This window comes from Clarias gariepinus, chromosome 6 (genome assembly GCF_024256425.1).
Source record: "Clarias gariepinus isolate MV-2021 ecotype Netherlands chromosome 6, CGAR_prim_01v2, whole genome shotgun sequence".
NCBI classification, from domain to species: Eukaryota; Metazoa; Chordata; class Actinopteri; order Siluriformes; family Clariidae; genus Clarias; species Clarias gariepinus.
The window spans coordinates 30,826,317-30,946,864 of record NC_071105.1 but is presented as its reverse complement, the minus strand read 5'-3'; the positions used below and the strand labels follow the sequence as shown (position 1 = coordinate 30,946,864).

General features: G+C 37.5%; 6 protein-coding genes across 11 annotated transcripts; 4 read left to right on the top strand and 2 right to left on the bottom strand.

Annotated features, from left to right (window-relative positions):
- Positions 1 to 450: 450 nt before the first annotated feature.
- tgfbrap1 (transforming growth factor, beta receptor associated protein 1) lies at positions 451 to 18,869 on the bottom strand. The gene is made up of 12 exons (XM_053498933.1): positions 18,551 to 18,869; positions 16,026 to 16,727; positions 15,354 to 15,548; positions 12,423 to 12,577; positions 12,254 to 12,336; positions 11,227 to 11,568; positions 8,537 to 8,594; positions 7,785 to 7,928; positions 5,496 to 5,642; positions 4,786 to 4,945; positions 3,891 to 4,318; positions 451 to 3,317 (listed from the first exon to the last, which is right to left on the bottom strand). Exons 2-12 carry the CDS (start codon positions 16,711 to 16,713, stop codon positions 3,123 to 3,125), a joined length of 2,595 nt encoding a protein of 864 aa, XP_053354908.1. The 5' UTR covers positions 16,714 to 16,727; positions 18,551 to 18,869; the 3' UTR covers positions 451 to 3,122.
- Positions 18,870 to 25,513: 6,644 nt separating this feature from the next.
- Positions 25,514 to 29,410, top strand: dph3 (diphthamide biosynthesis 3). Its single transcript, XM_053499117.1, has 3 exons — positions 25,514 to 25,681; positions 26,996 to 27,070; positions 27,669 to 29,410. The coding sequence occupies exons 1-3, from the start codon at positions 25,574 to 25,576 to the stop codon at positions 27,741 to 27,743; spliced, it is 258 nt and encodes an 85-aa protein (XP_053355092.1). The 5' UTR covers positions 25,514 to 25,573; the 3' UTR covers positions 27,744 to 29,410.
- Positions 29,411 to 32,428: 3,018 nt separating this feature from the next.
- Positions 32,429 to 87,242, top strand: nck2b (NCK adaptor protein 2b). 3 transcript variants are annotated; one of them, XM_053498405.1, is made up of 4 exons: positions 32,429 to 32,662; positions 70,706 to 70,947; positions 84,990 to 85,669; positions 85,950 to 87,234. In XM_053498405.1, the coding sequence occupies exons 2-4, from the start codon at positions 70,722 to 70,724 to the stop codon at positions 86,142 to 86,144; spliced, it is 1,101 nt and encodes a 366-aa protein (XP_053354380.1). In that variant the 5' UTR covers positions 32,429 to 32,662; positions 70,706 to 70,721; the 3' UTR covers positions 86,145 to 87,234. The 3 variants fall into 3 exon arrangements, with proteins under 3 accessions (XP_053354380.1, XP_053354382.1, XP_053354381.1); XM_053498407.1 differs by lacking the exon at positions 32,429 to 32,662 and adding an exon at positions 60,555 to 60,670 and having other exon boundaries at positions 85,950 to 87,242; XM_053498406.1 differs by lacking the exon at positions 32,429 to 32,662 and adding an exon at positions 70,297 to 70,590 and having other exon boundaries at positions 85,950 to 87,238.
- A 187-nt stretch (positions 87,243 to 87,429) lies between these two features.
- On the top strand, positions 87,430 to 98,405 carry otos2 (otospiralin 2). The gene is made up of 5 exons (XM_053498408.1): positions 87,430 to 88,354; positions 93,133 to 95,312; positions 95,522 to 95,632; positions 96,835 to 96,852; positions 97,568 to 98,405. Exons 3-5 carry the CDS (start codon positions 95,575 to 95,577, stop codon positions 97,750 to 97,752), a joined length of 261 nt encoding a protein of 86 aa, XP_053354383.1. The 5' UTR covers positions 87,430 to 88,354; positions 93,133 to 95,312; positions 95,522 to 95,574; the 3' UTR covers positions 97,753 to 98,405.
- A 584-nt stretch (positions 98,406 to 98,989) lies between these two features.
- On the top strand, positions 98,990 to 103,838 carry ecrg4b (ECRG4 augurin precursor b). Its single transcript, XM_053498582.1, has 4 exons — positions 98,990 to 99,099; positions 100,200 to 100,247; positions 102,773 to 102,930; positions 103,599 to 103,838. Exons 1-4 carry the CDS (start codon positions 99,030 to 99,032, stop codon positions 103,746 to 103,748), a joined length of 426 nt encoding a protein of 141 aa, XP_053354557.1. The 5' UTR covers positions 98,990 to 99,029; the 3' UTR covers positions 103,749 to 103,838.
- A 55-nt stretch (positions 103,839 to 103,893) lies between these two features.
- st6gal2b (ST6 beta-galactosamide alpha-2,6-sialyltranferase 2b) lies at positions 103,894 to 114,037 on the bottom strand. 4 transcript variants are annotated; one of them, XM_053498581.1, is made up of 7 exons: positions 112,635 to 113,889; positions 110,541 to 111,202; positions 109,031 to 109,128; positions 108,806 to 108,907; positions 108,274 to 108,448; positions 106,957 to 107,002; positions 106,098 to 106,277 (listed from the first exon to the last, which is right to left on the bottom strand). In XM_053498581.1, exons 2-7 carry the CDS (start codon positions 111,157 to 111,159, stop codon positions 106,241 to 106,243), a joined length of 1,077 nt encoding a protein of 358 aa, XP_053354556.1. In that variant the 5' UTR covers positions 111,160 to 111,202; positions 112,635 to 113,889; the 3' UTR covers positions 106,098 to 106,240. The 4 variants fall into 4 exon arrangements, with proteins under 4 accessions (XP_053354554.1, XP_053354555.1, XP_053354553.1 ...); XM_053498579.1 differs by lacking the exons at positions 106,957 to 107,002; positions 112,635 to 113,889 and adding an exon at positions 113,908 to 114,037 and having other exon boundaries at positions 103,894 to 106,277; XM_053498580.1 differs by lacking the exon at positions 108,274 to 108,448 and having other exon boundaries at positions 103,894 to 106,277; positions 112,635 to 113,890.
- Positions 114,038 to 120,548: the final 6,511 nt, after the last annotated feature.

The window sequence follows — 120,548 nt, the reverse complement described above, 5'->3', positions numbered from 1 at the left end:
TAAATCCATTTACAACCCATAGTGATACAAACTTTGCCTTCAACTGTAGGATCAGAGATGGTAGTTATTGAGGAAACAGATGCTACACCTCAGGATTTTAACTGGGAGCGATCTCGATACAATAGTCTTTTATGTTCCAGCCCTGACCCAACACACACACTCTTGGGTGGGTATAGATGTATTTAGTATTTTGGCCTGCTAATTAAACTGAGCCTTAAATAACTGACTTCACTCAGCCTTAAAGCTGTGTGGGGGACGGGGGGGCGGACTTGAATATAAAGTATAGAACCAACCATCAAATTAGTACCAGAATGGATAAAAGCATCATAACAGTTGCACTATAAGCACATTTAATGGTTTTCCACCTAAGGCTGCTCATGGACAAGCTTTACACAGGTGTAAATACTTAGATAAAGGTTGTGTCCTGAAAGACGCACAAAAATTCAGCAGTAACATAAGCAGTCATGTTTATTAAAATGGACGTCTTTACATTTGTACATTCCAATGACACGGCCATCGATTTACAAAGCGACAAACAATTATAAATACAGTATGTACACATGAGTAGATATGCATTTATAAAATACTCGAGCGAATAGAAAGATGCAGACGGATTCTGTCTGCAGTATTCAGGGTCAGACGGCTGTAGATATATGCACTCGTGATCAGAGAGAGGAATTTAGAGAGTTTGTTACATCTAAGACATCTTAAGTGTTGCATGACAACATTCAAGGCCGGGTTTATAAAAACAAACAAAAAAAAAAACAGCGTCATCATAAAAGCTGTTAATATCATCAGAAGCATATTTGTAACACTATAGTGCTTTTTCGAAAACCGGGCCCTGGATTATGGACATTGTCAAACATTCGCACAAATTTGACATTAATGGACGTATGGAGATGTTTCCGTTTTCTTTGCTGTACACATTTTGTCTACTTGTCCATGCATAACACCTTTGTTCCCCCCCTTCATTTTTTGTACAGTGAAATCTGCAAACGTTTACATTCAATAAAAGCTGAACTTGAACCGGTGCACAAGCAGGTGTCAGTGTGTCTCTATGAGCAGGTGTTTCTTTGGTTCCCACCCATGCATTGGTTTAGTATTGACATAGTAGGCAGTGGTTATACTGTGCTTAAGATTGTAAACCGAACCTTCGCCAGGGGCGTCGTCATCCCGCTCTCACTCCCCAGTCTCTCATACTTTTTCGAAAGCACCCATGCATTTCCCAATCGACAGGCATGTCACAAGATATAGCCAAAAAAAAACATACAAGTTGTTAGGCTGCAAGTCATCATTTAGTTGCTGCATTCATTGTTATTCAATATCTTAAAAAAAATAAAAAAATAAGTCACAGCTTAGCGTCATGTCTCAAACGAAGGACCTGATGAAAAAATGTCCGTCTGGTGGTATATATATATAGACATTTTGATCTTTGAATCTATTTTCCTCCCACATACTACTGAGGAACAATGGCTTCAGAACAAGACAGGTGAAAGTCATTCTCAATTTGTGCTTGATTTTGTCGCTTAGTGTAGATGTAAATGAACATGAGCACGTTATTAGAAATTAAACATGATCCAAACTAATGCGATAAGAGGCACATTATTTTAAAGGTTGCCAGAAGTCTGGTTGAGACTTGAGCTGAGTATTGCACAAGAATCCAATAGAAGGGAATAAAAAGTCAGGTAAGCGTCAGGACGTCTTTTTTACCTTCATAATGGCAGGAGGCCAAAAAAAGCTCAAACTGATTAAATGTGACACATTTACAGGATTGATTTGTTAGAATCCAAACTGCCTGGTCAGGGTTGGGGTAATTCCCCCCGCTCTAATATCTACGAGGAAGAGTCAAACAGTATCTGCACTCTGGCTGTAGAACTTATTGTAATTAGTTAATCTGTCAACAAGGTTTCGTATATTTTACGCTGAGCTGCGAGCCACGAATGCACCACCGTCATCTTGACTTCATCTGAAGCGAATCTTCATCCTCGTAGGGCTACTTTCAGAAGACCAAACTGGTAAAAGATTAAAATGCATGTAATACAATTTTCCAGCTGATGGTTGACTTTTGAACTTTTTCTTAGTTGGCGATTGAGGATGTTTCTGATTCATACTCTGCTGCTTACTCTCAGACTCGTCGTGATGAATCCATGTCTCGTCACCAGTGATGATTTTCTTTAAGAAACTTTTACCTTCCTTAGAATATTGATATCCAAACACTCGGCACCATCAGAAAAATCAGTGTTCGCTTCTCTTCTTTTGCACAAATCTCAAAATTAGGGTATCCATTTTTGCTCGCACTGTGAACTGATGTTGAGTGACTGGGGAGACAGTAGCCTTGAATGGAAAATGCTAATAAGACTGAAGTTTTAATATAACTTGAGTGCAGATAATTTTTTAACTCGCCTTCGTACATATAAGTAATCTAAGGTTATGCATGTTTATGATTCACTTTCATCCGAATTTTAACTGTGAAATTGAAATTTGTATTTCCTGTCCAGGCAGATGGTAAGAACAACTTTGTCGATGCAAATATAAAGCAAATCTGATGCTTATCCATGACAAATAATTTCTGAGTGCTTGATCTTGTCAAATGCAACAGTTAATAGTACAGTGATCCGCTATTAGAACAAAAAGTTTAAGTTTTTAGACGAACGACAAAACTGACTACCAATAAAACGTTTTGTTAGTGTTATAACAATACAGCACTGCAGACTTGCTGTATCTGCTCTTTTTAAGCCATACCATTGTTAATGGATTCTACTTTTCTTAATTCTTTTCTTAAAAAAAAAAAACAGAGCAACCAAATAAACACAACCTGTTGTATAAATGCAGGAAGTGGAAGGCGAGGAACATGAATAAATAGCATCTCACTATTTCATAAATTTCCCAGATTCTTCTCTTTCTCTCACAAACACACTCAAATGAAAATTCAATTTGTCTCAAGCCATGCCCATCCTTTAATTCATCTCCGTAGACTTCAGTGCTCCGAGCGTTCTCGTTCTAGATGTGCGACGACGTGTGCACGCTCATCTCCCCGTGCCCGTCTCCACCCAGTTGCCCACAGCTGTTCAGGCCCTGGCCCAGCACATTCCCCCTGAAGTGCGTTCCACTTCCTGCAACGTTCATGTGTGATTGCTGGTATAGTCGTGGTCTTTTTGTCGCTTTGTGGGTGAGCCCTTAAGCTTCTGTGTGGCACAGTGTGTGTGGACAGGCGTGCCACCAGGGAGGCACACGCAGTCTGGCTCGGTGAATGTGTTGTGGCACAGGCGGCATCCCTTTTTTTCTGACACAACGATCGGACCTCCTCGATACTTGAGCTGAGCAGAACGAACGATCAGGAATTATTCGCAAGACCAAATCATGATTAATTTCACATTTATAGTATGTACAGTACACAGAGGAGTGCATAATAAATAGGTGCAAACATTGCTAGGCAAGATGTAAAGAAAAAGCTTACAGTTTTTATGATCACCGTCTACGATAACATTAATGGATTTTTGTGTTTAACTGAAATAAACAACCTTTTAAACTTGAGGCTGTAATCTGAATATTTACAGTTGTATCTGAAGCTGAAGCCAGTTTGCTCAAGGTGTACAATAATAACTGATTATAGATGTATATTTACAAATTAATGAGCACAAGTAGGAAACTAACAGTAAATTCAGGAATAACACATCTTGTTTAATGTCTTATGAATAAATTAGTTTTTACGAAGCATAATTTATAACCTGGATCAGCATTATCTGAACTTATAACCTTTATATTAATGATTTATATTAATGATTATATATATATATATATATATATATATATATAGTTCATCCAGGTGCACATGTTTACAATACAAACAGCCTAAACACTCCTGTGTACTGTCTACAGTATAAACTTACCCTGTCGTGGTGCAGCTGCAGGTTCTCAGCTCGTGCGAGCCCCAGTGCGATCTGGGAGGTGTGGCGAGCGTGCATGCTGGCCCTCACAGCCCCACACAGGAATGGGCGGAGCAAGGGTAAAGACCACGCTTCAGGAAGAAGTTCCAAAACTTTTGGGGCATCAAAAACCTCAGCGTTGCGGTTCAGCAAGTCTACGGCCTCAACAGTCCGCGGCCCTCCGGGCACATCTGGGTCCAAGTACACGCGCAACAGTTGATGGAAAATTTTCCCACGGTTTTTGTGATCGGATGCCCATGTGCAATATTCCTGTGCAGCGACAGAGTCCTTCAGCTGGTGCACTAAGATATGTAGTGCTTTATCGTGCTCTTCCAGCTTACCGTGTAGTGTCGCTCTCTCCATTAACAGCAGCTCCGAGTCCTGCAGTTTACCTGCAGAAATACACAGACAGTGTAATTTTGTGTGATTGTTCCCGCAACAGGCTTATCTACATCCTATATCTGCTTTGAGTCCTGGGATTTCTTTGTTAGAGATGGGAGGAAAAAAAATTCAATTTCATTGTTTTAATTATTAATCGCAATTTCATTTGTGTGCCGATTTGTGTATCGCCACACTGACTGCAAAATCTATTTTCTAAATATTTATTACATTTATAATAGAGTTGCACTGCTTGATCAACCAGTGACCGGAATTGGCTGGTTTTCAGTTAGATCAGCAATGACCAATCACATTGGATATAAGCAGTCATGTGTCGAGTGCACAAGCTTCTGCGTGGTGCAACAGAAATGCATTTTTATAACCAAATAAACGCCTTCTGACCCATCAGATGATACAATTTAACAGCATTGTGGTGTAATTATTTATTTATAATGATTTATTTCAAACTTCATATTCTTACCCAGTAGCAGCTGGACTCTGTACAGGTTGGACTCTCTGAGCAATCTCTGCAGTTTCTGTCGGGCTAAAGAGAGCTGCTCTTCTGTGGCCGAGGTTCGGGAGATGAGAGCGAGGACTCGGTCGGCATACAGCACAGCTAGGTGTGTGTGGTACTTCTCTTTCTGCACGCAAGCATACATGCAAGAATAAAGCAGAGCCAAAGAAACAACCAAAGAAATAACCGATTTTTTTTATTGTGCATGTATCTATATGGTCTGTCTATATAGTAGTGTCTAGAAAACAGTGAACCCTTTATATTGAGACATTCAGTGCAAATTTAAGATTCTTCTTTCTATTTCTTATCAAATAAACACACTAAAAGGAGAAGGTTACTTTTGAGTGAACAGAGAATAAAGTACAACTGAATATATTGTACATTTTCTTCTGTTAAAACCTGCTGAATCTAATTTCTCAGGAACATGGATCACTTACTCTTTATAGTAATGGAGTCTAAAAAGTGCATGGACTGTGTAAGATTCTACAAAGATCACTGTCTAATTCCCAGAATATTACACGTACGGCAAGGTTCAAAATACAGTATGAATACAGGATTTATTTACTTTCTATAACATTTATTTACTTTTTATAACATTCTGTATGTACTGTCCATATTTTTTCTCATGTAAGTAACAGCAATTGAATAGGCTATATTAAATAAAAAGAAACTCCAACCTGTAACCTCCTCTCTAGAACCAAATGTTCCAGGTACAGAACCAGAGCCTTGTTGTGCTTCTGTAGGTACGTGATCACTTCGTCAGGATTCGGCTGCCTGGTTTGCTCTTTAGAAACAGCTCTCTTAGTGAAGATCTGTACTCCAAGCTATTACAAATTAACAGAAGTTAAGAAAGAAAAAATTAGATTTTCATGCCAGTTTCACTAAATGATATTGACAAACTTATGCTGATTTTATTATTCAGTCATTCATTTAAGCTGAAAACTATGCCGACCTTTATTCATGTCCTACAGCTGTTTTTGCAGCTGTGTTCATTAAAATGGCTCCTCTTTAACTTTCTGTTAGAGCAGGTTTAGAAATGTTATAAAGCCATTTCTACAACATTTTGGTGAAATATACTGAGTCAGTGCCTCAGACAGCAGTGAGTGGTTAGTACAACAGTAAGTAAACACTAATAAGCGCATTTAGGTTTACTAGTTGAGTAGTAATTACTCACTTTATATAACACAGTGTATCACCTGATACAGCATAGAGATGAAAACGAGAACTTCACCAATAAATAATGATAAATCAATTCCATTTTATTTAGATGAGGTTACAGAGCAGCAACCTTAACTGGGTTCCTCAAAACCAGCTATATACAGTATCCCAGATACTGACCTACATTATGGATGGCAAGCAGCATGTTATGCCTAAATTCAAGAAATATAGTATTATTATATTGCAATATCTTGTTTTGCACTTTATTTGAGATTATTACTTTGTACTGGCTTTAACTGTGCCCAATGTCTTGTGTATTGTCTTGCACTGCGAGCACAAGCTTGAACTCGTGCATGTTGTGGTCCAGAGCTTTTAGTATAATTTCTAGTTTTGTGTAGTCTTGTGCAGTTCTGTGTTGTTTAATGAGTCACCATAGTCAGGGAAGAGTGTTGTTTTGTTTCACTATGTACTATACTTGCTGCATATATTGTAGTTAAAATGACAATGATTTGATTTGCACACTTTTTGATCAACAAATCTCCACAAACATTTCAGTGTTGTTGCACCAATTCATAAAAGATGTTATGTGATAATCACTGCATAAAACCAGTACAATCACGTACCTTTCCTAGAAGAACCAGCTGTTTGCAGTCATCACATTATGTTTATTTCCTCTCTTATTCAGACACAGACTATTAAAAACTTTGCATGGCTAACTTACCATCTGGTCCACTTTTAAGAGCTAGTAATATCAAGTTCTACAGTAATTTTCGATTCGATTGATCTTCATTACGAAAATAAAGAAGGTCACTGTAAACGGATACATGTTGTGATGCATTGATCATCCACCAATTTGTAACGGTCGTTTCATGAAGATTGAAAATAGCTTCCTGGCACAATTATATTGATGGACCCAGAGACTCTGAAGAGCAATTACTTTAAAAAATTCAACAATAAAACGAAAACTTCCCTGCTGGGATAGAGAAGGTCATTGTGAACAGATACATGTGGGTTTTATTTTATCAGAAAGATAATTACATATTAATATGTTGGTCTTAGAGACATTTTCTATGAAAGTAACCATTTGCAACAACAAATTTATTTTGTGATTTGTAACAAGATGATAGCTTTTTTATGTGACTTAATACTTTATATCACTTAAAACTTGCTTGATTTTGCTCATGTTTAAATGATAAAAAACATTATGCCTGAATACTCATCAATACCATGGACTGTTGTGTATAGGTTTTGTTACTTATTTATGCAAGTTTATGCAAAATTTTCTTTTTAGAAACTTAACTTGCTATGCTAGTGGAAAAACTCATGGATGCTCACTTTTGAAGTTAGATGGACAAACAATTATGCGCAAACAATAATGCATTTTCCATGAGTTGTGTATCTGCCTTAGACCTGTTTTTTTTATATGAGTTTTGACAATAAAAGGAGTAACCTACTTAGTATTAACAATCAGGAACATCACAAAATTGTATTTCAGGATTGTTTGTTTCCTGAGGTTAGACAACGTACAGCACACATTAGCATGTTTACTAGAATCATCTCACGAGGTTTTAGTAGGGTACTCGTATTGTAGAAAGAGACTGAGGGAGTTCCTCCTCTTGTTTTCTTTTTTTTCAGTCATTAATCATAAAATATGTTTGTCATTGTGTGTCAGCATGGCAAATTAGACTGGTATTGGATGTTGGTAATGGAATATTTTTTGCGCATGCGATATTAAATGAGCAAAATACCCACATATCCTACTGACGGCCATATCAACTAATTTTACAACAATTTCTCAATTTTCTTACCTTCTGGTCCTTCTGTAAGGCCCAGTCTGCATACTTCCATACAAGGTCCAGGTTCTTACATGAGCTCAGGAAATCCACAACATAATCAAAAAGATCAGCATGTGTGGAGTCTTGGAGATCCCCGTTGACGACTCGAACCCACAACTATAAAAAAACACAAAGTGAAGTTTGTAATCATATGCCATTAAAATGCTAAATTTATTTCACATATAAAATGGTATATTTCTCAAAAAGATTAGCAAACATTTTGTATGAGTTTTTATAATTTGGGACGAGACCAAGTTTATAATGCTTGATTATAAAAGTTAGATACTAGGCAGCTACAGCATTTATATAAACCTTTACATTAGGGTAAACCTTTGGGATTACACAATTACACTAACAAAAGAAAAAAAAGTAAACTCAGTATTAGTGATGTGCCCATTGACTTTAGAATTTTAATATTCAGAAAACATGTTCTCACTTTTATCTTTCAAGCACAGCTCTAACATTCTTATAACAACAGTCCCACTTTCTCCTCGAGATACTGCCAGATGTGCCTTTTCTTACTCATACATTTACATTGACTTCATGTGGATGTAGGAATACATGAATAGTGATTTCCTGTACTGGTGCTTACATGAGTATTTGAAGACCCATATACATTGCAAGTCAGTGCCAATTAGTTTTATGAATATGGAGTCCTGTATTAGCATATGTGTATGTATGTGTATATTGTATATAAATATGTATATGAATATGACTAAGTATACCTGTAGAGCAGCAGCATCCTGGCCGTTGTAGTGATACAGGAGCCCGAGTGCAAAATACCTGAAAAGAAAATACCATTAGCCCAAAACTCCCACACATGCAATTATTCCTTTGCAAGGCCAAGCTACTGTCAAACAGTGACATTTATCGACGGTTCAATCTCAGTGTTGTCATGGCAACGCCAGATTCTTCTACAGCAATCAGTCCAAGGGCAGAAAGGGGCCAACTCCAATGTCTCATAGCAACAGCTCAACATAAACTGAATACTATTAATTCCTAAACTGTGGTCTCTGTTAGTGTTGTGTAGCGTTATGACAAATATTGGCATTCATATTGTAAGGCACACGCTTCCTTCAGTGACAGCAATCAGCAACCGTTATGGGCAGGCGTAAGAAACTGAGAGGCTTTGACAAGGTGTGATGACTAGATGATTATTTTAGAGCAAATGGAAAGTCCTGTGTGATGCTCCTGGTATGCAGTGGCTAGTACCTCCAAAAGTGGTTCAAAGAAGGACAAGTGAAGAATGGGACACATGTGTTTCTCTTACCAGGGAAAGACATGATGATCTGGCCAATGTTCTGGGAAAAAAAAACCTTGGGTCCTGGCATTCATGTGGATGCTACTTTGACCCATACCAAGTACACTGATTCAATTGAATAAAATTGTATTAGTCCCCGACTTATGAACATTCGCATTACGAATTTCTGTGGATACAGCTTTTCTATTAATATTCTTAGATGCGAATAAATTGCAAAAGTAGCTCACATGTACAAAAAATAGACACTGCAGTGCAGCAGATATCAATATTTACAATTATATACAACATTTTCAGCATGTAAGTGAATGTATAAAATGTTCTGTATATTGTACATGTGTGTGTGTGTGTGTGGGGGGGGGGGGGGGGGGTAACAGTGAGTCAGCCTCACCAGTTTCAATGAATCAGTCTGGGAGCACGACGATAAAAAGTGACTGTCCTGTAAAGCTGTCCTAATTGTGAATAATCCTAATTTCAGAAAAACCTCAACAAAGTTTACAGTCCAATAGGGTGGAAAACAGCCTTGAGACAAAATGACGCAAGGGATTCCCCTCACGGTTTAAAGGTGCATAGACAACACAGTTACTATACATTTGACGTGTGAGATTCATTTTCTTAGGCATGGTTACAGTTTTTGGCCACATGATGACAGTGTGGGGAAAGGGGACAGAGATTTTGTCAAGTGGATTGGTAGGTTTTACATTGTATATTCATGTCAAAGGCTTATAAGAGTCACTTTGTAGGACTTAAAAACAAATCCGACTCATGAACATGCTTCAGAAATGGAACTCATTTGTAAGTCGGCGTCTACCTGTACATAGCTTTTAACAACAGACATTGTCATAAAATAGAAGAATAATGCTCCTTGCAACACACAGAACTCAATCCAATGTAACATCTATCCATGGACCCTACCCTGCAACAAACAACACTTAAAGGATCTGTGTTTTAAGCCTTGATGCCAGATGCGACATCACACCTTCGGTCAAACCCATGCCTTGATGGATCAGAGCTGTTTTGGTGACTGGTTCTATGAAGATGGTTTTAATTTTATGGCTATTCAGTGCCATGTCACTTGAACTTATACACAGTTTGAAACGTAGTCCAAATAAACTCCTTTAAAGACCCAAGTTAATAAACATGCATGGGATAAGACTTAAATCCTGACCCTTTCATTATGGATGATGAATTTATTATTGCTGGAGCTTGCATCAGTGACCAACACGGTTGTTTACTGATTTTATATTTGTATACTTCACACAGTCAGGGATTACTGACCTTAAGCATGGCATTTTTGTTTTTATAATTAACCTGATTAATATTAAAGTGTGGTCTTTTGTTGTTTGGCCTTATTAAATACAGTCTGTTTCAGAATTTTTGCCACCATTGGTAAAAATAAATAAATGTATATGAAAAAAAACTGTAATTAATTAAAAAATATTTAAATAGTCTGACAGTAAAATATGAGAGAAATAAACTGAAATTAATTTCCTCTAAAAAAATACGAACCTTTCCTCAAAACAGACCCATGATAAACAAGCATACACCGGCCTATTCACACAATTATCTAGTCAGCCAATCATAGCTCAGTAGATGCAAATGCAGATTAATGGCTTCATTAACATAAAAACTGGTATGTTTTGGTGTCAGTGACTTTGATCATGATGTGGTTGTGGGTGGCAGACAGGGTGGCTTGAGTATTTCAGAAAATGGTGATGATCTTGGATTTTCATGAACAGCAGAATTTATACAGCAAAAAGCATCTGGTTCTGCAGGCCACAGTGCCTTGCTAATGGAAGTGGTAAGGGAAATGTGTCCAGACAAGCTAACAGGAAGGCTGCAACCACACTTGTGGACAAGAGGCTCACTGAAACTAATCAGATAAAGACAGGTTTTTCTGTTTCTGTTTTTTTAACTCTTTGTTGGGGATCCCCAGGCTCTTAGTTGGACACACAGGACATATAAATATATGTGTCATGTATTTATAGGTCAGAAAGTCTTCAAATCTACAATCAGAAACTACTAGTTAGACTATTAGGTTATTAGCATGAGATTTTTACCAAGGGAAAAAATCATTCTGGAACTGACTGTAAGTAAAAAAAAAAAGAAAGAAAAAAAAAAACTTGGAAATGGTTCATTCGTGTTAATACATCTTACCTGTGGTGTTTCTCTAGCCAGGGTGTGCTGTCGGCCAGCAGGCAGGAGTTGTCCGAGGCCAGTAGCTCCAGCAGGCCCTTGTGACCCGCCTCGGCATAAAGCTTCAGCAGCGCAGTGTCTACATCCTGCCTGAAGCCGTTGGCACTCTCGCTGGCACGCACTTCACGCAGGTAGCTGATAAGAAAGCGCTTGCAGCGCTGCACCTTCTCCTGATCACCCTGTGCCAGATGGTTGAGATCAGCAAACTCATGCAGTGGAGGATGGCACCGCGTGAATGATGATGAGGCAGGCAGCAGCAGTGGGCACAGTGAGATCAACTCTCGTACGTCTAGCTGGCCCTTCCTAACAACGAGAGATTTTAGTTAACTTTTTAGTATAGCAGATATACCTTTACACATATAGTACGAATCATGTCCTATGAAAAGATGTGCCACTTGTCATCCTAAAGTTTTTTTTTGTTTTTTTTTAAAAGGAAATAAAGTTTATAAATGTCTGCTGGCTGTAGGCTGAACACCCCTGTACTTTTATCAATACTTAACAATCTAGTAGGTAAAAAAAAATAAAAGAAGTAAAAGAAATTATAAAAATTCTTTTTAAATAACTCATGTCCTGAAACACATTAATGCAGCTCTGATTGAAACGTATTTAAACTGTGCTGGTGCGGAAGAGCTTTATAAATTATTTCAGTCATAACACTTTATCTCTATCTCAGCATTAAGTGGAAAGCATTAAATATTAATGCAATATTAAAAAGCTGCGAGAGAAAAAAAAAAGCGGACTTGCTGCATCTGTGAGTAAAAACGATGGTGAATTTGTGATTGCAGAAACATCACGTGGCCCATTTATTCAGCTGTCAGAGAAGTTTATGTCCCCCTCATTTAGCACACATCCATTAGGGTCAGGTGCATTGAGGGAGAAAAGATTAAGGGAGCAGTTAATGAACTGCATTTCGTCGCTTTCGGAAAACATCTGGGGCCCCGGAGTGGCAGCTAACTGCCTTAATTACAGGACAAAATGATGCATTCACCTAAAATGCTCTTTAGCTTCAGAAAACTGAAGCTGGCCAAACTGGATGAATCCCGCCTGCTGAAGAATTCTTTTGTGTAATATCTAGAAATGAACAAAGTGGAAACAAGCTTCAGTAAAGTATTTTATCAATAAACCAAACATAATAATGTATGTTTAAACAACACTACCTGGAACTTGTCTTTAGGAATGTTTCTCTGTGCACCTTCGATCAGGGTCAGTGCCTCCTCCACTCTGTGTCCTGCCAACAGGTCCTGAACCTGTCTTTCTAGAGGCAAAGGCACCAGCACATACACTGCCTTTGTGGAAGCCAACACCACTTTCCCTAAAAAATGTAAAAGAGAATGGTTTCTGCAGGTTAAACACACACACGTGTGCTCAGCTCTGTCCTCCTCAGGGTCAGAACTCTGTGCGGGACAGCCCCTGTCTGTTTTAATATGACTAAACACCAGTGCGCGAAGCAAGGTCCATAAAGACATGGATGAGCAACTTGACTTAAAGTTCATATTCATTTGAAGGCAGGCAGGCAAGCGAATACTTTTGCCAACATAATGTATATATCGGACTCGAGAAATGGCAGATTGGAATTCCTGTAACGTTTTGCCTATGCATATGCATAGGGTCAGCACCAGGTCATAGCAGTGCTAACAATAGCTGATTTTCTTTCTTTTTTAGCTCAATAATATAGCCGACTAATTGCTTAAAATTCGCCAGAGCAAAGTCCCAAGCATAATTTCACTAAAATCAAATGGACATTATGTGCACAAATGTGCCGTTTCAGAGAACAGACATGTCCACATCAGAGTCTGATGAGAGTCACTTGGAATTATGACTGTGAACCATTATGACATACAAATTCAATCTGACAAAAACATTGTTTTAATGTTTAATTTAACATTTAATGTTGCTGCATTAAAGGACACAAAGCAGTTGGTGAGCTTTAAATGGAGCCACGCTTGTGATTTTAGAATCAGGCTATAATATGCAACAATGCATGTGTTCTAGCTGTTTCAACTAGCTCTGAATCAGGCATTTTTTATAATAACACGGCAAGCATGACTCATCTGTTTACATAAAGCATTGACATTCTGATAATACTGCTGTATTCATGCTGTGTCGAACTAATCCATGTAAACCTCCCGACTGAGTTAAACACTCACTAATTACCTTATTATAGGGTAATGCTCGCAATAAAGGACAAAAGCAGAAAATAATAATAATAATTGTGACTACTAAGATGTAAGGAGGTCCTTAAGCAAAGCAGCTGTGGTCAGGGATAGTAAAAAAAAAGAGGCAATATATACTGTATTCTTTATCTCTAAAAAAAAAATCACTGCTATACCATCAACATAATAAAATATATTAATTCATGAGCACCACAGCAGAATGCTAAAAATAATTAGACTTTGAAATGGTAGGGAAAAAAAACAAACCAAAACAAACAAACTCAAAGTAGGTCAGCATTTGCTTAAAACAGACATGAAATAAACTCAGAGAGTAGCTAGAATGCTGCTGATGACAATGAGATATAAATGTATGAGTGAAATGACTGATTTATTTATATGCAAGTTACTATAAAGCAGAAATGCTGTTTGAATCTGTGAGCATTGTCTGTGTCTCAGTCTGCGGACAAACAAGCTCTGTTCTGCATGAAAACTCACTTCAGCACTTTAGTGAGATCAATACACACCTCCAAAAGCGGGGCTGACATTGTCAGAAGCAAAAGACCCATAAGGGCTTTTAACACTCGCGCTTCATCTGCCCAACACCATGCAAGACTTTTCATAAAAAATCAGAGCACTTAAGGCTGACATATAACATAAAACTGTTGTTACAAGAAATGAGTCTGGCTGAACCATGGCCATTTTCTTATTAGATGTAATATTAGGAACTAACTCAAGTATCTGTACTGTTAAAAGAAAACAACTTACTTGATGTTTATGTCATCACTTTATTCAAGGCATTTATTACTGTTCTCTTGAGACAGTTAATGTCAAAGTTTGCTTGTGAGTTATAAGGATAAGTTAATTTATGTTTTTTCCATGAGAGAAATTATCATTCAAACGTGATAGAAAAGGAAGTACTAATATTAGCACGTTTGCGATCCTAAAAAACGGATACTACAAGAGTGAATGTTAAATTTTAAGGGAATTCTATAAGAACATGCAATAAAAAGAAAGATATATAAGGTGTAAAAAAAAAAGCATGTTTTTTAATTTTCACTATCATTAAAATTAGAAATGGGAATCACCAGGGATCGCCCGATATGATATTACCATGATACGAATTTGTATTGCGATTCTTTAAGCATAACGTTTTTGGAAATATCCTGAAACATAATTAACTTTTTCTGATTTTGTTACACTTCTAAACAAACATAGCAAATCATTTATTCCGACCACACAGGATGCTGTGCTGCGTGGCAAAGTGTGAAAAGTTCAGCAACCTAATCCACCTGTAGTATTACAGGGGGCCTGCAACATTTAAACACGTAAAACGCAAACATATAGAAATTAAATATTAATATGAAACTTTTGCAGTCAGTGTCGCAACACATGAAATGCCACATAAAAGAATAACACTCTCTATAGAAGTGATTTCCTAATGTGATGTCTCTAATTGTTAGATTTAACACTTCAACACAACATTGAATGTATATTTAATATTTTTAGGTTGAAATTGTTTACTTTTCCATTTCTGATGAAAAAAGGCTACAGTTATTTTTGAAAGCCCATTTAAAAATAAACTCACATGATGTTAGTGCTAAAGACCACTTGTCTAAGATCACTTGTGCCAAACATGCTCTGATTGTTTTTATTTTACATTAATGAATAGAGAATGGAGCTTTTCCAAGGTCTTGAAAGCCCTGAGAGTGTCAAATGGCAGAATTAAAAAACCTGTGTACATCATTCCAGAGGACAAATGGACCTTTATTGTATTAAAGCAAAAAAGACTGCCCTTTTGGTGTAGTTCAGAGTGATCACCATACAGGATGCTAATCTGCAGAGCTTTTAAATGCATTTAAAGCTGGGCAGGTCTGGTACAATAATATATAAAGTCTAGAAAGCTTAAAGGGGAAAAAAATGAAATCCAAACGTTACCTTCAAAGTCCTGAAGTATGTGTCCTTCTCTGAATGGAAGTGTCTGTTTGAGCTGTTGATCCAACATGCTGTGAACCGTTACAAAGCCCTCGTCCAGAGCCACAACGTACGGGAAACAGACAGCTGCGCCAATCACCGTCTCTGACCAGTTGACTGGGGCACGCTGGGAGATGCCCTCAGCGTTAGCAAACATCCCTGCGTGTGTGTAAGAGTGAAAGAGAGAGAGAGGATGACTCATCATAACTGGTCACCGTGACTAAAGCTCTTTTCACTTGGGTGATCAAAGCCATTACACACCTGATAAACTGCATTATGCAATTATGCAAATGACTACGAAAACAGAGTATATAATAATTTTGAATGAATTCCATGAGATAAACCCAAGAAAAGCCTTAACGAAGCACTACCACTTAATATCTGAGCACCCAAAGCACATCCATGTTGAAATATAATGTTTTATGTATTTTATAATGCAAGCTCAAGACAGACGAGGCTTTAAAGCATTAATGAACACCTGTTCATAATCAAAATCGCCAAGCTTGTCATCTTGCCCTCGTTATTCTTAGCTGTTGTGATATATTAATTAAATGAGTAAGTATTCTACCCTTAAGCTCGCTTGACAGCTTGCCGACATCCACAGAATTATTCTTGATAATCTGTGGCTGAACTCACCAAGGCCTCCTGGTGCAGCCAGGAGAAACTCCTCCCTGCCAATCCTTTTGACAATGGGCTTCCTCTCCTCACTGTCGTATGGGAACAGGTCCTGTGACGCACCTGAGCTATAGTTCAGGATCACATATCGTGTGGGGAGAGCCAAGCACAGGAAGTACCCATCCACGCTGAGATCACACGGCTGATCAGGAGTAGCCACTTCCTTCAGGATCTGGACACGGTCCTCGTGCACAGTGCAAATGTGTACAGAACGACGCCGCGCAGACGCCACCGCCATCTCCACGCAGAAAGGCTCGGCTGTCACCGGGTTCTCGTTAACACAGAACACCGTTACGCCTTTTAGTTTGGTCCCTCCAGATGCAACTGGTTCCAGAGTGACCATATCCACTAGCAAGATGACACCGTCGCACAGGACGATAAGGCGCTCCAGGGCCGAAACAGCTTTTAGCTCGGACGGTGGCTTTTTGAGCCCCAGCTGTTTGTGGAGAAGCTTCTCCGAGCTAAAAGACAGCTGGCCCTTAGCTGTGGTGCGCTCCTCCAGCAGGAAGTGATGGATGAAGCCATCATTGGTGCCCACGTACAGGTGCTGGCCACAGCATTCGATGCACTCAACACCGATGCGCACTTTCTCACCAGCCAACTGCTCCCGCTTCACAGCGGGCACCAGCTCGAAGGCCTTCACACTCATGCTGCTCTTCACATCTATGCAGAACATAAAGAAAAATTAGTGTTTGGCACAAACATGATCTTTTTGCAGGGCTTATTCATTTCCATAAGAAGTTAAGTGTAATGTATACCAGATGGCCAGTCAAAAGTGCTACACGCTTTCTTGAACAATTTCAAAATAATAATAATTTAAAAAACAATAAAAAAACAACCAAATAATTTAATGCAATATGATGAACATCCATAAGCCGTGCTGGTTTTAAACTTTTGTTGTGTTTTGATAGACCATGAAAAAATAGGGAGATATATTTAATTTCAGTTTTGATTATCAGAATGGCACAGGACCAGTCCTTTGACCAAGTTACTGGAATATTGTTGCTTATTCTGCATCTTATATATGAATGTTGGAGTCTGCAGATTGAGGCCTAAAGGCTGGGGGTAAAACATCCAGGCTCCAGAAATACAAATTTGATATGCTGACAAAGCAGGCAAAGGAAAAAGAATACATTGTTGAAACATACAGAAAACAGCAGAAGTAGAGTAGATGTATTCCACTGACATTTTTATATTATTCCTACTATTATTACTTACTCACTCATCATCATCTATATGGCTTTATTCTGTATACAGGGTCGCAGGGGCCTAGAGCCTATCCCAGGAGACTTGGGCCACGAGGCAGGGTACACCCTGGATCCATGGCAGCTTACACGCTCTTTCACACACTTAGCCAATTAGCCTAATCTGCATGCCTTTGGACTGTAAGGGGGAACCAGAGCACCTGGAGGAAACCCACCAAGCATGAGGAGAACATGCAAACTCCATGCACATAGATCTAAGGCGAGAATCGAACCTGAAGGTGCAAGGCGACAACACTAACCACTACGCCACTGTTCTGCGTAGGTTATTATTATTATTATTACTTTAAAAATTAAAAACAACCCAACATCTAAACAGCCATGTGCAAAACATGAGTGCTGTTAGTCAAGTATCAGAGCAAAAAAAAAAAGACCGTGAGGAACGGGAATGTAAGCGATGAGGAACAGGAACTGAAACACAAAGCACACATAAGCAGCACTTTAGCTTTAAATGAGATGATCTCAATGTTAAACTTTGTCAAATGTGATTTTGTTTCCACAGGCTCAGAGTCAGTACACGCTTTCTTATTTTTTTTCAATATGATCATGATATCCAAGCCCTGAATGTGATCTGGCACAACCCTCCTGTTAAGCCAACTTTGCATGTAACCAAACTGCTGTTTAACAGACGAGTGTAATTAGACAATGACATTTTGTGATCACATTCGAGCTGATATCGACCTATCGTTTCAGGCAATACCGGTACTCTTACTCAGTATCGGATCACTGCCGCCTCACACATTACTGCTGCTACACAGGAGAGCTAAAGTGAGCTAGCGAGCTACACCTGCTGTGCAGAACCAGATGTGAGTAACATTACATCAGCCTGTGGCGTGTATTTCCCGCGCCGTCACTCAGTGTTAGCTTTATTCCGCTGCCGTCTCATGTCGAGATTTAACTCCCTGACACTTTCTCAGAGCTCAGGAGTGCTACAGCAGCTCGCTAACAACTAGCCAGCTAGCTACCAAACACTAGCCTGCACACAGGTTCCTATTATAACAGCTAGAAATACACACATACACACACAACACGCTCTGTAATTAATACACACACACATTTCCGTCGCAAATTTCACACTCGTACACACACTTAGTGACAGCAGTTCACGCTAGCAGGAGTGAATGAGCGCTCGGCTAATGACCGCGGCGTTACAGAATGAACGCTGCAGCAAACAGTGACTCTACACCAAATTGATAAGTGATTTAGAAGAAATCTGGCTCATACCCCAGCCGTAGCCGCGCTAGTGCTTCAGGGAGATGATGCGGACGGCCCTCGGCCTCTCCGTTCACTGGACCGCTTTGCCACTCTCTCCCCACTGCTGCCTTACCGATTCCCACCGCTATTCCGTCAAGCCCCGCCTCTCGCGAGCAAATCCCAGTGTACACGCTGACTGGAAAGGAATGTGCCGGAAAGCGGGTGGGAAAGCAAATCCCCTACTTGCCTGTCACCACAAAGAGGATTTTCCGGTGGGACGATAACTGTATCCGGTCACGTGGTCTTTTAAAGCGTTCACAGTATTATAGTAATAATAATTATTATTATTAAATATTATTATTATCGTTTTTTATTAAATATTATTTATATTATTATTACAAGATGACGTGATCAATAATAATAATAATAATAATAATAATAATAATACCTGAATAGTATTGTTCTGTCTTTTGTAGAGAAACATATTAAACAGATGGTGTTGCATCTTATGAGCCTTATTTTTGTTTACAAAATTACAACATTATCTTTTTCCTCGGATTTCTTGTGTTCTCCAAAATAATATAATACATTTGCACAATAAAATACTTTTACAGTACAAACAGTGCAGTGCCTCCTGTACTCAAACAGTTCTAACTCATAATGCAGAAGAAGTCATAATCATGTATCCTGGCTTTGCTGAGGTGAAGAACTAGATTCAGTTACCTGTTTCTCAGAAACATTTACTGTAATACTAAAATATTGATGGATACAACATCTAATCTGTAATTGGGGGCCTGTGGTCAGTCAATCAGCTTTTAGCAGGCATTGATGTTGAGTAGTTGAATTACCATATGTTCTAGGGGCAGAGCTTTGTGTGCATGGATGTGCAATTTGGGCAATTTGTCGGCAATTAATCTAATCTCTGTGTCTTTAGATTGTGAGAGGTATATATATATATATATATATATATATATATATATATATATATATATATATCATATATCGCTATTGAGTCTGGTTCCTTTTAAGGTTTTTATCCCAAACTCATAGAGTTTTTCATTGCCACAGTTACCCTCGGCTAGCTCATCAGGGGCAATCTAATAATTTCTTTAATTTCTTTTTGATGTAAAAGATGTAAAGACCAGGACATCAAAGCAACAAATTCTGATATATCGTCTCATACTTATGTTTTAATCCCTAACATAACTGTACAAATATTTTTTCATCAAGTCATGATAAAAATGACTACATAAAGTATTTAAATAATTAAATCATTTTATTATTATGGCATTTAAATAAAACAATAAAATAGAAATCAATTGTAGTAGAAATCATTTATACAGTAGTTAAATTTCAATATTCCCCACCAGAGGGCGCCAGACACCATGTTAATTGGCTGCCTGTTGAAAAAAACTATAATTGATGAACAGTGTGCTGCTGTTGGTTACAAAAAAATCTTTAACACTTGGGTTAATGAAAACAGCTTTAACACAAGACACTTTAAGGCATTTTCGGTATATTATTAACATCCATAACATACAGAGCTCTTAATTTAGTTGATAAACAGTCACAGATTCATGTTAGTCAATTTCAGTGTTTGGTGTCTATGGAAATGTGCAATATCTTTATTAAAACAGTGTGGAGCGTCAGCATAAAGCCTTTCACAATGCAAACTACTTTGGTTTAGCTAACCAACCTCATGAGCCATGTTTTCAGTTGTTTGTTAACAGATTTAGATGAAAAAAAAAAATCAGGACATTAAACGAGACGCTTAGATTCTGATCTATCATCTTATATTTGTGTTTTAATCCCAAACATAACTGTCTTCAGTGTATAGCAACAACACAAAGAACTGGCCTTGCTGCTTCTGTACTTTTGGAGGGAATGTGTATTTAACACAAACATGCCTAGCTTGTCTAATATTTAAATAGTTTCTGTGTTTATTGTGAGGGCCACATCTCTGTCGCTTTAAAACGCCTTAAAAAAAAACAGCTTACAATTAGATTTACTCTAACTCATGTAAGTCATAATAAAAACAACCACATGGATTAAATTATTTTGTGATTATAGCATATACATTTACAAAAGTGCAGTAGAAATTATTTATTTAGATCAACAGTAGTTACATTTCTATATTTACCACCAGAGGGCGCCAGACATGGCATCTTTTGCTGCAGCTGTTTACAAAAATCTTTACAACACTTGATAATGAACCTTAGTGCATTTTGAGTATTTATTAAGAACCATAACATACAGAGTTCTTAATTTAGTAGGTAAACAGTTTCAGAATCATGTTAGTCAACTTCAATTTCATGTGACTATGGAAATATGCAATATCTTTATTCAAAACAGTCTTTATAGTCAACATAAAGTCTTTTACAATTCATGTAGTATTTGGTTTAGCTAACCACCCTCATTAGTTTTATTATAATAAAGACATAACTACTAAACTGTTTTAAAGAATATGCCTATGAATCACTCAGATTAGACATGTCATTAAAAAGCTGGTTGGCCGGTTAGATCAAAATAGTCATGTGTCATCAGCTACCTATTACCTCATGCCTTCAGCTGCTTTTTTCATTCAGATGGTAAGCGATCAGATGTCTTTGCCACAGTCAGGACAAGGGTGTTGTCTCTTTTGGTCAGGATGCCACGGGTGCGACTCGAAGGAGATATACTTGCAGCCACCCAGACCTGGACTTTGCAGGATACATTTTCACTCATATCAATACACACACTGCAATAAAAATAAAGAATATGTATTATCTCAAACAGCAATCTATATATTTTTCTGTGCAGAAATGTGTTTTTATTAACAAGGCATCTGCTCTATATAGCCTGCATAGACCAAGCTTTGTGCATAGGGAAGCATGTATCTGATGTGTCTCCAGGAAATATTATTTTAATACATTAAAAAACAACAACATTAATGTCATTGATGTCATGCCATTGTTAGAATATAACTTTTCTAAACTTTCTGAAATATAACAGAACATATTTTTGTCAAATATTAACATTACTCCCTTTCATTTAGGAAATATAGCTCCCTAGCTTATTTAGTCTCATTAGATAGGAAACTTGGCAGAAAGTTCTACAGGGCATCTGGTTGAGCATTGAGTTTAGTTAAGGAATTGAACAAATTTGTTAGTTAAATTATGCAAATTCTATTTGTTCTAATCCTTGTTGTAAATTGTGAATCCACTTCTTATTTGCAGTGTTTGCAGGTGACGTCACTGCGAAAAAAAATAAACAACTAAATACAAATACCACTAATAGGGCTGGTACAGGAGGCACAATTCCTGGCATAAAGGTTGCAGAAACAGACGAGGCAGTAAGGAAAGCCATCACGAGAAGTAAAGTGCTGGCCAGCCAACTGTTCCTTGCAGCCCGTGCACAGAAAACAATCTTTATGCCATGGATGATCATGATCCAGTAGGTCACCCCTCCCGTGGTGATTGGCTAAAAGAAACACAAAAAAAGGGTAGTTTGTCTTTTAACTGTCATATGTGCAGATAATTTATTTTATAATATACCAACAAAACAACCAATAACCTATTACTGCAGTCACAACAGAAGCTTGATGGTGAAAACCTGAAATTATAAAACTTAAATAGTGGTCCTGAACAGCCAGGTGAGATGTCTCTTAGCTTACAAGAGTCTGTAGGCCAACAGAGTTCATTGCGAGAGTTAGTCTTAGCATAGGTGGCAGGTGGTGAGGTAGGGAGCTCTTCTGCATATAAGGACTGACAAACAGGCAAAGCAAGATCCTCAGTGGAGTAGGAGACAGAACAACATCTGAGGTGAATTCAGGTGGCGTTGTGATGTTCCAGTCATAAAAAACAGCCATAAAAACATCCTCTGTGAGGCAGAGGATTAGGGGGATGCTGTTAGCAGAGCAAAGAACATTAGGTAGGTTGGGGGCAGCACAACCCAGCACCGCCAAACCACCACTGCTGACCCCTTGAGCAAGGACCTTAACCCTATCTGCTCCAGGGGCACTGTATCCTGGCTGACCCTGATCTCTGACCCTACCTTCCTAATTGAAATACAAGAAACAAAATATTTTACTGTGAGAAACAATTGAATCTTGAAGGCCGTTCCTATATGGAATCCTAAGGGATTGTAGATGGGTAGGGGAGCGTTCGTAGCGGAGTAAGGAGACAGAGTAAGCTCTGAAGTGGAACATGATAGAATAGTGACATTTGAGGCAGAGTAGAAGTTGATAGGTAGACATTTCAGTTAATGGCAAAGTACATTTGTTCATCGATTTAATGTTTTGCTTTAAATGTTTGTCTGAAGTTGTTAGTTATTATTACTATAATGTTATATACTATGAAAACATTGAAGCACGTTCTATATAATCATACAATCATATTTTATAGAACATATTGTAATTACAGGACATGCTTAGTAAGCTCTTGTTGTTATTGGTGTCACCTTCTTGCTGAAACTAAAATCTACTTAATAAACGCACCTTCATTCCACGCACTTCACGGTAACATGTAAAGATTTGAGTTCGTTCCAAAATTCAACACAAGGTATTGTACAAAGTCACAGACACATCAAGTATAATAATAAATAAATAAAATCTTCCTATCAAGGCATGCACTTAATGTTAGTCGCTCTGGATAAGAGTGTCTGCCAAATATCTAAATATAAATGTAATGTTCTAAACCTCAATCAATGATCATATTCTTAACAATCAGAATTGTTGTATACATGCAAATTCATATATTTTCCACATGTGCATACTGTATGTTAGGTAAAGGTAAACATGACTTAGACACAGTGGTGGTCCTTGTACTGTAGGAAAGATCCTGTGTTGAACAACAACAAGCACGCTGTAAATGATGTGAATACTCATTAATGTCCCACTAAATATTTTCACCAGTTTTGCAATGATGACATTAAAATTTTAAAATACATGTGTCAGTGTGATTGCAAATGTAACAGATTTTGGGTACAGGTTGAATACAATAACAATTTTCTTGAATCAAGCCCATGTAATCTATTGTTGTGTTGTATTTAATTTGTTTTTAAACCTTTTTTAAATGGCTCTTCATGTTGTATCTCTGACCACATAAAGGTCAAAGCATGAACCGATTTTGCTGTAAGCTTCAGCATCATGGCAAGTCATTAGGGTGTGTGTGATGATGTTCGATGTGTTTTTTTTCCAACAGTCTTATTCTTTAAGTGCACACAGCACGACTACAGCCTTGTGACCTGACATATTTAATTATCTGCTAATATGGCCTAAATAAGCCAAAGGGTCTGCTTGTACATATTAAATTTTTTTGGTTGCTGTTTTAGGGATGAGGTGGCTAAAGAGGCCAAGGACACACGTCACACAAATCCGGCTTCCCTGCAGGTTAATGACCCTGTAATGTGACCCTAATTGCAGGAGCCTGAGAATAAAAAAGAGAAACACACTCTATAAAATAACAAATTTAATAGTAAGTTTGAATACCATGATGTATTTGCTTACTTGCTATGCAAATCTTAAAAAGTCCTATTCTAAAGGAGAGCATACGTCTGCTTGCAGGACCTTATGTTTCCTAGTTAATTTTTCTGTTAACACACACTAGTTCTTTTTGTTTAGTTTTGTTATTATTCTGTTTGAGACAAAAGTGACCTATTTCTGGAGAAATATTTCCTGAATATTATCTAGTTTATTTTATAGGAAAAAGTTTTCACTAAAACAATAAAATAATTTTTGGTGGTTTTGGAGATCTTTAGAAATAATTTCGTGAAACAAATAGAGAGCTGCAAAAAATCTTTTTCATATTTCCATTATGTGCTTCAGGAATGTAGGACCCTACAACTGGGGAACATAGGATCCCCATGAGATAGGAATTGCAAACACAGGCATGACCCCTTCTCAATCCTATGCTGCAGTTTACAAAGGCTTTTAGCTGAGTATTGTTCTTAAAATACCAACTTCATTATAGAGACATGCATAGTATTCAGATGTTTACAAAGTCTCTAGAATATTTTGCATGGATCTGCACTGTTTTGAAATTCAATTTTCAACCAGTCTCCATTCATTTGTGTGGCCAAGTAAATAATGTGAGGAGAAGGGTTTAACATTGGACAGGTTTTAAATACCTTGTTAATGCAGCAAAATAATGAAGTTACAATAAATATTATGTACTGATGATGTACAGTATTGTGCTACATAAAATGCAATATTAACATAAGAAACCAGATTCATCTGTCCATGCTCATTTCATAGGTTGCTAAGATCTCATCTAAAAATCTTAAGTAACAAAGCAAGGAACAGTCCTTGAATAGGAAAAGCAATTCTTTCAAGAGTTCCTAGTACCGCATAGTACTTAGTATCTCATAATAAGGTAGGACATGATATTAGTGTAAGATATGCAAGATATGTTTTGCTCCCTGGTGTAGAATGAAAAGGCCTATCGGGCAGTTGGTATAAATGGAATAACAGGGATACACCCTCTGCCTTTCAATGATAAAAAAATAATAATTTTGGTTTGATTTTTGCGTCCACATGGGATTGCTCACTGTTAACTATATGTGAAACCGTACCATCAGTAGGCATGAGAAAAAGGCATGAAATGATATGACAAAGAAAGGCTGGGGCGGATTTTAACTGTTGAAATGTGGTACCTACTGTAAGAAAACATTTTAATAAAGTAAACTCTTCTACTTAATGAAATTATGTAAATAGACCGCATTCTTTGTGTCCAAAGACCTACACAAGAAGTCTTTTAGTTTTCTAGTTCCTTTCACATTTGGTAAAGTTACTTTATTGCTTTTAGTATATAGTATGCTACATTGTTTTATCTTTATTCATCATCCACATCACTTATTAAATCATAAAATTAAAGAAATCACAGGTCCCCTGGCTATGGTGTTGATTTTGGATGCCCCACGCACGCGCTATTATAATTCTATGAGTGAAACACTACCCTCTGGTGGACAAATACGTCAAAGCTCCAGTTGGCTACGTCATATTCCTGCGACGTTTAGTGCTCAAGCCGCGTGAGATTTAATTATCTCGATATAGAGCTGTAAAAGTTAGCCGTTAAAATGTCGGTTTTTCACGACGAAGTCGAAATCGAGGACTTTGAATACGACGAAGAAACAGAAACGTATTACTTCCCGTGTCCGTGTGGAGACAGGTTTGCTATCACTAAGGTAAGTAGAGTTAAAATATACAGTAATGCTGTAATGTAAACGAAACAAGCCGGCTGCTTTGCACAACCCTGGTGTTCACCCCCAATTTACTCACGGGTGGTGGCATTTTAGCGTTTTTGTTAAAACGTTTTTACATGCACCATTTAACGTATTTATTAAAGCAAATGTTTTACTTTGGTTTAAAAGAAGAGCGGAATGATTTTATATTTACTCACAGAACAGTAATAAATCTTCAGGAATAAAATCAGTGGGTCACAGTCCTTTAACATAGATAGATAGATAGATAGATAGATAGATAGATAGATGACACCTGCTCGCACACCTCTGTGTGGTTCTTCCTCATACAGTTGGTTCTTGCCACAAATTTAGAAGCAAGCAATTCTTGTCATTGAATGTCATTACATGCTGTACACACACACAGACACACACACACCATTGTGTAACCACCAGTGTATTGGATAAACATCTGAATTGGATATTGGAACTTATTTGTCAGCCTTAACATTATTGCCTAAATTTATTAACCCTCTTATAGCTGAATGGAAAAATCCAGCCTCTTCCCAAAATATAGAGGAGTGCTTTCCAGAGGAATGAAGGGTATTTTATAGAGCCATGTGACCTAATTGATTATACATTATTTTGTTGGTTATGTTAATTAATTGAATTGATAAGTTATCAATTTACAATCGAGTCACGTTTGTTTCTAATTACTTAGGTTTTTTTAAGTGTTAGGTGGTCTAAAATTGATTCATTCCTTAAATTTACACCACAGCTTTTGTAGGAAATACTCACGTTTTGTGAGAAGATTCTCGCTTCTGATTCTCGCTTTTTTTTTTTTCAGTTTTGTGGACGGGGTTTGAACAACTAATGGCATAAAAAAAACAGCAAGACAAGTTATACAGCATTAAAATGATTAATAAACACTTTAATTAGTTTTAAAACCTGAAAGAAATATAGCTGCTTGAGACAAATCAGACAGTGAACAAAAGTGCTATTGTAGTGAACCAGAAATCGTAATGCACTAAAATCTAATTTACAGTTCACCTATAATTCACATTTCTATTACTTTAACAAAAACTGGGGACTCAATCTGGGACAGAAAAACTATATAGATAAATTCACCCACGTATTTTTTATTTATTTTTTTATTTTTTATAAATATTGGGCATAGGTAATCCCAAATATATCCCCTGCAATATTCACCAGATGCTGTAGCAATAAATGACTTGTCTGTACATTTGATGAGACAGTTGCACTTTGTCATGATTTTCTAAAAAGATTATGATACACAAATTCGATGCTTGTTTTCTTCAGGAGGATTTGGAGAATGGTGAGGAAGTGGCCACTTGTCCGAGCTGCTCGCTGATTGTTAAAGTAATTTATGACAAGGCAAGTATAAGTAGTAGTTCTCTTTTGTCATGCAGTGTCTTCTTGTTATCCAAGTCTTTCATAGTTAGTACACTTCTTCAAAGTAACACAAGGCTTAAAGTCCACCTTCTCTACGCTCGTTTCCCAAAGTGTTATCAGCCCTAGTGGGTCATAAAAGTACTGCAGGTGGGGTGCTAGACGTTATTTATAACAAATAAATAAAAATGATTTTTATTTTTTTTTGTTTTGTAATTAGGATTTATACTCCCATAAAATATTTCTGATAAAGAAACAGAATGATATTCTTTATTTATCTTAGTCTTGTATGCTGATCAGAGTTGTGACAAAGGATTTGGGTGGTCCACAAATAATTTCAACTTTTCAAATTGGGCCACAGCCTTATTACGTTTAAGAATGGCTACTCAGGGTGTTGCCTAGGTGGAGTATATGACATATTATTTATCTCCATATTAACATAATGATGTCCTTTTGTGACCTTTGTACTATAAGCTTTTGTTTCCCATTTCAGTATTAAAGCAGATAAAATCTTAAAATACTAAGGTCACAACTAATTATTTAATTAATGATTTGTACATGTTTCTAACTTTTTTTTTTTCAGGAGCAGTTTATGTGTGGGGAAGTCATTGATGCACCACTTGCATCCGAAACAAAACTGGAAGTGGCTCAGAGATGACAGCTCACCAGATCTAAACCTATGCCTAAAAGTTGTTACTGTGTAATGAACAATGGACCTGAAACACTGAATCGTAGAACCATTGTGGAAGGAACAATCCTTCTCTTCTCATGGACTCTTGACACTTGCAACAGCAGCATTTTGCACATGGACTGTTAGTTTTAGGAATGTTATAAACATATTTATTTTAGTAATATGTTGTGCTTTTTTTTGTTGTTTGAATGGATTGTTTAAAATCAGGAGCATTTGAACCTTGCTGAGTGGTGTTCAGACAGAAGGGGGTGCTGCTAGATTATGAGTAAAATCTGACTATTTGTGGATTGGTGGTGAAGTTAACGAACACATGGATTATTCTAATTAAACAGGTTTAGGTGGCAATAGTGTGTGTGTTTAAGAAACAAACAAAAATGTTAGGATGGTATGAAAACATTACACCAAACACTAGGCATGACCTAAGCAGACATTGGTTTGACCATTTAAAATATATATATATAAACCCCATTAATGAAACTGAAAATAATCAGAATGTTGAAAGTTTTACACAATTGCGTAATGGTTGCATTACCACATGATAATGACAAGACATTAAGAGCAGTTTGCCTGAGCTCCGGTTACTGTCTGTGTGAGACAGCTTCTCAGATGGATGGATGGATTTGCTATGATAAGTTGCTTCCAAGTGTGAATGTGTATGTATGATTTCATGAGAAGGAGTGATGCCATACAGTTGTATTCCTGCCTTGCTCGTAGTGTTCCCGGACTATACATTCAGTTCAAACCAATTTTATTTGTATAGCAACTTTTACAATGGTCAAAGCAGCTTTACAAAATCAAAGGAAAATTATGGAAACGTGTACTGTATGAAATGTGAAAAGAATGTGTAAACTGTGATTAAGAGGATGGACCTTTTTAGTGGGTCTGTTTTATTATGAGGGATGTTCAAGTCAAACCGGCTTTTAATTGTGCAGAATAACAGAAAACAGATATGAAATCAAAAGCTACCTTAATTTCTTGATCTAATCCCCTGCTACACTAAGGGTACACCGGAGCCATGATTAGATTCCTGCTTCACACCAATAGTGGCCCAAACATGTGGAAATGGCTCGGACGGAGCTCAGTACTGTATGGGGATGAGAGAATAATAACAATGTTCATGTGTTCAGTTTCCACAGACAGATGTGTCTCTTCTTTGAGTTGATTTTCAAAAATCAGTTGTTCCATGTTTACGGTAGTGACCAGTGGGGTCAGAGCCACCTCGGTTGGGATCGTCATTCACGAGTGTATAGTCTTCTTTAAAAACATTTGCACCATTCAGACGTTTTACTGCAGCTTTGAGTCTTATCATTGTACTGTGCTGGAAGTCTTCTGTAAATGTCAATCGGAAAAGTCCCGTTTTGACTTGAATGTCCCTCATATTAACATTTACCAACAAATATTTCCTTTTAGTATTGACTGTGGGGATGACCACTATATTTTGATCCAAATACTTTTCTAATACTAAACCATCAAATCAAAAACAAGTAAAACGTTACTGAAAAAAGTTCTTTAATAATTTCTGTTTCACAACTCAGGAGCTTCTTTGTTGCATATTTTTCCAAATGTTATTAGCACGCCTGGCAGTGTAACAGAAACTCTCAGTCTTCATGACTCAACTCTGAATAATGCTGCTAATGATGCTATGCGATTAATATAGATTGTCATAATTATCACACAACAGGTTGGACCGATTTCTTCTCCAGATCCTGTTTTAAGAAATATTTTTAAAATAATAAAAAAAAAAAAAAAAAAATCATGTGTCCTTACGCTTGAAAAATGAGAGAGCTTACTGATTCACCAGGACCTAACCGCAATCAGATTTTCACAGATTTGACTGCATCTGACACCCCAGAAATCGAATGGAGTGAAGCTTCAGAGAAAAGAGAACGTAGCTGTTACAGTAGATATTGCGTTAAAAAGTGGTGAACTTAATATCAACTAAATCCAAATTATTGTTTTGTTGTATATTAATAGGATTTTAATCACCAGGGAGCAGCCAATATATTATCACGATACCTAGGTGCCGATTCGATTTGTATTGCGGTTCTTTAAGTATAACGATTTTGGAAATATCATGATTTTTCTTTCTTTTTTTTTTTTTTATACAATTCATATAGCTAATAATTTGCTCCTAACAAGCAGGTTGCCAGTGTGTAAATAGTTTAGAGCAGGGGTCTCCAAATCCAGTCCTGGAGGGCCAGTGACCAGCACAGTTTGTAATTCACCAACACCTAAACACATCCACCGAACCTAGTAATTAACAGATTAAATCAGCTTTGTTTATGGAAGAAGAATCACCAAACTGTGTTGGACACTGGCCATCCAGGACTGGATTTGGAGACCTCTAATTTAGAGAACACCACTTCAACTGCTACCACCTCAAATACAAACATATATAAACTAAAAAATCAAGTCAATATTCTGATACATTGATTGTCAAACTAAAGAGTCATGATGGATCATTGAATCGATTTTCCCCCTTCTCTGTATATGAGTTTATTGTATGCTAGGTGTAGATAGGATACAATAAAACTTTGGTTCATAAGGCAAAAACTAAAAATTTTATGTTACCAACGATCTGTTATGATATTATACAATTTCATTTCACAAAGCAATTTTCAATCAATATTTGCTCAAAAATATTAATATATTATATTAATGATATTATTTTTGATAATTGATTATTATTGATAAATCACTGCATCAGTCTGGACTGCTATATCCTTACACTAGACAAATTTCTCTGTGCAACATATGATGGAGTGGGAGTATACACACCTGTACACAAAAGCTTGCATCACACTGGTTGTCAAATACAGTGCAGCAAAAGTATTTAGTCAGCCACCAGTTGGGCAAGTTCTACAACATAAAAGGATGAGAGAGGCCTGAAATTTTCATAATAGGTATACCTCCACTATGAGAGACAAAAAAAAAAAAAATCCAGAATATCACATTGAAGGATTTTTAAAGAATTTATTTGCAAATTATGGTGGAAAATAAGTATTTGGTCGATAACAAAATTTCATCTCAAAACTTGGTTATATACCCTTTGTTGGCAAAGACAGCGGTCAAATGTTTTCTGTAAGTCTTCACAAGGTTTTCACACACTGTTGCTGGTATTTTAGCCTATTCCTCCATGCAGATCTCCTCTAGAACAGTGATGTTGTGGGGCTGTCGCTGGGCAACACAGACTTTCAACTTCCTCCACAGATTTTCTATGGGGATCTAAAGACTGGCTAGGCCACTCCAGGATCTTGAAATGCTTCTTATGAAGCCACTCCTTCGTTGCCACTCCTTCGTTGCCCGGGCGGTTGGAATCACTGTCATGCTGAAAGACCCAGCTACGTTTTTTCTTCAATGCCCTTGCTGATGGAAAGAGGTTTTCACTCAAAATCTCACGATACATGGCCCCACTCATTCTTTCCTTTACACAGATCAGTCGTCTTGGTCCCTTTGCAGAAAAACAGCCCCAAAGCATGATGTTTCCACCTCCATGCTTCACAGTAGGGTGTTCTTTGGATGCAACTTAGCATTCTTTCACCTCCAACATAAAGTTCTATTTTGGTTTCATCGGACCATGTGACATTCTCCCAATCCTCTTCTGGATCATCCAAATGCTCTCACATGCCTCTCTCATCTTTTTAAGTGGGAGAACTTACACAATTGGCTAAAAAAAAAAACTTTTTTTGCCCTAGGTCCTGGATTCCCTGTTCTGTTAAGCACATTTAAGCAATTTCCTTCTTTATCACTCCTAGTTCAACGAATAAACATCCTTTTTTAAGCTCAAGTAGGTTTTGGAAAAGAGAAGGATTTTTAAATGTGCAGGATATTGATTAGATTTTACAATGCCTATAGAAGTATAACAGACAAAATTCCTCAAAGAAAAACAACATGTTGAATTACATAAATTGAAAAAAGCTATAAAAATGTTTGAACATCACAATTTCCTCTGGGAACATCAAAGTATCAACCTATCGCACTACACTATATGGACAAAAATAATGGTCAAACTTGTTATTTATGAAATTCAGGTGTTTTAATCAGGCCCCTGATACCCAGTGAAGGGCAATCTTAATGCTTCAGCATACCAAGACATCTTGGACAATGCTATGCTTTCAACTTTGTGGCAACAGTTTAGAAGGGGAAGGCCCTTTTCTAATCTGACATGACTGGGTCCCATGTGCACAAAGCAAGGACTATAGAGACATGGTGTGGAAGAACTTAACTGGTCTGTACAGAGCCCTGACCGAAACCCCACTGAGCACCTTTGGGATGAACTGGAACGGAGCCAGACCTTCTCATCCAAAATCAGTACCTAACCTCATATATCAGATCTTTAGCCTGTGAGTGGAGATCACATGTTCTGCCTGTCTGCGTGTGCTTGTGCCCCTGCAGTGACTTGGTTCCCCATGCAAGGTGTGTCTCCGTCTTGTGCCCCGAGTTTCCAGAAATACGCTCTCTGAGACCCGACACAGCACAAGTGATACAGAGAAATTCATTAACTTTTCTATTTTTGCACATAATTGAGACAGGTACACACACACAGCCAGGCACCTGGCATATATAAAATGTTGAATCGGTTATTAAAATGCTCCTTAATAATAATAATAATAATAAGACGTTTATGTTGTAATGTGATTTAAACATTGCGCGCGACAGCCCTGTCCGGGCGGCGATGACGTCACGCCGCAGCCTTCAACGGAGGAGAAGCAGCAGGAGCAGACGATAGAGAGGACGAGACCCGGGCAGGCCTGTGGAAAACACCGGGAGCACGAGCTCCACGCGTTCTCGTAATCAAACTTTCGCATGCCGAGGAGCTGTGGCGGAGCGGGAACTTCTAGTGCCGCTGTATCCGCTGTCCGATCCGCTCGAAAGCGAGCCGCAAGGTAAGACTCGCGTTAGCTAGCAGCTCGTTGGAAAGTTGGCTTGTGGTTGCACTGTGCGTGTATGCATGCGTTTGTGTGCGAGCGGGCGAGCAAGCGCGCGCGAGCGCGCGGGGGTCTGCAATGTGCATTGCCGGGACACTTTGAAAGGGATTTAAAGTGCGATTTGCGAAATCTATCGACACAAGCGCAAAAGAAATCCACCAAGTGTTGTCAGGCTGACTGGCACGCGGTGTTTATTCGCTCTGCCGATTTAATACCGGACAAATAAACGGCAGTGGCTTTGTGTAGCCCCGCGCGCGCGCGGTGGCTAACGTTATAGTAGCTACAACAGTACAATAGCTGGACACGATGGTGCCTTTCGGAGCTAAACATTCTTTTGCGATTATATAATTCCTTTCTATCGGTTTTCAGAACGAATAATGGACGTCCGGTTGAGCAGAATTTTAATATTAAGCGTTAACGTGTGTATGGGGTTGTGTGTTTATCGTGGACATGCACGCGCAGCATCCCAGTGGTGCGAGCCCATCGCCATAACGCGGTTAACACAGAGAAAATTGTTTTATTTTTAGCTGAAACTGTAAAAGTTTTGACATAGTTAAGAGAAACTAAGCTAATCTTTCGTCAGTGGTGGGACAGCCGGCTTTGAATGTACTTTAAGTGAGCTCACTGGGGTGTGTGAAAGGCCATCTGTTTTCCTCCCTGTGCCTCACCCAGTATTTACCTCAGGTTCTGTGCTTTGACCCTCACCCAGTATTTACCTCAGGTTCTGTGCTTTGACCCTCACCCAGTATTTACCTCAGGTTCTGTGTTCTGAACCTCACCCAGTATTTACCTCAGGTTCTGTGTTCTGAACCTCACCCAGTATTTACCTCAGGTTCTGTGTTCTGAACCTCACCCAGTATTTACCTCAGGTTCTGTGTTCTGAACCTCACCCAGTATTTACCTCAGGTTCTGTGTTCTGAACCTCACCCAGTATTTCTCTCACACATTGTGCTGTGTTCTGAACCTCACCAAGCATTTACCTCACACTGTGTTCTGACTCTCACCCAGTTACTTCAGGCTCTGACCCTCACCCAGTATTTACCTCAGCCTTTGTGCTCTGAGCATTCACTTGATGTGGGCAATAATCTCGGTTGTATTTGTCATAAATGTCACAGACAGGAATGGCAGGTTCAGGGTGAAGCATAAACATTGATTTCCTTGAATGTGCGTGACTCACATGGGTGTCCACATAGGATAATTTGTCCATATAAGATTGTCCATATTGAATCAGCTTCAAGGTGATTAAAAAGTAACTTTTCTATAGATATATGGATTTGTTTCTAAAAGTGAACATGACTTTATGGAGAGCCTGCTGAATCTTTACAACAAAATCCAGGATGTCTTGAACCATATCACAAACCATAGTTTTGTGTGGATTGAAGAAGAGGGAATGGTGTGGAGTAATCATTGGTTGCATTTACATGGACAGTGTTACTTTAATCCAATTAAAATAATGCAGAATAGAAATTCTGGCTTAACTGCTTTAATGGACCGTGCTTTGATAAATGAGTTGGCATGTTCAAAGCATTTATTCAGGACACAGCCTTACTTTTGTGACATGTCCAAAGTGGTTCTACCCACTGTAAAGTGTTTAATCTATCGGGTAAAAGAAGGTTTTATTTTATATTTTCAATATTTGACAAAAATTCTATTCTTTCATTAGAGGAAGATGATGATGATGGACCCACGTCATGTCATGGGAACACTATTTGTTTCTTTTTAATTAAGCAACACACATTTTTTATTTATTTTTTCTCCTAATGTTGGGGTGGTGTGATGCAAAAGTCCATCAAGATTATTATTATTCATCTTGCACCACATTGCTAATTATTTATTTATTTAAATATTTAACTAAATGTCATACATACTGTGGTAAATTTAACTTAGAAAATCATCACTTTTACACAAGTCTAAAAAAATTTATTTAAAAAAGGGTTAAAAATAAATAAATTATACTTTGATATATAAGTATGTCCCTCCAAATAGAACAGCTTAAACTCTGGGATGTTAAACAGATAGCGGAAAGTGCAATGTCCTGAAGAATTTCTTGTAGTTGAATAGATGCTGTTTTCTACAAAGCTCTGAAACTGGAGACTCCTTCCGTGAATAATGCATGAAAGCTGCTCTTGCTTCTCCTGTATCGTATTAACAGCTATCCACTTTCCTTTATTAAATAATGTTTTTTGAAAGTAGAAATCCTTCCAGTGTAGCTTGTCAGCATTTGAGTGATGTAGTACTGAACTAAACCATCTTCTAAAACTAAACTACTGTCTTCTTAAAGGTAAAATGTAAACATGTGTAATCAGGAATCTGATCTCATCTAATTTCTGTTTATTTGAAATATGGCAAAAAAAGCAGCAACTGTGCATATCCTCATATTGTATCTGCATTCCCATTTTGTAGAAACCCACAGACCATGTGATTCCATTAGCTAGGGTGAGGAGCGATGAGCTGCTCAGCATGTGCGGCTGATGCATCTTTTATTAACCATCTGGGGAAAATAGCGCCTCAATATTTAATCAGGCTAGTGTGCCTACTCAGTGCCAGGAAAAAGAATGACGCTTACTAAAAATAGACACTACTGGAAGTTTCAGTGAGGGGACAAATTATAGCTCTGTTAAACTTAACTGAATGCCACGTGTTGCTTCTCATTGATTTTAGAAGATGGTTTAGTTTGAGATGCTGGCAGGCTTCTGAATAAACAGCTCTTCATTAGAAAAGATTGAGGGCTAATATGAGCTCCTGCTTGGGACAGTTATGGGGCAATAAAAAAAAATGTAAGTGGTAAAGCATTCTTTCAGCCTTTCTCACCAGGGACCTAATGACCTACAATTTTACAAGACTTTTTAATCTGATGTCATGACCTACAGTCATGGGAAAAGGAAAGTACAGCCTCTTTCAATTTTATGCTTTTTATCAGGGCAATGCATGAATAACAATTTAGATAAAATAAATAAATAATAATGATGATAAAAAAAAAACGATGTCAACAAAAACACAACAAATATCAATAATTAAGTCCATATGTCCCACAACGTATACCAGCATTTAGAAACTGTGCGAGGGGAAATGAATTACAATCTATAATTGAATAATGAGTAGGATCAACTTTTAGCAACATTAACTTGAAGTAAACTAAGTTTGAGTCTCTCACATTGTTTTGCACACCCCTCTCTTAAGATCAAGAATCTTCTGATTGTGCTGTCATAAAAATAAACATTGAATGTGCTTACAGAGGACTGCACACCAGTGTTTCTCTTTACGAGAGCTAAAAGTAATGCAAAAGTGAGTATAACTTTTTTTTTTTATTCACTATAATTTTTATTTTATTATAGGTCATTCAAATTGCACATTTTGGCAGAGTACAGTAACTCCTCCTCTATATTCAGCTTAGCCATCCTCACAAGCGTTGCATTTGTGCCAAAGTTTAACCCAACTTTCTAATCCTCTTTTAAAATCTCCTTTGTTGCAGTTGGTGGTCCCCCACTGTGAGGTTAGTCTTTAGTGCTGGTTTCCCCTTCTTTAAACATTATCCATCTGTGCACATTGCTGTTGTCAATGGCATCTTTCCATAAGCGTTTTGTAGCACATCAACTGCGAGAAATGGGATTTTCAGAAAGGATTCAAGAGTCAGGTTCAATGTTGGCACAAATGCATTGCTTGTGATTATCCAAGCACTAGTAAAAGGCTGAGATAAATGCATTAGTGTAGCAGAGGATTGTATAGATAAATAAGGGTAGTTTTTCCTTTCGTAACCGTGCTGTTATTCTGTTTCTGGTTTTGTCCCGGTTTGACTTGAACGCCTTTTGTATAAGGTCTCGTCTCTAATGGCCATTTATACCACTTGCCGCTAGTCCCTCTTCTACCAGTGTAAAAGGACCACCATGGACAGTGTTAATTAAATGCGGGAAGATTTTTAGCATAGCCAAGACCTCTGCTGAGCCAAACCAGTCCATTTTAACCAAAAATACCCTGCTGACAGCAGTTCTGTGGGCATAAGTGACAATGTTGATAGGGAGGAGGACGATTTGCATAAGTGGAATATCCGAAATATAAGCCTCAGTCTAGTCAGTTTTGGTGTTGGTGTTACTGTATAACACCAAGCTGTATAATTACTGTAGCTGTATAATTACTGTTTATATATTAAGACACACATGCCACACCTTAGGAGGACAAAAGAGAATGGTTAGCCTGGTTTGAGGTGACTGGATGACTGCGATGATTGATTTAAATAACCAAGCTTAAAAAGGGTGGTGGACATAGACTCATTGTGATTGGACAGATGAAGGTTGGAGAAATGTCAACTATTATGATAAGTCAATTTTTTTTTGTTTCTTACAGAATTTTAGAGTTTGCTTGAAGATATTACTATGCTACAAAAATCAGTAGACTGTATAGTGCATAGTACATCCTTTGAGAATTGACATTCCTCAGAGCTTTAAGACTCTAGATCTCGCATAACAACACAAATCTCACATAACATCCCAAATCCCAAATCAAAGGACCCAGTTAATTCTGTTCTGTTTTGCTTTGTGGGCGGTAAGTGAGGAGCATAAAGAAAACACTATAGAAAGCCTTTAGGCTAAGCTGAATTATTTGCTAGCTAATTGAAAGAGCTTTGCTGAGATTCATTTCAGTTAAAAGACTCAAAGGAAGACATCGAGTGCTACCGCTTCTTTGGATGATGAGAGACTGTACCAGTCTGTCAGACTGTCAGGATTTTCGACAAGTAAATCACCTTTCAAATAAAAGTGTTGAAGCAAAAGCCCTTTGTTGTGTTCGTGGGTGTTTTTTTTTTTTTTTTTTTAAACTCGCTGCATGATGTGGTTACTCCCAATAAGATTTGTTACATACATCTGTAAATTGGCAGACAGAATGTTTCTGACATCTGAATTAATTCTGCTGCTGCCATTATAAGTTACATCATTGCTAAAGATTATTAAGCTCGTTTTGGAGCAACCATGCAAGTTCAAGCCATGACACTACCTTGTGTGTATTGGAGCAAATCCTTTTTTTGTCCACACTTTTTTATTTTGTTAGAGATTAATTTTGGTTCTAGAAGATTTCCTAGTTCATTCACGCGTTTGTTTGACAATTCCAATTTTTACTGCTGATTAAGCATCTTGTTCTATGGACTAGTGCTGGGTGATATGGACCAAAAAATTGTGTTTCAGAACTTTTAGGTTGAATATCAATACACTATACTATATCATGGCATTTTCTTCAAAGTTGTAAGTCAGAGTCACATGCGAGAGCATGCGTGGGGAAGAGGCCATGTCAAAATGCAGAGGAAGAGTAGGGGCGTGGCTGTCCGGAGAGTGAGAAACAGGAGAGTTGCAACCACTGGCATGGTGTCGCCAAAGAAACGGTCATGTAACACAACATTTTATTTGTATGGCGCTGGAAACAATTGTCATTATCGCAAAGCAGCCGTACACAATCGTAAGAATTCTGGAAGTTTGAATGAAATGTGAATGTGTATGAATCAAAATAATCAGATTGTCCCTGATGAGCAAGCCAAGGGCGATGCGACAGTAGCAAGGAAAACTCCCTTAGATGGCAGTAGAAAGAATGCTTGAGAGGAACCAAACTCAACAGGGGACCCATCCTCATTTGGGTGATACAGAAAGCAGGGATTGTTCAGCAGTCATACTATGTGTTAGGAGGCTGGACGTTCTGTAAAACAGGAGATGCGTTTAAGTTAATATGTAGTTTAGTTCGTTATTGGAGGCTCGGGTAGACTGTAGGAAATTCCAGTCCTGAACTATTGAGAGTCTGCAGTCACAAGTCTTCCGAGAACAGCTGTCAGCATCAGCTGAGGCTAGTCTTCATGGAAAAGTGGAACCGTCCCCAGTCACCATACGCATCATCAAACTTTATAATCAATATACGATATTCTCTTATTCTAATATACCAATAATCAATATATGGCATATATGGTGTTCTCTCCTAAATTAATTCCAATTAATTTAGGAAACATAGAAGTTTAAACGATCAGTCCAACACCGCAAACCTTGGTGACACCCGTCAGTCATGTTCCAATACTTTCAATCACTATAAACGAAAAACATGAGAATTGGCCTTGGTTTTCCATGCTTTTTTTTTTTTCCAGCATTAAGCAGTAGGGTTGCAAATTTCACACATTCTTCTTAACTGATAGTCAAACACATTTACAGTCAACAATTGCTTAATCATTAATAATTAATGAAAACATTTCCTCCTCGTTTAAGTTTTATTTAAATAGTTCTTGCGGTGTGCACAATCCGGCGTTTACCTACACAGTGATTTATGTGCAGCAGCTCACAGTACTAACATTGACCTCCACATGTTCAGTTTTCATTATTTAAAATGGGTAAAGTCGCGACACCTCTTTACTAATACATTGTTGCCTTTTTTTTGGAACAAATGTCTCACCAATGTCATCATCATGTTCAGTTGTATGGCTTTTGTGTTTAGTTGGTTCTGGCTTTGGATTCCGACGGTGTAATAATACGAAATGGAATTGGTCTAATTCTATAATGAAGGTTGGGCTTTATTGTTTGTTGTTTGGTCAGGCTGTCAAATAACTTTTAAAATCAAGCAAATTTAGTTAGCGCTCTAGTGCGATTAGATCATTATTAGGTGCAAAAAATGGGATAAACGTTTATGCTTCTCTCAGATATGCATGAACAAACATTCTGATCCTTTATCTGATGGAATCCAGTTCCCAGATCCAGAATCCAAAAATTTACTCAACACAGGGTTTGAGTTAAATTTTCACATTTCTTAATTAGTCTACTTTATTGCAATAATGGAGGCTTTCTATTATATAGAATTAGTTGCAGACTTATATTCAAGCAACTAAATGTTATACTTTTAAACATTTGAATGAGATTTGAATAATGGGATTTGTTTTGACAGCCCTATCATTAGGTGCTCCAGCGGAAATGCGTGAAATCTATTCTGTTTCAAAGGTTGGTGTACGTTGCAAGCTTGGCTTAGTTAAGCTTCTCTTAGCACGTTTTCAGTTGTGTAAAAAAATCCTATTGAATTATGTGTGTGAGGCTGCATTTGATATGCAGTTTGCGATTTTGTCTCTTTTGGGAGCCTCCAGGCTTCAAAGCTGCCACTGATTATTTATAGGGTTCTTTAATCTGCTTTAGTGAACTTCCTTTACGGAACTGGTTCTTTTGTCTTTCTCTCTTTGTCAAATTTTCAATTTGCATATCTATGTATCTTCAATTTACATGGGTTCTGTACATCATTTCCCCTCAGATGGAATTTTCCTTCTGGAGAAAAGGTCAGCAGTCGTACTGAGTCGTTTCAAATCGAGCCGTCGCTCACAAAGCTTCAGCTTTTTATACATCCCCATGTGTCATCTTTTATTTATTTATTTATTTTTATTTTTTTAACATTCACTCGCGTTGGGTTTCATCTGTCTCCTCGCTTACTCTGATTCCCTGCAACCCCTGTTCTGCAAATCACACTTGTCAAGCTTGTAAAAGTGTGTGTGATACAAGAGGTAGTTTATTATCACCTTATCTTTTTGGACCTTTGGTTGGTATGTTTGTAGACAGGGAGAGCAGTGTGAAGTTACACATCACATGTCCATTCTAGGTTTTAATGATTTGCCAGATTTTAGCAAATGATCCAGCTTTCTGGATGGGTGTTTTCTCATTAGGTGTATCTAAGGGTGTCATTAGTTATGTTTGATTTGTACCGTGCCCAAGAATGATTGATACCCACTCCCCCGCTGTCCAGCGTTCACATTACTTTTGCTCCTCGTTTTTGGGTATTTTTGCCTATTCATAGCAGGTGCCAGTATGAACCTACTTGGTTTGTGAGCCTCCATTAAACACAAGGAATTTATCCTTTGCGCTATGCCTAATATTAATATTTTTTGGGAAAAAAAAAGAAAAATCAAGGGTAACCCTCTCGCGTGCCTTCCTACTGTATCAGCTATGGCTGTGTAGGTCTGAGGGTAAGATTGGTGCATGCTACTGTACGCGCACACAGATTCCCGGAAGAGACCTAAGGCACAGATGACATTACATCTAAACAGCAATCTACTGCTGCTCTTGGGTTAAGATTATCTTTCATATTTCATCCGTGTCTGAGTATGAAGTATTGCTATTGAGACTGCCTTTTCACGCAGACTCGGGCATGGTTCCTGAGCCCAGAACGATTGTGTTCTCACTGATCGAAATGAACAAGGCTTTGGGGTAAAGTGTTGTCGATAATGATCTAATGTGAAAATGCCCTGAGAAGAAAAAATCTTAGCTTTTGAACAGGACCTAAGGTAATCATGGTGCACATTCATTTCTGCTGTACTAATATTATTCCCCCCAGAATTCTGATTGTATGGTTGTGAACTTTTAAACTAGTTTAGTTTGAAATGAAAATGCATATCAGACAACCCTGACACGGTCCTCTGCTCCACTTGCTCTAATAATTCATTTATCACTGCTTATATTGTGAGAAAGAGACAGCGTGATTCCTGCCCCAGAGGGCCTCAGTTGGCCAGTTTCTGCAACCATAAGGCAACATCAAAAGAGGTCATTGAAAGGTATTTCAAACTGTACAGAGGTGTAAATTATAATTTTCTGAATGCATATAAGGCAGCAGAATGTTCCCTCCTATACGTCGTCTTAATGCAGTTTCTTTTAAGCTGAGTTAGAACCTTTTTGAATCCAAGGTGTGCCCTGTGATGTATTGGCATCCCTGCAGGGCAGGCATGACAACCCTGTGAGTGATCATTGGGGTGATCTTTACACTGGATTACTAGGTTAGTACTTAGTATCGGTCAAACACTGTAGGGATTTTTTTTTTGGGGGGTGGGGCTATATGGGGGGATTGGGGATTGGTCCAAGTACTGAAGAACCCAATATGTCTTAAGTCATTGTTTAAAGATTGAAAGAGACTCAGCTGTACGTACATCTAGAGAAATTTCATTCCACAATTTATGTGCCAGAAGAAGAAAGTGTCTAGATGCACATCTTCCTTGATCCCTGATCGATGGTGGGACCAGCCGAGTAGTGCTGGAGAATCAGATGGAACGTGGTGCAGTGCGAGGTGTGACTAGAGCTGAGAGGTAGGTGCGTGCTGGTCTGTTTTTGGCTTCGTAGGCAAGCATCAGTTTTTTGATTTTGATGCGGGCAGCTACAGGAAGCGAGTTCATAGAGCGGAGAAGTGGGGTAGTGTGGGAAAACTTGGGAAGGTTGAAAATGAGACGTGCAGATGCGTTCTGGATCAGCTGCAGAGGACGAGTGGTGGACCTAAAAGGGGTAATCAGACCTATGAGGAGCGAGTTGCAATAGTTTAGTCTTGAAATAACAAGGGTCTGAAAAAGCACCTGAGTAGGCTGTGAAGAAAGAAATGGGCGAATACTTCTAATGTTGTAAAGAAGAAATCGTCAGGAGCGAGTAAGGTTAGCAACGTAAGGCAAGTTTACCAGCTAGATGCAAAGCAAAGGGATCAAACGCGTACGAACAGCTTATCATCCGCAGTCAAATGGGAACGTAGAGATAATTAGTCAGATGCTGGAAAACGGTCTGAGAGCTCACTTGGCACAAGGCTGTTCTTTCACTGAGGTCTCAGACGCTTCTACAATAAAAAGCGGCTCAGCATGCCACACCAAACTAATGCTGTGGCGAGAGCTGGATTTAGCCTTGCACAGACTTTGCCCTCCTACTTCTCACGGTGAAAAGCCAAGGTGCAGGGACGACAGCTCAAGACACAAGGGCGATGCATTGCAGGGAAATGAGTCCGGATTCCCAAACTCTTGATAGTGAAATGGGTGCTCATTTTCAGGTTTACTTGGCATTCTTTTAAGGTTTTAAGGTACTTAAAAGAAGTTCAACTACAAAAACATATTGAACTTCAAAACCAAGCAGGGTCCTGAACCGTGACTTTTGCAAACCTTATTTTGATTAAAATTTTCAGGGAGTTAAAATAAAATGCTAAAAAATGCTCATATTTACACACCCAAGTTTGATCTCATCTTATTTTAGTTGTTGAATAAGGAAATTGTTGGTGAGGTATGTGTGCGCTTTCTCTCCAGACTTGACTGATGCAGCTTTGGTGAATAAGGTACTGTACAGTGTGATTGTAATTTGCTCAGTAATGAGCACACTCTAATAGAGTTGCAGCGCACTCACTCTGTAAAGAGCTTTTGTTTTTAGCAAGGTGGGAGTCTAAAAATACCCAAGTGACATGCAGAGAATATACAATTGTGTGAGTAGGAAAAAGTTTTTAATCCTTTGCAATTAGCTTTAGAGCTATGTAGTTTTCACATGGAAGGCTTAAGTGGCACTTACTACTAAGCTGAGTAATTAACTGATGAGTCGAATCAGAGAAATCACCGAATTGTGCCTGAATCTGCTCTCCAATGGGGCATTATATTAAGAAAGTACAGACATGCTTTTGAACCATAGCTGCACATTAACTAGTGTTGTAGAGCTAATTTCTTTTTTTTTTGCCACTGGGAATTTCTTTTCAGTAGTAGTAGATGATAAAAGGAGCCAGCAATTAAAAAAAAAAAAAGATTCCATTTGCATTATGGAAAAAGCAGGACTTCATTGAAAACTAGAGCTAGTTTTGTGTGCATCTGTAGCAGTTTCACAGTATACCATAATAAAAAAAAAAAGTACCACAATACTAGAATAATTTTTTTTTATTATATATATGTACACTACCAGTCAAATGTTTGATATTCTTTTTAATTCCATCCTCTTTGCTGATTTTTATTTCTTTCTACAAAATATGCAATAATCTCCTTTTGAACAGTTGATGTTGAGATGTGTCTGCTGCTTCTGCTCTGTAAAGCCCTCATAAGCCTTCATTCTAATCCGCGGTGCTGTTAGTAAATGATTTTTAAAGCTGGTAACCCTAAATGAGCTTCTCCTCTGCAGCAAAGGGAAGTTTTGGTCTTGGTTTCAGGAGAAGGTCTTCATGAGAGCCAGTTTCATCATGGTGATTTAATGGGTTTTGCAAATGCATTTGACAAAGTTGTTCTTGCAAGAATTCTGACCTTCGTGTCTTAAAATAACAACTGACTTTGTGTTATTTCACAGTTTTGAAAAAATTTATAAGTATTGTTCTAAAATGTAGAAAAATAAATCCAAACTTGTGTCCAAATGTTTGCCTGGTACTGTACACACCATTTTAAAATAATCGATACTTTTAACAAGTGGATGTCTGTCTGATCTGGCTAATAGAAATCTGTCTCATTAAACACAGTACTGGCAGCAGTGATGTTGGTGTGACTGAAATAAACAACCCTGACTGAGTTCGAAATGTGAGCCACAGGAAGCTGTTTGGTTTGTTTAGATACTAGACTTTAAAAATTTCTCATTAGCAGTGTGGTTGAGCTCAGAGCTGCCACGCAGTAAGAAACACGGCCTTCTAACGCTTGACAAGTCAGCAACAGATTGGATGGCATTCTCTGAGCAGGGCATCAGCTACTATAGGCTGACAATCACTGTTTTCGTAGTGAAAAAAAGAAAGACTTTAGTTATATTTTTACTTTCCCGATTAGATAACTACATGAGGTATCGCACCAAATCAGATTTTATTTTCTCTGTATGAGCGTAGGTTGCTATGAATGATTTGACCAGAGGGCCCGAAGTGAAATATAGATAGTTCAGTTAAAAAAGACAAGCCCTTAAGCGCAGCAGCACCGCTGTGCACATGCTGAATAAACGTGTGGTAAAGACTTATGTTAAAAGTGCAACTGTGTTAGACTTTGCAAAGATTTGTAGGATATCTAAAAAGTACTGCAGTGTTGAAATAGAATATGGATACAGGATTTATAGCGTACAGTATATACTTTTAATATATAGCATTTATTATAATTAATGATGCACATTTTTAAATGATGGATTAATAGTACATGAGTTTTACATACACATTTTACTTAATGTGTCTCTTAAAACCCATGAGTAGTCTCTAGAAATTACAGCAATTTTTTATTTATTTACTTATTAAAATTTTTTTTATAATGTTTTAGTATATAAAAACTATTTTTTTTTTCTGCAAACAAATAAAAGACAATAAGACATTTTTTAATTTTATTTTTCCAGCCCTTAAATCTTATAGAGAAAAGGCTTCGGAAAGTACTGAAATGCATGATAGTACGGTGGCACCTTGGCATATGAATAAGTTGAAAATTCATATTGTGAAACGCATTTTCCCATAAGAATTAATGTAAATACTGATAATCCGTTTCAGCCACCCTAAAATATTACCAATATCACCAATTCCCAACACTATAATCATATTTTATTATTATACAGACAATCAAAACATTTAGAAAAGTAATTTAAATTAAGTAACATCTTAAATATACATTAAACCTCACTTGTCCTTAATTTATGATTCCTCTTGGTTCCGGCTGCTTTAAAAATGAAACTGAAAGTGGCTCCCTTTTCTTTTTGCTGCCATCCTTGCCAATATTCTTGGGTCCCATGGCCATGTCTTCACGAAAAAAAAAAAAAAAAAAAAATGATGTACACTCTTTGCTTGGCTTTCCACTGACACAAACAAGTTTTGAATGGCTCCCGGATGTGCATGCAAGTTAGCTGGCATTTAGTTCAGCTTGGTTCATTCACTCGTGTCAAATGCTTCGCATGCCGAGACAAATTTCTTGCAACATTTTAGTTCTTAAGGTCAAAAGTTGTGAGGCTGCTGAGGTATCACTGTACAGTACACTGTTGTTACCACACTAATATGTAGTATTAAGGAGAACTGCATCAGGACTAGGGCTGGGTATCGTTCCAAAATTACCGATACCGATACCCTGAATTCAATACCGGTTCCAAACGATACTTTTTTCGATACTTTTATTTAAGAAAAATATTTTAAAAAGATTACATAATACACATAATCTCTGAGAAACTTTGGTTTTATTTTTCAGGATGTTTGTGACACTTTTCACAGCAGGCTTATCTCTAAGACCAGTAAACAAAGGCACAAAATGAACAAAGTGTAATTAACATAATAGATCAGTGTAAACAGTTTTAATAAAGTTCAATCAGTTTTAAGTATTTGTGAGGCTCACTGTCGCTTAAAGGTTTAGTTCACCCAAAAATGAAAATTCTTTTATTAATTATCTATAAATGAAGATATTTTGGCCTTAATCCAAGAGCATTCTGATCCTCCCATAGATAAATCGTTGAATAAAGTTATTTTTGTTTTTTGTACACAGAAGTATTCTCACAGCTTCTTATAATTTTGATTGAACCACTGATATCACATGGACTTATTTTGATGTTTTTGGTTCCTTTCTGGGCATTGAAAAATGCATATCCAGTAAATCTATGAGAGGATCAGAAAGCTCTTGAATTAAATCCAAATTATTTTAATTTTTGTTCTAAAGATAAACAAAGGTCTTATGGGTTTGGAACAACATTAGGGTGAGTAATTAGAGACAGAATTTTCATTTTTTTTCAGTGAACTAACCTTTTAAGAATCACTCAACAGTTCTTCTTCAGAAAAATTAGCATGTCTGCTTTTTCAGGAGACAGACAAGCCCGCTCTGGGCTGATAATGTATTTAAAGCCATCAAACAGTACATAACGTTGCAAAAGGTAAAAATGATTTATTAAAGTGACCCCGCACAAACTTAAACTTAACTTTAACGGTACACAAGCATGAAGCGCTAAAAGTTAGCCGATTGTGTATGTCGGTTTACCTGTCGGAGCCCCAGTCATCGCGCCGTTATCCTCATCAGTCACGGAGGACGACGCTTGTGGTGGGCATGTTGTTGGAGGCCCCGAGTCAGGAAAATACTGAGAGGATGATGATGACTGCACTGGCGTGATCTTCTTGCACTCAAACACGGAGCAACTTTCTGCTCGCAAATTAATTCCATGTACTGTCAGGTGCTTTATCATATTTGACGTGTTGCCAGTCTTGGACGCGATAACCTTTTTACAAATATTGCATCGCACGCTGTTGCCGTCAATCTTGGCATAATGTAGCCATACTTTTGATCGCTTAAACATCGTTTGCGTAAAATTTTTTGCTACGGTTTAAAGTGTAGTGTGCATTACAGCCTCACATTTGACAAGTTTTGGGCGAGTGGGCGTAACCGCTGTAAACTATTGATTTTTAAGGCAGTCTCGCAGCAGCCAATCACCAGCATTTGATCCGGGCACATTAAGGATGCCGCACTTTTTGTAGCTCACTGACGATGACAAGTTTATACTTTTGGGTATCGAAATTTGGCACCGAACGAAAATGATTTTTTCGATACTCGATAGTATCGAGACGATTCGGTCGGTGCTTCAAAAGTATCGAACTCGATACCCAGCCCCAATCAGGATGATATCTGTATACTGTGAAGAGGCTCAAAAGACTAAAATTTTAACAAGCAAAAACACAGATAACTCTATAGTGTTGTTGTTTTTTTTTCAAAGAATTATTCTCCTCATCGTGAGCTCAAGGTTTGATAACTTTAATGTATTAAAAACCTTTACCTTATACATAATTTAGTTTCCAGCCTTGAAGAGAAAAACGAGCACACGGTAGAATCTGAAACAGCAGATACCGGATATCGCAGCAAAGATCCCATTGTCAACACACTATGTATTTAAATAATCAAACACGAGTCATTATGTTATAAACAAATAACGTCCACCAGATGAGCTTCTGTTCCCACTTTCTTTTTTCTTTTTTCTTTTTTTTGCTTTTGAAGTTTATGAGGCTGAAGACAAGAGAGCATATCATGTTACTGATAAGCCGGATGTGAGCTGCTTGTGAAAGAAAATGTCCTGACACTCGAAGACACCTTGCACTGATGTTAAACAGCAACTTCAAGCAAATGCTGTGAAATTCAACAGTAAAATTCAACAATGTACTGTAGCATGTTGAACAGTACCTTAAAAATAGCTTGTACTGCCTTTATTTCAGCAACTTGTCAGTCACTGTCACTGCCAAAAATCTTTCAGATCCAAAAACAGAAATGTTGGCTTAAATTATCAATCGCATTCACTCACAGTGCCAGTTAGAATGTTTATCAGTTATACTGATGTCTACAGCAACCAAACAAAAGGTATTTTTAGAAATGAAAAGAAAAACATGCCGCATCACAGCTACCCACCGAGCTGCTATTGGCTCATGCTGGAGTCTTTTCTCATTTAGAAACAGAACAGGTTTTGCTTGCTTGCTGTTTATGGAGGAGGAAGTCTTCACCTTCATCATGGACATCTTTATTTATAAAAAAAAAAAAAAAAACAACAACAAAAAAGCACTATCCACACTAATAAAGCGGTTTACACAGTGAGTAAGTGGGTAAAATATACTATTTAGTTTTCTGACCACCATGGTTCAGCAGGGGTTCATTTAGCTGCATTCAAACTTTAATTTGCTTAAAGATTTATTCCAACATTTGTTGAATTTAAAAAGCAAAATAAATGTCAATGTAAAATGCAGCTAAGGACATATTATGATAAACAGAATGAGCAGCTCACCTCTCATATCTTCTGGTCTGAATCATTCGTTTCTCATAGGTTATGTTTTCTGTACATAACCCACGGAGGTTTTGCAATGCTTTGCGCGAGAGTGCCCTGTCGAAAACGAACAAATTGCTCTCTGAGATAACTCACATTAAAGACTCGTTCAAAAAGAATGAATCGTTCATTAACAACCCATCACTAGTGTTCAGGGGTAGAAAATAAAGCATGATCTGGAGTGTATTTCAGCTGGAAAAAATGCACATTTTGAAACTCTTAAAGATAGTTTTTTTTTTTTTTTTTAGGAATATATGACCATATACTATATTCTTTTAACAAAAGGTTTTCTGCTTCATGTTCTACCTTTTTGTTCCAGCTTTGAAGTTTTCTATTGATTTATATTACTATTCGAGGCAAATTATATGACATGATAGGTGAATAGTTGCAGTAATTTCTTGTAACGGGAAAAAGTTTCCATGGTTACTATTAAAGTGCTGCATTAAGACATCACTCATGATGGAAAATCTATCCTGATTAACGTTTAAGAGATTTTAAGTAATTCTCAAGGGTAACATACGCCACTATTACAAGTTTCATACATCTTTTGTGTGACTGGGTGCAGAGATTTTAAGCAGGAGATATTTCTATTCAGTTCTCATGCATTACCCTCATCAGTCACTATTAAACTATATAAAGCATTTCAATTTCAGTTTCCTCATTTGTTCTCGAAGTCTAATGTGTTTAAATGTGTATATTCATTGTATTTGTTTAATAATTATTTAGGATAGTATACTGTAATGTGTGTTTTCATGTATTTATTTCCACTAATTGCTTGCTTGTTATATCACAATTTATTTAGGTGTAATGTATTGTGTGAGCTTAGTCTCTCCTGCCTAAACACAAGAAGTAAAGGAAACCACACACCACATTGGTACTCTCTGAAAGTAATGGCTTTAAGCAAAATAAAAAGCTGCTTTATTATTTGTTGTTAAAAGGATTTTCCTGTCTTTGTGGGGACATTTGGTCACTGTCTAGATCTAAAAACATCAAACACAAATCAACCATGAGAAATACAGTAACATGATGGCAAAGTGGTACTCGCCTAGTGATGGTTTTGGACTACAGTTTTGCTGATTGCAATGGGAGAAAGCATCTTAAATAATTCTCTCCAGCTGTTTTGCTTCTCCTGTATTAATCTACTCCAGCTCTGCCCTCGCATCACGCCTTCACCTAATCATTCTACCATGATGGTTGTTTTGTATGGACATTGGGGCCGTGCACTCGACCGCTGACAGATCGCTCGGCACACATCTGTGAAAAGTCAAGTGTGAGAGCAAGTAACACGAAGTGATTTGATCAAACAAGAAACTAAAGGCAGAGTGTCATACTGTGTGGTTGTTAAAAGCTCAGTCCAGTAAACCGAGACAATACGCAAAGTAAACATTCACTAAGCATCTCACTATCTGATCTCGTCTCTGTTTCACAAATTTTACACTAAACAGCACAGCGTGATTTGCCAACCACGATGGCAAACATAAGTAGTCACTAGAATTTCCTAGACCCATTTGTATTTCACTGAGACATTTGCTTATTAAAATGTGTTGCATTAATGAGAGAAATTGACATGGAAGCAAACAGTTATGCAAGAAAGTATTATTTATTACTTGTAAATATATCCAAAAATAGCAACCAACAATAGTGATTAGTTAATGATTAGTTGTTAGTTATTTATTTGTCGGTCAACAAAAACCATGGTGAGCAGGGCTAGCTCTCTTGTAACATTTTATGCTTTAGAGAATCGTATTGGAATGATAGTGATTATTGATAGTGCCGTTGGAACAATGATGACCAATGATGGCTTGTAAGTGACCTATTACATTAAAGCACAAAAAGTGAGACATTTTATACTGTGTATGGTGTATTTTATCAAAAGTTTAGGTTTTGGGAATAATTGTGATCAGTTATTGCATCTTTGGAACAATGCGGAACAATGGGTATTATATGGTCATTTGGAACAAAAAGGGTTTAGTAATCAGTTCAAAAACTGAGAACAGTTGTGATCTGTGAGTGTTTTACTGAAAGAAATCGTGATTTGTGATTAGTTGTTGGAAGCAATAGTGACCACTGATTGGTTGTTGGGAACAATGGTGATCAATGATTGTTGAGAATAGTAGCGATGAGGGACTAGTGATTAATTGCTGGGATTAGTTGTTGGGCATAATGGTGATGGTGAGAACAATACTGATTACTGGTTGGGAACAGTGGAGATCAGTCATTAATCTTTGGGAATGATGTGGAGCAAGAACTAATCACACGTCATCCATGTTTCAAAGAACCAATCACAGGCCACCATGTTCCCAATGAACAGTGATCGATCACCATTGCTCTCAACAACGTATTACTAATCCTTCATTGTTTCAAATTGCCATTTACTGCTCCACATTCTTCCAGGCAATCATTTATCACGGTTTCCAACAACCAATCACAGACCACCATTTTTTCCCAACAAGCACTGACTGATCACCATTTGGATCAGTGGGGGAACAATGAGTCGTGGGATGTTGAACAATGGGGATTTGTCATTGGAAACAATGGTTCAATGGTTCACTGTGTGAGGTGGAACAGTGGTTAGTAAAAATGCTGAGAAATAGAAGTGCAGTTTAATCAAATATAAAAATACATTAAGCATTTTCTGTCACTAACTCTCAAATATCTCTTTACATTATGCATGTAGGTCACTGAGTAACAGCATGTTAGACTGACCGATATGTAGGACCCAAACCTAGAGAATACAAAGGCAACATGACCAGAAACTATGATGGGTAAATAAATACAAATGAAATATTGTTTGCTTTTGCATGTTTTGTGATGTTGCCTTTTTAGGTTGACATGAAATGGTCAACTGCACTCAGTCGATATATAAAAGTGTTCAGAGAGAAAAGCAATTTAATCCAGAACCATTATCAGAAGCTTTTTTAAGACTCTCTCCCCAGAGCCACATAGTCTGGTGGGAATCCAGCTGTGCTTGCTTCACTAGAAGTCCAGTTATGGCTTAATAGCTGGCATGAAATCCTGAGCCAAGGTCAGCATCTCCGATTAGAAGTTGCACCACGGCTATATTCTCTAACATTTATGACAGGACTGGGATACCAGTCTACATAGTTGGGAAACTGCATATCATCCAGAGTGTGAATCATGTCATTCCCTTGATGTTTTATCAGACCTTGGCATTTGCATTCCTCCTCCAGGCAGTGTTGTGAGAACAGACACGCACCCGTGACTAACACTGTATACAAAATCCCTCACTGCTTCCTCGCTTAAACTGTAACACGGAACACTAGATGATTCTGTGCAGCCTGTTCCTCAGCATCACACACATGTTTGGTGTTCTTTAATCCAAACAGATGTTTACTGTAACCTACATTTCTCTGCTCCAGGACTCCAGATGCATTTCCTGTGATGTTGGATACGGTAGCCTCATAACTAAATTTTAACAGATGTATTTGCCTGGAACTGAAACTCGATGTTTCCTTAGGGTAGTGTGTTTTATACAGATTATTTTATTTAATTATTTTTTTTATTCTTTTCGGTTACATTTTTTTCCTCTAAACTTGGCTCTCCACACCCAGAATTTGACACCCTTTTACTGTAGTGCTCCAAAATGTGAAGATTACAGTGGTGATCACAATTCTGATTGAAAAAAAAAAAATAGATGGCGCATATTATGTTCAGATCAATATGATACAACATAAATAGTGTTTCGCTCCTAGTGACTGATTGTTTTGCAAAAGTCTTGGAATTTTAATACAGTCTGGAATAAATACAGGCTGGATACAGGATGGTCTTTCTTGTATGAACGTAGCAAAGCAACAATGTTTCTGCTAGTTCTAAAGGTCCTCTTCCTAGTCATAGAATCATGTTTTCTTCTCTTCAATACAAAAGTGTAACGATGTATGGGTACTGAGGATCAGATTTTTATTATTTTTAAAAACTTTTTTTTATAAAAGTTGTATCGGTCCAATACTGCACATAGTCACTGGATCAGATATCTAAGGTGGGGGAGGAGGAGTATAATCTGATATGATTGATTAGATTTGGCGAGCTGGAACTTAAGCGAGACCTGCTCTTTGTTCAGTACAGGGAATACTACGGTGGCCCTGAAGTGCAAAACAAATTAACAAAACTAAAAACAAAATAACAAAACCCAAAACAAAATAACAAATTCAAAACCAAATTAAAAAAACAGAAAACAAAATAACTAATATCTGGAAAAGGTAGGTATAGTTAGCGAATTAAATGCTTACCACTGATTGGACGAGACGTCTGTCACTCAAGATATACAGGAAGTAGGAACTTGTTTCTTTACCTTTGTTTCTTGTGTGTTCTGCTTCACTTTAAACTATGATGGCCGTGAAGTGCAAAAAAATTAACAAAACTGACTTCAGGGCCACCGTGAGTACGCCATATTTGAAACCACAATAATGTTTGCACATTCATACACACACAAATCTACCGCTACTACAGTACTTCCTGTATATCTTAAGTGACAGATGTCTCGTCCAATTAGCGGTAAGCATTCCATTCACAATCTATACCTACCTTTTCCGGTTTGTATCGGACTGGCCGAGAAGTGCAATACAAATTAACAAAACGGAAAACAAATTAACAAATTCAAAACCAAATGAACAAATCCGAAAACAAAATAACAAAACTAAAAAACAAAACAACAAAACTCCCCCCCTCCAAAAAAAATAGTTTTGGGTTTTGTTATTTGGTTTTCAATTTGTTTTCCGTTTTGTTAATTTGTATTGCACTTCTCGGCCAGTCAGATATTAGTTATTTTGTTTTCCGTTTTGTTAATTTGGTTTTGAATTTGTTATTTTGTTTTGGGTTTTGTTATTTTGTTTTCAGTTTTGTTCATTTGTTTTGCACTTCAGGGCCACCGTAGAATACTCATGTAATGCTGGTGAACCTAATGACGGGTGAACTGTTATATGTTTGTGAATGTTTTAGGAGTAATCTTCTTATTGAGCAGTGCTATCTTGTCAGCTGTATGAAGTTATTTTAAAGTTTTTTTTTTTTCAAGTGTTTCGCGCACTGGAAACTTCAACACCAGTGTTGAATGAGTACAGTCCAGGAGCATCGTGGAAAAAAGTAATGCTGCACAATTAATCACATAAAAATTAAAATCACAAAATGGACCTGAGCAATTAGGCTGCAATTTATTATAGGTAATATATGCATAGTCTGGGATTTAGAGTCGCGTTTAAACGTTAGTATGCCCTATTTTAAATTCTGTGTTTTTATGTAAGAACAATCAATAAAATCATCTCATTATAGTGGGGCAAATACACCCTCAGACGAATAACATTTCACCATGACATAACTTACGTAACAAAAATGAAGCCCAAAAAAACTCTTTAACAGCAATTACTTAATGTATTTGTTTCCTGTATGACTTTATCAGTCTCTCAAATCACTGTAGAAGAATTTTGGCCCTTTCACCTGTACAAAATTGCTTAAGTTAATAAAGGTTTGTGGGAGTTCGTTTATGCACAGATCTCTTAAGGTTCTACCATCAGCATTTCATTTGGGTTTGGACTTTAACTGAAGCATTCCAAAACCTTGATTCTTTTATTTTTCACCCACTCTGATGTAGATTTACTTCGGATCATTGTCCTCGCATGACACAATTTTGACCAAGCTTTAGCTGACCAACAGCTGGCCATACATTTTCCTCTAGAATACTTTGGTGTTCATGGTGCCCAGGTCCTGTGGCTGCAAAATAAGCCCAAATCATCACCCCTTCTTCTCCAGGTTTTACAGTGGGTATGAAGTCTTTCTGCTAAAATGCTATTTGGTTTTCCTCAAAAATGCCACTAGACATTAAGGCCAAACAATTCCGCTTTGGTCTCATCTGACCATACGACATTGCTCCAGAAGTCTTGTGGTTTGTTCAGATGCATTTCTTTCTAATCCCCACTCGTGCTTCCATGTTCTTTTTAGACAGAGAAGGCTTTCTCCTGGCGACTCTTCCAAACAAACCATACTTGTTCAGTCTTCTAATTGTGCTGTCATGAACTTTAACATTTAACGTGCTTGGGGAAGCCAGTGGGGTCTGAGATGTAGCTCTTGTATTTCTCTAAACATTGCAGGGTCTGACCTTGGGGTGAATGTGCCGGGCCGTCCACTACTGGCAGTTGTCTTAAATGTTTTCCACTTGTGAGTAATCTTTCTTTCTCCCTGTAGAGCGTTGAACTCCAAATTGTTTGGAAGTGGTTTTATAACCCTTTCCAGATTGATGTGCGGCAACAATTGCTTCTCTAAGACCATTGCTTATGTCTTTCTCTCTTGGCATTGTGTTAACACACACCTGAATGCTCCAGACCAGATTAATCAAGGGCTGATTAATAGCAGCACCTGGCTTCAACTTGCCCTCTTAAATTATATGAGTAAGGGGATACTTTTTTTTCTTTTCCTTTTTTTTTCTTAAATAATTATTAGTTTACGGTCATACCTTTTGAACATGAATGTATCTAGTTTGTCAGTGATAAGTATTATTATTTTAAGATAATAAATATTGGCAAACATCCTCTTAATGATATCATTTATACCATTATTTGCTGTTGGCCTAGAGAAATCCTTTTAAATACAAAATGGTACATATGATAGTTACATATTTCAGATTAAATCATGCAACCCTAGAAAGTAGTATTCTGAATTTTTATAGGCAAAAAGACTAAAAATAATAATATGAAAAAATAAAAAGAAACAAGAAAGCTGATAACTGAGAAAGTCATTGCTTTTGCTAGATGACGAACACTGTTCTGCTGTGGAACATGAGTTTTTGACATATTGTCAAAAATTTGAAACCTTGCTACACGTTACAAATTCATTTCACAATAATTTAAAAACGTTGCCAAGGTTAGTTTCAGAACTGACATCTAGAGCTCTGGATTGCAGTGTCTGTCATTAGTAATTCTAAAAGCACAGTGGATAGTTTAAGTTAGCAAAAATCAGGCTAAGCAGTTTCATTATACTGTACACACAGAGAAGAGTCTATTGCTTCAGCATTCAGCAACAGTGGGGATATTAAATGCATGGACGAGTGAAAAAAGAGGAAAGTCCATGTCATTTTACAAGACAATGCCAGCAGCATACTAAAAGCAACGAATCGCCTCAAAGCTGCAAGCTTGTGATGCTTTGCACATACCCTGCAACTTCTTGTGAACGAGGGACCACTATTACAGTGTAGTGCAAGAGATGCATTAGATAGCTGCAAAAAAAAATCATGCATCCATAAAATAACAAACTTAGTGGATTTATTGACTGCCCCCCCCCCCAAAAAAAAAAAACGGTGTAAAGATCTGCGTGATTTTTATTTTTATTTTTCCCCGATTTTCCCCCCAATAATTTTAGTTGTGTCCAGTTCCTCCTCGTCACTGCGGGAGGCTCCCACATTAAGGCTTGCACTACCACTCAGTTGGGAGGGCCAAAAGGCTATCATGTGTTTCCTTTGAACCAAGTGATGCCAGCCGACCGCATCTTTTCGAACTGCCAACACAGTGCTCCTACATTAATCACGACTCTACAGTGTGCCCAAAGTACCTCTTATCCCTCCCCTCTGAGAGAGCTCGGCCAATCAGCTCTCTCTTGATCTCTGGCTGCGAGAGGTTACAGCTTCACCCAGGATTCGAACTTGCAATCTTCGAATGATAGGGCGAGCAGTTTACCACTGCGCCACTCGGAGGCAGATCTGAGTGATTTTGACAAGAGTCAAATCGTAGTAGCTAGACGACTTCTACAAATGGGCCAAAGAAACTGGTGAAGCGGCAACAAGTTCATTGGCAGAGGTGGAAGGTTACTAAGTACATTTACTTTATTACTGTACTTCATACTTTTTTCACATATCTGTACTTTACATGAGTAGTTTTTATTAGTGAATGCTTATTTACTTGAACTCCACTACATGCTTAGGTACAAATATTTGTATTTTCTACTTCACTAGAAAATGTTGTTCATGGTGGTGTTTTACACAACCACAGTGGTGCGCAGTATTGTATATTCTATTTATAATTTTTTTTTTCCTTCTATAATCATGTCGCAGGTGTTTGCGCAGGAATGGTTGTAAATGGTAATGAAACGGCACGTTTATAGTCAGAAAGGAGGGAGAGAGAGAGAGAGAGACTCTTACTAGGACTTTAAGGATATTGTGAGTTAATACAAGTTTAGTACTTTTGATACTTAAGTCAATTTGAAATTAAGTACTTTTGTACTTTTGCTCATATACAGTTGTAAATGGATGACTTCTACTTTTACTTGAGTCAAACTTTCCCTGGCTCTACTTTAAAAGCTCTACTTTAACTCAAGTACAGGGTTTTTGTACTTTGCCCACTTGTCAGGGCGCTTAAGCCTTACTGATCCATAAGGGCAGCGAAGACCAGTTCTTCTGGTACGACCACACAAAAGAGCTACCCCTGACATAAATTGCTGAAAAATTTAAAGCCATCTTTGGACCCACTATCCACCATGTATAACATGTAAATTGAGCACATGAGCATCAAAATGCCATGGGACCATGGAGTAAAGGAACATGGTGGCTTGATCTGATAAATCCCATTTTCTTTCACATATTGTGGATGGCCGTGCGTCAGGGAGGCATTTTGGAAAGAAGGCAGGCTGACAGATGCATTGTGATGCAGGGTTGGGCACACTCTAGTCTGAGTCACACTTTAATCGCATTAGGATTGATTTAAGACGTGCCATGCAACTCGTCCTTTAGCTGTGACTGCTGACCTGACTTGGACTTGTCAATAGTAAGTTATGAACAATAAGTCTTTTTCTGGCTAGAGCAGAGACAGAGCAAAGCAGTGCATCATGGCTTAAGCGAAAGTCCTGTATGTGGTAAAAGATGTATTGCAAAGCGTAAAGAATGGGTGAAGAAATTGAAAGAAATTGCATCGAATATTTCGAACTTCATGACACCTGAATGCACACACAGGCTGGTTTGTATAGTTCACGTCACTGTACCTTTGCTCACGCCTGCAAATATTAGGAATTGCCACGGCATCATCATGGCATAATTGCTAGAATGTTGGCCTACCTCATGATAGATTTAACACTAGAACTAAAGATCTACATCTAGTAATTTAATTTATTTCATCAACTGATCATGTGGCAGTGTGTCAAACTGGGACCTGTGATTGTGCAGGATAAAAGGACACCAATGTGAGAATTAAAAACGTTAATTCTCTATATAATCCTCTGCTACACTAATGCATTTTTCCCAGTCTTTCAACAGTGCTTGGACACCAAGATAGGAAGTTTTCTAAATACTTGATCGGACTGCATGCTTTATGTCTGAAATTATGGCTTCCCAGGAACTCCTTTAATAGTCCAAACTTGGAAATGGCTTGAAGTGAGTGAGGTCTATACATAATGTGCAAGTGGTGTATTTGAATGATGGTGTTCAGTTCCCACAGACAGATGTGTCTCTTCCTTAAGTGGGTGGCAATTTATTCATTGACTGTCATTCACATTTAGGTATTTGGCAGACACTCTTATCCAGAGCGACTTAAAAAAAAAAATGATTTGAAAAGCGTCTGTAAGGGATCAGGTGGTCTACTCAAAATGACTGCAGTGTCAATCATGGATCTACGTCCTTATTTAAAAACGTTTGCACTATTCAAATATTTGACTGCGGCTAATAAGACTCATCACTCCACTGTGCTTCAAATCTCTTGTAAATGTCAATCAGTTTTATGCTTCCATTCACAAGGAAACTTCATCACAAGACCTGGTTTGACTTGAACTCCCATCGTAGATTATAATGGAACCTGAAACAACTGAAATGATCTTACCTCAGCTTCTTAGTAATGCACTTGATACACAAGAAAATCTGGTCTTTAGTTTGAATCCTTTTTAATTGGATTGAAGCGATCTTGAATCACTCTCACAAGTAAATAGCTTGAGGTTGGTCCAAACTGTTGGTTCTGTTCATTCATCTGCTCATCTTATTTATTGACTTGTCAACATTTTCATATTATTTAAAATAACTGTTATGCATGATGGTAATATCAGCATAAGGGAGGATGTTCTCTTCAAAATTCCCGTATCTATGACTGCCGTTTTGAAAATGCTTCCATATTGAAGATGATCACCAAATGGAGGCAGTTAAACCTGTGTGTGCCAAATAACTGACTTGGAGTTATTTATATCTCTAGTGAACAAAAAGGAACAGAGAATTTTTTTGCTAAAGGCAAATCGGGTCGGATTCTTCGGACAGCTGCGACAGCTCAGATACCGACCTCAAAGCATTGGGCTTTACTTTGTGCCTTCCGCCTTTTGCTTGTTTAGAAAGATTACTTGAGCTATCGCCATCTGTGTCTCTGCTGTGTTCAGTCATCTTTCTCAGGCTTGCTCGCTCTGTCAGGTGTGCTCTGTGAATTTTGCCTTAAAACAGCACGATTAATGTTTCGTCCTGCTGCTGCAAAGACGGTCGCCCCTGCGGTTCTAGCTTCTGGGAAACGTAGCATCAGAGCAGTGTGACAGTGCAGCTAGGGCTTTTGGGATTTGTGAGAGAAAGTTTAGGATGGCCGGCTGAGCTAAACACAGAGGAGAATGTTTAGTCTCAGGGGTATAGTAAAGAAAGAGAGGGAAAGCAGTGAGAAGATTGAGAGGAGTCGTATTAATCTGATACATATCTACAGTATATCCTAAGGCTAGTCCTGAGCTTTTTAGAGCTGAAAATATCAGTTACTAAATATTCTTCCGAATACCGTCCTCGATATTCTAAAAGGGTAGGAATCTTTGTTTCAAATTATTTAATATAGGATAATGAGGACAATAAACATATAAATAAATTTAATGGGATGTCACTACATTTATCTATACCCTGTTGGGATGGCATTTTTGGGTAGCTGGAACAGATTATCTACATTTAAATGATTTCCTATGGGAAAATACATTTTGCAATACAAAATTTAGACTTGACTTAAGCACTCACCTCCAAAACGGATTAAATTTGCCTGCCGAGAGTCCACTGTACTCACATTTTGCAAAAGTATCGCTGCTGCTTCTTCTTTTGTATGGTTTATTTTTGCAAAACCACCAGCTACTGGAGGATTGGCAGGGGAAAAGATGATTTCTTTTTCATGAGACATGATGTTTAAACAATCAAGAACACAAATTACACAGCATTGAAACATTCGTTAAATATGTTTTGTAGTTTTTAATTAGTGCCGTCAATCGATTTAAAATTTTTAATCTAGTTGATTACAGGCATATTCTGTGTTCAATCATAATTTTTTTTTAATGATTTCTTTTTATAATATCACAAACATTAACATTTTAACAAATTAAAATCTCTCGAGCTGGTTAGTATGAGGTGTGGGAACTCACCGACAGCGGGGCTCTTTTGGAAGCTTTTCATAATGAAACTTGCCATTAAGCACACCTGGTGATGTTTCCTCAGTCATCTATTAATTAATATTGGCAGCCTTATTTTTTAATACTACAGAACCTGTAAGAATCTGTCCGCCCACAACACACGCCGTTGGATTATAAGGAGAAACCCAAAGGAAACCCACCAAGCATAGGGTGGAACTTGCAAACCCCTTGCAAACAGACCCAAGCACGAGATTCGAACCCTAATCACCTGAAGGTTCAAAGCAACAGTATTAACACCTGCTATTCTCAGCATACACGATTGTGTAATAAGCACTTTATCTAAATTGCTGCGTTATTTTCCCTGTAGTACCCCTCATCCTATTCGAGTTGCATGTATGTAAATGGTAGTGTTTTTTTGGCACAGTTGTAAACACTAGTATACTGTCAAGGCATAACCTTGAATTGCACTTGGTCATGCCACAAAATCCAAGCACAATTCCCACACACGTGCGCACACACTGAGCAGAATGTTAGAATTTTTGTGCCATTTGTTTAGAGTTTACAGATGGCATTGGCGGATTTATTCATTTATTTATTTTTACTAAAAACAGTATAAAATACAATTGAAAAATGTTTCTACAGATGAAGAATTATTTCCTATATTACCCAGTAGCTATTTCTGCACCATTTTGCAAGAAGGTTCCTAGCAAACATGCAGGCAAGCTTAAACATTGCTCAAAGACATGTATATTTTTTTGTGGTCATGGTGGATGTGTTTATTTATGATTCTTAAAATTCTTACAGCATTGTGTAGAAAGAGGCTGATATTTGCAGACAAGTGTCAGCCTGCTGTGCATTCCATTTAGGAAGGTTCAGGTACAGCAGGACAGTTGGTGTATGTGTGCGTGGGTGTGTGCGTACACATGTGGGTGTGTGTGTATCCTTTTTTCCTTCTTCCTCTCATCATGTCATGCAGTATGTTGACTGTGCTGTAGTTACAGTATGTGCATGAACAAGAAGCAGATCTTGCTTGGAGTAACTGGAGTAACTTCAATCAGTAATGGATTTGAGGTTGTTTGCTGCATTTCTTTAAATTTCCTCTGAGGTTTGAAACCATTTCATCCACCAAGCTCTTGGCTTTAGCAAGGTAGGGCTAAACAATGTATAACGCTCATGATTATTATCAGAATGACGTTTTTGCTTTTGTTCTGTCCTGTCAAGCTGCACCATAATTTCTGTTTCTGTTTCATTCCACTAGTTGGCAATTTATCTCTGTAGACAAAGCGGGAAAAGAAATCGATGAGTGCAAATAAGTTTGCAAGGCTCAACATGCTATAAAACTGACTCAAAACATGAAGACGAATGTCCATGCATGGTCTGTAAGGTGGAATTGGTTTGATTCTAAGTCAGATGTCACACTGCCGAATGTAAATTTCAAATTGTTCGTAGATGGCGTTATAGCCCTTCCTACCTCAATCAGCGGCAACAGTCACTTCTCTACTGAGTTTCTTTTGGACACACATCCGAGTGCTTCAAAACGCCAAACTGGCAAATTAAGTCTTTTTATATATATATATATATATATATATATATATATATATTTTTTTTTTTTTTTATTAGATACTCGCAGTTCTTGATGATCAGCTAATCTCATGCATTTCATTAGTAACACCTGGCTGGTAATTAGGTAGTTATTCTCTTAATAATTGCAGAAATAGGAAGGGTGCACAAATTTTTTAAATGGTGATTCGCTTTTGGGGGATTTTTGGGATTTATGTGACATCATTTGCATATTCCAGGAGCAGTAAAATTAAAGATAACTTTGGTTATACATGACATCAAAAATCCAAATCCAGAGTGCAATGTCTAAAGCTTGACCTGTACTGTAGACACAACGGCAGGACTTTACCACAAGTAGTTTTTTCTTTCCTTCTTTCTTTCTTTCTTTATTTATGTATTTATTTATTTTAAATCGGTCATTGACCACTGACCAGATCCGTCCTGCTTCCGTTTTAGGAGTTAAGGTTTTTTTTTTGTTTAGTTTTTTTATGAAGAGCCTGTTCCCTGTGCAAAACTGTGTATCTCATGTGCGACCGTCACTACGCCCTTCTTACGGAAGCTAGCATCCATTGAATTTCCTGCCTCTCAGTACACCGCTCTCGTCGTAGCAGAATAACCAGGTACAGTAGTATGATCACGAGAGGGAACTGACCGCTACTGACTACTAGTGGGGATGGCATTGTTCTTCCGGACAGATGGCATCGTCCTCCCAGGCCCAGCCGAGTACACTGTGTGTGGGCTAACGCTGGTACAGCAAAAAAGGTCAAACGAGAAATAAATGTGTTAAATCTCTATCTAATAATAAGCCTCTGTTAGACAGCAAGAAAGCAAGATGAAAGATGTAATCTTCCAGCGCAACAACCCAATGTACAAATCCAAGTCCACAAAGAGTGAGTTTGAGAAAATGATGCTCAGCGTTTTGCACTGGCCCAGTCTATATCTCAATCTCTCCTAAAAAGTTGATTGTTTAAATTCCATTCAGGCACACTAACTGCTTCATCTAACAGATGTTCTCATCTGGCTTGCTCAAGAGAAAGCCAGTCACAATTGCAGAAAAAACGCTGTAGCAGCACTAGTTTCAAAAACTGCCTGACATCTATATGTTCTGATTTGTAATAAGTAAGCAAACTTAGAGTGGCCTGCTGTATCTACAGGGTGACGGGTGTAAAATTAATTTAGAGTTTAACCAAATAGACACTCGTTCCTTTGCTCTCCCTTCTTCCAAGGTCACTCTGTCAGGATCAGATGGTTCATGTCTCTAAATTCCTTTTGTCATGTCCATCTCTGCTCCACATGTTCCTATCTGTCTTGTTCTCTTTTGCTCACCCTCTCTTCCTCTCTTTCTCTCCCTCTTTTGCTTTCTCACTCCCTCGTTCTTGCCCTCTCCTTGTCTTCCCCTCCGGGTTAAGCCTTTCCCAGCAACTGGGTCACAAGGGGCTCGAGTCACATGGCTCAATCTGGCTGACAGTACTGAAAACTGACACCAATAATATTGAGACCAGGCTCTCTCTCTCCCTCTCTCTCTCTCTCTCGCTCTCTCATATTCGCGCAATTATAAAGTACTTCTAAACTTGATTTAAACTTGTGATTTTTATAACGCCTCTTGGACGTTACCATCTCTTCTGATACAATACTCAGTCCTTAAGCAAGAGCAGCGGTTATGCAGTCCTGATCCAATTCACGACTAAACGATGATGTGGCACGTAATATCTAAATACCTGTGCACTAGGGCAACTAAAAATTACACCTCTCAAACTAATAACATCAATACCCTGGTCATTTTTTTTTTAAGGAAACATGGAGAAAGAGCCCACACTTGTAGTATTACATGGCGCGGGTTCGACAGCTACGTCACGATGTAATAATGAATGTAAGAGCCTTGCACTTTATGCACATTTAGGAAGACCTTCCCGTTCGGGAATACTGTAACGTGGATTTATTAATTGGGAAACTTAATTAACTGAAATGAACTGCAAACAAAATTCAACACAAAGCTTATCTGTCTCCTTAAACCATGGTGGAGCTTTAAAAACTGAAATAAACTTAGGACGAGGTTATCCCTTTAAAGGGTTTGATACTTTTTCACTTATTTTCCTATTTCCTTTCAGTTCTCTTTCTTATTTATCTTTTGCTTTCGTTGAGTGCAGACTTATTCCGCCGCATGCTGCTCTCTCTTGAGGTCGGCTTTGTTCTTAGTACTGGAGTGCATAAACTCTACATGAGGCTACCTAATGATTGCACGTCGCCTGCCGGTTTGTGGGGGCTTAAATAGACATGCTGCCAGGTATGGTGCGCCTCTGCTGATTGCCTAGAGTGAGCGCGGATCCGCCTGTTCAGAACTCCACGGCCTAGCCGCCTGCGCATCTGCCTGTACTGAAAAGCGCAGTGCTTTTTCTTGGAGATCTGCCTCTCGTGGCGTTACATTGTAGTACAGCTGTCTGGATGGGAATTACAAGGGAACCCAATACGTTATCGCAATGCCTAGATGTCGATTCAATTTGAATTGCAATTCTGTTAGCATCACAATTTTATAAATATCCCAATTTGGTATTTAATCATATAATTTTTATTTAAGATTTTACTACAGTTTTAAAACAAAACTAGCAAATAATTGGCTCCTAACGCACACGATGCTGTATTGTCTACCAATGCATGAATAGTTTAGCGGATGACTGAGGAACAGGAACATTTTACAATTTTACATAAATTAAAAAATAACAATAAAATAAAAAAAATACAATACTTGTCACTGTCATGATACATAAATTAGAACCGAAAAAGAATCGCAAAAGATATGTAACCAAATCAGATTTTTATAATCTCTTCAGCTGTCGGTTTACAATGTAAAAAAAATTTGATTTATTACCTTTAGAGCAATTCGCTGGCTTGCAATATCACGGTGACATCAAAATAAAATAAGTTGGTCATTCCTACATTCTGCATATTCACTCTTTTACATCAGAGACTGAAAGAATTTTCACAAGAATGAGGAGGATTAGTGAGTTTTGGGTATAATATTTTATATATATATATATACTGTATATATGTGACAGATGCTTAAATTCCCCCTTCTTCTGCCTGTTCTGGAGACGAACCAGCTCACAGCACAGTTCTCCCTGCATCCTTTCGAATGAGCTGCTGAATAAAGCACATAGTGAAGATGATGAAAAATGCTAACTTTGAGAGGACATATTCTTTTGTGTGCCTTTAAGAGGATTTAATCTTTGCTTAACAACTCATAGCACAAGTTGCCAGATTACCGTGGGATTCTTGTTTGCGGAAACAAAATTGCTCTCTTGTGTCCTCGACCTGATCCTGTTTTCCAGCTGCAAGGGTGATTTATGGGTGGCTGTGGACTAAACCGAAACATCTGCCTTGAAAGAACAAAGGCCAGAGATGGTTCCAATAGAACCCCCTTGTGGTCTTGTGCTTTTGTAGCCCATCTAACTCAAGGTTCAATGTCTTGTGCATGCGTGAGATGCATTTCAGCTCACCATAATTGTAAAGAGTGAGTATTTGAGGCACTATATACTTTCTGGCAGCTCAAACAAATCTGATCTCCCAAATCAACATTGCTTTTTTAATATTCAGAACTGATGCTCAAGGGAACATTTTTGCAGTACAATGTGATCAAATGTGCCTAATAGTGCTTAAGGTCTTCTAGGGATTTTTACCTTAAGAACTAAAAATAAATTTCGCCTTGGCGTATGAAGCATTTTTGGAAGAATCAAACCGTTTCGTTGCGAACGTAGCGAGTATAAATATTTTTCGAATTGAATTTTTTTGGCTTTTGTGCAAGATTTAGAAAAGACACAGCACAGCATGTCTCCAGAATGATAGCAAAGACAGTAGCAAGAAGAAAATGGAGCCACTTTTAGTCTCTTTTTTTTTTTTTTTTTTTTTTTTAAACCTTTGCTTCTGATTTCAAACACCTGTTAGATTATTAGGCGTGTTCGAAGGAAAGGCAAGTAATGTAGTTCTGCATAATAGTCAGCAGGTGGCGAAATTCCTGCTTCAAACATGAATGTTCTTAGGTAAAGCAATGACATGAAGAAATGTACTTACGTGGGTGTAAAGACATCTGCTGTAGTTTTGAGCAGTATAAAAGTAAAAAGTATCGTTTAATTAAACTGCTCAAGTAAAGTACAGAAATGTGAGATATGCTTGTAAATAGCTTCCCCTGTATGAGATATCAATCCCTTCAACTGCAACCATATCTTTTATCTCTTGGTTGTTTTTCTAATCTGTTTGCTCACTTTGGGTGTAGAATATATTCCTGGCAAACTCAATTGACAAAAATTTACAATTTGCATTTTTTTTATTTGTGATTTGAACCAGCGAACTGCCTCTGGTCACGGGCTAAATGACCAGTTCATCTATATTGCAAATGTAATACATTATTTTAAAAAAATCAATCAAAACAAAAAGAAACTTGAAAATAAACTTGAAATCATTTCTTCCATTTATTCCAAATAAATACATGCATGCATACATTCATACAGTACATATATACAAAATAATTAATGCAGCGTTGTACATTTGTTCGTGACCTTAAATCCAGAGAATTAACTACAAAAAAGTGTTGCACTAGATAATACAATTTAACTAAGGTTAAAATAATAAATAAATATATAAATAAATATTTAAAATACACACACACACACACACACACACACACCAAATATATAAAAAATTAAAATGTAGGCTGGAAATGTGCACGAGTTACAAAATAAATTCACATTTAAATAAAATTTTATAAATTACACAAGCCTTTAAGGTATAAAAGTAAAAAAAATATATAAAAGTATAGAAGTGTAAAAATATAGTGTATGGCTATGGCAGCAACAGTATGAAATATGGAGTATGTACTGTAGTATGAAATGTGTCAGCAGCAGAGTGGCTGTTCATGTCCCAAAGTGCAAGTTAGTCCTCAATTTATGTAATTTTTTAATTTATCTTTTATTAGTCAATAGAAATCGATGGCAATGTAGTTTTAGTGAATTTTCTTTCCTCGCTCCCTTCTTTCCTCCCTCCCTTCCACAACTGGGCCATCACAGTAGTGTTCTCATGTGCTGTATTTAGAAAGCATGGCAATCAGAGTGAGATACTGGTTTTGCAAAAGTGCCCCAAACAAGAGATCACTTGTGTGAGAGCGGCCATTACTGCAAATAGACATGGAGCTGAAAAGCGCATTTTAAACTGAGAAACAGGAAAAGCGATTTCCTTGATATTCCAGCAAATATTTTTTTTTTTGTGGTGAATAGTGCACACCATTTCAGAAAACTTTTAGTGCGATTTCACTCAGGAGGATGTCTGTATCGCTCAGATGCTCATCTCAGATAAAATTATTCTGCCCTCTCTGAAATGATTCACTGCACTTTCTGATTCAACATGATGAAAAGATCAATAATAAAAATGGTTGGCAACACAACCATTAAAGTAAAATCACACCCTTGGTCTTGTTGTTGTACTGAAAATCGTCATGGCTGTGATCTGGCCATAGGCACGAGTTCACCAGGTGAAACACAAAATGTTTACTTACTGCATTTACCATCTCATGGACATTGTCATTTATTTGCACTACTAGTTGCACAAGAACTCGGTCTTTGCTGCTATTAAGCACAAAATGTTTACTGTGTGTGTATGTGTATATATATATATATATATATATATGTTAGCAGTTAATTTCGGTTCTCATACACAGTGGAACCTTGGATTACGAGCATAATTTGTTCAGAGAGCGGGCTCGTATTCCAAAACATTCGTAAACCAAATAAAATTTTCCAATAAGAAATAATGGAAACTCAAATTATGTGTTCCACAGCCCAAAAAAATAAATACATAACACACAACATTTAGTAAAAATAAAACAAATTAACCTGGACTTTACCTTTTAAAAATAAAGATGTGTTTCCGTTTATGTGCGTGTGTGTGTGTGTGTGTGTGTGTGTGTGAAGCCCCTCAAGTCCAGAGAGAGAAAGTGTGTGAACCGGCACGGTGTCAAATTACGCGCACACACACAAAAGAGGCTTAGGGAGAAAATGAATTTTTAACCTTCTAATAAACCTTTCTTACACAGTAAACATTTCTTATTTGAATTTCACATTACACATTAATGGATAAACTGTTTTGTTGGACAAATTAGCAACGAAAATCGCTAACACTCGCGTGAGCGCATACTAATGGAATCACTGCTGTAAAGTAAAACAAACAAACAAATTAGCCTGCACTTTACCTTTGAAAAGAATTGCGACAGAGCAGTGTTCCTGTGAGGAGCAGAGTGTGTTTGTGTGTGTAAAGCATAGAGGGGGTGCCTCTCTCTCTCTCACTCACTCACTCACTCACTCACTCGGCACAGTGCTGGCTGAAACGGAGAGGCTGAGGGAGAACCTTCAATGAGATTTTCCACGCGCACACACGTTATAGGAAACAGTACACACGTGCTTGCAAACACAAAATAAAGTATGTTTTACACACGCACATGGTCAGGATTATTGATTATACCAGTAAGACACGAGCACTAGGACCCAGCAGGGGAGACGATTACTCACAATTCTGCAGCATAAGAGAGAGAAAAACCGTTCGCCCATTTGTGATCACGTGACGCTCGGCGTCAAAACATGAAGCGCATGCGTGATACATGATACTCAGCACTTGCAAACCAAGACTTGCTCGTTTTTCAAGTTAAAATCTATTTTAAAAATATTTGCTCGTCTTGCGGAACACTCGTAATCCGAGATTTCACTGTATATATAAAATCGCCGTCATGACAAAATTCTGTATAAACGTGCTTTTAAGCTTTTATGCAGCAATTCTATAAAAAGAATTGTATTTCTGACAAGGTTTAATGTGATATAAACCTTGTTTATTTATGCTATTCTACAGAAAAACATCCTGGAGAAGCCACGCTCATTTCATATTAGGTTGGCAAGCTGGCTAACATTCCAGTTACAGGTGCTCCTGTTTAAAATCGTCATCCTTTATTCCTTTTCATTATCATTATTGTCAGATTTCATATTTATAACCAGAATTTATATTTCTGAAAAATATTGTTTTCCCATATCCGTTGATGTCACTAACTCTACTGTGTAGCAACAGTCTTAAACTAGAAAGTGGAATTTTTGCCAGTCGAACACAGATTGGCAGAGTGATGCATGCGCAAATTAAACTTTACAGAGAGATTCAAGGGAAGTATAGGCACTTTAAGAACACAATTTGCCCGATCGAATTAATTTCCCGCAGTGGTTTCCAACCCATGTCCTGGAGTACCCCCTGTCCACCACATACGTTGATGAGCTGGTTGGTAAGATAAAACACCACAAGGTGCAAAGCAGGGGGTACTCCAGGACCAGGGTTGGAAACCAGTACATGATGACAGCTTTTGCTTTTTTTAATGTGACTAATAGAACATCATTCATTTGATACTGAGTTTGTTTATTTGTTTGATATATGAGAGTCGGTAGAAATGTGATTTTGTAACATCACACGCTCCACCAGCACAATGTCGGCACTGTGCTCAAACAGAGCGATTCTCTATTAGCCTGAATGAATATCTATTTGCATAATAAAATAATTTCCCAGCAACAGCCCAAGGGTGGATGATTGTGGCAATGTAGCTGTAACGACATTGCAGTGAAGTCCACCTATGAGGCAATAGGTTGTTTTTGAAAGGTAGAATGACATTGAGATAACATTTGAATAAATGACCCCAAAACAACGTTGCAAATACAGCCTCAAATTAACATCCATTAGCACAGTGCCTGGCCATATCAATGATCCCATAAGTTTTTAATAGGGTTCAGAATTCCAGTCAGGGATTGGGACGGACACAACACCTTCCCGGACACAGCGCGTGTATCTCATGTCACGCATCTCTGAGTGATGTAATGTTACCTTTATTTCATTTTACTTTAGATATATGACTGTGAGATGCATCTTACTGTAGCTCCCAACTTACTTCACTCTAACGAATTGTTTGCACAGCATGCCGACAGCATCACCTCAGTGAGCAGAGTTTAAATCCTGCTCAAGCCATCGGTTTGGTATTAATATTGTTTTGAATTTTCTTTCGCAACACTGTGGTAGGGCATTTGTTTAATATTATCTCATAGTCAATATTGTTCCAACATCAAAGTCATTTCATCATTTAGAAACAATCTAATACCAATGTCAGTTATAATGTTAACAAATTAACACCACTACAACATTTGGCAATGAAAGAAATTCCTGCTCTGCTGCTTTTCTTTTTTTTTTTTTATGCTGGTATCATACCATTTTAAAAAATTCTAGTGCCACGTTTACTGTACAATACTATATTAGTTTAATTTACTTCTTTTTTTTTATTTTATATATATATATATATATATATATATATATATATTTTTTTTTTTTTTTTCTTCTGTGTCACCTGCACATCTATTCCACCTTCCAGCTCTATCTACTAACAGAACAGTTGAAAAGCGATCATCATCTTCATCTAAATGCTGAGATGAAGTCTGAGGAAGGCGCATTCTGCTTGCTTTCAAATCTATGAGCTCACAGATGCACATAATTGTCTAGGGTTTCCGGATGATTGACAGGAGGGAGATTAATACCATGCCTTCTATCCAGAGAGCACGGCCAACATTGCTTCTTCATCCTCTGCTGACTGTAGAATTGTATGGGCCTCAAACTCACAGGCTCCCGTTGACATGGCAAACTAAATTTTTTTCTGTTTAGTAGCGGTATGAAATTAATAAAACATTTAGGAATGTGTATCCCATGTGCCTGGTTAAAATATCGATATAAAAATGTGGCTAACAATCTTTGACAATAGTCACTGAAAAGCTCATAATCCTGCAGGCCTGCTTTCCCATTGGCATGATGTTCAGAGACTGGCAGATTATCTTTTGTTCTGGGCCAACTGGAAGAGAACGAGACAGACACAGAGGAACGATGGGGGAGGGCGAGCTTGGCTGTGAAGTGGCAGTGAGTTGTGCACGCTATGATGGATGGCACAGCGTTCTCCCACGAGACCCTGCAGTGACCGCTAGACCTGCTACGCCTCAGCCGTTGGTGTGGCTGTGGCTCCTGTCAGTGTGATTAGGTAGAAGTGTGAATCTGGAAGTGAATTGTCACACTTCATTGCCTTGTCTCAATCAGCCAGTTCTTGTCAGAGGCATTTGGTTTTGTTCTCTCCCTTGCAACCTTTCAGTTTCTCCTTTTCTGGCCATGGTTCCAGAACAAGCAGTCACACTGTTTGACCTTTTTTAAGCTATTAAATCATTCACAGTATTTAAATGGAACTTTAATAAGAGAAATGTTGGTTTTGTTGGGGGGTGTGTGTGTGTGTTGTCTAAACGTGTAAATCACGAAGCTTTCCTCAGCCAGAAAAGCTTTTACTCAAGCTGGCCGGACTCCTCATTTTGTATCGCTGTCCATCCATGGTTAATTACCCAGGCTGCCGGGTCACTCGATGGCAAGCGGCATCTGGCTTTTCTGGGTTTAGTAGCCGAGCCAGGGACCCAGGTGCTCTTGGACTCTCTAGCTCCTCGCATTTTTATTTAGAGATCATAATAGACGTACTTAGCGTAGTATATGCAAATAGCTTAATTGGAGTTAACCATTATTTTTCTTTCTCTAGTGTGACTCCATGAAAGATGACAGAGGAGGTGATTGTGATCGCCAAGTGGGACTACTCGGCCCAGCAGGAGCAGGAACTTGACATCCGGAAGAACGAGCGTCTGTGGCTTTTAGACGATTCGAAAACGTGGTGGCGTGTCCGCAACGCAGCCAACCGCACTGGCTACGTCCCATCCAACTACGTAGAGAGGAAAAACAGTCTGAAGAAGGGCTCACTGGTGAAGAACCTCAAGGATACACTGGGTAAGCTGTATTGATTGACTGTCTGTTGTTTTTCTTGTTATTTTTCTTTCCTTTATTAAAAACATCTCTGTAGAATCAGGGTGATGTTGCCCTTGAAGGATCATTTGGGATGGAGGATGCGTAGGGGTCTAAACTAGTTGAGATAGTTGGGTTTTGTTATAAAGTTGATTTATTACAGAGCATGTGTTTAATCCCAAATTGGACAACGGATTAATCACGCATGATGATTATTTTTTTGGCCAGGAGAATAGCATGGGTCTGGACATTTTTAAGCTGCCTGAAAGCTGGGATTAGGCTACATAATGCAGTAGAATCCATACCCCAGATTAAAAATATTTTCTATTTCGTGTCTGATCTCAGACAGATTTGTGTTTGGCTTACCTGATACGATCTTGGTGGAATATGAAAAGGTGAAGTACTGCTTGTGATCACATTATATACTGTGATTCAGTCTCTACCACCTGACACAACCATGAGCTGGTCATTATATTTGTAAATGTGCATCATTAATGTAGACCTCCAAATAATATTTTCTAGTATGATATGTGGACAGACTCTTCACTCCAATAAACTTGTTTATGTTCAGTGAACTTTTCTCCCTGTTTTTAGCTATGACGCTGCAAGCAACGATGAGCGACACATTACCTGTGCCATCACCGCCCAGGAGCACAAGAAAGACACGCCCAATTATGGCCTTGAACTTATGGCTCATACAGTGACATCAGCGTCCGGGGCCTTTCAGAGGTCTTAGCGTTTTCGAAAGGCACACTGGTGGCGTTGTCTTTTTGGAGGTCTTAACATGTTCAAAAGGCACACAGGTGTTTTGGTGCGCCTGGGTGGCGATGGCACAGGTTCTTGGGCCCGCTCATCGTTGCTTGCAACTACATTTTATTATTGAGTTTTTGCTGCACATTAAGTTCCTGGTTTGCATGCATTTGGGAGAGGCGTTACATAAATTAAATGTTGAGAATCGTGTGAGCGTGTGCATGTCGCTAAATGCAAACATTAGCTTATGTTTGTGCACACATGCAGATGTGTAGCAGCAAGTTTAGGGCTATTGATACAGACTTCAAAGAGCAGTAATTCAAAGATTTAGTTGGGAGAACTGCTATATTATAAAAAAAAATGTTTAGGTGTTAAGCCAATGCTTGTCCTTTTTTGCATGTAGGAATCAATTTGTTTTCCAAAAAGACAGGTTTGATCAAGGACACGCCAGCGTGAACATCGATTGTGTGCCTCTTAATTGGTACTTAATACTGTGTGACAGGTTTTTAGCACAGAGAAGTGAACTTCAGTGAGTGATGGAGCAATTTGCACCATCCTCCTCTGTGCTGACAGAGTAAAGCGAGCAGCCGTCTGACTGAACACTCACGCCTACACACACACAAACACTGCAGTGCCAAATAAACGAAATCCTTCTCTCTTCATACTAATTGGATGCCTGGTGATTAGAAACAATGCATCTGTTACAGACAGGAAATGGCAGATGGATATGAGCCAAAGCTATTCACAAACCTTTAAAGGTATGGGACATGGTACACTAGCTGAGAAAAGTATTGTATTATTAAATTTTTATAATTCACTCTTATACAGTACAATACAATCATCTTGGACACATTTGAAGAAAAGCTGCAAAGCTAAGATGCATAAAAAAAAACAATAAAATGAAACATTTGTATATAGAGAAAAATCTATTAAACACGAGCTTAAAATTAAAAACAAGCAAATCGTATTAAATAGGGGTGTAATAGAAAGCAGAAATCACAGTTCCCTAAGCCTTGTTTAGCTCTTAGTGGTATTTTAGCCTTCATATTGCAAAATATTGAGGATGCCATCATCAATTTATGCTCTTATATATAATTTCATGGTTGGGAAAAGCCTGATTGGATAGAAAAACCTTTCCTCAAAGGGGTGTTCACAGACGGGTCATTTAAAGCTAGGGACACTGAAACAGCACTTGGAATGCTACTTTAAATGGAAAGCTAGTTTGCTATGTAGGGTGTAATTTAGAATCTGTTCTATGGGGTAAGATTATGGCGTTATATTTCTGCCACAATTCTAAGCGCGTGGTTTGACATTTTGAGAGTAGACAATGCACTCTATGCGCGTGCAATGTCTCTACTGCGCGCTCAACAGCTCGATTCTGTGCATGCAATGTCTCCCCTGCTCGCTCAACATGTTCTCCGCGCACGCGCGACTTCTCGAATCTGTGTGCGCTCGACTCTGCCTGCATGCGCATGCGACGTTTATTTTCTGTGCGCGCTCGACTCTACCTGTACGCTCGCTCAACTTTGTCCAGTGGTACAAAACTGCCACAAAACCAGCCAATCACAGACTTCCACACACTACTTCTGATTGGCTGTTACTTCTCTATCAGCTGGTTTTATCGACTGCATAACGCATATTATAATTTGCATAGTGCTTTTAAAATGCTCATTGTCTCAAAGCAAATGATAAGAAATTTAAATTACATATAATTATATACAAATGAAAAGAAATCATATAAGGGAAGTAATATAAATAAAGTTTTTATTTATAAATATTATAAACAAATATTATAGTATTTATTTTTTTATTCAATAAAGTATTAGTATATACCAGTTTCGTTTGCCCAGTGTGTTTTTATTTACGTATCTAATTAACCATATAGCTTATTGTTAGACTACATCGACTAAAATTCAAATCGGATAACTCGGGCGCTTTACTTATAAACCTTTATTTACAACGCTTCCATTAAGTGGTCTGTAGTAGTGCCACGTGATTGGGGGAGAAACAACCAATCAGAAGTAGTTTGTGGAAGTCTGTAATTGGCTGGTTTTGTGGCAGTTTTGTAACACTGGACAAAGTTGAGTGAGCGTACAGGCAGAGTCGAGCGTTAAAACAAATTAATCAAGTTAATTGTTAAAACAAATGAACCTGCACTTTACCTTTTAAAAAAGTAAAAATTAATCCTGACAGCTAAGTGTTTATAATATATAATATAAATTATATGGTATAAATTGATAACCCTGACTCTATTGTCAAGTAGAAGATTGATCAGAAGACTGAAGATTTCACAAACTGCTCGTGTAAAGTCAAATTTTTTTATTACAACACAACATGAGATATACAAGCTTATTTACTCTTGTCTCAGGTGCACTTTCCTCGTCTGCCATCTTGCTGTCGAACACTATATGAACGCATGTGTAGTTTGTAAAACAAAGTTTTTTTTTTTTTTAGATCTTCTTCTTTATGTATAAATTGACTTGTATGAGAGTTTACAAAACCACATTTTATTCATTTATGCACAAAGGCCAATATGTACAAATATTTTAGTATATGCACATCTTTTTTGACAGCTACCTTACCCCATACTATTGTTTCCAGAAACCATGTAGTATCCTTGATCAGGGTTTGGAGAGAGATTTGGAATTCAGCCTTGTGTTAGAAGCTAGGTAACTTTGTAACAGTAAATAAAAGAAAAGATGGTTCAGAAGCAAATTAAAGTAATTAAGAAGAAATAACTGAGGACACAACGTGGCAACATGTTATCAAGAAGATGCGCCCGCAACATTTAAATCGTTGTGGCAACACTTTGGATTCCTTGTGGAAATAAGAAACGGAGAAAAAATTACAGCCAAGACAAAGGCAATTTGCAAACACTGTAAGAAATGAATACCGTACGTCTTTGCTAACCCAAGCACTATGCAAAAGCATTTAGAAAACAACCACAGCTCGTTACTAAAAGCTGCGTCTGTGAAGAAACGGAAAGCAATTCAGTTCGCATGTAAGGGCAAACAACCATAACAAATGCCTTTGCCGCTAAACTTCCACCATCCAATGCAAGAGCCACGGCAATAATGAGAGACATCAGCGTTTTCATTGCAGCCGATATGAGACCATTTTCTGTGGTGGATAATTTGGGATTTCGGCGACTCATCCATACACTAGAACCAAAGTACGCCATCCCTTATTCTTAAAAGAGAACATAAGGGATGTATAGGTCATTACCTTATGACCTAGGTCTTAGCTCTTTTTCCATGCTTAAGAAAATTTTGTTCATTGTTTTGCACTCTGAGTTTTAAGACAGCACTACTTAGATAGGTAAACTAATTATGGTTAATTGCACGTAAAGGGATATTTGTGTTTATTATTTATTTTGTATTTATACTATTTAATTTTATTGTGCAATTAATTGCCTGTCAGTTTGTGGCAAAATATTTTGCACATGTTATTACTGCATATCATTCATTAAAATAGGAGTATTATTTCATATAGTTGATTTTAAAATCGACATGCATTTTTTTGCATTTTGTGTTTTTCAGTTAAATAAAATGCTATTTTTGCTATATTTAGGATTTCTTAAAAAAAAAAATCTAAAAGTCTCGTCTTGTCTCGTTCTTGTGAACCCAGTCTCGTCTCGTGGGAAAAGCGTCTCGTCACACCCCTAGTTGTAAACATGTAATTTAAGTATTTAAATCCGTCAGATTACACTGAACTCAGATTCCGTTAAAGCTTCATTTCTCAACATACTGTATGAGATTGCCATAAGTTTCCATTTTGAACAAAGAAATCGTTTGTTTATTTTATGTAACCAGAACAGTTAGAAATTAATTAAACAAATGCAATGTCTTTTTGGATCAGAAATTATACAATTAACTCAAAAACATACAATAATATGCAATCATCTTGGCATTGTCTTGCCATGTGCCTGCCTAAGACACTACACAGAGCTGGTACATTTCTATAGTTACCATTACCTGTCCAAGTATATTTATTTTTGTAAATGTTTGTTTAGCAAACATTGTGCCGTCTTAGTGGTTAGCACTGTTGCCTTGCACCTCCAGCGTCCGGGTTCGAGAGCCTGTTATCAAATTTAAATGTTTTTGTCAGTTAGTAATTGCTACAACCAAAAAGTTATAACCCCATAACTCATCCAAGTAATTATCATTAAAATAATAATAAATAATACACACATTTATATTTCTGAAGCATGTACTGCTCCTTTTTTGCCCATTTTCATAAGTAGTTTAAAGATTAAAACAAAACTTTGGTGCAATAATAAAATTATGAAAGTAGAAAAAAAATCATTAACATCATCTTCAGCATTCAGCTACTATAATATACTAGATCAGCTTTTTTAACCTTGGCCCCAGATTGTACACATGGATGGATACCACTACTCCAAAAGACATTGCAAAACAAATTTGTGTTTTGATGTTGGTGTCTGACACGCTAATGTCACAACTAAGTGCTATGTCTTTGACGAGAAACAAAAGAATGTTTATGGAATGCTATGAAGTTTTCATGCCTGAAGTCCTACAGGATCACGGAGATCTTAGGATCTTAAGGGATTTTCCAGTGTGTCACCTGTACATACAGTGCAAAATATACGGTTCTACTTCTACAGACTGAAAAGTGCCTTAAGATACAATGGTTGGTTATGTAACAACCTCATCAGTAACCTCATTTCCCCTCTTGTCCATTCCAATCAGCATTCAGCATCACCAATACACTGTACTAATCACTGACCTGATCATCTCTCATCATCTGCACCTGTTTCTCACGGGATTAGATAAGAATATCAAGCCGTGAGTTGAATAAGCTACGACAGTACACTATGACGTTGGGTTTAACTCCATTAGCTACAGTAGAGACAGTTGTACATAAAAAAATAAAATAAAAAAAGACCATCATTTTCAAGACCAGGGATCATTTTCTCAAGTTTCAAGTGTCTCATTAGGATAAAAGCATAATTACAACCTGTTCCAAAGTGTTTATAACTGAACCCTGGTTTCCAAGTGTAAATATTGGAGCTCATTATTTAGCCACAAGCACTGTGGGATTAGATTTACTCACTGATAAGTAAGAACACTAGTTAATGTACCTACTTATTATTTGATTAATATTCAAAAGAAAAACGCCAGCAACATAGAACTCTTACTTACTTTGTGAATTAATGTATTAATGTTAAAGTACATTCATTGTTTATGTTAAATAAACCATTAAATGGTGTCCGTTAAGGGAATCTTATGTAAAGCAGGACTGTAAAGTGGAAGTAATGACCATGTTACAGCATATTTATTCTTTATGGCACAGCTGCCCCATTTAGTTCCCCGATCTGCTATTACAGATCTTGACATCTCGGTTATCTAGAACAAATTAGATCAGACCTGTGCCCTGACGTCCTGGAGCAGCAATGAGACGCCTTTGCTCCGTCATGTTGTGAGTCATCTTCTGCTGTGCTTTCATGCGAACCATTTCTTTTTATTGATTTTAAATTGTACTATAAGTTTCAAAACATACAATGATATTCATGCATCTTTGCAACAGAGATGGCTTTATTAAATCGATTGAAATCTTTTTTTTTTTTTTTTTAACTTAGTTAAATGATAAATCCTAATTAAATCTTTGTAAGAGTTATTATATAGCTATTATATTGTAAACACTATGCTAGACACCATAACTCACCCATTTAATTGTTTTAAGTGTTCATAATAAATGTAAACTATTTTTTTAGTTATTTTAAAAGTTAGATCACGAATTAGGTATGAAACAAAATGACAACATATGAGGTCATTCATTGACATCATGTTCAGCGTTCAGCCACCATGAGTTACTGTAGCAGATCAGCTTTTATAGCCTTGGCACAGGTTCTACTAATGGTGGATGGATGCCATTACTCCAAAAGACATTGCAAAACAAATTTGTGTTTCAATGGTGTAAAGCCTAACACAAGAATTTCATGGATGCTTAAATCAGTGCTATGTTTGAGGGCCTGCTTCATGGATATGGAAAATGATTTATGGCATGCTATGAAGCTCTCATGCCTGAAGTCTTCTGGGCTAGCGGAGAGTTGTAGCTTTAGGGATTTCCCAGTGTTTTCTCTGACTAACATACAGTATGCACAGGATGTACAGTAGCATCAGTGAGTCAAGGGTCAACTTCTGCTTTATTTTCACAAGAACTGTTTGGAATGTAGTGACCTTCATGACTCATGCCTGAGGATAAATCCTGTTTTTGTTGCTTGTTAAAAATGTGCCAATAACCCACTGTAAAATTAAATTAAATGACCATTTCCGATAACCACACCAGTGAGTATATTGGCATAAATATTTAGAAAGAACAAAATGCTAGTTTAGGGCCGTAGTTATTGAATATTTTGGTAATCGAGTATTCTAGCAAAAATGTAATCGAGTAATCGGATAAAATGTACTTTTTTTTTTGTTGCTTTTTTTAAAAAAAAAGAAAAATCTACTTTTATTTTTTGAATACGTTCAGCATTTTATTAAAAATATACATCGTCATTATTCACAATACAAGGAATAGCTTAAAGTTGACTGGGATGAATTAAGTGCATTACAGCGACATACATTCTTATTTGAAAGCCTTTTCTTAAATGCAAAAACAAAAACAAGGTACTTCAAATGACTTAAAGCATCAAAAAAACTAAGGCACACAGTGAAATAAATAATTATATAAAAACACTAAGTTGTACAACTTAACTTTCAGGACTGAAAGTTTCTCACATCTCAGGCATAACATAAGCCTTTACTGACAATTTCTGTCGTTTTCTCTTGCTCCTTTCTTTTTCTCTTGGCTCGCTGATATTTTTATCGCTCTTTTCCATTTTGCCACCTGCAACAAAACGCTTTCTCAAATCAATACACAGCTAACTGTTGGCTCTCCTCCTGCCTTGTGGGTGACGTAAGCGGTTCTTCGTCTGTGTTTACTGGCGGTTTGCATCCGGAAGTGTCACGCCAAACAAATAACTGCACAAAAACATAACGCAAGCTTTTAAAATTAATTAAAAGAAGCTTCAAATTACTCGAGTTACTCGAGGAATTGTCAGCCCTAGTCTAGTTTAAAACAAAACACTTAACCTAGCTAAGCAAAAAAATACTAATAATGCAAAAGAGAGATGCCACACAACCCTCTGACGATCATCTGTTAATATTAGGTTGCATGGAACCAGAGACACAAAACACAAGACATGCACAGGGCTCCAGGTGAGGTTTTAGTACCTCTGAAGAGTCTTGGTGCATAATTAAATGATGTTTATAGCATATCAGCTTACTTCATACGGCCTGCTCTCATCCTCACCTGTTTGCAAATCCTGTGATTCAAAATGTGGAAAGGATTTAATTAATTCAAGGGCATAAAGAACTTTTGGAATCACTGAAGTCATAATAATAACAGTCTCTAAATTAATAGTATTTCATATTTCCTACATCAACAGTACAGGCATCGACCGCGAGAGGCTGCACATGCAACATAATAAAAGATGGCCGACTGCTTGACTGTTCGAGCGCAGCGTGCTATAAAGTGTGGAATTCTATTGTTCTTGTGCCGAGATGGTGGCGTACAGTGAAAGGAGGGATGCAGCACAAAAAATTTCAGACTGTGCGTTCCATCCCCAGACATTTTAGGGATTTGGTTGATGCCACCAAGGCCTGTGTTTTAATTTGAATATTTGCTTTTTATTTTCCTATGTTATAAAGTACATGTGCAATTTATTTTAGAAATATGGACTTTATCACCAATTTTTAATGCATACTTGCTTAGTCCTAATAATGGGATGAACTATTTTTTTGCATAAAAGGACATGTACATCACTCACCATCCATTTTAATAGGTACATCTGTAAATCTGCGGAAAAGTCTTGAGCCACATATTCCTTCCTGTGTGTAGACACAATTTAGGAAACATAAACAAACGATACGCTGCAAAGTGCTTTATGATACAGTGTAAAAATTGGTTGCCTATGTAACAACCTCGACAGCAATTTAATTTCCCCTTTCGTCCGTTTCATGTAGCATCACCAGCATGCTAAGGTCTGCATATCATCTCATCATCTGTCACAGTTTCAAATTCAAATTCAAATTCAAATTTTATTTGTCACATACACAAACATACACAGTATGAAATGTAGTGAAATGCATTATACGACTGCCATTGACCCTAAAAAAGAGTTAAATTTTACAAATTAGTAATAAATATGAATAAAAGAAATACGATAGAAATTAAATTAAAAAATTAAATTAAACTAGGAAAAATAGAACTAAAAATAAAAATAGAAATGTGCTAGGAAAAAAAAATAGAACTAGAAATAAAAATAGAAATATGATGTACAAAATAGAAATATACTGTGCAATTTGAAATATACTGTACGGTGTGTGCAAATATGCATAGAGCAAAGTGTCTTAGTGCAGAGGTTATTAAAGTGTCTTTGTGCACTGGTCCAGGATGTAAATGTAAAACTGTAAAATGTAGTGTAGTTGTGAAGGTAGGTGTGCAAGGTTATTAAAGTGTCTTTGTGCAATGGTCCAGGATGTAACGTACGACATGTAGTGTATATATGAAGGAAGGTGAGCGTGTAATTGTCCATAGTGTTCATGGATGTAAGAAGATTGATAGATTTGACCAATTATGAAAATATTGTGTAGTTCTGCATAGTGGTGTGGTTGTGGTTGAGAGACCTTATCGCCTGCGGGAAGAAGCTCCTCCTCAGTCTCTCTGTGTTGGCCTTCAAGGAGCGGAATCGCTTCCCAGACCGCAACAGAGTAAACAGTCCGTTATTGGGGTGGCTGAGGTCCTTCACGATCTTCCTGGCCTTGGTCAAGCACCGCTTGCTGTAAATCGATTGCAGGTCAGGGAGCTCGATGCGGATGATGCGCTCAGCTGATCGCACCACCCTCTGTAGAGCTCGTCTGTCCTGCATGGTGCTGTTCCCGAACCAGGTCGTGATATTTCCCGTCAGGATGCTCTCGATGGTGCAGGAGTAGAAGTTCCTGAGCACCTTGGAGGGCAGTCTAAAGTCTCTCAAGCGTCTGAGGTGGTAGAGACGCTGTCGGGCCTTTTTTACCACGGTGTTGATGTGACAGGACCATGCCAGGTCCTGCGTGATGTGAACACCGAGGTATCTGAAGCTGTCCACTCTCTCCACTGGGCTCCTGTTGATGACGGGGGTCTGGTAGTTCCTCACCTGCTTTGTACTAAAGTCCACTATCAGCTCCTTTGTCTTACTGACGTTCAGGAGGAGATTGTTTCTCTGGCACCAGTTCTCCAGATTTCCAACCTCCTCCAGGTAGGCCGTCTCATCGTTGTTCGTGATCAGGCCCACCACAACAGTGTCGTCAGCAAACTTGATGATGGTGGTGGAGCTGGTAGTGGCCACGCAGTCGTGGGTGTACAGAGAGTACAGCAGGGGGCTCAGAACACAACCCTGGGGGGCTCCAGTGCTGAGAGTGAGGGAGGCTGAGACATGTCCGCCCATCCTTACTGCCTGTGGTCTGCCAGTTAGGAAGTTGGAGATCCACTGACATATAGATGAGCTGAGTCCCAGGTGCTCCAGCATGGTGGTAAGTGTGGAGGGAATTATGGTATTAAATGCAGAACTGTAGTCGATGAAGAGCATTTTCACATAATTCCCCCTCCGAGTGTCCAGGTGAGTGAGAGATGTATGGAGGAGATGAGAGATTGCATCGTCCGTGGAACGGTTTGGACGATAAGCAAACTGTAGTGGGTCGAGTGTGTCTGGTAGTGAAGAGATGATGAAGTCTCTGACCAGGCGTTCAAAGCACTTCATCACTACTGAGGTGAGGGCTACAGGGCGATAATCATTGAGGGTAGCAGGATGAGGTTTCTTTGGGACAGGAACAATAATGGACTCTTTGAAGCATGTGGGGATCACCGACTGAGATAAAGAGATGTTAAATATCTCAGTGAACACAGGTGCTAGCTGGTCTGCGCAGGCTTTGAGAATACGGCCTGAGATGCCGTCTGGTCCTGCTGCTTTCCTGGTGTTCACTCTCTTGAACAGGTTTCTCCCTGGTTTGTGTAAAGGGGAAAGGTTTGCTTAACTTTTGAATGGTTTATAGGTAAGTGTGTGGCTAACAAACAAAAACAGGGACTGGACTAAAAGTGAGACCCAGAAAAGTGCTTCATAAAGCCTGAAGAACTAATTCTCAAGACTAGAGACCTGGTAAAATCATGCAGATGTAGCTGATAATATTCACAGCAAATATAATATTGGAAGGAAAATGAGTTCTCACTGGCTTTCATCATGGGATTGGTATTAGACAGGGTGGCTTGACTCTTTTAGAAACTGATCATCTAAGACTTTTATGCAGCACAACATAGAGTTTCTGTAAAGTTTGAACAGAATGGTGTAAAACCGAAAACGAGAATCTTGCAACGAAAAACATGCATTTTACAGCTGTAGTGAGCAGAAATCACAGAATATCACGCCATAAAGTGGATAAGCTACAACAGCGCAATATAACGTTGGGTTTAACGAACAAACAAACAAAACAAACAAACAAAAAAAAATTAATTAACTAAACTTTGGTTTCCAGCTGTACATGTTGGATTTATTCACTGCAGCACCTATAGATTAGTGGCTTCTTTCATTTTATTTTTTTAAAGCATCAGCTAATATAACTCTTACTTGCTTAAGTGAATGAATGTATTAATGTTGAAGTATATTGTTCATGTTAAGTAAACCATTAAATGCTGTCATTTTACAGGGAATCTAAAGCATGACCGTAAAGTGAAAAGAATGCCCTTGTTATAGCATATGTATTTATTCTTCATGGCACAGCTGCACCATTTAGCGTTCTGCTATTACAGATCTTGACATCCCAGTTATCTAGAATAAATTAGATCAGGCCTGTGCCCTGACATCCTCGAGCGGCATTGAGGCGCATTTGCTCGTTCATTTTGTGAGTCATCTTCTGTTGCGCTTTCATGTGAACCATTTCTACGGAAAATAGCGACCTTCATGACTCATGGCTCTTTAAAGCTTCTATTTTAGTTGCCTGTCAAAAGATCATTGTTGACCCCTGATTCGACATGAGGGGTTTTGCATAACATACGACTTTGTTCTGAAGATTGCTTTTAAAAAGCATTTGTAATAATAACAATAATGACAACGATGACAATAAAAAAATAATTGAAATAAATGTTTTGTATATAGATGCATGAGTGGAGTAAGCAATATATAATCAAACCTGTTTACTGAACATACACAAGCAGAAATGGCTGACCAAACAGCTATACCATATCGACTAAATGTGTGTAAGCCACTCTACTCCCTCATATGTAAAAAAATTGTGACCAAGATCAGACTTTTAAAATAATAAGTGCACAGAGTGCTTATGCATCCAGAAATACATTTGTATGCCCAATTTATAGTCATTGTCAATGTTTTTCAATTAATTGATCAATTGATGATAAGTAATTGATGTCACTGATTAAACTGAATAATTGAAGTCAATGATCAGTGAGGGATGAGCCAGTGATGAGAAATTATGAGACAGTGATGCCAATGGTCGTAGATCGGTTATCAGTCATTACTCATAAGGTTTTGATCAGTCAGTGATCAAGTGTGAATTATAAGTCAGTGAATAATGATCAGAGAACAACGATCGTTCATTGAGTTGATCAGTCAAAGATCAGGAATCAGTTATTGGCTGGTCAGTTATATATCAATGATCAATGAGAAGTCGGTGATAAATCAATGAATATTTTTTAGAAGTTAGTGGTCAGTCAGTGATGAGTCGGTGATCAGTAATCATTTCAGTCAATTACAAGTCAATGTAATTACAAGTAACGAAATAATGATCAATCATTAGTGATCAGTCATTGATAAGTAAATGATTAGTAATGAGTTATTGGTGAGGCAATTATAAGCCAATGACGATTCAGTGATCAGTCAATGATCAATAATCCATCAGTAACAAGCCTGTGATTAATGATTGGAAGTTGGTGATCAGTCATTGAATAGTCATTCAAAGTTAGTCATCAGGCAATGAGCTTGTAATCAATCAATAATCAGGTAAAGATCAGCAATCAGTTATTGATAAATCAATTACTTTTAATTAGCTAATTAAATTAAGTGAATGGTGAGACAGGAAATAATAATCAGAGATCACTAGTCAGTCATTTAATATGAATCTGTAAATAATGATCAGTCATTTGAGTCAGTTAGAAAAGATTCATGAATTTGTGTGTGAAGTATCTTACATGATCTAGGTGGTTCAGATTATTATTTAAATATAAATTTTCTTTGTTAAATGATTTAGCAATTTCTGAATAAGCAATCAAAGAAAACCTGTTGCAGAATCGAATCTAGGCTTTAGAGGTATTATTATTATTATTATTATAAAATGTCTACACAGTATATCGTTTTTGTGAACTAGACCTCACTCTGTCTTTGCTGCGTACACACATGGAAGCGTGGCGTTGCCACTGAATTGGAGCTTGTTGATAAAGATAGATTGTGTGTTGTGGTTAGTGGGATGAGAGATGTGACGTTTGCACATAAAAGGCTTGGGTTACCCGCTGCCATTTCCACAGGAAGGCATCACTTTGACGCTCTGCTGCATGTGTACGCGAAAGAACTCACATCCTACATTCACACAGACCGAATGTCAAAGGTTTTTTTTTTCTGTTTTTTTTTTTTAGTTTTTCTTTTCTGTGTGCTGGTTATGAATAGAGCTCGTCATGGTGTGCATTTCTTTATGAGAGCCTGGCAGTAAAAAGTGCTGCTGTGTGCTTTGCACAGTAACAATGAGATCGAGCCCACTACAGACTCAATTTGTGACTGTCAGATTATCTTTTTCATTACCAGTTAGCTAGGTTTTAGATATCTGGAAGTACAACTAATGCATTCATGAGGATTGCCAATTTCCATCCTCCAACCAGCTCTTCCCTGTAATTATTCAAATGCTAACAACTAGGATTACTGAAGGCTAATATAATGTGTGCTGCTTCTGAAATACTATTCAAACAATATGTCTGCCAACCACAACCAGCTTTATGAACGACTCATGCTGCTTTATAAGACCGTTACCTGTGTCTTCAGTTGCCCAATCATTGAGATTGATGGGGTAAAATATTTTCGTGATTTTAAAAGTAGATATATAAAGTAATTTTATTAAGAGAGCCTCAAAATATCTTTTTTAAGAATTTAGTCATATATTCCTAGTCCTAGACTCTGTTCTATGTATCAATTCTATAGTTTTTTTTTAAATAGACTTACGAATGTAATATCTTTGCAGGTCTCGGTAAGACTAAGCGGAAGCCGAGCGCCGACGCCGAGTGCCCACCGAACGGCATCGGCGCTGGAGCAGAGCAAATATACGAGTTGCACACCGCGGCAGTGGCCAAGTTCGCATACACGGCGGAGCGTGACGACGAACTGAGCCTGGCGAAAGGCGCGCGTCTGCTGGTGCTGGAGAAATGCAGTGACGGCTGGTGGCGCGGACGCTGCAATGACGGCCGGTCAGGCTGGTTCCCCTCCAACTACGTCCAGGAAGAGGAGGATGAGGAAGAGGATGAGGACGAAGCGGGTATGGGTGACGGGCAGTACTCACGAGGATTGCAAAAGGTGCAGACGCTTTACCCCTTCAGCTCAGCCACGGAGGAAGAGCTGAACTTTGAAAAAGGAGAAATCATGGAGGTGCTGGAGAAGCCCGAGAATGACCCCGAGTGGTGGAAGTGTAAAAACAGTCAAGGCCAAGTGGGCCTCGTGCCCAAAAACTATGTGACGGTGCTGAAAGAAGGTGGGGGCGCCAGCAGTTTCAGCGCCCATACTTTGCAGCATGCAGGCCCCGCGCACACGGGCAGATTTGCCGGGATGGAGTGGTACTATGGCAGCGTGACACGGCACCAGGCTGAATGCACACTAAATGAGAGGGGAGTCGAGGGAGACTTCCTAGTGCGGGACAGCGAGTCCTCTGTGAGTACATGAGGGAATTAGTGGTCAACACTTAGTGGTTCTTAAATTTTCACTGAATAGCCAGGTTGTTTGGTTGTTGCTCTTTTCTGTTTAACAGTAATTCTGGAGCAGGGAATCATAAAACATATTCATAATGAACTACTCAAACTGAGCATATAGCTTTTAACTTGAGAGACACTTTCCTAGACTGGATATGTATTAGAAGTTTTTAAGAAAGGGTCAAAGTTCACTTACATCGTAATGCTCACGTGCCAATTTTTGTCTGTCTCTCTTTCTTCAGCCGAGCGATTTTTCCATCTCCTTGAAGGCGTCAGGCAAGAACAAGCACTTCAAGGTGCAGTGCTGCGAGGGTGTGTACTGCATCGGGCAGCGGCGTTTCAACACCATGGACGAGCTCGTCGAGCACTACAAGAAAGCACCCATTTTTACCAGTGCGCACGGAGACAAGCTCTACCTTGTTAAACCCCTGCAGTGACCTTCCAGCCAAAAATGAGCCTTGAGAACCTAATTAGACCTCACACTGAGCCGAGCCTCCTTACTGTTCCTCTTGGTGGTCAGTTTTTACCAGCAAGTGGGGAACAGAGTGCCAACACAAGCAGCTGGGCAGTGGCATCGTCCCGTATTTTTAAAATTGTTGTCATTTCCTGTTTACTTCCTTGAAATATTTTGGAAACTCTCTGGTAATAATCTTTCCGTTTAAGTGTTGAGAAATGATAGGAGGGGTACCATTTTCCCGTTTGCCGTAGTTTCAATTCAGGTTTTACAAAGCAAACAAGACTGAAGTTCACAAGAAGTAGACTTTTATTTTGTTTTATTTTATTTTTTATGAATATTATGATTTGATGGTACAATAGGGAATATTTTGAGCCTCTTCACATGGCAGTGTGGAATAGGGTTGCTTCATGTGTTGCCAAAAAATAAATTGTCCATATGTGATACGCAGGAACTGTCTGCCCCCTGCTGGACACATAGACACATGGCTTCATGGACTCGTAGGAGGGAGGTCTTGTTTATGAGATGAGATGAATGTCAGATGCTCAACCAAATGTGCCACACACTGGTTAAGTGTAACAACCCTCATTATTCACACCCACAATCGGCAATAGCCTGAGTCGTACTATATCTGTATGGGTATCTTGTAGAATTACAAGAGCGCTTATTCTATACACCTGTTTAATTCCCCAGCTTTTTAAAAGTGTTTGTTTGAATGTAAGAGCATTGCTATTTAAATCTGTGTCTATTTAAACAAGAGCCTAAGGTGCATTTAGCAGGAATTTTCTAAGCACTGTAACAATGACCGTTATATGTTGGAAACTGAAATACATTTTGTTTAAATAAACATTTTGCAAAATAACAATAAGGAATTTATCATTGATGCCGTAATCAAATACAGCACTGTGCAAGTCTTGAGCCTCCTCTCATTTCTTCATATTAAATCAAATCACATTACATTAAAGCCGCAGGAACAAATGTTTACTGTCCCAGGCTGCAAAATGCCTTAAAAAATTTGGTTGTTTATGCAGCAAACCTTATTTCCCCTCTTGTCTATTTTAACCATTCGGCATCACCGGTATACTCATCACCGGCCTGATCAGGTACAGGGACTGGATAAAAAATGATATCCAAAAAATGCCTTCAGGAAGTCTGGAGAATTGTTCCTTAAAGCTACATTAAAAAACATAAACAAGTAAGTCTGATTCTTTAAAAGCAAAATATAAAGAAATGAGCAGTGACTTTTGGACAGTTCTGTATATTTAAAAGCCTTAGGCTGTTTTGCATAACCTTCCCTACAGACCAGAGGTCAGATCAAATCAAGGATAAAGGGATTAGTTCAAGAAATCTTACACAGGTCCAGGTACACATCCTTAATGACTAAAAGAAGACAATTCTTGCCTTTCAAGCTTTAAGTATTAATTATTGATGATCTGATACATTTGTCTTAGAGCTAAAACAGGGAGAATACTTGACTGTTCGTGTATTCTTAAGTATCATTATTGTTCGTTTGTCATGTTGTCAGTTGATCAATCGGACCAGAGGGGGTAAATAAAATGGAAAAAAAAAAAAGAAAACTTTACCATGTAAATTGTCTCTGGTTCAATAATTTACCTTCATTACAATAATCTATACACACTATATAATATACAAAGTTGGTGTTTCTTGATCAAATGTACCTTATTGTATATCATGTCATATTTAGTAACCTCTCCACCCCTCTGGGAAGATTCCCCGATAAATTTTATAGTGTTGCTGTGAGGCTTCCTGGAATTAGTGAGATCAGGCACTTATGTTGGACGAAAAAGGTTATGTGATGTAGCCAGCTCTCCAGTTCGTTCTAAAAGTGGCTGAGGTCAGTGCTCTGTGAACGCTGCTCACATGAATCCTAACAGAAAATGAAGGTTCTTTAAACAGGCATTGTCATTCTGGATCATGTTAGATCCTCTTAATCCCAAATGAAGGAAAATTGTAACACTACGTCATACAAGACATTTTTTACATTTACATGATCCCAGCATTTGTTGCAACAGGTTGTGATAGTGTCCAAAAACATTTTGCCATATGCTGTACAGTACGGTAATGTATTTGCACATAATGCAGAGGACATGCTACAGATGCTGAGCTGGCTGATGTTTAAAAAACAGTTGTCAGTGACCTAAGACCTGTTTGTCACATCCTCCCTCTGCTACGGTATTTATACTATATAATTACTCATGTACTACAGTAAATTCTATATTCATACTCTTCTGTCTGCCAGTTGATGACCGATTGTCTAGCAGAGTGTCTCATTATCGTGTCATTCACATTCAGTTTAGCATGCTTTAATCCACAGGTTTCTGTCTGGACCAAAAGATTTTTCTGCCCCAAATAACGAGGATTTTACAGTGGAGGATTAGACATAACTGTGTGATGCCTATTTTTAGTTTCCTTAATGTGAGGAATATTTGAATAGCAACTAATAGCGTTTTTATTTTTTTTTCAATGTGTTTGTAAGAACTGTTTTGTGTATCATCTAAAATGGGGACATAAATATTAATTTTGCTAGTTAAGTTGCAACACACTGTGACACTGTGTTGAATCAGGGCTGCTGTAGTGTAAGTATGGAGACTGCTGTATTGATTTAAAACCTGGTTCTCCAGGCAAAAGCCATAATTAAATCTGAATAAAGTCTAATGCACATCACTCATTACCAATAATGTTTTTTTAATTCATTTATTTATAGACTAAATAATTAATCTTGCTAACTGTGATAACGGAATGGCAGCTTACAGTAGTGGTTAGCACTGTCGTCTTGCCACCTCTAGGGTCCGGGTTCGATTCCTGCCTCAGGACTGTGCGCATGGAGTTTGCATGTTCTCCCCGTGCTTAGTGGGTTTCCTAAGGGTACTCTGGTTTCCTTCCACAGTTTAAAAGCTAATTGGAGTTTTCAAATTGCACACAGTGTGTGAAGGAGCATGCGTGTGTGTGTACAGTATACCCTGTTCAGTCCCCTGCGACTCCCCCTGTATACACAAAAAGGAGTATAGACATTGAGTTTTCTTAAGCAAGTAGTACCAGCAATAACGCAACCCCTGTTGAAAATAAGAATTTTTTCACCCAGCAGTCGGTATGTCCCGAAATCTTTTAAATTAGCAGTTATTAAACCACTTAAAAAAAAACCCTGACCTCAACCTCTGTCAGCTGTCCAACTACAGGCTGAATCAAACCTACTATCAAACCTCCCCTTTATTTCTAAGATTCTGAAAAAGATAGTAGAGCAGCAGCTATGTTCATATCTACATAGAAAAACAAGCTTAAAAAAGTTAAGCAATGTGTGAAGGGCATACATTAAGAGACTAGATGTTAATTAACTTCCTTCTACTTAATCCTGACAAGACAGAAGTTCTATTCATAGGACCGCATGCACCCAGGAGAAAGCTTTTTGATTGCACTGTAACTTTGGATGGCTTTTCTGATCCATCAGATGCAACAGTAAAAGACCTCGGTATAATTATAGATTCCAGTCTTTTATATGAAGCTCAGGTAGATAATATAAACAGAATTACATTCTTTCATCTCAGAAATATCGCCAACATAAGAAATATATTGTCACTAAATGATGCAGAAAAATTTGTTTATGCTTTTATTACCTCTAATTTGGACTATTGTTTAACTGTCTGGTTGTTTAACTAGGTGCATAAACAAGCTTCAGCTAGTCCGGAATGCAGCAGCGAGAGTCCTCACTAGAACCAGAAGATATGAGCACATCACACCTATCTTATCTTCACTTCATTGGCTCCCTGTGAAATTTCGTATTGATTTTAAAATACTACTTTTGACATATAAAGCATTAAATGATCTTGCGCTGCATTATCTGAGTGAACTGCTAGTGTCTGAGTGATCCGCCACGCCTACTTCGATCAAAGGATGCAGGCGGCTTGTCTGTACTGGGTATTATGAAAACTACAGCTGGGGGCAGAGCTTTTTTTTACAAATCCCCAAAGTTATGGAATAGCCTTCCAATTAATGTTCGGGACTCAGACACAGTCTCAGTGTTAAAGTCCAGGCTAAAAACCTATTCATTAAGCCAAGCATTTTTGTAAATAGATTTGCCTTAGGTAAAGGAGCAGACCTTGAGGACTCTGGACGTAGAGTATTATGGTGAACTGGTATGTTTAGATGCAGTCCTCCCCACTCTTATTGATCATTCAGGTTTGTTGATTGTGAAGTGATCGGTCGCCTTACGTCTCAGGAATCCCTCATGTCCGTGCTTTCTTCTGGCTCTCCCTTTTAGTTATGCTATCATAGTTAGTCCTACCGGAGTCCCTTGTTGCACTCTGCACTAAATATACATTCACCTTATACATTACAACTGTTATCTCTCCTTCTCTTCTGCTCCCTTCGCTTCTCTCTTTCTCTCTCCCTCTCTTTTTCTCTCGAGCTATACATGTTGCTCCTGAGCTGCCAGTGATCCAGACCCCCTCTGCCCTCTGGACCTGTTTAACTTATCCTGGTGCCTTGCTTCTGCTTTAAGATGTTGTCACATGAATGCACTGTGTTGTGTTTGCTTGGGATGCGTGTGGTGACAGAGGACTTCCATTTCCATAATTTTCTTTTGATTGTTTAAAGATACTTTGCCACAATGACAATTGTCAAAAGCTCTATACAAATAATTTTATTTATTTTAATTGAATTAAACTGAATCGAGTGACTGCTAACTGTGATCAAAGTATACATATATATGATCAAATATTACAGACCAAACAAGCTGTAGTAAACTGTTTTACCCATCCATGAGGATCCTAAAAGCATTGCAGTTCAGAGTTCAATACGTGTTAAGCAAGCGACATATGAAACACACACACACTAATATTTTAGATTCTTTTTGGAACGTTATAGTTTGACATGCTATTTTACTATTTATGCAAGTACGAAATTTGCAACAAAAAACATGTAAAATTTTATATTGTAGCTTTCATCGAGTCAGTGTTGAACAATGAAATAATTGTGATAAGTGAAAAGACCTAAATGTCGCAGCCATTATACTGTAGATCATTTAAAATGTAACATTAGTTCAAGTGAGTTGTTACAGATTGTTACGGAAGGGTATAAAAGTCTGTAATGTTAAAACCGATCTAATCAATGTGTAGGAATGGAAAACATGTTGATTTAATTAGCTTCAGGCCTAAAGTTTTTTGAGCTGATGCTGATTTATTCAAAAAGGGTAAAGATGGCTATTTGCACTAACTAAAGATTAAAACATGATGGGCATGCGGATATAGGAAAATAAATAATAATTGGCCTTTAACAGCACAAAATGATTTTTTTGTCACATTAAAGGTTCAAGTGTTTTATTTCTCTTCTAGCTCAGCAATTTGCCAAAGTACAAATAGGTTTAGTACAGCATGTGGTGTGGCATATCTAAACAGTTGCTTACTCACACCAGCCTCTTTTTTTTTATCAGTGAAACCTTGGATTGCGAGTAACGCGGTTTGCAAATGTGTTCTGCAAGACGAGCAGATTTTTAATAAATTTTGAAAAGAAACAAGTCTTGGTTTACGAGTACCGAGTATCATGTATCACGCATGCGATTCTTGTTTTGACTGCGGAATTGTGGGTAATTGTCTCCCCTTGCTGGGTCTTAGTGCTCGTCTCTTACAGGTATTATCAACATCCGTGCACGCATGTACTGTTTACTATAACACTGTGACCATGTGTGCGTGCGTAAAACATATTTTATTTTGTGTCTGTATGCGTGAGTGTACAGCGCACATGTGAAGCAAAAGCAAGTCTCATTAGAGAGGTTAAAAATCCATTTTCTCTCTCCGCTTTGACACCATGTGTGCACCATACACACACACACACAGACCCCTCCTACTTTCGCCTTCACAGACACACAGACACAAACACTTTCTCTGCTTTACACAGAAACACTGCTCTGTCGCAATTTTTTTCAAAGGTAAAGTGCAGGTTAATTTGTTTTATTTTTACTTTACAGCAGTATTCTGTTAGTGTGTCACTCAATCGAGTGTCATTAGAGAGATTTCTTGTTTATTTTTCCGATAAAACATTGTTTCCGTTGTGTGCGCATGTGTGTGAAAAAAGTGGAGGAAGGGTAACTGTTTAAGAGGAGAAGGGGGAGAGGGAAGATACTTTAGATTTACATACACAGCCTGTGTGCCCAAATGGAAACACTTATCTGTTGGAAATTTATTTTTACTTTTTTTAAAGGTAAAGTGCAGGTTATATTATTTTATTTTTGCTTAATGTTTTGTGTTAATTATGTTTATGAATTTCTTTTTTTTGGGCTGTGAAACGAATCATTTGAGTTTCCATTATTTTGATTTTCGGGAAAATTTAATTTGGTTTACAAGTGTTTTGAAATACGAGCCTGCTTCTGGAACGATTTATGTTCGTAATCCAAGGTTCCACTGTAACCGCAAAACTTTGGCTTTATTTATTTAAAGTGTTGACATTGGAGACTCCATTTACAGATATCTTAATAACAGTGTGTTTGTTAGATGTCAAATTTGTGCATCCGTCAAGTGCATCATACATTTTTAGATATAACACTCAATTATAGCAAATGCAATACGGCAATCATCCATATGACCTATCTAATATTGTGTAGATCCCCCTTGCGCCATTAAAACAGCCCTGACCCATTGACTTACAGGTTGTGCGGTGGAGTCTCCATACATTCAACTTGCTTGTTCAGTACATCCCACAGATGCTTGATTGGATTGAGATCTGGGGACTTTGGAGTCCAAGTCAATACCTGTCATCCACAGGTTGTAAAATAAATATTGATTCTCCAGTGCTTCCTCCATTGTGCTGTGGTCCAGTGCAGATACTCACATGCCCACTGTAGGCGCTTTTGGCAATGGATAGGCGTCAGCATGGGCACTCTGATTGGTCTACACCTACGTAGCCCCATACGCCATGAAGTGTGACACCTTTCTATCAAAGCCTTCTATCATCTTTTTCAGCAATTTGTGCTACAGTAGCTCTTCTGTGGGATCGGACCAGGCAGACTAGCTTTCGTTCTCCACGTGGATCAATGAGCCTTGGGAGCCCATGACCCTGCCACCGGTTCACTGGCTGTTCTTCTATGGCCCACTTCTGGTATGTACCAACCACTGAAAACCGAGAACACCCCCACAAGAGCTGCAGTTTTCGAGATACTCTGACCCAGTCCTCTAGCCATTACAAAATTTTCTCTTGACAAAGTCTCTCAGATGCTTACTCTTTCCCTGCTTTGAACACAACAACTTTAGGAACTGTGACTGTTCACTTGCTACCTAATATATCCCACCCCTTAACAAGTGGTATAATTAAATTATCAGTGCTATTCACGTCTGTCATGTCTGGTTTTAACATTATGGCTGGTTTTTGTAAACATTCTAGTGTAACAGAAGGGAACTGTCACTTTAAGTTTTTAACATGTTGTGTTTTAAAAGCTGTTTTTCTTTTCTTTTTCTTCAAATTATGAAAGGCTTCATTTCACACAAGAATCTCAGAGCTAGCCAGCATGCTGATGTGTGAGATCTCACTCCAAACAGTAAGAAGGCACTATAACCTGGAGCTATGGAGGCACTACATACTGTATAGGGAGGACATGTGAAATGCAAACAGAACATTCCTGCCCTCAATCTGTTCCCTGTTAGGGTGTTGGGCTAAAGAACAGCAACACCTCAAGAAACACACCAGACTCAGGAGTGTAATAAGGTGCTGCAGATAATCTTACCAACAGCAGCAATTAATTGTTCCTTATTTTTATGCGGATTATGATATCGTGCTTTATGTAGTTCACTGGGTTTCATTTACTGTAATTTGGTTTGTGGAGGTTTGTGGAACGGAGCCATTAAAGGAGTTCCTGGGAGGCCAGCATTTCAGACGTGAAACAGATATACAGAACATGGCTCTGACATATTAAGAAAATGTTCTACCTTAATGGTATCCAAGCATTAATGAAATGCTGGGATAAGTGTGCCTTAGTGTAGCAGGGGATTACTGTATATGGAGAAATAAAAATAGTAGTCGGGTATTATTACGGGTTCTTTTATATATTTTTTTAAGGATGAGCTTTTAGTGCATGACTTGCCGACATGATTGTTAATGGGTTTGGTGCTATTACATTCTGATTTCACTCACTTCCACCATAAAGGATTATGACCAAAGGGTCAAGAGTTAGTCTGTGAAATTAGTGTTTCCTGATATCCATAATGTGAGGAATTGTTAAATAGTAATTAATAGCATTTGAATGCATTTTGTGCAAAAAATCTGTTTCTTTTATTATCTAAAGGCAGAATAAAGATCCATTTTGCTAATTCATTTGCAGATGATACAGTTATGAATTAGGGTGGTGTAGTGTAAGAATGGAGACTGCTGTACTGATCCAAAACCATGTTAATCAAGCAAAAGCTGGGACTAAATCAATAATGAATTATTTTCTTAGAGAAATATTACAGACCAAACAAGTTTTTGTAATCTCTTGACATTGCATGTAGCCAGCTGTGTTCAGGGCTGAGAATTCCAAAAGCATTGCAGTTCAAAGTTCAACACATTACAGTGAGCATCATATTGTTCACACACACTCTTTCTCTGTCCTACTTGTTTTAAATTATTCATAAATTTGCAGAGAGCTCTCACATTTATGAGCCTACATAGAAAACTCATCCTGTTAGGTTTGTTAGGTTTAGTCATGCACATGGTGTATCAAATCTAAACACTTTGTGCATCTGTCACACACGTCCTTTTGTATTTGTGGTTACATTAAAAACAAGGATGAATTACTGTACTACAAGCACATCGGTGCTGAACTGTCACTTCCTCTAACATTTCAAGTTCTACATTTTATTGTGTTAAAGCATACTGTACTTTGTTCGGTTTTAATCTTCTTTTTAATCAGCCTAGGTTCCAGGGCATTGTTTTTGAAATATTGATTGCATTTCACTAACCAAGCTTTGAGCCAGACACCACGCTGATATGTGAGATCTCACTACAAACATTAACAAGGCAGAATGACCTAATGGTATCTAGGTATGACATATAAAGAGGACATGTGAAATACAAGCTATACAAGTATTCCAGCCCTCAGTCTTGAGTAAAAGAGTAATTCCTTCAGGAACACACCAAGAGATACAGGAGTGGAATAAGTTGGCAAAAGGTAATCTCACAAACAGCTGCAATTACAAACAGCTGCAATTATTAATATATTTATACATTTTATGATGATTCAGATATCACTGTTTATGCAGCTCACCACTTTTCATTTATCTTGATTTGGTTTCCTACAATAAAAATCATTATGCTAAAGCTGATGTATTGGAGAAAACCAATATGATATAGTATGGTTGTGTCACATTTATGTTTAAGAGAAGAAAAAGGAATTGCCATCAAGAACATACTTTATTTAAAGCAAAGTGACCATGCCTCGCTTCTGGCCAGTCCTGTGTGTGCTTGCACTCGCGGTCTTCTGCTTTTCAGGTAAGCAACCTATATATTTTCAAACAATTCATATTTAAATAATAAAGGATGTACCCATTGTTTGACAGCTACACAGTGACATGTCATCTGTAAAAACTGGGCTTCTCTACTCTATAGGCTTCTAGTCTTCTTTTCTTCAAAAAAAAAATCCTGACTAAAAACAAGATTGATTTTTCATACATTGTATTTTTAGAGACGTGTAGGAAGCCTGTTATCACACATCATATTTGTGCTTTTACATTGATGGGTGTCTCATTCTTCATCACTTTCCTAGTTTCAAAATTAAAATCTATACAGTATATATCATAACTCCAACCGGAAATAGTCCTCTCTCTGAAGCTCAAACTAGAAAAAGAAAAGTTTCAGTAGAACAAAAATAGAAAAGAGATTTTCTTCTTCAGTCCTTGGGGACACCAGTTGTTTTTCATTTTTACTTTTTTGTGCTGTTACATACTGGAGGAGGAGGAGGATGATGATGATGATGAAAATAAAATTAGACTGTAAGAATTAGCCCAACGGAGAGAGCGAGAAAGAGAGAGAGTAAAATAAAAGTAGGCAAGTAATAGATGAAGGAGGGGGAAGAAAGCTAAAAGCAAATAAAAAAAGAAATAACCGGAGAAAGTAACAGATCAAGGAAAAAAATTTTGTTCTCATGCAGGTTAAATTAAGTGGTTAAAAATTAAGCTTGTGGGAGAGAATATTTGCGGTAAATAAATTAGTAAACAAATCAGTTTATTATTTCTCTAAATACATGTATTACATAAAGGACAGTGATAATGCATGATACAAAAATATTCACTAAGGATATTTCCCCTTCCCTTATAATATAATGATTTTTCGGAACAGAAATGTGTCCAAATTCTGAATTAGGTCTTTATATTCCACCGGATAACCAATGAAATCAATGCTTTCAAAATCATAGGCTATAACTTCACTGACCATAACACCAGAGCCAAATCTTCATAAAACATGAATTTTCTACTATGGCATTCACAGCAGCTTTAATAAATTGCTATATTACAAATTATATAAATAAATATTATATTTTATTAATAATTTCAGTAAATCTTTATTAAAAATCTAGCATGTGGAAATAAGAAAAGGTATTTTTGAGTCCTGTTATCTGAGCTAGGATCATCCAGCCAAAGCTTATTTTGTTTAAGCTGATTGTATTCACTCTGGTTTAAATCTTGTCATTTCAGGTGCTGAAGAAAGCCAAGGTAAGCATTCACTATAAAATGTATGAATCTCCCTAACAATGTACTGTGTGATTTGTTCAACTCTGTAAAGTCTAAACAATAATAATATGCAATATTGAACGTTTCACCATATTCAACAGGCACAAAGTTTATTAGAGGGAAAAAAATTTGTTACAATTACAGTACAGTACATACCCAAACCCAACAACTCGGGTAATAATCACACAGTACAGCATAAAAGATACATTTATTACATAAATATGATTTCAGAAATAGTGATAAAATGCATGTTAATAATAGCACATTGGCACATGCTCACTCACATGACATGACATTTTTCTACATAAAGAAGTCTATAAAGTCCAGTAAACAGTAAATGGTGAAACAAAGTCAATATTTGGTGAGACGAGCCTTTGGCGACACTTTGTTTCAGGCACAATTTGTGCATTTTTATAAGGAAAGTAGCTTCTACATTTTACTGAGCATCCTGCAATCTGACTGTCACACCTGCTGCTTCTTCCTCCACACACACCTGCTTCCCCCCACATCACCCCACCCTACCTCAACTGTAACTGCTGCTTCCTTTTCTCACATCTAAATATTTCTCTGTAACATTTGCATTTTGTACTGAAATGATAATGAAATCAGAAAAAAAAAAAACTATAACATAGTTTTGCTTATTCTTTTGAACAGTTATCATTAGTTATCGATGGCTAACTGTCTGATTGATTCTTAGTTGGGTCCAGGGAAAAGCGGGACATGCCAAACTGGGCACTGACCTCTTCAGACTTTTTCGGCTGGATCGAAGAGCTGCGCAATCATGCTGGCTATGAAAAAATCGACGAGCTGGCCAGAACCTTCTGGGCTCATTTCCCCTCGGCTAGTCGTTTGGGCTATGATTCTCCGGATCCTGAGGAATGATGACAGTTGTGATGTTCTTTCTGTGCAACAACACTAATTATGTCTATCCTACCTAATCTGAAGATCTCTTTAGGACTGTTAAAATGTCTTTGATGTTACAGCACAAGTCCAGTCACTTTGTTTAGCACTAGATAATGGAGGCATAGTGTAAACACTAAAGGATTGATCAGTTTACTTCATATATATACAGAATTAACATTGTCAAGCATGCAATAAATATGTGAGAAATTTTGCTGCATTGCTCAATCTCTGCAGTTCATTTTACATTGTAAAAAAGCAGAGCATTTTTTCCCCTGCTTCCGTTTGGTCAGTACACATTTCATGTAACCCATTTCATTAATAAATGATGTATTTATCCCCCTTGTGTGTGTTGTAGCTCTTGATACTGTGTGTAAACCATATAGTGTTGAAAGGTTGTAAAGAATGTGGCTGTAAGGCTGAAATAACACTGTCGAAGAACCTTTATCCTCGGGCTATCCACATGTGCTTACTGTACAGGAGCTCTCTCCATTTCTGCCACTGGGTCCTGTATAATCTAATTGTCTTACACTGACGGTTCAACTTCCTCGTCAAAATATGCAATAATCAAATACTGTTATTTTGTAAACAGCGACCCAGACTCATATAATTGAGCTTTTTTAACAGGATATTTTTGATTACTTATGTCCACATGTATCAGATGTCCAGGTATTATTATTTGTAGTGCTCGAGCACATTATGGTGTACGGCATAAATATCCAACACATATTATAGCTTTCATATTATAAGCTGTTTCCCTTAAGTCTATTTTTTTTCCCTCTCTTTCTCAAAAAAAAAAAACAGTGTTAACAGATTATACACCCACCATTCACTTTGATACTGTTCACACTCAAACCAGCCCATCTGGTAACAACAATCACGCCATGAACAAAGTCACAGAGATCACACTTTCCCTTCTTCTGATGTTTTATGTGGACATTAACCAAAACTCAAACCCTGTATCTGCATGATTTTTTTGCTCAGGAACGCTGACACATAATTATCTGATTAAATAACTCCATTAATACAGAAGAAGGTTTACAGATGTTCCTAATAAAATGGCAGTAAGCATATTACATTCCAAGTTGGAAGCTACAGAAGCTTTTAGCTGCATTCCTTCACGGGCAGTGGCAGGTTTTATTCAAATAGGAATGTTTGCCCCTTTGTCCTGAGGGCTAGTCTTCCTATAGCCTATATTACTTAGTATAGTATAGTTTAGCTCACACCACACAGATCCAGCAAAGCTACAGGACAAAGACATGAAGCTCTACGGCGGTTATATAAAAGCTTTGCTCTTTCTCATCATCTTCATCCTTTTCAACACCTCAGGTTTGTTAATACCTCTAAAATAATCTCTTGCTCAATTTTATTTCCTCTTTTAAAATATTTTTTCCTCTGCTGGTATGCTTTTTCATTTGTTCCCATTTCCAGTTCAGTGAACACTATCAGAGTTATGCAGAAATTGTGGCTTAGGATTTAAACGACCACTTAAAACCTGACTGTTTTTTTTTTTACAAACTGTGTATAGTATTATCATAATAAAAGACAATCCAGCGAAACGTATTAGCACAGATTTAGTACGACATCTTTAAACCCTGTTGTTGGAATTGAAAAAAACTTTCTTTGCTGCTGGGGAAAAAAAAAACTAGAGGTTTGATAGCAAAACATTCTGCTATGTTGAAATAGGTATTTACTTTGTGCTGTTGTGCATTTCCTCATACCTTTTATGCATGTGCATGTAGAGAAAGGCCTTGAAAAGAATGTGTTTACATTAAACGTATTACCTATTTTTAGTATCACCATTTCCATATAAAAGATGACAGCTGCAGTAGGACAATTGGGAATTAATGTAAAGTAAAGATTCTGGGGCATTAATATTATAGTATTTTGGTAATCAACAAGCTGGAAAGTTTAATGTGAACCTCTAGTTGCGTAATAAAACAAGTAAAATTGAAAATGCATCTTAAGAGATATTAAGTAATTGAAACTACAAGTCCAGATCCAGTAACATGTCCTTGTAGTTTAAGGGATGAAAGGATGTTTGGTTTTCTGGAGTATATCAGGGGAAATGGAACCTGGAGCATTGGCTAGGATTGACACAAATATTTTAAATGTGCAGAACATTTAATTCTCTAGGGAAAGCATACTGTGCGAGCCCCAAGTATTGACCAATGAAATACATGCATAATGGTAAAAGCAGCAATACCTGATGATGAGTCTTGTCATCCATACAATACAACTTTATAAGACTTAAACTATGGTGTTTCATAGATCACTCCTTGACATGAGGATAATCACTAAATTGAATAAATGCCTATTTTGGATGATCATGCTAGGTGGCAAGGTCATGTGAAACTACAATACAGTGGTAGGAAATAATTCAGAGATTTTATTACAGGACTAAACAACAGTGTAATTGTTTGTTCCAGGTGGATCAGGTGAAAGTACACTGAGCAAGATACTGAAGAAAAGAGATGGTAATGTTTCAGCAGCCACTTTGAGCATAATGTTATATACACACTACCGTTCAAAAGTTTGGGGTCACTTTCTAACTCCACGATCGCCCTGATTTTTATTTCTTTCTACATTGTAAAGGAATGCTAAAGGCATCCAAAGAATGCATTAATCTCCTTTGAACAGTTAGTGGTGAGATGTTTCTGCTACTTCTGCTCTGTAAAGACTTAATAATGCCTCTAATCTGAGGTGCTGTTAATTGGTCATTTTTCAGGCTGATAACTCTAAATGAACATCTTGTCTGTGGCAGAGGTAGGTTTTGGTCTCGCCCTCCCGGGATGGCCTTCATGAGAGCCAGTTTTATTATGGTGCTTGACGGATTTTGCAAATGCACTTGACAATACTGTTCTTGCAAGAACTATTACTGTAAGGCTGACCTCTGTGTCTTATAATAAGAACTAACTGTTCTTTTTGTTGTTGTTACGTAATTATCTAATTCCATATGTGTTTATTTTATAGTTTTGAAATCCCCAGTATTGTTGTAGAATGTAGAAAATAAATCACTAAACAAAAACAAAGAAATTAGCAAGTGACCCCAACCTTTGTTACACTGTGTGTGTGTGTGTGTGTATATATATATATATATATATATATATATATATATATATATATATATACACACACACACAGTATATATATATATATATATATATATATATATATATATATAGCCAGAAATATAATGCTGATATGTACACTGATCAGCCACAACCGTTACTGTTTTTCTCAGTCGCTTTGGTACATTTCTTACTAAAAAGAACTAAAATTATTTCTAGGGAAAAGATTCTTACAATGCTGCATTGTGATATAATGAACACAGATCATGTCGCCTGACAGACTGGAAAATCTGGAATTGTAGAACCGCATCCATGGCAGCCTGGTATTTTTGAGAGCTGGTTATTAGTTAATAAAACGCTTTAAATGTTACTTTCCATTAGTGAATTCAAGATTGAATTTAGAACACATTTACAGGAAAACAAAAAAGATGTCTAATAGGAATGTATAGATATATAGATTTAAATGTCAAATTATGACAACTAGTTTAATCATTTTGCATGTAATGATGTATAGTATACAATGAACTAATTTCTATTAAACAATTAAATACATTTTTATCAACATTACACAAGCAACTGATAATGTAGAAAACAGCAGACAGCTGTACATAATCATTTGCATGAAAGTGCCAAAACATTTGCAATTTGTTAAAAAAAAGAGAGAGAAAAATAGCTTTTAGGCATAAATGACTAGATGATGTGAAGTTTGTACATTTTCAGTTTTGATTTGAGAAAAGTGAAGCAACTGAGAGCAGCTGGGAGAACCCCAGCCTGAAACAATGAAATGTGCTTATATTGAAACACACTGCCAAACCAAAAAATGTGCATTATATTATATTATATTATCTATTTTATGGTCTAGTATTATAATTAGACCACCTTTAGCTTTGGTTATGGCACATACCATAGTGGTCACTTCTTGTGTGAACATGCATCCAGATGATCCAAAATGATTGCTCATGCATCCACTCTCTTGAGTCCAGGAAGAGACCCGTATCATCAGGGGGGAAAAAAATGCATTGATGGCACACCCTGGTGATTCAGAACATTCAGGTCATCACCTGACATGACATGATGACATGATAAGTGCATCGGTTCATGTGCTTCCCTTCTTACATTACCATGCTAATTATTCTGAAAATGGTTCTGGAGTCATCAAACCACACAACCTTTTTCCATTGCTCCAATCTTCATGCTGTCCAGCAAATTGTACCTGTTTTCCCCCAAGTAGTGTCCCTAATAAGTGGTTTTGGTCTTAGCTCCTCAAAGCAACAAAGCATGAGTTTTTTTTCCATGTGTTCTGACTTCAGCTTTCGTTCACATGGAAACAGGAACAGGGGGGGAAAAAATCACTGTTTCTTTAAGGTACATGTGATAAATAATAAAATCATAATCTTAAAGCAAATACAGAAGTAATAAAGTCAGCAACCTTTGAGCCCGGAACAGTTATGAAAATAATCTGTAGCTGCTATCTGTTATCTAAAAGATAATTCTAGTATTAGGACAAAAGCACTTCTGCGTCTGTCTCTTTAGGTATAAAGTATATATTAACAACATGGACACCTCTGTCAGAATGTAGTCGAACAGCATTTCAGGTAATGTAGTGATTTAGAAGGTCACCTCAGAAAGTGATTATTTAATAAATCTCGAAAGCCATTAAAGATCAATTTTATTCTTTTGGATTATAAAAAATATTATATTTAAATCATTTAGGGTGGATTTTTCCTACACATATATTGAGACAGGAATTTGATTTATCTGTGCTTTATGCATAGATTTTGGAGCACATTTTGTTCTCATATTATTTTCCATGTTCCAGGTCTTATTGTGAGATTGATCTAGCAATCAGTATAATAAAGCTAGAAAATCTATAAAAAATAAAACCTGTCAAACAGAACCAGTGAATGCAGTTCTCAATATTCATTTCACAGTCCAGCGCAGACCTGCAGGCGAACTTGTGATCCCACAGGTTAAAGCTAAGGAATTCCTATCAGCTATCCGGAGACCTCGGAGAAACCTGTGGGACCGCAGCCGTCCAGATGTCCAGCAGTGGATCCAGCAGTTCATGCACATGGGTTACGATGAGGCTGTGAGTTTAATCAAATCGTTCAACTTTACTATGTTTAAAAGTAAAAACAAATCTAATGAATATCCAAAAAAAAAGGAAACTTTTTGCTTTGACCCCTAAAGTGCAATCAGGAGAGAGTAAAAACTGCCATCTGGCAGGCCACCACAAAACTCAGGAATTCCAATCCTGATCATCCTCCCCTCCTCTCCTGCTTTATATTGTTGTGCTGTTTTATTCTCAATTCTAATTTAATTCGAATGTGATCAAGAAAAGCTCATTTAAATTAATGCTCCATTTTTGGTAGATTATTGTTCAATATATGATGGCACGGGCATATCACCAGACTCAAATTTGTTAAAGTGTGAAATAATCTTTACACAAGGACTGGCCACTACATTGCAGGCCAAATTGCTGTATATTAGAGTGTGCGACTGTTTTTTTTTACTTTTTTTTATAAATACGTAAACATTTTTAAATCCCTACAGCTATGAGCAGGCAGGATGACACAGACAGCACAACATAAGCATTAGACATGTCTGCAGGGTGTGCAATTTAAAGATGCCTCCTAACTTACTGAAAATGCCAAATATGTGATTGCTGAGTGCAAGGGAAAGGATATTGTACACTTTGCAAAAGGAACTTATAAAAAATATTTAATCTAATATTGACATTTTGCTTCTTATGTACAGAGACTTGAGACAGATCTGGCTTACTGGATGGACCACGCCAAAGCTAACGATCAGGGTCGACAGCATCATTACGATGAGAACGCTGCAATGGCAGGGCAGGATGCCAGCGCCATCAGACATGGAGCCAATGTCAACTATGATTATTATTAATCATAATCTTCAAATTAGTAAATAAGTACTTCTTGTAAATGAGTATTATTGTTTTCTTAATACAGCACGGTAAATAAATCTAGGCCTTTATACACTTCTCGGTGTCTAGTGATGCACATTTCAGACGTGTATACGCTGAGTCAAATTTGAGTGTGGAACGTTTTAATCATTTGTTTTTCCTATGGATAGATTTATTAAAACCACGGAGAATGAAATTGGGTTCACATTTGTGCTTTATGTAAAAAAAACAGCTGAAAATTAACTGATCATTTTAACCACATATTCAAGTTGCCCCCAGAAAAGTGCAATTAAGGAAAAAAAAAAACATGACTCCTAGCAGGTAAAATAGCAAGGCAGGAACTGAGAAAAACAAACAATAAACATTTTGATTAAGTACAGGAAGCTAAACTTTACAAACTTTAATATATCATGAAATCATAAAATGTTTTAACAAATGGGGGTGATCTTCAAAACGTAGTTAATAATATGAGCTAAATATTCTAAACTTCAAGAATATTTTGCATATGGGTGGACAAAAAAAATAAATATGCTTATATGCTTAATGCCTTACTTAAATCACAATATTGGGCAAAATTTTGTAAATCAAAGAAACATAGTGTACAATCCTAAACAACTGCTTCCCTGAAATAAGGTTGCACTTTTTAAATGACTATACTATAAATGAATGTGCATTCTTTATATAAATGTTTAAAAAAAAAAAGGTCAGTAAGTGAACTGGTGACTCTAAGTTGTTCCTAAGTGAGAACGAGTGTGTGAGTCAGCGTGGGTGTGCAACATCATGTAAACATATTGACTTATTCCCATGCAAAAGACTGGCATCCCATTCAGAGTTTATTCCTGCACAACTGCTTCCAATGTTTTTGAATTATCCCCCATTTTGCCTACAGCAGCTTCCAGTCACCTGGTGCGGACAAAAATACTGAGAAATTATACCCAAGTTAAAGTACAAATGAAGTTTTCAAATCTTGATTAAAAGTAAAGACATATCAACAAAAAGTCTAATCTAATCTGCCATTAGCAAAAAAAACAGGTTACCTTATTTGAATATAATCATGTTATATTAGCAAATATTTGCAAAGGAGAGTAGGTCCAGAGGCGCTTAAACTCAAGCTCCAAACTGCAGTATGCTGGTTTATTCCATTTAAGAAAAACAGATAGCTTTACCTTTAACTATATTATGTAGCATGAGAAGGTCAAAACCTTTTTCTCTATGTTGATGAATTTAATTGGATACAATAAATTATGAATTATAGGTTGAAACGGTGGAGAAAAATGTCATATACTCTTTTATATGTGATAAAAAAGTATCAGCGAGAATAAAAGGAAAGGTGTACAGGAAAGTGGTAAGCGTCACAGTGGTGAGACCAGCGATGCTCTACGGCTTAGAGACAGTGGCACTGAAGAAAAGGCAGAGTTGGAGGTAGCAGGGATGAAGATGTTGAGGTTCTCTTTGGGGGTGACAAGGATGGATAGGATAAAAAATGAGTTCATCAGAGGGACAACCCATGTTAGATGTTTTGGAGACAAAGTCAGAGAGGCCAGACTGAGGTGGTTTGGGCATGTTCAGTGGAGAGATTGTGAATACTGTATATTGGTAGAAAGATGCTGGGTATGGAACTGCCAGGCAGGAGGTCTAGAGGAAGACCAACGAGGAGATTTATGGATGCAGTGAGAGAGGATATGAAGTTAGTTGGTGTGAGAGAAGAAGATGCAGAGGATAGGGTGATATGGAGGAAGATGATTTGCTGTGGTGACCCCTGAAAGGGAACAGCCGAAATACGAAGAAGAAGAAGAAGAAAGAAATATGACTGGATACTAAACCTTGATTTTTAGTGAAAGGAACTTTAAAGGTTTAAGTAAAAATATACATTTAGCAGACGCTCTTATCCAGGGTGTCTTACATTCTTATCTCATTATACATCTGAGCAGTTGAGGGTTAAGGGCCTTGCTCAAGGGCCCAACGATGGCTACTTAGTGGTTGTGGAGTTTGAACCTAGGAAATTCCGAACCGTAGTCCAATGCCTAAACCACTGAGCTACCCCTGGATATATAAGGAGCGTATGTTTTTGAACATTTATTGGAAAGGTTTTCACTTTTAAATAATACTCAAGAAAAGTAGAAATACACCAAAATATATTTCGTTCCTTTCGAAACAAAACTAAAACTTCTCTGGTACTTTCATATTTCAATTTGGCCATTTCTTTTTACAAGTTTGTTTTATAGGAGCAGTGGATTTATACTGGTCTCTTTATTACACTTCTTGTCCTGAGCAGGTGATCTGATTGAACCCTGGAAGTGTGACTTTGCCCTTTGTCATAAGTTCATCCAAAGACACAGTGCTCATTGTTCTGATGAAGAGCTTCTCATAAAACAGTGGGTGATATGCTCCTAGGGTGCAGGCGAAGTCATGGTACTGCTCATAGTAGTGACACAGACTTGTGTGTCTTATAGATGGGATGAACTCGTAGACATCAACTTTCTCGCAAATGCTCATCATCAGAATGATGCCTGGAACAAAAGAAAATGAAAATACTTGTCATTATTTTGTGGAGGAACAATTGCAAGCCTGTTGGTAGCATCTTATTTTCTGGAACAGTATTAATATATTAAATAGAAAAAGGAAATCTCATTTTGTTTACTGTGCCATCTGCTTACAGATTTATACACACATGCACACATGCTTAGTCAACTTATTTAGAGCTATAAACAATGTACTTTGTGTATTGACATATAATTAAATAAAACTCTGGTTAGAATGAACAGGATTGCACCCGTGACCCTGCGGCTGTCATCAAAGCAAAGCAATCTCATCAAAGGTCAACGCAGCTTTATTGCAAACAGAGGAGCAATAATGGTAATGAGGTAGCACAGTGGCTTAGTGGTTAGCAGTATCACCTGGAACGTTAGAGGTTCAAATCTCGCCTTGGGCCTGTGTACATGTACCCTGACTGGCATTTCCGAATTGTCCGTAGTGTATGACAGACAGTGGGTTTTGGATTATTGTTTATATTTTGCTTTTTATTGGTTAGATTTTGAGATGGTTATTTTTTTTTACATGCCAAGAATTTATAGATCTTTAGGTCAGGTTAGATCAGGTTAGGCGAATTGGCATTCCCAAATTGCCTGTAGTGTGTGAATGAGTGTGTGTGCTGGGATGGATTGGCACCCTGTCCAGTGTGTACCCCACCTCGTGCCCCAAGTCTCCTGGGATAGGCTCCAGGTCCCCCGCGACCCTGAATACAGGATAAAGCGGTATAGAGAGTGAGTGAGTGAGTAATTAATATATTGATATATGTGCTAGAAATAACACAATTGTAACATAATTATTAGTTATATACACTGCCTGGCAAAAAAAAAAAAAAAAAAAAAAGAGGTTTCAGAAGGGCCCGCATAAAACAAAGAAAACAACTTTGCTGAAATTGCAGTTATTGAGTTAAATACTATCTAACGCATTATTAAAACCTGAGCTGATGGTGTAACATTAACTTTACTGAAGTAATGAAATCATGAATGACTGGGATTAGAAATCACTTAAATGCTTGGTTACATCAAAGCTAGGTTTAATAACGAAAGTAAGAGCAAAATGCTGTGTGGCCATAAGAAAACCACTTGTTATTGAGGCTTATCAGAACAATAGCCTCACTTTTCTAGGGAGCATAAAGATTAGACATTGGAGCAATTGAAGAAAGTCTTGTTGAGTCCAGATTGACCCTATTCCAGGGTAAGAAGGGAACCGCATAAAGCAATATCATGCATACTTATATCATGCAAAGTGCCTACTGTACAAACCTCTGGAGGCTGTGTTATGTTCTGGGGTTGCACAGGAACATTATGTGGCAATAAAATTAAGTCAGCTGATGAGATGACCTGAATGTACTGTACTGAATGACCGGATTATACCCTTTTTCCCTTCCCAGGTGGCACAGGCATATTCCAGGACTCAAATTATGAAAGAATGGGTCTGACAGCATAACAAAGAATTTTTACACATGGACATTCCAGGTTAAATGTCAAATTAAATATTATTGTGTGCGAGCAATATAGCAATTGCAAACCATTGTTTCAGATTCAGGCGGCACAGTGGTTTAGTGGTTAGCACTGTCGTCTTGCACCTCCAGGGTCCGGGTTCAATTCTGTGTGTATAGAGTTTGCATGTTCTCCCTGTTCTTGCTGGGTTTCAGCCCAAAGACATGCAGACTGGCATTCACAAATTGCCTGTTATGTGTGCATGCATGTACCCTGCAATGGATTGGTACCCTATCCAGGATGTACCCCACCTTGTGCTCTAAGTCTTCTGTGATAGGCTCCAGGCCCATCACAACCCTGTATACAGGATAAAGCAATATCTACGATGAGAGAGTGTTTTAGATTTTCAGAATCTTTCTAATGGCTGAAGTCAAATTTCTGGTGGGATCATCAGAATGAGACTCCAAAAGAGTTAAAGAAAAGTCTTTTTTACATCTGTGCAAATCATTATATTATTTTATGTAGATGTGAGTCTAACCTATGAACCCAGAAGAGGGTGGATTGGGTTGGACCTTCTCTTCTGTGTTCCTCTGGAGAATGTTCCAAAGGTTCCAGAGGTAGTTTGGGTGCAGGATGTAGAGGGCCTGTGATGGAAATTTCTTTCTGTGTTCGGTGAATGCTGTGAACAGGTCGTGATCTGGCCTCTTGTACCACTGTGAAAATCCCAAGAGATGTGGAAAGTAATAACAGATCTGGGATTTTATGGGAATATTTAAATAAAACTTCACATTTAGTGGGTCAGAGGAACTGGGCATGAGTGTATGGTCGGGAACTAGCTGTATCATTTTCCTGTTTCCTTACTTCTGCCTAGAACATTGTGAAAGCTTTGTCTTTAAATCACAAATACATTTTAATATCAATAGTGAGTTGTGTTTAATGCTAGTGATTTTGGATACAGTTATGAATTAGAAAGTGAAAATACATGATACTGCATAAACCTGGATTTGCCAGGATAAATATTGACTGTTTCTTGGCATATTGACAGATGGTCACTTTTGGTTCTTACTCACCTTTTCAAGGTTGCCAGAATATGGACTAGGGTCCCATGCCACAAGTGTAATATTCTTATAAAGATGACTGTCAGCAAACATATGCTGTGGATTAGCCATAATCTGTGAAATTAATGTAAAAATATAGTATGTTTAGTTAATTTTTATTAACGGTCCCTCCCTAGCTCATGTGTATACTGTACAGTATGTGTATGTAAGAGACAGGTAGAGTGAATAGAGGTCTACCTGTGAGTTGATAATGCGTAGGGTGGTCTTGTTGCCCACATCATTCTCATAGCCCTCAGTGGGAGCAGCATTGAACCGAAGCACTGCATCATGCGAATCTATTGATACAAACACTCATTTATTAATTTTTTACTTCATAAAAAAGCCCAAAACTAGCCCAATATTCCTATAACACATTAAACTAGAATATATATATATATATATATATATATATATATATATATATATATATATATATATATATATATAATATGTACACAAGAGGTATCAAAAAGTTTCCCAGCGGAAGCATGTTTAAATTACATGAGGATTGTTTAGACTGTTCTGTATGACACACCAACAATAGCAGCGATGTTGTGGGTTGTTTTCTGACAATTATCATCCAAAATTTGCAGAATGGTTTAGACATTTTCAGGGGTTGAGCTCGTCTTAATGCATCTTAAAGGACTCGTTGCAGGATCGCTGTAAACTTGAATCATATGAAACATCTCTGTGGCAGATTTGCTCAAACTCACACAGAATTTCAAGTTCTCTCTTTGTTCTAACTTGCTGTACATGATGAAATAGTACTGAGCTAGTGGTGTCCCACAAGGCTCAGTACTTAGTCCTCTTCTGTTCTCCCTACTATACCCGGTCTCTTGACGTGGTCATATCCTTACACAGCTTTTCATATCATTGTTCATGCAGATACCAAAAAAAAAACTCACTCTCTCCTTTCCTTCCACAGACACTCAGGTTTCAAATTCACATTTTATTTGTCACATACTGTACACAGTCATACATGGTATGATATGCAGTGAAATTATTCCACCCGCCTCTCAGTATGTCTGGCAGACATCTCATCTTGATTAGGTCACAATGACTGTGTGGAAATTCTCTTACTTTGACTATTATACATAGTTGTGTTTGTTTTTTATTTTACAATGCAATGTTTAAATGCAACTTTATTGTTTCAACATTGCAACGTTTAAGTGGTCTTCATTCATGATTTGTTCCAACTACTGTATATTGCTTTCATGAAAACGATGCTTTAGCACTATCCTTTCAAATTTTTTTAAGTAGAAGCACTCTTAGCCCAACTCCAGTAACAAAACTCCTTAGTTGTTTTCTTATGTTGATATAGGCCAATGATTTGACCATTCTGAAATGGCAACTTTTTCTTTTATCCAGAAAGTGTATTTTGTATTTATACACTGATATACATTTATTTATTGTTTGATTAGAATGTCAAATGCATATGGACATAACTATTAAGTGTTGGTCAGTAATGATATATTCTTCCTTGATATCCAAAATATATGCTGTAACAATAAGGTTAATCAACACTTAGAAAAAAAAACCTGAAGCAAGTCACATACAGAGTGTTTACCACATGGAATACGACTGTAAACAGTATTAGTTTCTATTGCTGGAATAATGATAGTCTCTTGACCCTCTAGTATTTCTCAGGGCTTGCTTTAAATTATAAACATAATAAAAAATACGACTTTACTTAACACTAGCCACTTACCAATTTCCCTCCCAAGGGAAGATTTAAGAATTGCACCAGCAGAGGAAACAACAGCACATGTCTTGTAGGGGCCACCAGTGGCCTGTTCCAGAGGTTGACGAGGTACCAGCTTCTGCCATCCCAGACTGGCAAAGGGCTCCTCATTCCCAGTCAGTGTCCTAAGCTGTTCATTCTTTAGCTGGCACAGGATCTTCTTCTGGTTTGTCTTATTTTTTAAGTGTCCTGTATAGGTCACATTGTATTGGTTGATATCAGTATATTGCTTCTTGACTTTCTGAAGATATGAACTTAGCATGTCAGAAGATGCGATGCCCATCCATAGTCCTCTAACCACTTTAGCTGCCCAGATGATACGCCAATTTAAATTCTTCTGCATTTCAGGAAGGACAATAGCTCTGGAACGATGATGATCTTTGTCCTTCACTTGTTTAGTCGTGGTGCTGTTTTCCACATGGTGGACATAAATGGGCCTCATGCTTACCTGGGTGGAAGCTGAGTGTATAAAACTGGGAAGGGAAATCAAGTTGGAGTTTGTGTTCTGGTAGAAGAAAATAAAGTAGAGCAGCACCCAGGCTACAATACCCGATAAAAACAGTTTCTGATGTTTCTTCTTCTTCATACTTGACTATACTGTCAAGCTAGACTCACCTCAACATTCTGTCCTGAGAAAGGGAAAGGAAAGAAAAATATTGCCTTATGTCCATAGACTAGGTTTAAAAATAAAAACATATGATGTTTGGTGGGATTTACCACTGTTAGGCTGGATAAATGCCATCCAAACAATTAAATTGCAATGCTACCAATTTTATTGAAGACATGGCTCAAACATTATGCTATACAGCCTGGCTTTCATTTATAAAATATCCACAACTTTATGCATACCTAATTTTTTTCTTGCATAGACATGCATGGTTTTCCTATCTCTGTCTGCAGATCTGTCAAGTGTTCTACTGGTATTGTACATCATGCTAGTGTTGACACAATAAGCAATGTGTGGGGAAAAGTGTGGACGTCAGACATTGTTGTTTTTGTGATTTAATATGCTTCAAGGGCATATATCCACTTTTGACTTTGCAATTCTAAATATGCAGGTATGCATCCTTACGCAATAGTCATAATAAAAGATATGCAAAACAAAAATGATAGGGTCAGAAGTAACCACACACAACAAATAAACAGAATGTCTTTTTAGCAGCATTATGGTTGAGGTTTTGGTTCATTCCTCCTCAACAGCTTCACACACACACACACACGTAGCATGCATCACGTTTCTTACATAAAACGCTTGAGCAACTTTATTGTGTTTTAACTTGAAACTAACTCCACCACAGTGCTTTCGTTACAGTATTCCACATAGCTCTGTTAACGGTATAATATGGTGTTTGCACAACTTCCAATTCGTATTTCACAGTACATATCATGGACATTAAGAGATGCATACCTGTACAGTAATTCATTACTTTCTTTTCTGCCATAGCATTGGTGTATGTGTGTGTGTGTGTGTCTGTGTATGTGTACATGCTACAGAAAACAAGTTTTGTGTGATAGCTTTTAAACTACTCCCACACTTTATGCAAACAACATCCGTTTTTTCATTCCTCTCACACTATTTTTAAGTTCCTCAAATATTGGTCAAAGTGTACTCAAAAAATTTTTATTTATTAACTTGGTCAGGGGTGCCAATACTGATTCAATTTATGTGTTTGTTTGTTGGTTTATTTAGTATTTTAATACATGAACCCCGCTATTAATTAATTAACTAATTTTTTTATTAAATATTTTTTCAATTTGTGGTAAGGAGTGCTCCGACTCTATTTTAAACTCATCTGAGCAACTTTAATACTCTGCAAGCTTAATATGAACCCCAAAAGTGGCCTGGCACAGAATACAATGCACTGGAAGTATATTAAATAACTAATATTTCTCATATTTTTGAAATTTTTTTCTTTCTATTTCTTTATTAAATTATCATTATAATATGTTTGATCTAAATTCTGTCCTCTCCAAAATTAAATTCTAATGAAACAAATTACAAACAACAGAATGGGTTTTTTTGTACAGCTTATAAAGAATATAAAAGATGTAAATGCTTACCACAGGCACGGTGAGCAATGCCAACTATGAGGCATTTTTCATTAGATCAGGAGAAAGAAAAGGAGAAGTATATGATCACTGTAACATGGTTTATCATCTTCATTGTGACAATCATCCATATCATTAAGAAAGACTCAATGCAGAAACCAAAATTGTCCACAGAACAGAATCTTGCTTATTTGAAGTAAAGACAAACAACACATCTATGAGCTCGCTCACTGAGTTGCAACAGGCAAATGACAGCAGCGTGCCAAAAATCTTTTAGAAAACCACCTGCAGCAGATCCTAACTGCGTTTAACCATATAAACAGGAAACACAGACTTTACACCAACCACAAGAAGATGAAGATTGTCCACAGATCATCACCAACTGGGACAAATCAAGTAGAACCATTGAGGCAACTCAGCAAAACAATTCTGCAAAATGTGTTGCACTTTCCTTATCGTTCCTCAATTTTTGACTTTAGACGAGACTATCTTCAGACTATCTTTCAAAATAGTGTCATCTATTTAGACACCAAAATACGTACAAGGATAAGTCAAAAACTATTCATAATCTGGCTGTAAAATCTATTTCTATTAACTTAAAATAGATATAAAAACATAATATCTTGACCTAATCTTCTTGCTTTTCAATAACTTTGTCCATCTGCTAACAAGCTTTTTTTAATTTCCTTATTAAAAATGTCCTAGGCTGAACTGCGAGTTACGAATGCACAGCTGCACAACAATCTAAGCTGTCTTCACTTTTATATCAGAAGTGAATCTTCGTGCTCGTAGGGGAGCAAACAGGCGAAAGTCCAAATGAGCAAGATCAGGACTACTGAAAAACGGAAGAGTAGTGTTTAAGAACTAGGTGAGAATTAGCACAGCTCTACGTGGTTTTGAAGGCAGCCTCAGTCATTAATATTACGGCAAAAAAATAATAAAAATTAAAATCACAAGTTTTTGGTGATTTATTTGGCCAAAACTATTTAGAAAGGCTCTATAAGCTTCGGAACGCATCACATGTCTTTCTGCGAGTTTATTTACCAATAATGATGTTACCATGGTAACGCAACGACTGTGTTTGGGGCGGTTTGAGGTAAGCTCGAGTCATGCGCCCGCGTGCTCATAAACCTGTCAAAAAAGTCTTCACGCACACAGCAGATGGTAAAGCATGGTAGGATAAACGTACTTTTAAAAAAAGTTGCTTTTAAGAAAATGAATACTAAATAAACTATGAATTTAATAGAATAACATTTCAGCTGTATGAAGGAACAGTCACACTCACCTGTTACTCCTCTGTAGCATAGTTATTAACGGCGTCGTGATTTGAGTAGCGTAACTTCAAGAATATACAGTATATCTAATTAGATGTCGTTCTGTTATCACTTTTGGCGCTCTTGCAAGAGTTTGCTTTCTTTCTCCGCTTTCTAGGTTTGTGCTCGAGATTTTTAACGCGGGAGAGGGCGGGACTTGCCGGCTGTCTGTCAACTACTGTAGATTCGATCACAGGGACCTTTATAGACTGCACATGTAAGTTGAAGTTGCATTATTACATGGAGAGAAATTTTTTCTGATCATTCTTATCTTACGAGTCAAACCGCTTTGTTCCCATTTTGGTCAGTCCTATATTTTTTTCTGACTACAGAAACATCCGAGTTTAGATATGAGCTTAAAGACACATCCAGCTCAGCCTCCAGCTCCAGTAATTAAATACAATTATCTATATATAATTATAGATAATTAATGGTGTAAATTTGGTTTAACTGTATATATATTAAATACAATTATATATATAACTATAGATAATTAATGGTGTAAATTTGGTTTATATATATATATATATATACCAAGAACAAATTTTTGTAATGTGCTTTTAACCTTTATTTACTCAGATTATCATCAACAATCCAAAAGCCAAACAAAATGACTAAACCAGGAAATTGTGCAACACTGTGTAAATAACTGGCAGTAGAGTGGAGTTGCTTTTGTTAAATGTCATAGCCATTGACACATGAATAAAATAAGGTGAGCAAACTTGGGAAGTCTGAAATTTGTATGACTGCAAAGAGCAAACATCAAGCAGCCACGAAAGCAACAAGCAGCTCAACACTGCTGCCCTGACTCTGAGACTCCTTAATAAGCAACTTGTGAACAATCTAATGACTGGGTCTGCCTGGGTCTGGGTCTGGGTCTGTTTTTTTACAGGGTTTAAATACTTTCTCTAAATGAGAATCACCAATACTAGCAGGGTACAGTATTACGATATAGATTTAAAAATGCCCAACCCTGCCTCTACTCTGGGTAATCAGTGCGACAAAGGAATAGCATGTTTAGCCGGCAGCACTGCCACTTGCAGATACATGAGTGAGCTTGACATGTACACACCAGATCTTCCCATGACCAATCACAATCCCTTGTTTGCTTAGGGAGCTACTTCTGTCTTTTTTTAACTATATTCAATTATGTTGTTTAATTTATTTTTCCCCCCTAAAAATCGTTATCCTAAGCATGTACCGAATAGTTGACTTGTCACGCCAATTTTTTTTGATATCTGTCTAGTAAATGTGTTTTCTAGCGATGGCTTGTTACACTAACAATTCTTTGGATTCCACAGGAAAATCCCACACTTGGGTAAAACAATGGGGAAATAATACCCACATGCATGGTCGAGTTGCTAGAAGAAAGCCCAAAAAGTACAAAAAGTACGCCTGCTTGCTAGTGGTAATGTTCAGAGCCTGATTATCCTGATAACATAAACAATAAGGGCGCTAAGAAGACACACACAGTTCTACAGGCCTACAATGGTGGCCATCTGAAGGTGTGCCAGTTTTTTTGTGGTTCATATTTTGTTTTGTTTTTTCTTACAGTTGCTAATCTGATGGTCTGTTTTTGTTTCTTTACAGATGATGGGCAACAATCACACCAGGTACCGTGTGTGTGTATGTATGTATGTCATTTGTAGTGTATGCACCTATTTCTAAGTTTGTTTGTTCTATATATTGCTGCAAGTAAAGTGTCGAGGATGATCCAAACTCCTTAGTCTCAAGTATCTTTCTATCTATCTATCTATCTACAAGCAATTTAAAGAATGTTAATCTAGGTGCACGTTTATTTTTTAAAGACTCGTTTGTAGTACTGTAGCAGAGTACCAACATTAGTCTAAGAAGGAGATCATGAGACCTTTGCAAAAGGTTTGCTGTGCTTGAGGCAGAGTAGCGGCGAGAGAAGCTGTCTTCCAATCTTGCGATCGTGCGAATTCACTACACATTAGATAATATATACCCATTAGATAAATCAAGATTAATCAGCAATATGACATTTTAGCTTGGACAGCCAGTTAACTTTTGACAGAGATATTCTATTGTGTAGGCCTATACAACTTGTATAGCCCACTTAAGGAATGAATATGATGAGATGTCAGAGTAGAGGTTTTAAGCATTACAATCACTCAAAAAATGAATGGATGCGGAGTTTGAAATTCCCAAGTTTATTTTTTCATTTAACTAAATCAAATTTCATCATAAAATGAAACGTGTCAAAAGAAAAGTTCATCCAGTCATGGATGATGGCTAATGATCAATGAAACATATTTTAAACAAAAACATTTTCAATCAACTGCTGCCTTGCCTTTAGGAATGGCAGCAATGGCATGGCAGCCCTGGTGCATCTCCTGGACCTCCTGGTGGGTTGCTGGCAGTCGGATCCAATCCGCGAAATGGCCATGGAAGGACGTTGGTGACAGCGAGGACGCACCTCCACACTGAGGTTTTGCTGAGGCATTAGCCTTCTCCCTCAACCTTTATGAACCTCCCAGTAGCATAAAATCTTAGCGCTGCAAGCAGCTGGACATCAGAATGTAGAGCATAAGTATGGCATGTTGGCCTGGCAAGCGCCTTGGAAGGCAAAACTTTTTTAAAATAGCCACCTCAGAATAAATTGGAAAAAATATGAAAAGAGGTAAAAACAAATTACATGAACCACACACGTCTTCAGTTTATCACTGCCATATCTGTTGCTTTCTGGACCCCACCATGATTACCCAATTATACGATCTTAGCCACTTAGAGCCAAATTGTTTGCAACCTGTTCAATATTAAAAGTGATTGACAATTTTAAAACATTAGTCAGTTATAAAATAGGCTAATTAAAAGTCACTCTATTAGTTCTGATATTAAATAAAAATAAAATTCTTAAACAGGCCAACAGTATATTCCATAATTAATTTGACTTTCATAACATGCTGATTTATAAAGACTGCTGCACAGTGGCGGCGACTAGCATCTTGAGCTGAAACAACGCTAAGAGTGAGTTAAGGTTCGTCCACACCAACGTTATGAAAGTGTGACTTACCTATAATATATACATAATGTTATGGGGCAATATACGGGAATCGCGCCATGACTTTAAGAAAGAGGTAAAGGTACAACTTAAAGACTACTTAGCGATAAGAAGCTTTTAGGAAACCAGGCCCAGATCAAAATATTATCATGACTTGTGAACAATAGGTCTTTTCATGAGTACCCAGACATGGTGTGCATTCCAGAAAGATGAAACTGTTAATAGAACATTATGGTTTCAGCAGGACTGCTGTATGTGGCAACTAAGGGATTGAAAAGTGTTTGCACCTACAGTAAGATGAAAAACAAAAGTAATAGGTTGACTTCTTCACATTTTGAAAAAACACACCCAGACACGTTGGACAGGTTTTTATTAGCATCAGAGTGTTTTATTTTCATTGGATCATTTGATCCACCATGATTTGGCACAGGTTCAATGCGGGTTGTCACCCATACATTTTATTCCAGGCTTGAGACTGTCACTCCATCTCTGGCTAGGTATTACAGTTGAAACCAGTTTATATACTGTATACCATTTTCTCTAGGGTCTTGGTTAATTTCTTTTGATTTTCCTATGTCAAATAAAGAAGAACTGAGTTTGAAAGTAGGCCTTAAAATACATCCAGAGATACAACCCAATTAACTCAAATTATGTCAGTTATTGTATCAAAAGGTTCTAAAGCCATGACATAATTTTCACAAATTTTCCAAGCTTTTTAAAGGCACAGTCAACGAGGTAATATATACCTCATATATATATATATAATTAGATATAAAAAATAAATATATCTGTAAAAAACTATCGTTGCCTGGAGTACTTAATTTTTTTTTAATGATTTCAACCTAAATGTAGCCTATGTAAGCTTTTGAATTCAACTGTATGTATGGGCATAGGGTTAAGTCTTAGGTAAAGGATTATTACTTATTATTACTTATTGACCATGACATGGTTGTTGATTGGTTTAAAGATTGGTTTAAATATTTTATAAAGTGTTGATCTAGGATTTTCAAACACAAGCCCTGGTCTGTTTTTTTGGCTCTCGTTCTTTGATCCAGCAACTAACAGCCAGCAACAGCCTTGACTACCGATAAATGACCTCTGTTAAATGACCTAAATGGCCTCTTGCTACAGCCTTCATAGTAAATAGAAATTGACACAGTAAATTATAATTGAAAATAGCAAGACACTGTAGCCTCCTAAACAAGTGCATTATACAATAAAAAAAAAAAACATTGCATAACAGTATATATGGATATTTTTGTATCAGAATGTATTGTCTAGGTATTGAAAGCATTTGATGAGCTTGGGAAAAAAATAAAAAATGGGAAAAATGTACTTTAACAGTACAGTATAGGCCTTTTATAGGCCTTTTTGGGCACAGAGTCATTTAACGTGTCACAGTTTTTCAAATGACTTTTTTATCAAGTGGCTCATTACTAAAAGTACATTGACATTTATTTAAAACTCTTAAGTTTCTAAAATAGGAAGTAAACTTGTCTATTGTAAATGTTTCTGTAGGTAAAGGTTTGTAGTGTTTGGATCTTAACTGCATAAAACCCTGAATGGTGTTGTCAAAAATGAAAAATAACTTTTTACATATAGCTTTAACAATTTTTGCAGCTTCAAGAATGCTTTTAATATACGTTTTGTAACAGAAAATAATTAGTAATAAGACATCATGACATAAATTGTTGGCTAAATGTGTTTAATTACACTTTATCATTTTGAGCAGCCATTATGTAACTCAAGTTAAAAGCACCGAGTTCCTGTACAGAGATTTGTAAGTTAAGCATATGTTCAGTTTTCTGATGAAGACAATGTCCGTCTATAAAGTGACAGTTGCAGCATAGCCAAGGAACCAGACACATTTTCTGGAAAGCCTGTATACATAATGCTTGATTACTGTGGCTCTAAATCTATCTGGTTTATATATTAAAAAAATTATATTTAATAAACTGATTAATTACTGAAATTGAAAATGCTAATTACACAAGTACATTTGCGATTTACTACATCTGAATAGGAACCAATGAGAATATGTTGAGCAAATTTAGCAAATCCTTAACACAGCAGCTAAGAAAATGCAAAATATGTGTACTCTCCATAATACTTATTATGCTCAGTGTTGATTGAAGCCTGGAACCTATTCCAAGTGGACTCGGGACATGAGACATGGTACCTATCCATGGCACACCCAATTACACACTATCGGTTAAAAGTTAGAAGTGTCACTTCATGCATACGGTACCTACCATACCATGCATGTCTTTGTACTGTGGGGGGAAACCGGAATACCCAGATGAAATCAAATACTTTTCTGGGTACTCTGAAGGAGGAGTTTGATTGGCTGGCCAAAAATATTAAGACAAAAGTAAAATTTTATGATTTAATGACATTATTATTATTATTATTTTTAAATAATGAAAATCAAGATAATAAGAATCATGTAGAATACAACAATCACTATTTAGTATGAAGTCTAAAACCTGCTGAATCCGGCTGGGCATAGAGTCTAAAAGACATCTACAGTACTCTGGTGTCACTCGCTCAATCCATGCCTGCTTGATTGCTTCTGTAGATCTTTTACAGAAGATGGTTTCTTTGACTGCGACTGCCTTCTTCACCACTGTCTTCACCATTGTCCAACAGTTTTCCAATGGGTTTAGGTCAGGAAGTGACCCAGGCAATTGCCCCAGAAGCTAAATTCTATTCTCACATAGTCTTTTTTTGCTAGTTTGCTAGAACTAATTACTAACATCACCTGTTTTGTGCACAAGGAGAAAAACTGTATAACGCATGCCACATGTTGTCTTAATACCTTTGACCACCTGTAGATTTCCTTATTCCTTTCCTCCCACCAAATTCAAAAAAATTACGGGCACAATCTTAGCTTTAGGAATACAGGCTTCACAGATGATGTTACTTAGGACAAGAAGAATTTTAATTCAGAAATTCTAAGCATTATTGCAATTTTAATCACTCACTGTATTTATTTTTTGAATACATTCCGAACTCTACTGATGTTAAAAGCTGGTGATATCCATGTGAAAGTTCTGTGCCTTGTTGAGGCAGACCTTCTTACTACTGAACAGATCACACTTAGCAATATTAAAGAAAACATACATAAACAGAAAGAATATGCTCCCTTAGTTGCCAAACATTGCTGTGTTTTACATATAAACCTTCATGTTTATAAAAGTGTGCATAAGAATTTGGTCAAACATGTGATGTCTTGCTTTACTGGAATGGATTTCAGGTTTATGTTTAGGGTTATTATTTCAAAAGTCACACTGAACACTTGATGCTTAAGCGCATTAGCCAGTTACGTACTAGTGCTGGAGCTTGAACTGAGCCACCTCTATCCTAACTTTACTTTAGTGTCTGGCTTGCTGTCTTATCAGCCTCTCTAGTTCTTCATATCTGGTCTTCTGTGATCATGGAATGTCATGAAGTACATGTAGGAGCACAAAGGCAAATGCCGAAGGCAGAAAGTAAAGTGTCTCGAAATACTTTTACGGAATTAAATAACAGTATAGCTAAAACTGTTTAACTGCATGTAGATTAAAAGCCTGAGTCCACTAGGAAGAA

Coding starts and splice junctions, on each gene's coding strand:
- tgfbrap1 (XM_053498933.1), bottom strand. CDS start 16,713: ATGAGTGTGAAGGCCTTCGAGCTGGTGCCCGCTGTGAAGCGGGAGCAG. Junction 15,549..16,025: donor GGCTGCACCAGGAGGCCTTG/GTGAGTTCAGCC, acceptor ACACACACGCAG/GGATGTTTGCTAACGCTGAG. Junction 3,318..3,890: donor TGCAGCTGCACCACGACAGG/GTAAGTTTATAC, acceptor CGTTCTGCTCAG/CTCAAGTATCGAGGAGGTCC.
- dph3 (XM_053499117.1), top strand. CDS start 25,574: ATGTCGGTTTTTCACGACGAAGTCGAAATCGAGGACTTTGAATACGAC. Junction 25,682..26,995: donor ACAGGTTTGCTATCACTAAG/GTAAGTAGAGTT, acceptor TGTTTTCTTCAG/GAGGATTTGGAGAATGGTGA. Junction 27,071..27,668: donor TTAAAGTAATTTATGACAAG/GCAAGTATAAGT, acceptor TTTTTTTTTCAG/GAGCAGTTTATGTGTGGGGA.
- nck2b (XM_053498407.1), top strand. CDS start 70,722: ATGACAGAGGAGGTGATTGTGATCGCCAAGTGGGACTACTCGGCCCAG. Junction 70,948..84,989: donor GAACCTCAAGGATACACTGG/GTAAGCTGTATT, acceptor ATATCTTTGCAG/GTCTCGGTAAGACTAAGCGG. Junction 85,670..85,949: donor TGCGGGACAGCGAGTCCTCT/GTGAGTACATGA, acceptor CTCTTTCTTCAG/CCGAGCGATTTTTCCATCTC.
- otos2 (XM_053498408.1), top strand. CDS start 95,575: ATGCCTCGCTTCTGGCCAGTCCTGTGTGTGCTTGCACTCGCGGTCTTC.
- ecrg4b (XM_053498582.1), top strand. CDS start 99,030: ATGAAGCTCTACGGCGGTTATATAAAAGCTTTGCTCTTTCTCATCATC. Junction 99,100..100,199: donor CATCCTTTTCAACACCTCAG/GTTTGTTAATAC, acceptor TGTTTGTTCCAG/GTGGATCAGGTGAAAGTACA. Junction 102,931..103,598: donor ACATGGGTTACGATGAGGCT/GTGAGTTTAATC, acceptor TCTTATGTACAG/AGACTTGAGACAGATCTGGC.
- st6gal2b (XM_053498579.1), bottom strand. CDS start 111,159: ATGAAGAAGAAGAAACATCAGAAACTGTTTTTATCGGGTATTGTAGCC. Junction 109,129..110,540: donor TTCCCTTGGGAGGGAAATTG/GTAAGTGGCTAG, acceptor TTGTATCAATAG/ATTCGCATGATGCAGTGCTT. Junction 108,449..108,805: donor ATTCTGGCAACCTTGAAAAG/GTGAGTAAGAAC, acceptor GGATTTTCACAG/TGGTACAAGAGGCCAGATCA.